This window comes from Amblyomma maculatum, chromosome 5 (genome assembly GCF_055883805.1).
Source record: "Amblyomma maculatum isolate TAMU_Amacu chromosome 5, ASM5588380v1, whole genome shotgun sequence".
Lineage (NCBI taxonomy): Eukaryota > Metazoa > Arthropoda > Arachnida > Ixodida > Ixodidae > Amblyomma > Amblyomma maculatum.
Genome location: NC_139348.1, coordinates 33476094 through 33620272, shown reverse-complemented (window position 1 = coordinate 33620272; position 144179 = coordinate 33476094). Strand labels below are relative to the sequence as shown.

General features: G+C 47.8%; 1 protein-coding gene and 2 pseudogenes across 1 annotated transcript in view; 1 reads left to right on the top strand and 2 right to left on the bottom strand.

Moving 5' to 3' along the window:
* Positions 1–34674: 34674 nt before the first annotated feature.
* On the bottom strand, positions 34675–92589 carry LOC146187988 (uncharacterized; annotated as a pseudogene).
* A 12027-nt stretch (positions 92590–104616) lies between these two features.
* LOC146187987 (uncharacterized) lies at positions 104617–107171 on the bottom strand (annotated as a pseudogene).
* A 23753-nt stretch (positions 107172–130924) lies between these two features.
* The window catches only part of osp (myosin phosphatase Rho interacting protein outspread), a 183299-nt gene continuing 170044 nt past the window's right edge, over positions 130925–144179 (top strand). The window contains exon 1 of the mRNA XM_084603580.1: positions 130925–131943. Coding sequence (XP_084459706.1) covers positions 131812–131943 — 132 coding nt within the window. The 5' untranslated portion in view covers positions 130925–131811. The remainder of the gene's footprint in view (positions 131944–144179) is intronic.

The following is a 144179-nucleotide window of genomic DNA, read 5'->3' as shown; positions in this document are numbered from 1 at the left end:
CTGGCTGAAAAACCTCCGTGACCCATCTGGCCGTCTTGTACGGTGGGCAATCCGTTTACAAGAGTTTGATTATACAGTTTCGTACAAGAGTGGACGCCGGCACACTGACGCGGACTGCCTCTCACGTTTACCGCTTCCGACAACGGAATGTGACGCCGACAATTTTGATCATTACATCGCTGCGGTTTTACCTCCATTCCCCGATACCCGTACGTTCCGCACTGAGCAGAGGAAAGATGAGAATCTCCAACCATTCTTTACCGCTGCAAGGGACCCTACAGCGTCCAGTCCCTATTGTATACGGAGTGGTCTTTTGTACAAAAAGGACTATTCTCCCACTGGTCTCCGCTACCTTCTGGTGGTGCCCGTCAGCCTACGCTCCTCTGTTTTGCGCGTTATGCACGACGACCCCACTTCGGGACACCTGGGATCTGCGCGGACGCTCTATCGCATCCAAGAACGTTTCTACTGACCCCGGATGCGTGAAACCACTGAGAAGTATGTGGCTAGCTGTGCTCAATGTGCGAGTCACAAACGCCCCGCCGGCACTCTTCCTGGTCTTCTTCATCCGGTGACGCCTCCAAGATCCCCTTTTGAGAAAGTCGGGGTAGACCTCTTGGGACCCTTTCCCAAGTCTCATTCTTGCAACCGCTGGATCGTCACCTGCACTGATTACCACACTCGTTACTGTGAGACGGCAGCCCTTCCATCGGCTACTGCACACCAAGTCTCCCTCTTCCTGCTGCACTTTGTTATACTGCGCCATGGGCCTCCCCGAGTGTTGATCAGTGACCGAGGGCGTCAGTTCACCGCTGATGTTGTCGAAGAACTCCTTCATTTGTGCCAAACGCATTTCCGACATTCTACCCCGTATCATCCGCAAACAAATGGGTTGACCGAGCGAACCAACCGGACACTCACCAACATGCTTTCAATGTACGTCGCCGCCGACCACAAGGACTGGGACACTGTGCTACCATTTATAACATACGCATACAACACCGCCCAACAGGAAACAACAAGTTACAGTCCATTCTTTCTCCTCTATGCCCGGTCTCCTCGACACATCCTCGACACCATCCTCCCGTTCTCCACAGACGACGAACCTGAGATTGCTGAGATCCTGTGCCGGGCTGAAGAAGCCCGCCGGATAGCCCGCCTGAGAACTCTCGCCTCACAAAAGCGCTCGAAATCCCGCCACGACGACCACCATCGCCACGTCACCTACCTCCCTGGAGATATGGTCTGGCTTTGGCGTCCACTAAGGAAGCGTGGCTTAAGTCAGAAACTGCTCGCGCGCTATATCGGTCCCTATGTTATCCTCGAGCCAATTAGTGACCTCACCTATCGGATTGCGCGCCTTACCAAAAGTGGCCGACGTTCTTCACGAACTGAGCTCGCCCACGTCGCGCGTCTGAAACCCTGTCATCCTCGTGCTGACGATTGACTCGCCCGGAGGGCTTCGCCTGCGACGGGGGAAGTGTTACGTACTTGTTCTCAAACAGAGCACGGAGGAAGAAAGAAGGAAGAGGAAAAAGTGTGCGCGCCCGTTCGACCTTTGTCTTGTGGCACTTCTGTCGTTCCCGCTAGCCGTGTGTACTTAGCGTACTGAACCGACTAGAACGTCTCCGTCGCGACGCTGAGGGCGTAACAATATGTTCTAAAATTTACAGGAGGTATATGTCAGATAAACAGGCCTGTAATTTGATTGACAAGGCTTATAACATGATTTATGAAAGTATTATATTTACACCTTTCAGTCCATTGCGAGGCAGCATTTGCTGATAGACTTATTGGGCAGTAGGCGAAGGTACTTACTTGACCCTTATTCTGGGTTGACCCTGCGAAAGCTGGGCACAAACGGCTACCCCCTTCTGTCACTACAGGTAGTTAACTTCCGGCTGAGCTTGCCACGCAAGTCGAGGGCATTTCCTGTGAGACCAGGACAGCTACCCTCACTCACTTTAAGGGTGTTTGGGAGTGGGCGCACCACTAGTGTCACATCGTTAATAACATTATAATCATTAATGGGTGAAGCCTGGATCACAAACAGAAACGGGTTTGACTTCTGCATCTCAGCAATACTGCCTCGCCCACTTACTAATGACGTCCTCCATGAACGCGTGACTAACCGTTCAAAGGCACATCGTCCCCATGCGCACTCCGGCATAACTGAAACAATAAAGCGTCAGCAGAGCACAGATCCAGATTACGTGGTCCTATCGCTCACAAATGTTTGAGGCGAACAACGTGCACAACTTCAGAATGAGGGGGCCGACGAGATGTACTCGGTACAATCGGAAGCACCTCTTAATTTACGTCGCCTATACGGCGAACGACCTTGTTTGGGCCAAAGTAACGTCTGAGGAGCTTCTCGCTGAAACCTCAACGGCGAACGGGAGTCCGCACCCACACTCTACTACAAGATTCGAAATTAACCTCACCGCGCCGGGGGTTGTACCTGCGTACACCGACGCGCTGGTGGTCATAGATGAGTAGTCTTGCCAGCTCTCGGACTTCTTGCGCATTCTGGATTGCGAGTTGAACATCGTCGTAAGCATAGACCTCCGGCTCATGGTGAAGCATAGCATCAAGCATGGTAATCACCTCTCAGCCACGCACCTGACGGAACGGCGAAAACCTAGTTGTTTCTTGAGTTCCGGTAATATAAGCGAAGGCGACATAGGGAAAAACGTCGAGCACCGTACTCCCACGTACGGTGCTCGACGTCCACAACATAGAGATCATGTCTGCCTTTGTCTTAAAAGGCGCTCAGTGAGCCCATTCGTTTGGGGGTGGTATGCAGTAGCTCTGCGGTGGTGCGTGTTGCTTAAACGCAAAATCTCTGCCATTTGTTGGGACATGAACGCTGCCCCACGATCAGTTATCAAGACCTTGGGAGCACCATGACGAAGGACGATGCACTCGACGAAAAACTTCGCAACATCAGCCGCTGCTCAGAAGGCAAAGCTCGCGATTCGGCATACCGCGTTAGCTAATACGTGACAACAGCAACCCAGCGGTGTCTCGAGTTCGGCGTAGGAAAAGGTCCAAGCAGGTAGAGGCCTACTTGCTGGAACGGCGTCATAGGCAGCGGGATCGGGTGAAGATGCCCTGCAGGTTGTACGGGAGGTGTCTTACGTATATGACGTTCTCGGCAGGCCCTAGTATAGTGACGAATAGTCTTAGCTAGTTGAGGCAGGTAGCACTTAGAGCGAATTCGGGCGAGTGTCCGGCTATATCCCAAATGTCCGGATGTTGGGTCATCATGACAGGCCTCATACTTTCAATGCGTAGGTCAGCCGGAACAACTGGTAGACAAGACCTTGCACTCGCTGCGAATTGTTTTTTGTATAACATGACAGCCTCATACTTTCATTGCGTAGGTCAGCCGGAACAACCAGTAGCCAAAACCTTGCACTCGCTGCGAAATGTTTTTGGGCCGTCCAGCAGGTCATCAAGGCGCTGGCCCGGCAGGGAACCAGCGAGCCGGCCACGGCGAGCGGGAACCCAGGCCGAGCGGCCGGTGCCCAGAGGACGACGTAAACCCCGTCCGGAGCGCAGGCCCCGAATAAACATTTTACCAATCCAATTGTGTAACGCATTGTTGCGAAGGCGTAATCCGGGTAGCACGTGCAAGAAGACGAGTGGAATGGTGCCTACTTGACCTTCTATATGGGCGATTACTTTTAGAGTTCAGTGTCGAGTCGCTGTCGAGCTGCCATATCAACCTTGCTCAGTGCTCCGAAAAAGGCATCTTCATGCTCTCGGCATCTGTGTGCCTGCGATTCTTGCAACCGAAGGGCCCACCATACAAGTCGCCCTAAAGGATCTCTCAGAGTTCTGAGCCAATATAGAGAATGGTGATCTGTAACTACCTGAAATGGGCACCCATACAACTAGGACGTGAACTTAATAATCGCCCAAACTACCGCGAGGCATTCTTTTTCAGCGGTCGAGTAGTTAGCCTCTGCCTTCGATAATGTCCGACTCACGTAAGCAATTACATGCTCGGTGTCGTTCTGTTTCTGAATGAGCACGACTCCGAGGCTCTTATTGCTAGCTTCTGTGTGAACTTCAGTCTCGGCGTTCTTGTCAAAGTGCCCGATTACTGGGGAGGTCTGTAAGCTCTGTTTAGGGTGGTCGAATACACGCTGCTGTTCATCTGACCACTGGAAGCCGACGTTATCCTTCGTGAGGTGAGTAAGTGGCGCAGCGACATGAGAAAAATTGAGAACAAAGCACCTATAGTAATGGGAACCTATAGGGAACCTAATGGGCACATATAGTATAGGGAACAAAGCACCTGTGTAATGATAGTAAGAGCAAAGGCCCAAAAACTTCCGCATGGAGTTCTTGTCCGATGGTATGGGGAAGGAAGCGTCGGCGGCTGTTTTATCGGGATCTGGACGGACACCTGCGCTACTGAAGACGTTGCCAAGCATTCTGAATTCTTCATAAGCAAACTGGAACATTATTGGCTTCAATGTGAGGCCTGCTCTTATAGCCTGCAGAATTGCTTTCAGGCGGAGATGTTCGGGGAACGTGCTTGAGAAAATCACATCTTCAAGGGAGACCAGGCATATTTGCCACTTTAGTCCGGCAAAGACGGTGTTCATCACGCGCTCAAACGTTGATGAAGTGGTACAGAGGCCGGAGAGCATCACTTTAAACTCATACCGACCATCCGGGAGGATAAAACAAGTCTTCTCTAGGTCGCACTAACCAACCTCGATGTTCCCGTAACCACTTGTTAGATCGATGGATGAAAAATAACGAGCATGTCGTAGATGATCAAGTTCATCATCAATGCGAGGAAGGGGATAAACGCCCTTCTTGGTGACGTTGTTGACGCGGCGATAGTCAACACAGAACCGAAGAGTGCCACCCTTTTTCTTGACTCGTACCAGTTACGCATTGTCTGTGCGAGGGTTAAATTATATCGTCGGCCAGCATTTCGCGCACTCTCTTCTGAATAACTTCGCGTTCTCTGAAAGAAACCCGATAAGGCGACTGACGAACAGGGTGAGCAGCGTCATCGGTAATGATTCTATGTTTGTGGCGAAGTCCGGATGACGCGGAGGAGCTGTATTTGAATTCTGCAAGCAGCGCTATCAATTTGGTTCTCTCGTTTGCTGAGTGATTTGGTGTAATGCTTACAACCAAAGGCGAACTGTTCTGATACGAAAAGAACGAAGAGGAAGCACCTTCGGACAGGGTAACAACTTCAGTATAGGCTGTATAGTGGCCTTTGGTAAGGTGCTGCGAGAATTGGTGACAACGACGTGTGCGCAGTCAGTATCCAGCTGCGCGAGACCTCGAGCAACGTCAAGGCCCCGTTCAGAAAGCAGCTGAACACTTTCTTCCAGTAGAACTTCCCCAGAAGCAACCTGAACGGACGTGACAGGTTGCTTCTCCGTCAAGGCCCCGTTCAGAAAGCAGCTGAACACTTCCTTCCAGTAGAATTTCCCCAGAAGCAACCTGAACGGACGTGACAGAATACTTATTGAGAAACACGCTAGACTGAGGCGGTCCCGTGCACCGCCAAGACTCGTGCCGTGTAAAGCTTGGGCTTTGGTTGTTTCGATGTAATGTGAGGTCGATGAAGTTTGAGGCGGCGGTTGGCAAGGTCGATTACAGCGCTACAATTGCACAAAAAGTATATGCCGATAAAAATATCTCTAGCACAATTTGGTAGTACAACGAAGGTGACCGGGCACGTGAGGCTATTATTCAATTCAATTCAATTCAATTTATTTTTCAGAAAGCTTCTGAAGAGTCACCTCGGCTAAAAGCTGTCATGTCAGCTTGACAAGGCCCAGGTGCCCGATGTACAAGGCAGGGCATGGTGGTCTACCATGCATAGGACAGTACAGTGAAAATAAAATACACAAACTTCATGGTACAGATTTGTACATGTGAAAAAATCAACTATGATAGGAGAATATGGATACATGTTTGCAACAAAACAGCAATGACGTCATTCAAAGAATAGATGCGAGAAAGAAAAAAAAATCTAAAGATGCAATACAAATAGTAGTTCTAAAGGGAAACATACAGGAAACAAGTACATTTTCATATTAACGGCTTCTAAAAATCATGATAGCAGGAAATATCACCCACTAAAATCTAATGGGATAAAAAATATTGCCGTAATCGGTTGAGGTTGGGGCTGCTAAATTCATCATACTTATTGAGAATTTGTGGAAGATTATGTTTCAAAGACTGTAGTTTGTAATTGGTGCGGAAGCGTGGAATCAGCCACACATCAGTGCTGCGTGTAGAGCCATCACTTTGATAATGTTGTAAGGATGCCATAGACGTAATGAACTGCTGAAAGCGGGTGATGATAAATAAAATGAGCGCAGCATACGAAATTCTTAAATGTTTTGCATCGGGACTATATTGTATTGAGAAAAATACTGTTCAGTTGAAGAGAAGTAGTCAATGTTAGCTACAATGCGCATAATCTTCTTCTGCAACATGTAAACCTTCTTAATGTTGCCTTTAGTTGTTGTTAACCACACCAAATTGCAACAGTTAATGTATGAGAAGAACAGCGCCTGATATATTTGAAGTTTAGTGTGCACTGGAAGCAATGAGCGGCAGCGAGATAAGGCCCCGGTTGTTTTACTGAGTTTTGCGCAGATATTGGTGATGTGCGAGTACCATGTTAATGAATCGGAAAACGTCACTCCTAGAATCTTATGTTCTTTTACAACTGAAATTTCTTCTCCATCACAGTGAAGAGTGGTCGCAAAGCTGACTACTTTATTTCTCGGCCGAAAAATAATTGCTTTATGGTAATCCCGATCGCCATCAGCTCGCGCGCCAACCCGGAGAGGTAGACGAAGTGGAGCCGGAGCCTTGTTGGCACTGCACTGTTGGCAAGCTGTTGGTTCGAACGCTACCCTCGTCGCTTTGGTTTGCGGACGTTGCATACGGTCTTGGTGCTCCAATAAACACCTTACACTTGGTGGAGGTGTCTCGGTCGTCGCCCCAGTCCTCCACGAAAATTTCACCCTGGAACTTCGGAACCGCACGCTACCGCCTTCGGTCACAACCATGCAGGACGCTCCCAGCCAACCATCGGCGCCCATTTCTGCCACTCCTGCCACCATCTTCTGTCCCGGGGCACAACGCCCCCGGGACCCACCTTTCTTCAGTGGTACCGACGACCACGACTTTGACGACTGGCTGGCCTCTTTCGAGCGCGTCAGCACTTACAACCGCTGGGACGATTCCATAAAACTGAGTAACGTCCTTTTCTACCTCACGGACGTGGCAAATCTGTGGTTTCGAAACCACGAAGCCGATCTTTCGACATGGTCTGTCTTCAAGAAGAACTTCGCGGATGTCTTCGGCCGTCCTGCGGTACGCAAACTCCGCGCCGAACAACGCCTCAATGCACAGCTTCAACTTTTTGAGGAAACGTTTACCAGCTACATTGAGGACGTGGTTGACCGCTCCAAGCTGGCCAATCCGTCCATGCGCGAGCCCAAACGAGTCACACATGTTCTAAAAGGTCTCTGATGATGCGTACTATATGATGTCGGCCAGGGACCCTACTTCCGTATCCGACATTATAACTCTGTGCCAGAGGTTTGACGAGCTACGAAAGCAACGCGCTTCTACGCGGCGGGCTGCCGCACCTGCCGGCATTGCTGGCTTGGCACTGGCTACGTCATCGGCGGAACAGTCTCAATTTATGCAGGATATCCAAGACTTCATCCGCGAAGAAGTTGCACGCCAGCTGTCCCTCCTCCATCTAGTTCAGCCGACCGTCTGCACTTCGCAATTGGCGCCGGCCAACGCGCCTTCCATATCGCCGGCTATCCGCCAAGTTATCGAGGAGAAAGTCGCCGAAGCGCTGCCTTCTAGTGTTCCCATCGCTCCTGTGCAAGCCCCACTCACTTACGCACAAGTAACCGCTGGAACGCGCGGTCCGCTTCCTACATCGTCTTACCAGAACGGCCCTACATTTTATGCTCCACCTCATTTCATGGCCCCTCAGTCTCCGATCCCTCGACCACGACGCCGCATTACGAACCCATGGCGAACCGCCGACAATCGCCCAATTTGCTATGCTTGCGGGCTCCCGGGTCACGTCGCTCGCCTTTGCCGTCAGCGCCCGCTTCATCCTGAGAACACAGTCCTTCAGTACCACTACGATCCCGAGCCGCCCTTGAGCAACGTCTCTTCTGAATCGTCTCCACCTCGGGCTCATTACTCGACACGCCGTTCGCCTTCGCCTCGCCGACGTTCCATTTCGCCGATGCTCCGGCGACAGGGCCCTACGCAAGGGGAAAACTAAATGCCGCAGTTCCGGAGGCAAGAACTGCGCGTTTGACGAACTCGTTAAGTCCTCCGCCTTCTCCTGCCAACGTCATTGAAGTGTTCGTAGAAGGTTTTCCCGTTCTTGCGCTGGTGGATACAGGTGCTGCCGTTTCCGTAATTAGTGATGCCCTTCGCCGCAAAATTCACAAGGTCACGACGCCGCTTTCTGCCTTTTCGCTTCGTACGGCCAGTTCAGAGCGCATCACCCCTGTGGCAGCGTGCACGGTACGAGTTTGCATCAAAGACATTACGTATCTCGTCGAGATGGTGCTGCTTTACGCCTGCTCCCACGACATCATCCTCGGCTACGACTTTCTGTCGACTCACAGTGGAGTGATTGATTGTGCCCGTGCGGAAGTTGAGCTTTCCCCTGTGTGTAATGTTTCCCTGTGTGACCCGCCTGTGCGCCCTGCTAAACTCCTTGTAGCTGCAGACACCGACATTCCTCCCTTTTCTTCTGTTCTCGTTCCCCTTATTTCGACATCTGCCCTCCCTAGTCCTGTTCTCTTTACGCCCAAACTCGCCTCCGCCCACCATAACCGCCTCCTTCTTCCTTTCGCCATTCTAACTATTTCTGATGGCAGCTGTGTCATCTATGCTTCCAACCCTTTTCCCTGCCTGACGGTTGTTCTTCGCGGGGAGTACCTCGGCTACATTGAACAGCTGGATCCTGATCGCACTTACATGTTCTCCGAACCTGAAGTTTTTCCTCACGTCGCTGCCCTGACGTCTTGTGCTGCTACGAGTGATGAGCTTCCTGTCGACGCCCTTCATCGAGCTATCGCGACCGACCTTCCGTCCGCACAACGGGACCAAATAGTCGCCCTCCTTCAGCGCTTCAGTGCATCTTTTGACGTGTCCCAGCCTTCCTTGGGCCGCGCCTTGACCGTTTCTCATGCAATCGACACTGGTCCTCATGCTCCCCTGCGGCAGCGACCATATCGCGTGTCGCCCACTGAGCGCCGCGTCATTCGCGACAATGTCGCCGATATGCTTCAACGGGGCATCATACGACCATCTCATAGCCCTTGGGCCTCCCCCGTAGTGTTGGTGACGAAGAAATATGGCACGATCCGCTTCTGTGTGGACTACCGGCGTCTGAATAAGATAACCCGCAAAGATGTTTACCCACTACCACGAATTGACGACGCGCTAGATTGTTTGCAAGGAGCGGAGTTCTTTTCGTCGCTAGATTTGCGCTCTGGCTATTGGCAAGTACCGATGGCTTCCGCTGACCGCCCGAAAACAGCCTTCATCACTCCCGATGGCTTGTATGAATTCAATGTGATGCCATTCGGACTGTGCAACGCCCCCGCCACCTTCAATAGAATGATGGATAACATTCTCAGTGGGCTCAAATGGAAAACGTGTCTTTGTTATCTAGACGACATGTTTTCTCGAAAGATTTCCCTTCCCACCTTCTGCGCCTTCAGCGTGTCCTTACGTGTGCCTTACTGAAGCCGGCCTACAGCTCAACTTGAAGAAATGTCACTTTGCCGCTACCAAGCTCACAATACTTGGTCATGTCATATCCAAGGATGGCGTTCTACTGGATCCTACCAACCTTCGTGCCGTCGCAGACTTCCCCAAGCCCACAACCTTGAAAGAACTTCGCAGTTTTGTCGGTCTATGTTCGTATTTCCGCCGTTTTATCCGCAACTTCGCCAGTATCATCTCTCCTTTAACGCAACTTCTCGTCGGAGGCCCGAACCTCTCCTCTTGGTCACCAGCCTGTGATGCTGCGTTCAGTACACTACGCCATCTACTGGTCTCTCCCCCTATACTCCGCCGTTTTGACCCTCCCTGCTCAACCGAAATACACACTGATGCAAGCGGCGTAGGTCCGGGCGCTGTTCTTGCTCAACGGAAACCTGGATATTCCGAGTATGTCGTCGCGTACGCTAGTCGCACCCTCACGAAAGCGGAATCGAACTATTCTGTGACTGAAAAGGAATGTCTGGCCATCATATGGGCCATTACCAAGTTTCGTCCTTATATTTACGGTCGCCCATTCTACGTTGTTACCGACCACCACGCGCTCTGTTGGCTATCCTCCCTCAAAGACCCCTCCGGCCGCCTCGCCCGCTGGGCGTTACGTCTTCAGGAGCACGATATCCACGTCATCTATCGATCTGGACGCAAGCACACCGACGCTAATGCCATTTCCCGTTCACCGCTCCCTAATGACTCGACGGCTGGCTTCGTTTGTGCCTACGATATGTCACCGCTCAACATTACCAACATGAAATCTGAGCAGCAGAAGGATCCATGGATATCCTCTCTCTTAACATTCCTGTCTATGCCCGCAGAGCTGTCTCCGTCACGTGCACTTTGTCGTCAGGCCCACCACTTCGCCACTCGTGATGGACTTTTATACCGCCGCAATTACCATCCTACAGGGCGAAAGTGGCTTCTCGTGATTCCGCGACATCTCCGTGCAGACATCTGCGCCTCTTTCCACGCCGATCCCTAATGCGGCCATGCAGGTGTCATGGAAACCTATTCTCGACTGCGTATGAGATTTTACTGGCGCGGTATGTGCCGCTTCATTCGTCAATACATCCGATCCTGTACCGCCTGCCAACGTCGCAAGAATCCACCCCCCAGCCAGCCGCTCCGTTGCGGCCATTGCCTTACCCCAGCCGCCCTTTTGACCGTGTCGGTATCGATCTGTATGGCCCGCTTCCGACCACTTCGGCTAACAACCGCTGGGTCATCGTAGCCGTTGACCACCTAACCCGTTACGTGGAAACATCGGCCTTGCACTCTGCCACCGCACGGGATGTTGCTTCGTTCATTCTGCATCGCCTCGTTCTTCGTCACGGCGCGCCGAAAGAATTGATCAGTGACCGCGGACGTGCGTTTCTTTCCGACACTGTCGAAGCCCTCCTCAAACATTGCCAGATCATTCACCGGAGCACCACAGCGTATCACCCCCGAACGAACGGCATGACTGAGCGATTTAATCGCACTCTTATTGACATGCTAGCCAAGTACGTTGATAGCGCTCACTCTAATTGGGACCAAGTGCTGCATTTCGTAACATACGCCTACATTACGGCTACGCAGACTACGACTGGGTTCTCCCCCTTCTTTCTTTTATATGGTCGTGAACCCACGTCCACCATGGATACTATCCTGCCCTACCACCCCGACGCTTCAGAGACCACTCTACTGTCTGAAGCGCACACATTTGCCAAAGAATGCCGACAATTGGCGCGCTCCTTCACAACGGAAAACCAGGCTCAACAAAAGCATAACCGGGACCCTAGAAATCCAGCGCCTTCATATCCCTCAGGTGCCCTCGTTTGGCTCTGGGTGCCTTCCTCTGTACCCGGCCTCTCATCCAAACTCCTATCGCGCTATCATGGACCTTACCGCATTCTCGAACAATCTTCTCCCGTCAATTACGTAGTAGAGCCCTTGAACCCATCTCCAGATCATCGCCGCCGCGGCCGAGAAACTGTACATGTCGACCGCCTCAAGCCGTATTATGATCCCCCTACCCTTTCCTCACCATGAGTCGCCAGGAGGGCTCCTTTTCCGCCGGGGGGTATTGTAGTAATCCCGATCGCCATCAGCTCGCGCGCCAACCCGGAGAGGTAGACGAAGTGGAGCCGGAGCCTTGTTGGCACTGCACTGTTGGCAAGCTGTTGGTTCGAACGCTACCCTCGTCGCTTTGGTTTGCGGACGTTGCATACGGTCTTGGTGCTCCAATAAACACCTTACAACTTTTGTTTTTGCCGGATTAATTTTCAATCTGTTATTTTTTGACCAGAAAGCCAATCTTTCGAGCAAGTCGTTACATTGTGTTGCAAGACTGCTTTCTTCTGGGCCAGATAAAAAAATGCTACTATCATCAGCATAAATAATAAATTTTCCCTCCAACCCAGTCGTCACAATGTCATTATCATATACATTAAAAAGGAACGGCCCTAAAATACTACCCTGTGGAACTCCAGTTGCAATGGGTAAAAAAGAGGACTGTCTGTTACCTAAGTGTACGCACTGACTTCTGTCTCGAAGGTAACATCTGATAAGGTTTAAAAGTGACTCCTCGAATTCCATACAAAAATAATTTATCTAAAAGGATATCATGACTGAGTGAATCAAAAGCCTTGGAAAAGTCAATGAATAGACCAAGAGTAAGCAACTTATTTTCAATATTCTCTCAGATCTTCTCTTTGAGAATCAGCAGAGCATGCTCTGTCGAGCGCCCCTTTCTAAAGCCAAACTGGGCATCAGAAAAAAGCCTCATCTGGTCAAAAAATTTTGTCAACCTTACGGATAAAATTTTTTCGAACCCTTTTGAGAATATTGGCATACTGGAAGAATATTGGAAGACTGTAAAAAGAGGCGTTGCGAAGCCTTCATTGACGTTGGCTCTCAACAAATTATGCCACCACCATGTTAAAAAAAGTTTTCTAAGCCAGACTGAGAGGCTTCTGGAGGCAGTGTATCCTGAGCATTTGCTGTGTAGCATAATAGAAAGTATTGTCCTGCCGATCAAGCGGAGGATTCGAAAAGAAGACCTTACTCAAGGAAACAAGTGGTCAGTGGCAACATATATGCATGGCTTCACCCATAATCTAATGAAGATTGGTCAAAGACATGGCATCCGGATTATTCCGATGTCACCAAACAGGGCAAAAGGGATGTGTGTGCAGGTTAATAACCAGGATTTCAACTCTGAATGCAAACCTTCGCACCGGACTAGGTACTCTAAGTGTATTCAGGAGGTTGTTTATGAGATTCCCTTGCATTGTGGAAAGAAATATATTGGACAAACAGGAAGATGCCTCAATGAAAGAATTAGAGAGCACGCTAAGGCAATATCGGACAAGTCTGGCACAAATCTCGCTGTGCACTGCAAAGACTGCGTTGGTTGTAGAGACCGAAAATGTCCGACTGACCTTCACAATGTCAAGGTTACGAAAAGGATGAAGGACAAGTTAGCCAGAGAGATTTATGAAGCATATGCAATCTGTGACTTGGGAGACCAATGTGTCAGCATGCCATCGGTGGCTTTGTTGAAGAAGGAAATTGAATTTTTGCGCAAACCGGCAGGATGTTAACGAAAAGAAAGAAGTTGGCTGCAGACGTAAAATGAAGGAAGAAGTGAAAGAAGAAGATGTGCGTTTTCCAGTTAATATAGTTGTCAGTGCAGCGTAGTCCTAGTGTGCGTGTGTGTGCCTCTTGTGCTTTGTATTGGTGTTACCAGCTCTGCTGCCTTCTTCCAAGAGATGTGTTACCAACTAGCTCATCGTTCGACTCTATTATTATTAGCCGTCATATGAGCGCTGCTGTAAGCGAGAGCATGAAAACCTAAATTTAAACGAGGACAAATGGGCACAATCGCAGTTGCACGAAGCGGTATAATTAAACATCTGTCTGACGCGCGAATGCGAAATGAAATGCACAAGCACCAGTGTAGAGGGCCTCCTTATTGCGAGCGCCGAATGAGGGCCTTACACTCTCGCCACTACTCCCCTTGCAAGCATGTTTCCAAGGCCCGTATCTCTTCCTTTCCAGATGCGCAGGCTCTCTTCGCACTGCTACCAATGGCACTGCGAGAGTATACGCCGCCCATGCATATTTCCATCAGAGGGGCTGGCGAAGCTTTCGCTTTAAAATTGGTTTCCAGGAAGCCGTCGCACCCGTGGACTGGTAATGAAAGTTATTTCAAGAGAAACAGCGGAGGCAGTCACGATATCTATTACGAGAACAGGTGAACGGGTAGCCTCTTTGATGTCTAGCAATTCATGCAATGCCAGTAATATCGAGCCTAAAGCACTTCTAACCAATCCCCTACAATTTGACGATGCCCGCCGCGACGAGCACCAAGCCTCAGCCAGACTTAAAAAAGACCCGCCCAAATTTGAACCTTGTTATGATTTTGGCTGAATTGGAGCATTGATAACTCAGTTGGCCTGAAATAGGAATTAGCATGACTCATGGCTAAAACTATTTTAGCGTCTTCTCGACACTGCCTTGACCACCTACAAAAAAGGACCCAGCCCAACCAAGAAATTCACTGTCCCGTTTCCAAAACTGAGTTGACCCACGTGCAAAACCAACCTTGTCCACCCCCAAAATGGACTTGACCCACCCAACATATTTGAGCCACCAACCCCAATTTTGACTGAATAATTGAAAAACGAGTTAACGCCGACCAAAGCCGACCTCGCCCAACCCCGAAATTCACATTGGACAATTGGAAAGCTGATCTGCCCACGTTTCAAACCGACTTCATCATCATCGACCCATTGAGAACGAATGCTTCTCCCATACTCCTCCAATTAACTTGATCCTGTGCTATAGCTGCATCCACTTGACCCCAATGAACTTCACCTCATTCGCCAACCTAACTTTCGGCCGCCCCCTGCTACGCTTTCCTTCTCTTGTATTCCAGATTGTTACCCTAAGCGCCCATCGGTTCTCTACGCACTAGATGCCCTGCCCATGCCCATTTTTTGATTTCCACTAGAATGTAATTGACTCCAGTTATTTCTCTGACCCACTCTGCGCTCTTCTTGTCAACGTTATTACCTACCAATTTTCGCTCCAACGCTATCTACGTTGTCCTCGACATAAGTAGAACCTTTTTCGTTAGCCTCCACGTTTAGGCCCATAGGTGAGTACAGTATGATGCAACTGTTGTATACTTTTCCCTAGAGCGATACCGGTAAGCTGCTAGTCATATTCTACGAGCACTTGCCAAATGCGCTCCATCCAAATCTTATTCTCCTTGTTATTTCCCTTTCATTGCCGCATCTGCCATTACCTCCTGTCCTAACATTACCTTAGTCTTCTGCATATTGATTTTAAGCTTACATTTCTGCTTTTCCTGTCTAGGCCATCAATCATTACTTGCAGTTCATTCTTTGAGTTACTTACCAAGGCAATATCATGAGCGAATCGCAGATTACTAGAATAATTTCCCCCAATCCTTATCCCTAGCTGCTCTTATTTAAAATCTCTGAATACTTCCTCTAAGCAAGCTGTGATAGTACCGGGGAGATAGTGTCTCCTCGGCTAACGCCTTTCTTTATGAGACTTTTGTTACTTTCTTCATGCAGGACTATGGTTGCTATGTAGTCACTATCTTCCAATACTTTCACATACCACTCGCCTACACCCTGATTTCGCAATGCCTGTATGACTGCCGAAATTTCCGAAGTCAAATTGATTTTTTTTTTTCGTAATCAATGAATGCATGTGTAAGGGTTGGTTATATTTCGAGCATTTTTCTATCACCTGGTTGAAGGTATGGATATGATCGATAGTAGAGTGTCCTTTCCGAAAACCTGGTTAATATTTTGCTAGATAGAAGTCTAAAATTATCCTGATCCTATTAGTGATTACCTTATTAAATACCTTATATGTAACAGATAGTACGTTTATTGGTATGTATTTTAGCATCCTTAGAGTCCCCTTCCTTATGAATTAAGACACTGTTAGCGTTCTTCCATGATTCCGGAAACATCGATGGCACCAGGCATGCGTATGCAGGCTGGCCAGCTTTGTTAGCACGGTGTCCTTCACAACCTGCAACAAATCTGTGGTTTCCTGAGCCTCCGCAGCTGCTTTCCCTCTTTTTTGATAGCTTCTAAAGCTTTCTTAATCTCGTCGTTCGTCACTGGCGGAATATCTCACTGCTTTTCACTAGTGCATTTTATTATTGTCCTGATAGTTCGGCTACTGTATAGAGCAGTATTGAACTCCTCAGCTATTTTGATTATACTGCCCCTATTCGTGGTGACGTTGTTGCCTTGTCCCTTAGCGCATACATCTGATTTTGCCTATGCCCAATTTTTTCTCTATTGCTCTAAGGCTGCCCTGTTCTTTAGAGGCAGCAGCAGTGGCGCAGCGGTAGAACATCCGCCTCGCATGCAAGAGGACCGGGGCTCGAACCCCGGTGCCACGCAATTCTCCACGGGATAAAAGAAAAAGAAATCCGTATATAGATGGAATTGCATAAACAGGTTTGTGGTGCCAGTGAAGACCTCCGGCAACGCACTCCCTCACCAGAATAGGAGTTGGCCACCCTGGTGCAGTAATTGACCGACCTACTATAATTACTCCCATGAAACCCCGGCATTCAGTCACCAGCGGCTGCGGAACGGTGGTCAGACCTGTCACGCAGCAGGGGGTGCTAAGAATTCCTGGTCCCGCTGGACAGACCGCCATTGGAAGCTGACCCTGGCAACGTTTAACGCTAGAACCCTAGGTAGTGAAGCTAGTTTAGCAGTGCTGTTGGAGAAACTAGAAGGTATGAAATGAGATATCATAGGGCTTGGTGAGGTTAGGAGGCCGAATATGAGGCATATACTGTAATGAAGGATGGGCATGTACTGTGTTATCGAGGTTTACCGGAGAGGCGACAACTAGGAGTAGGTTTCCTTTGTCAATAAATATATAGCAGGTAATACAGAGTAATTCTATAGTAATAATGAGAGGGTGGCAGGCATCGCATTTAGGCTTAATAAGCGGTGTAAAATGAAGGTTGTACCTACATGTAGTTATGATGAACAGGCAGTTGAAAGCTTCTACGAAGATGTAGAATCGTCAATTCGAAAAATAAAGACGCAGTATACTGTACTGATGGGCGACTTCAACGCCAAAGTAGGGAAAAAACAGGCAGGAGACAAGGCAGTAGGTGACTATGGCATTGGTTCTAGGAATAGCAGGGGGGAGTTACTAGTTGAGTTTGCAGGGCGTAATAACTTAAGAATCATAAATACCATCTTCAGCAAACGGAAGAACCGGAAATGGACATGGAAAAGTCCTAACGGGGAGACTAAAAATGAAATTGGCTTCATACTGTGTTCAACCCCCGCAATTATGCAAAATGTAGAAGTAATCGGGAAAGTGCGATGCAGTGACCACAGGATGGAGAGGTCCCGAATTAGCCTAAATCTGAAGAAGGAACACCACAGATTAGTAAGAAAAAAATCCATCAACGAATTAGCGGTGAGGGGAGGCACAAGAGTTCAGGGTCTCGATACAGAATAGATATTTAGCTTTATCTGAGGATGGTGACATTAACCTACAAGCAATGAATAATAATTTCAGAGATATCATTACTGTGTTCACTGTAGAACTAGGCGGTAGGTTAGTTAGAGAGGATACCGGTAAGCTGTCTAAGGAGACGAAAGATTTGATTAAGAAACGCCAGAGTATGAAAACTTCCAAACCAGACAGAATTGGCCGAGATATCGAAGCTAATCAACAAGCGCAAAGTGGTCGATATAACGAAGCGTAACATGGAGAAAATTGAGCATGCTGTAAAGAATGGGGGAAGCCTTAAAGCGGCGAAGAAGAAATTGGGCATAGGCAAAAACCAGATGTATGCGCTGTTGTGCCGGTGGGGTTATCACACAGTAGCCCACCGCCAACAGGGTTGTGCGAAGGAGTTGGTTGCGTAGCTCTCGTCGCCCGTTTCGTGAACGAGGGCTGTCAGCTCCCTGGGCGGTATCGGCTCTAGGGCCGAAAGCTAACATAGCCATACGCGACAGTCCTCGCGCATCTACAGCCAGGGAGATTCGGGTGCGTGCGCTCTCTCAGGAGGCGAACTGCTCCCGATGGACGCTAGTGACCAACTCACACTCTCGAACGGAAGCACTTGAGTCTCCTTAAACCGAGAAACCGTTGACGCTCAAATGGTCCAATCCGACGGCAGCACTTTCGCAGGGCCAATGGGAGAGCTTGCTGCGCCCTTGCTTCAAATATGCCGCGGACGAGAAGGGGTCCACCGCCAGGGTCACGGCGCCGAGCTGTCTGGATGCTCAGCTCATGTTTAAACACGTCGCTTCTCTTCCCTTGGCGCGGCTCGCCTCCAGTACACCGTTGTCTTGCAGAACAGTATCCGGATTTTGTGAAGGAGGCGTTCGCCGGAGAAATTTGGCGTCCGGCTGAATTTCTGGGCGGCTTTGGCCGGGCACAACAGTGCTAAGGGACAAGGCGGGCAGCGTCATCATGAATACGGACAAGATAGTCAAAATAGTCGAGGAGTTCTATACTGAACTCTACAGTAGCCAAAGTAGTCCAGACCATAATGAGATTGGCGGTAGAGAAAAACAGCCAGACGCTCCACCAGCAACGAAGGACGAGGTCAAGAAAGCTACAGAAACTATGAAAAAGAAAAAAAGCAGCTGGAGAGGATCAGATAACTAGAGACTTTCTGAAGGACGAGTGGGAAATTGGGCTTGAAAAACTGGCCACCCTGTATACGCAGTGCCTGGTGTCATCGACGGTACCGGAAACATAGAAGAATGCAAACATTATCCTCATTCATAAGAAAGGGGACGCTAAGGACCTTACAATTACAGATCAGTCAGCTTACTGTTTGTTACGTATAAGGTATTTACTAAGGTAATCGCTAATAGAATCAGAACAACCTTAGACTGCAATCAAGCAAGTTTTCAGAAACGGTACTCTACTATCGATAATATCCATACCATCAACCAGGTGATAGAAAAATGCTCGGAATATAACCAGCCCTTATACATAGCATTCATTGATTACGAAAAAGCATTTGACTCAGTTGAAACCTCGGCGGTGATGCAGGCATTGCGAAATCAAGGGGTAGACGAGCCGTACGTGAAAATGCTGGAAGATATATATAGTGGCTGCACAGCAACCATAGTTCTGCATTAAGAAAGCAACAAAATTCCTATAAAGAAAAGTGTTAGGCGAGGAGACACGATCTCTCCAGTGCTATTTACAGCTTGCTTAGAGGAAGTATTCAGAGACTTGGAATGGGAGTAGTTAGGAATAAGGGTAGATGGAGAATACCTCAGTAATCTGCGATTTACTTATGACATTGCCTTGCTAGTAACTAGGGGGATGAACTGCAAATAATGATTGATGACCTAGACAGGAAAAGTAGAAAGGTAGGCTTGAAAATCAATATGCAGAAGACTAAGGTAATGTTCAACAGCATCGGGAAGGAACAGCAGTTTAGGTTAGGTAACGAAGCACTGGAGTGAGTGAGTGAAAAAACTTTATTGAGGTCTTTTGGTTAGTCTCGGAGAGTCTTCCTGCAGCCGCTTCTTCGCCACCGTTGGAGACTCCTTAGCACGGGTGGTTCCCTCATTCCAGGGCTCCACTGGTCCTGGCTACCTCGCATGCGTGCTGCACCAATGCCCTTTGGGCGGTGAGCTCGCAGCTGGTTAGCAGGCCCTCCCATTGCTCCGCACTCGGGTTAGTTTGTTTGTGGAAAGTGTAGTTGTGTTTACATTCCCATGTGACGTGGTATAGGGTCGGACTGTCTCCGCACCAGGAGCAGCTATCTCTATACTGTGTGGGAAACATTTTGTTTAGAATGTATAAGTTGTGGAAGGTGCCAGTCTGCAGTCTTCTCCAGCTGGTCGCTTCTTCTTGTGTGAGTCGCTTGTGGGGCGGAGGGTATTTTAACCTGCTGCCTCTGTAGTGATTTAAAATATCTGCGTACGTCGGGTCCACCATCACGGGGTCCACGAGGTCTTCTGTCAGCAAGGCTCGGTGCGTGATTTCGCGAACCAGGCTGTCTGCCCTCATGTTGCCCTCTATGTTGGTGTGCGCCGGTGCCCAGAAAACTACTTGTGTTGCTTTATAGCCCGAGGCTCCTGCGCCGAGGAGAATGCGTAGGGCCTCCCTGCAGATTCTTCCTTGTTGGAACCTTCTGCAGGCTTTCTTGGAGTCTGTTATTATAACCTGTGATTCTTTTCTTCGATAGCCCTCGGCCGCTGCGAGTGCCACAGCGATCTCCTCTCCGTCTACTACCGATCTTCCTCTCGCGGATGCGCAGCTGATCGTGTTGCCTGAGCAGTCAACCACCGCTGCTGCTATCCTCGTGTTGGTGCTGTATCTGTCTCTCGGGTATAGCCCTGCGTCTGTATATACTGTATATGCCTTTTTAGCTAGGTGGTTCTCCACGTATTCTGCTCTTGCCTGTCTTCTGGTCGCGTGTAGGTTGGGGTCCATATTTCGTGGTATCGGGCGAATTCTGAGGGTTCGCCGGATTTCGTCTGGAATGTTTTCGTTTGGGTCTGGCGTGTTTTCCGCCTGGTAGCCTAGTCTTCTCAGTAGTCTTCTGCCTGTTTCCGTGAGCTCTAGCCTTTCTAGCTGTGCTTCCAGTTGGGCCGTCGCCAGCTCCTCAAAGGTGTTGTGAACTCCCAGTTCTAGTAGCTTGTTGTTTGGGGTGTTTCTTGGTAGGTTTAGGGCCGTTTTGTAGGCTTTCCTTATCAGAGCTTCGGCCTGTTCTTTTTCTTTCTTGATTGCCGGGTGGTAGGGAAGGGAGTATGTCACCCTGCTGACTACCAGGCTTCTGACTAGTTTAAGGGTGTCGTCTTCCTTCATGCCATGCCTTCTATTGGAGACTCTTTTAATCATTCTGCTGACTTGTTCGGTTGTTTTTTGCAGTAGGCTGATCGTGTGGCTGCACTTTCCGCTACTCTGCAGCCACATGCCTAATATCCTTATGACGTTTTTTTCCGGTATGTTTTGGCCTTGGAGCTTGATTTCCAGGTTCGCCTTCGTAGGTTTCTTCGCCACCCTGAGTAGCTCCGACTTGTCTGTTGAACACGCTAGGCCTCTTGCCCTTACGTATTCTTCTACGCATGTTGCGGCTCTCTGTAGGCTTTCCTGCTTCTCTTCTAGCGTGCCCCGGTTGGTCCAAACCGTGATGTCGTCCGCATACATGGCATGCTGTATGTCTTCGATTTCTTCCAGTCTTTTGGCCAAGCCAATCATGGCTAGGTTAAAGAGCACGGGCGAGATCACCGACCCCTGTGGGGTTCCCTTGTGGGGGGTGCTGAAAGGCTGACTTCTCACCTCCCCCAGCCCTATGGTGGCTGTTCTGCCTGCTAGAAAGGCTCTTACATAGTTGTGAGTTCTTTCCCCGCAGTTTATATTTTGGAGTCCCTCCATTATGGCCGGGTGGCTGACGTTGTCAAAGGCCCCTTTGATGTCTAGGGCCATGACCACGTTTTCCCCTGTTTTTGGGATGTTGGTTAGGATGTCCTCCTTGAGTTGTAGGAGAACGTCCTGCGTAGATAGCTTAGACCTGAATCCAAACATGCTGTGTGGATAGATTTGCTCTCGTTCCATCCACCGCTGGATTCTTTTCGTAATTATTCTTTCATACAGCTTTCCCAAGCATGAGGTAAGGGAGATTGGCCGCAGATTCTCGATTTGCAATTTTTTGCCCGGTTTGGGAATCATTACCACCTCTGCATGTTTCCATTCGGCCGGGATTGTGCCCTCGGCCCAGAGTTGATTGAGGTAGTTTGTCAGCTGGTTTACTGCCCCCTCGCTGAGGTTGCGTATGAGGGAGTTTCGTATCTTATCTCCCCCGGCTGCCGTGTTTTTAGTGAGGGCCCCCATCGCCTCGTGCACTTCTGCCAGCGTGATCGGCCTGTCCATCTCAGGATTCTCTTTGCCCTGATAACTTCCTTTGTATTCTTCTGGGCTTTCTTTCCCGTAACATTTGGCCTTTAGGTCCTCAATCATTTGGTCCTCGGTTCCTTCGTACTGGTGGATTAGTCTTTGTATTGTCTTGTTGCTTTCGGTCGTCGTTTTTCCCGGATCCATCATGGCTTTCAGGATACGCCATGTCTTAGCCGTGCTCAGTGTGCCGTTTAGCGAGTTGCTGAATTCCTGGCAGTTTTGCCTTGCTAGTTGTGTGGCGTATTCTTCTGCCTTGGCTGTGATTTCTGCAATCTTTTTCTTTAGCTTTCTGTTTAGCTTTTGTTTCCGCCATCGCTTGGTGAGACTGCGCCTTGCCTCCCATAGCCTAAGCAGGCGCTTGTCCACCTCTGGTGCTCGATCGGTTCTGTCTACTTCCTTCGTATACGTTTCCTGTATTTGTTTGAGCTGCTGGCACCATTCTTGGATGCTCGTAATCTGTCCTGTTAGGTCCCTGCTCCCTTGTCTGAATGCGTCCCAGTCTGTGAGGCGGGCTTTCCCAAGCTTCCGTCTGGTGGACTCTGCCGTCATTGTGAGCTGGACTATGTAGTGGTCGCTTCCTAGATTCTCTAGGGTGTTTTCCCACTCTGTTTGATTTGTACCCTTTACGAAAGTGAGGTCTGGACTTGTGTCTGCACTTACGCTGTTGCCCGTTCTTGTGGGTTGGTCTTCGTCCGTTACTAGTTCGAAGCCCTGGCCTGCCGCAGTGTCCCAGATGCTTCGGCCTTTTCGGTCAGACGTTGGGTATTCCCAGTTTGGACTTTTGGCATTGAAGTCTCCCGCTATCATACGGGCGTTTGTTTTGGCTAATTTGTTTACTTCGGTAAACAACCTTCCAAAATCGCCGTCCTTTTGTCTCGGGGGGCTGTATAGGTTTACTATGAAGGTGCTTTCTGCCCCAAATTTTTTCTTTGGAATTATTTCGGTGATTACGTGTTCTATATTCGTTCCCTCGATCTCTTTGTGTGCTATGGTGGCTATTTTGCTGCTGATGAGGGTTGCGGCTCTTTTCCCGCCTTCCTGGCAAGTGTATCCCTTTAATGTGGGTGTGCTGTTAGTTTCTTGGAGCAGGATTATGTCTGGCTGTTTCCCCCTGGAGTTTATGTACTGCTGCAGGAGGCCCTGTTTTTTCCTGTACCCCCTGCAGTTCCACTGCCAAATATTTAGTTGCTGTTGTCTTGCCATGATGGGTTTTCATTGTTGTTTGCCCCTTGGTTTTCTGTTGCGCCAAAGCGTCTTTCGCTAAATATTCTGTCTCTAGCCTCGTGGATAGGTCTGTTGTTTTGATTCTTGACGTAGCTGCGGAAGCTCTGGTCTTGCATAGCTAGTCTCTGCTGGAATTCCTGCATTTGTTTCTGTACTGCCATCATAAAGCTTTTCATTTCGTCCCATTTTTGGTCCTCCGTTTGCTTCTGCTTCTCCTCGACCGGTTGTGGAGGAGGGGGAGAGGCTGGTCTAATATTGCTTGCCTCGTTTCTGCCCTGTTGCTGCCATTGTAGTTCTTTGACGAGTTCGTCTAGTTTCCGTTTAATCTGTTTAGTTTCCTCTCGACTTTTCTTTAGCTCCTCCCTCAGAGCCTTATTTTCTTCTTCTAGCTTTTTCTCCCTGCTTAAGGGTGTATTTATATCCGTGTATGTGTTTGAGTGCAGATTAAACGATTTAGGAGGACCCGCTTCCCAGCTTACCTTGACTCCGCTACTCTTCTTCTGCTGTTGTTTCGGCCCGGGGCCCCCGAGCCTCTCCAGTGGCGGGTAGGACTCGTCTCGCCGTCCGTCCCGGCTCTTGCTACTCTCCCGGCTCGGGCTTCTCGAATTGTTCCGTGGTTGGGTGGCCTCTTCCTCCCCAAACCATCTTGGTCGTCGGTTTCTTCTGCCGCTCCTACTTCTTCCCCGTCCTAGCGACTGCTGTTGCTGCTGTTGATGGCTTCTGAATGCGGATCGCCCTCTCAGCTCCGCCGCTGGCTTCAGTCTTTGCTTGCATTCCTTGGTGCCTGTTTGGTGGTCTCCGCCGCAAATCAGGCATTTCGGGGTGCATCGGTGTTCTTGGGTTGGGTTCTGCTCTCCGCATTGCTTGCAGGCCTTACTGTCCGGGGTCGGGCAGACGTCGGATCTATGGCCTTGCTTGCAGCATATGTGGCAGAACTGGCGGGTGGGAAAGTATGGGTGGCACCACATCTCCCCTCCGTAGTATAAGACTTGTCTGGGTTTAATGTGGCCGTCGAAGGTGATTACCGCCGTGCTTGTCTTGCCTAGTATGCGAGCGCTGTGAATCTTGACTCCCTGGGTACGTACCCTTAAATTGGCTTTCAGCTCTTCGGGCGTTGTTCCGGGCTCGATGCCGTGGATCACCCCTCGTATTGTGTCTTCCGGCGCCGCCACGTGTGCGTTAACCTCGTAGGATTTCCCGCCGAAAATGAGATTGGATATGCGCCTCACGTGCTGGGCCGCCTCTTCGTTGTCGGTGCTCACGATGATTATATTGGAGCCGTTGCGTAGTATGATAATTAGGTCTTCCCCCTTGCACCTCGAACCGGTCGCCGCGACTACCGCCCGAGCCACTTTGTGGGTCTGTAGGTTTCTAACGATGAGGCCTTTAGGTCTCAAAATAATCTTCAAATCATATTTGGGTAGAGGCGGAAGTCGTTTCCTCACCTCTTCTCTGCGTTTCTCGCCGTTGGTGGTTTCCATGCCGGCCTCGCCGCTCGCCGGGCTCCTCGATCCCGCTAGGCCTAACACCGTGCCGGCCGGTCCGCCGCTATCGTTGCCGTCACTATTCTGTCTTTTCTTCTCGCGCTGGCGCCTCGCTTGCCTCCTCGACATTGCGAGCTTCCAGTTTTGGTTGTCTTCCTCCTCCGATAGACTTGGGTTGAGTGAGGGGCTGCTTCTCGGGGCTTCGCTGCCGACCACGCCGTCGGTTAGGCCTAACCCCGTTAGGCCTGCGCCTTCGGTCTCGGCCGAATCGTGGTAGTCCATTTCCTGCGCCTCTGCCAGGCCCCTGGGTGGTCCCTCCATCATTTTCTTCGGTTCAGGGTGTTCGCGTGCCCGGGAAAGGTCTTTTCGGGCCTCCGGCGCCCTTGCCGTCGCGGCTGGGCCGCCCGCAGTCCCCGGTGCTCGTTAAGCCTAATCTAGGCTTAGCTCTCGGCGGCCCCGTGGGAGAACCAAAAGGCCGATAAATCCAAAAATGGTGGACCCACCGGCTAGAATTTGGTGTCCTTGTGTTCCGCTTCGGTTCCTCTTCCTTCTCGCACGAAAATTTCGGCGGTCCAGTCGAAATTTTGGGCTTGGGACTTCAAAATTTGCGGAGCGCATGTGAGACGCGGCAGAACTACGTCTAGGTGGTGTTTACGGCGCCACGAAGCACTGGAAGTAGTAGGCGAATATGTCTACTTAGGACAGCTAGTAACCGCAGTCCCAGACCATGAAAAGAAAATCACAAGAATAAGATTGGGAAGGAGCGCATTTGGCAAGCACTCGCAGATTATGACTAGGAGCTTACCGGTATCGCTCAAGAGGAAAGTATAGAACAGTTGCATCTTACCTGTACTCAACTATGGGGCTGAAACGTGGAGGCTAACCAAGAGAGTCCTACTTAAGCTGAGGACAACACAGAGGGCTGTTGAACGAAATATGGTAGGGGTAACATTAAGAGATAGAAAGCGTGGAGAGTGGGTCAGAGAAATAACTCAAGTTACCGACATTCTAGTAGAAATTAAGAAGAAGAAATGGACATGGGCAGGACATGTAGTGCGAAGAGAGGATAACCGATGGTCGCTTAGTGTAACAAACTGGATTCCAAGGGAAGGAAAGCGTAGCAGGGGCGGCAGAAAGTTAGGTGGGCGGATGAGGTTACGTTCGCAGGGGACAAGTGGGTGCAACTGGCGCAGAACCGGGTTAATTAGAGAAACATGGGAGAGGCCTTCGCCCTGCAGTAAGTATATTCAGGCTGATGATGATGATCATGGTGTTCTTTAGAGCGTACACTGTAAAAACAAAAACACCTTTTTGGGCATTTGTCTGATTCAAAACACCCTTACACCCTGAGTCTAGGGTGTTCGTGCCATTGGAAATCACCTCTTGCATGCCAAAGGGGTGCTTTGGTTGGAGAATATGCCTTAGGGTGTTACGGGCAAACAATATCACCTAACATGCTGGGGGTATATGGCTGCGCAACTTCGTAGCCTTTTATACACAAGCGGCGCTGCTAATATAACCCAACACCTAAATAAAGCACCAAAAGTAACGCTAAAATTAAAATTACACACGAGTGCTTTCTAAAAATGAAACAGAAACTGAAACAAAATTTCACCGCCAGGAGGCCGCCGGTAGCTACGAACGCTCTTTTCAAATTTCACAATATGGCCGTTAGCATTGTGGGGTGCGTTTCGACCACGTTTCGGCGAATGCTGAATGTGCTTCTTCGATTGTGTACCCTCGTGAAATGTGTTGCATTTCCCATGCATATGTGTTACAGAAGTGTGTGCGCTTGTGAAGTGCCTTCTACATGAGGTGTTTAACGCAAACGGGCTTTTATCGTGTCGGCAAGTGTCCGGGATTCTTTTTGCGTTGCTCAGGCCGAAGGACTGCTGCACCGCTTATGTTTGAGATGTCCGAAAGAAGGCATGGACGATTTTTTTTTCTGCGTGACTAAGAGGTATATGCGCCGACTACATTGCACTCGCGCTGAAATCGCACTGGTTGGTTCGGTGCCGGTGATACGAAGGCGGACAGCGTACTTTGCGGCTGACGCAATCGTCTGTAAAGGTAAGCCTATTCTCACGCATATTGCGCTTTGTGGGAACAGTGTCCTACCGGATTGCTGCATTCTGTGTCTTTTTGTGCCGGAACGCTCCAGAATGTGCTGAAATGAAAACGTGAGACACGCGCTTGTTTTCACCTGGCTGCCAAAATGACATCGCACATGTGGTAGATGTCGCGGCGAGTTACGCAGATTTCGCGCAAGAACATCAGTCTCAACTTTCTTGAACAGAAATAATATATGTGCTACGTTTCCTTGCATTTTGTACGCGCAGGAGTTTCACGAAACCATTTTCGTTTCTTGACAGTTTGATACTCGCGCTCAGTTCGCAACGACTCGGTTTTGTTCTACCGTTTCCGTTCGTGCGGCAAGGTCATGTTGGCGTACTACCTTATTTTCTCCTAGCACTCTCGACTCCCCTCCTCCCTTATCTCTCGCTCGCTCTCCTGAAACCTCTTTCATGCTTCGTCGTCTTCTTTCACTCGGAGCGCTGCCACCCCCCCCCCCCTTTTTTTTATTTACTCGGAGCATAGGCGCGCACCGTCCTGCTGCTCGGGGAGCGTCCTCCCGCAGCCCTTCTGTTTAAACTTTTTGTTCGAGGTGGCAATGTTCGTTCTCGGCGGCCGTTCAGCGCGGCAGGCCTCTGCCCTCGTGCTCTCCGCATCGAAGTGCGCTGGTCGGCCGGCCTGGTTGCATAATAGTTTATTCCAAACTGCGTAAACTATATGCCGCTATCATCAGCCTATGTTAACTTCCCCGCGTCTGGATTTGCCTTTTTTAATCGCAATGGGAGCATTTTTCATTTTACGGGGACCATATTTTGCGGTTGCATGGAGTGTGAATTTGCATTTTTATTATGCTGCTTTTGTTATGGCGTTTTCTTTCGCTCTCGAAGAATAATTTAGGTACATATTTTATTTTCAGCAAAACTTCAATTAAGGCACTTGTACACGTGCTAAGTCAGCTGATGTGGTTCAAACCATCCAGTTTTCATTATTTTTGTGGTCACATTTCAACATAACTGTTTGACCGCATTACTTGATTTTTGTAGTGTCTTTAGACTAGAATAAATGGATATTCGATACTGATGCCTCAGCATTCAAGTAGAGGTCGACAGCTTGAATTCTGTGGCCAAATATTGTATCGGATGTTGCTATTACAGAGTTTCATTCTGACCAGATGTTAACTTTTTTTTTTGTCTTTTGCTTAAATGTACATATGAAGCGGTTATCATAGCCTTAGTCGCATATGTTTACCTTCTTTGCTCATCACAGTGCGCATATTGCAGGCAAATTTGTGACTTACTGTTATTAAAAAAAATTGTAATGTATGTGTTGAAAGCAGTTTACTGATTTAAAGGGCCCAGAAAACAATTTGACTTTCATATGCTAACGATGCATGTCTGTAGATTGTCTCTAAGAATTGAAGCCTACTTTTTAAAGCTGAGCGGGGACCCTTAGTTTAGAGATATATTACATATTTTATTGCAATTCAGCCGTGTGCCAAGTTGAGGGAAGGAGGATCATAATTTTTGCTTTATTTTTTTATATTAGACTTTCCTTAATATTGCTTGCAGTTTGGCGATGAGTGGCAAAATACTGATGGTTTTTGCAGTTTTCTAACCTTAGTAAATATTTGTATTTGCTGTTTGCTAATGCCAGTTTTTTTTTTTTTTCAGATATGTACAAAGGCATCATTGCCTTAGCTTTTGTACAATGATTTTTAATATTCAGTTACTTGAAACATTGAGTAAAATGAATTCTTTATGGCTACCATTCACACAAACTTGCAGTTCGTACATGACGTCAACATGCTGATCAAGAAGGACGGCAAAGAGGCAGTTGAAATTGGCCTTAACAAGACACTTGTCTTGGTTTTGAAGGACACCATTCGTACAAGAAAAAAATTGCCCGGGTGCTCGAAGTTTGTTCTGAGGGAATGCGTGAAAGGAGAAAGAAGCGTAAGTATTAAGCTGTTTTTTTCTGTTTGCTGTATGTGCTATCTAATTCGCAGTTTTTCGCTAAATGCCTACATTTTTGCCATTTTGCATTGCCTTATAGATATACTAAAAACATGGCTGGGCATCAGAAAGAATAATAAAACCATAACTAGCCTGTGCATTTCTTCATATGTAACAATTTTCACATTAGCTATATTTAAATTACCTATTGTTCTTCTCCATTGTAATGGTGCAGCCTTTTCGAATCTGTTCAACTAGTAGCAGAGAATTAGGTGATACCTGATTCAAATCTTCACAAGCTTTGCTAATTTTTGCTGTCAGATGTTTGGCTTTCAGTTTGCGTGCCTCTACATGTTTTCAATTTTGTTTATTTGCCTTCCTAAATTAGACAATAAATTATCGCCTCAAAACTCGCCTGTCTCTTTTTACCTGCAAGGAGGTACACCATTGTTGTGTTGCTTATTTCTATTGTAGATGTACAGACAGTATGCATTCTGCAACTCTTGGCAAACATTGGGAACCAACCGGGAGCTCTGGATGTTGTTTGTATCATTTGTAAGCTTTCTCTTTGTCATTTGAAAATTCAGGAAGCCTACTTGAAACCGACATTATTAGCGAATTTTCTTTGTTTCTAAAATGGTGTACAGGCTAACTTGTAATATGTATTAGTGATTCATAATTCAAATATAAATACTACACAAGTTTTCATCACAACTGTGAATTCTTTGCTGTGAAAGGATCATTTGCACTGCAAGTACAATCAAAAGCACTTTTAGGAGACTCCTGCCATCCCATGCTTACCACGTCGTATTGCATACAAGAGTCACCTGATGAAGCACTGGTAATGTCAAGATTGGTGCAGTGTGCCATTTGACTAAGCACTCTGCTGCAGTGGACCAGCAGTGCTTTATCAGATGGCTCTTGCAGGCAGCTTCGTGGGGTTTAGCATTTGCTGGAAAGGGGTCTCTCAACCTGCTCATGCATGCTAGTACCTAATATGTTCATAATGTCTGGAATATATAATCTGAGACTGCTTCAAAAGAAATATTTGCCACATTGTCTTATCCTACAGGCTTCTGAAGGGGGGTAATGCAGTTTAATAGTTGTTTTTAAAAAATGCTGTAATTTGCTAGCCAAGTTTGAAATGATGTAATAATTTTAATTCTTCTGAGATTAGGTTTACCACATTGGTTGGGAGAAAATACTGCTGTGTTTCAAGGTTCATGCTGTATAAATATAATGCCTTCAACTACAGATGCTAACGTTTCATGCATTAACCATGTGGCACTGTCATAGACATTCTCATTTATAGTAAACATTCTCAATAAATCCAAATTGTTATTTTTGCATTTCAAGTTAGTCAACATATTTTTAGTATTCAAACCTTTAGTATTGCAAAGTGCTCAGACTGCCTGCCGCTATAACGATTACAACTTCTTGTACACTTGAGCTTCCTGCCGCCTCTTGAGGCTCACCACTGATTTTCTGGATGTCTATGCATACAATGTGCTATGCGTGTAAAATGTTTTAACATGCCATGCTTCAGTGTTGACATTTTTTAGAGCTTCTGCTGTTTGGTTGTTTGGTAATGCTCTGCTGTTGCACATGTAATTGTCGCTCAACTCAAAGCTCCAGTGTACACTTTCAATGAATAATGTGTGATGAAGTTTCAGAACTGCCACATAGAGCAACGAGAACACTTTTTCCTTGTTACTAAACCTTAAATGTAGACACTTCAGGAAGCATTGCGATGCCCTAGGGCTTGGCTGGTTCATGCTTAGCACAAGAAGACGCGCAAAAGTTCAGAAATGCATTATGTGTTATGTATTACATGCACTTTGTTTTTTTTTTTGTTTTTTTTTTTTGTAGTGCCCCATCACTAAGTATGCTCTTTCCACGTTATTTTTTTTTTGGTTCTGCAGTATCTACTTGGCCAGTGCAGGGTATGCTGTAGGCCTTGTGTGAAGCCTTCAATTGAGCCAGCTGTTTTTTAGTAGTAAACACCGCGCTCCAGTGCTGTTTATTGTTTATTTACATTTTTAACTATCACAATAAGCATTCCAGTTCATGTGAAATAAAAAGTTCGTGGGGCAGCATAGAAGTTCTCTAACCCAGGTGCTTTTGATGAGTGTAGCCATTTTTGTTTGATAAAATACCTTGCATAATCTAAAATTATCATGCAACAGCATGCTGCATTAATAAAAATGGGTAATAGTATACTCTGCATCGTTAATTGTGAGATAACCACCAGTGGTTTCCGATAGGGCCCTTTTCCAGCACATTGCTGTACACTAAAGGGGCATTGGCGTATGCTAAATATAGAGTAGAAAATATGTTGAATTTGCTTTTTGCCAGGTGCAGTGCATATTTATACAGCTGTTCTGTTATGCACTTCTTTCACAATTTTATCAAGGAACAGGAAGAAAAGCCTGCCACGCCGTCCGTCGGGTATACTGGGAGCAGCATCAAAGAAGCTGAAGAGCATTTCCGCTTCATTCAGCAGCGGAAGCTTCTCCGAGTCATCGACTCTACTTAGGGTATTGTTCCAATAATGGGTCGATTTTGGCTGTTCAATCTGACATATGACAAGGGGTCCGACAATTTGTGCTGCTTTATAGAGCACCTCTTTCTGGGCGTCTGCGTGTCGAAGCCAAGATGCGCTGCACGACGCTTTATTTCATCGCTTAAGGCCGAATTTTATGTAGGCGCACGCGTTGACACTGACAAAGCATAGTATTAATATTGTGTACTGCGATTATTGCTGCATACGACTAAAGGTTTTGTTGTTGTTTTTTAAGAAATGTCACCATGCTGTTGTGTTCATTGTTCGGTTCTGTTTTTGAAAAAAATGTATACTTTGTTGTCTGCATTTGTTGGAACTGTTTTGCTTCTTTCATTTTTTTTTAGGTATTTACGTACATACCATGTATGTTTTTGCCTGTCTGCTAGGCTCTCGGTGGAGAGTGGCAGTATTGTTAAATAAATGAGGTTCCATAGCGCGCATCAATGAAGAAACAGAACACAAGTGCCCCCCTGCCCCCCCCCCCTCCACCAGCACCCGAGCACCCACTAGCCAGAACCCTGACCCTTCTATGCCGAATAAAAGACTTCCAGTTTCCTTCTGTGTGACATTTTTTGTAACATGCTCTGTGAATTTGAAAAAACAATCATACTGGCATGGGCCATTCGACATGTCAAAATAATGGCATGCAGCATCTCTTTACATGCTCATTTGGCATTACAGGTGGTTAAAAGGAATACCATTAAGCTTGATTGCAAATGTACACATAGGAAAAGCATTAAGGAATGTGTAGTCGCAAAAGTAATTCCTAATTAGGGAATGCAATATATGGACGTTATCCGCACTGATTTTTATCAAGGGGTGTAGGGTGCAATGCCACTGCTTCCACCCTGCAATAGGGTGTAAAGGTGATGAAACACCCCAGTGAATTGGCCCCATAGAAGGGTGTTATGACCAACCGAAGCACCATCTTTGAGGGTGTACTGGCACTCTGAAGCCACTTTTTTTCAAGGGTGCATGGGTGTTAGTTATAGACATGCGAAAACACCTAATAAGGTGTTTTTGTTTTTACAGTGTAAGGACATGTAGTGCGAAGAGAGGATAACCGATGGTCGCTTAGTGTAACAAACTGGATTCCGAGGGAAGGAAAGCGTAGCAGGGGCGGCAGAAAGTTAGGTGGGCGGATGAGGTTAAGTTCGCAGAGGACAAGTGGATGCAGCTGGCGCAGAACCGGGTTAATTAGAGAAACATGGGAGAGGCCTTCGCCCTGCAGTAAGTATAGTCAGGCTGATGATGATGATCATGGTGTTCTTTAGAGCGTACTCAATTTTCCCCGTGTTATACGTTTTTATGTCTGCCACTTCACGCCGCTTAATATCTCTGCTAGCTCTCTCCTGTCTTTTGGATTGGAAGCTTTCAGACTGTGGCGGTTATTAATCAAGTCTTCCGTCTCCTCAGATCATCATCATCATCAGCCTGATTATACCCACTGCAGGGCGAAGGCCTCTCCCATATTTCTCCACTTATCCCGGTTCTGTGCTAGCTGCATCCACTTGACCCCTGCGAACTTCTTAATCTCATCCGCCCACCTAACTTTCTGCCGCCCCCTGCTACGCTTTCCTTCCCTTGGAATCCAGTTTGTTACCCTCAGCGACCATCGGCTATCCTCTCTTCGCCCTACATGTCCTGCCCATGTCCATTTCTTCTTCTTAATTTCCACTAGAATGTCGGTAACTTGAGTTATTTCTCTGACCAACTCTGCACGCTTTCTATCTCTTAATGTTACCCCTAGCATTTTTCGTTCCATAGCCCTCTGGGTTGTCCTCAACTTAAGTAGAACTCTCTTGGTTAGCCTCCACGTTTCAGCCCCATAGGTGAGTACAGGCAAGATGCAACTGTTGTATACTTTCCTCTTGAGCGATACCGGTAAGCTGCTAGTCATAATCTGCGAGTGCTTGCCAAATGCGCACCATCCCAATCTTATTCTTCTTGTTATTTCCTTTTCATGGTCCGGATCTGCGGTTACTACCTGTCCTAAGTAGACATATTCGCCTACTACTTCCAGTATTTCGCTACCTAATGTAAACTGCTGTTCCTTCCCGAGGCTGTTGAACATTACCTTAGTCTTCTGCATATTGATTTTCAAGCCTACCTTTCTACTTTTTCTGTCTAGGTCATCAATCATTATTTGGAGTTCATCCCCCGAGTTGCTTAGCAAGGCAATGTCATCAGCAAATCGCAGATTACTGAGGTATTCTCCATCTACCCTTATCCCTAACTGCTCCCATTCCAAGTCTCTGAATACTTCCTCTAAACAAGCTGTGAATAGTACTGGGGAGATGGTGTCTCCTTGCCTAACACCTTTCTTTATGGGAATTTTGTTACTTTCTTTATGCAGAACTATGGTTGCTGTGCAGCCACTATATATATCTTCCAGCACTTTCACGTACGGCTCGTCTACCCCCTGATTTCGCAATGCCTGCATCACCGCCGAGGTTTCAACTGAGTCAAATGCTTTTTCGTAATCAATGAATGCTATGTATAAGGGCTGGTTATATTCCGAGCATTTTTCTATCACCTGGTTGATGGTATGGATATGATCGATAGTAGAGTACCGTTTCCGAAACCCTGCTTGATCCTTTGATTGATTGCAGTCTAAGGTTGTCCTGATTCTATTAGCGATTACCTTAGTAAATACCTTATACGTAACAGACAGTAAGCTGATTGGTCTGTAATTTTTAAGGTCCTTAGAGTCCCCTTTCTTGTGAATGAGGATAATGTTTGCATTCTTCCATGGTTCCGGTACCGTCGATGACACCAGGCACTGCGTATACAGGGTGGCCAGTTTTTCTAGCACGATATCCCCCCCGTCCTTCAGCAAATCTGTAGTTATCTGATCCTCTCCAGCTGATCTCCCCCTTTTCATAGTTTCTAATGCTTTCTTGACCTCGTCTTTCGTCACTGGTGGAACGTCTGACTGTTTTTCCCTACCGCCAATCTCATTACGGTCCTGACTACTTTGGCTGCTGTAGAGATCTGTATAGAACTCCTCGGCTACTTTGACTATCTTGTCCATATTAGTGATGACGTTGCCCGCCTTGTCCCTTATCGCATACATCTGGTTTTTGCCTATGTCCAATTTCTTCTTTACCGCTTTAAGGCTTCCCCCGTTCTTTACAGCATGCTCAATTTTCTCCATGTTATACTTCCTTATATCGGCCACCTTGCGCTTATTGATTAGCTTTGATATCTCGGCCAATTCGATCTGGTCTGTTGGATTGGAAGCTTTCATACTCTGGCGTTTCTTAATCAAATCTTTCGTCTCCTTAGACAGCTTACCGGTATCCTCTCTAACTATCCTACCGCCTACTTCTACCGCGCACTCAGTAATGATATCTCTGAAATTATTGTTCCTTGCCTCTAGGGTAATGTCGCCATCCTCAGTTAGATCTCCTCAGATAGTTCAACGATATTCTCTCTGTGATTATGGTAATCGCGAGGCTGTGATGATGGTGATCGCGAGTGCGAGTGCACGGATGGCCCGTGAATAAGAAGTGAAACTGCGGCCGCGTGCAGGGCGATCTGTGGGCGTGAGTTCGTTCGAGGGAGGGGAACAGGACGGACGTTCCAGAGAGTAGCTGGACAGTTCTCTTCACCGTTCTGGGCCTGGCGTCAAAGGCCGGCTCTTCAGCACCAGCCGGATACCTGGTCCGGGGCCTGGTGCCATACAGCGCTCCGCCATCCTGTGGGCAATTCCCGGAGGCAACTCGCCTGCACCATCGCGCCTGGCAGCCGCACTTGTGCCGCCGCAGTATTCGGGCGTGAACCGCAGCAGTGCCTGGGTGTGATCCACTGCAGTACCCCTGGCACTGCTACAGCTTGGTCTAATTCATCTGCAGTACCGAGCACTGGGATGCCTGGACGTGGCCTGCCGCGCTACCTGTTACTTGGACCCCTGGCGTAAACATAGCCAGCGTCATATCCCGACCGCTGGTCTTTGGGAACCAGATCCAGGGTCGGGTTCCTGCACGGCGTTCTATGAAAGGAGACTTCTACCACTGGCCGTCCACCGCCTGAACCGGACTGCAGGGAACCGTCATGCTCACCTGCACCGGCATCTATCCAACAACGAACCAAGAAACGAGGGACGTTTAGGGCATGTCCCATTAGACCTTAGGGCTAAGCTGTATTCATCTATTAGTGATTTTTAGTGGTCAAGAAAATAAAAGCGTGCGTATGTTCGTGAGCTTGATCTGATACTTGCCCAGAGCTTCTGAACGGACCCGGTCTCATAACATCACAATTTGGCGAGCCTGCCAGGATCACTAGAATTAAAACGTTTCGAGGAGTTAATCAGTTAGAGCGAGGGCAGGGTAGCGCAGGCGGGTTCGCGCGTATCGCTAGGCTTGAGCGAAGATGGAACTTGAGCGTCTAGCCGCGTTGGGTGCGCAGCTGGTTTTCTCCGGCGCCGAGTTGAAGGACTGGATAGACAAGTAACGCGTAGAGCAAAGGGTCGAACGCGCAGTTGAAAGGGAAAGTCGTATAGCCACGTAGAGCGAGAAAGAAATCCTGGAATCGAAAGCGGAGAGAGAAAGAAAGAAGTCCTAGAATTGAAACTCAAACTCCAAGAAAGAGCGAGGAGCAACGCCACAGGAAATGTCGACCCCATAGTGTCAGCCCCACAAGTCCAGCTTCTTCACCCTCAAAAGCTACTATCCCTAATTTATGAGCGGCGCAATGACTTGCGTGCGTATTTGCAGCGGTTTGAGCATGTGGCAGCAAGACAGGACTGACCTCAAGACAAATGGGCTATGGCCGTAAGCATGTGTTTAATTGGTGAGGCTTTGACTGTTATCGACGGAATGTCTGCAGCAAACTCCTTTGACTACCAGAAGGTAAAGAAGACTCTTCTGCAGAGATTCAAATTCACCGCTGAAGGAGTCATCGTGAAAACTTTTGAAAGGCTCGATCGAAAAATGGCGAGACAGGGCAGCAGCTAGCTGCAGGGCATTCAGGTTACTTCGATCATTGGATCGAAATGGCGAGTATTCCTGAACTATTTGAAAGCATATGCGATCACGTGATCGCTGAGTAGTTCTTGCGATGTTGCCACCTAAAACTAGTTGTCTTTTTGAAAGGACGGGATTGTAAGACCCTCAACGTATTGGCAGATAAAACTGATTGTTTCTTCGAAGCTAAGAACTGTTCTAACCTCGATAAGGTCCCTGACAAAGAGATGTATCAAGAATTCCGTCAACCTTCTGAGTAAACCCCAGTTATGGTGCATGTTGTGCAATCGTTCAGGCCATCGCGCTTCCAACTGCCGCACGTCCGCTAGACCGGTGCTCAAATGCAACTCGTGTGGAAAGGTCGGACACAAGACAGAAAACTGCAGGAATCGGCACCTAGAAGAAGAACAGGGTGCCACATTCTCTCGAATTTATGCTCTCTATCTTGTTGATCATCTTGTCTGGCATAGCCGCAGCCGTGGCCTAGTGGTTAGGGCGCCCGTCTCGGCTGCGGGAGGTGGTTAGTTCGAAACCCACCGCCGGACACCCACCGGCTAAAATTGGGTACAAGCGTTCCCCGGCCTGGCGCCCGGCTCCTCTGGGGGACTGCGCTTGGGGGAAGCTCCGTAAACCCCGCTGTGCCCTCGCGGGCCACAAACCCAGTTTCGAATGTCGCAGCCTGTTAAAGGTGGTTACCCTCGGCTAAATGCCGCGATGCCCTCAATGCTCCTAACGCAACGGCATCTCCTCAGTGAGGAAGCGAAATGCCCCACGCACCCTGTCCTGTGCGAATCCTGGGTGCAGATCGACTCCCCGCCCTCCCAGCGCCACGGTGCCTCCGCGATGACACTTTCGCGAGGCGCGCACACCGTCGCCTGCAGTTCTGGAAAAGAACCATCGCCAAACTCTGATTACGCTAGCAAATAGCGATCAGTGAGCGCGTTAAAAAAAAATAAAAAGAGAAAAGGGCCACATAATGGGCTGTTGCCGCTCAAGGCGGACTTATTGTTGTCCGATGGCGGAACGAATCACTGCCACATCGGCGCAACTATTTGGGCCGTGACCCCTTTTCCAAGCATTTCACCCCATAAGTCACATAAGTCCATTATGTGACCCTTTTTCCAAGCCTTTCACCCCAGAAGAGCCGAGCACCAGGCCGGAGGAAAGCTTGTACCCATTGAAAAACCGGTGGGTAACCGGCGGCACCAGGGATCGAACCCGGTACCTCCCGAATGCGAGGCGGATGCTCTACCACAAGAGCCATCGCTTCGGTTCCAAAAAAGGGCCACATAATGGGCTGTTGCCGCGCAAGGCGGACTTATTGTTGTCCGATGGCGGAACGAATCACTGCCACATCGGCGCAACTATTTGGGCCGTGACCCCTTTTCCCAAGCATTTCACCCCAGAAGAGCCGAGCACCAGGCCGGGGGAAAGCTTGTACCCATTTAAAAACCGGTGGGTAACCGGTGGCACCAGGGATCGAACCCGGTACCTCCCGAATGCGAGGCGGATGCTCTACCACAAGGCCACCGCTTCGGTACCCGCCAGGCACCGCTTCGAAAGCCATTCGACTCTAGCAGTGGGGCGCAGATCAGTGAAGACGCACCTCAGAATTCAAGGGGAAGAATGCCTATTGTAGAATGGTTTGTGACTGGCAAACAAATCCGCGTGTTTCGAGACACGCGCGATAATGTCGTTATTGTCCTCCGGGGGCTGGTCCAGAAGAATTGCTTCACAAGGCAGATCGAGAGGATGGTTCTTGTCGATGGTATCGTCACCCAGTTACCGGTGGCGAGAGTACGAGTGGACACGCTATATTTTACAGGCGAGGCCGTACACGCCAAAAGAAGACACAGGCGTGATGGTACTGAAATAACTTTGATGGGGCTGACTTGCGCCCGCAAAAGAACTAAGCAACTCGGCGGCGACGATAGCAACAAACGTGCTCGTCGGTCGTCGGACAAAGAATGCTCGTCACACTCGTCAACGCTCAATTTAAAGGCTGCACAGAACAATCTAGATAACGTCGCAAACAGCTACCAGCACAGGCTGGAACATTATGGAAAGACACCCGAGTGGCCGGAACCTCCGAGACAGATCTCGGTGCATCTTGCGCTACAACAAAACTGATAGAGGTGTGACTCGCGACATCGAGCATTAACAAACAAAGATTACGGAACTGATACGCGGTCCAGAATCAGAGTGATAAGCCTGTATGCCGGCGGCTGTTAAAAAACAACCAATACAGTTTTGAAGGTTTCGCGGCAATATGTCGCACCAGAGCGATCCGGGTACAAACGGATGAGGCACGAGTTGCAGACGGAGGGCTTGGGGGTGGGCACGCAGGGCTTGCCGCTCAGGGTCTTCAAGCTGCGCCCGGGCCAGAGATTGCCAGTCCACAGCAGGTGAAGACTCGCCGATGGTGGTAATGCAGGAAAGTGTGTCAGCTGACTCGTTGTCGGTGCCTTTGATATGTCGAATATCGGTTGTGAACTCCGATATGTAGGCCAGCTAGCGAAGTTCACGGGCGACGTACTTCGACGAGTTCGTACGGAACACATACACCCGAGGCTTATGGTCCGTGAGAACGTAAAATGGCTGGCCCTCCAAGAAGTGGCGATAGTGCTGGATGGTGGAGCAGATGGCAAGCAGCTCATTGCCAAATACGCTGTAGTGAGTCTCGGCAGGCTGGATCTTCCGAGAAAAGAAACCCGGTGGGTGCCACTCGGAGACGATCTGCTGCTGAACCGCACCAATGGCCACGCTAGAAGCATCCACCATGATGCGAGTGGGCGCGGAAGTCCTAGTGTGGATGAGGACGACTGAATCGGCTAGGGCTTGTTTTGCAGCCGTGAAAGCGGCCTGAGCTTCGGGAGACCAGGAAATCGCGGAGGATGAAGACTTGGTGGTGCGGAGAAGGTCAGTCAGGGGGTGAAGAAGCTCGGCGCAGTGCGGAATAAAGCGCCGTGATAAATTCACTAGGCCCAGGAAGTCACGGAGCTTGCGTACGGTGGGGGGGGGGGGGCTGGAAAGTCCTTAACAGCCTGGACGTGAGAAGGCAATGGACGAAGTCCCTGCGCCAAGATGTGGTGGCCCATGTTCGTATGACGTCACAAGAGAATAGATGATAGACAGCAGAGCGTCGTCTGCAATGCTGGCTGCGATATCAAAGGACATGTCTCTGTTTCTTTCGTAGACAATTGATACAGTGGTTGTCCCTCACGCAGAAGTGCTTCATGAACATATTAATGCATAAAAACGGTATAGAGTAGGATATTTTATTTTTCGGCATAGTTAAGGCCCGGGCTTAGCTTTTCGATGCACTGATATTTCTCATTACACCGGCGATGACGCCAGCACGACCAACGGTCGCCTATCGTCGTAGTGTGCAGTTTTCGGCATCGCGACGCCGAAGAAACTGATCAACGGCAGAAGAACGGAAATCTGAGCTAGTTGGTGCATTGCAAGATCAAAAAAAACAGCGCGGCTACTTGGGACAAACAGAGAAGGGAGAATAACGGACAAGCGCTGACTAACAACTGAAGTTTATTCGAAAAAAAGCACAGGTAATATACACTTTTTTTCCTCAAGAACCAGGACGCATGCGCTCCCAAACAAGCATCAGTCTAATCATGGGAATCCAAATATACAATCTCAGTGTCATGCAGAAGCACCGATGGCGTGCTCACGCAACTATCCCCTTTTCTATGGATGTGATAGGCTTCCGATAACTCCCTGGTTAGTTGATCCTTATGCCTGTAGATTACATTAGTGTTGTTAAAAAGAGGTGTGCATAGTTTTTTTATCAGGATATCTCTGATCATTATTTAAAGGGCAGTCCCTGTAGTGCAGGGCAAGGTTCGAAGATGGGGCTCAGGTAATCTCGCTTGCCTGTAAAAAAATTTTAAGAAAACTAAAGTCGGTAGATAGATCTCAGCCACAGGAGCAGGGCAGTAGAAAGAAGTACGCAGTCATCCCGTACGTACACCGGTTGTCGCATAGGTTAAGGAACATAGGATCAAGATATGGTGTTGATGTAGTATTTTCAGCCCCCAAAAAACTTGCCAAGATATGTGCCATTGTGGACAGAAGAATGAAGAATCAACAAAAAAGCGAGAGGAGGTCGTGTAAAATAAATCACCAGGTTAAGTTCGTACCATGTGCTGAAGGCGTGGTGTATGACATTGAATTTTCTTGTGGAAGGAGGTATATAGGCCAAACAGGTAAATGTATCAACACCCGGCTACGCCAACATAAGGCATCTTTGAAAAATGCCCCATCTTCGAACCTTGCCCTGCACTATGCGCCTTCCCAGGCTACAGGGACTGCCCTTTAAATAATGATCAGGGATAACCTGATAAAAAACTATGCACACCTCTTTTTAACAACACTAATGTAATCTACAGGCATAAGGATCAACTAACCAGGGAGTTATCGGAAGCCTATCACATCCATAGAAAAGGGGATAGTTGCGTGAGCACGCCATCGGTGCTTCTGCATGACACTGAGATTGTATATTTGGATTCCCATGATTAGACTAATGCTTGTTTGGGAGCGCATGCGTCCTGGTTCTTGAGGGAAAAAAAGTGTATATTACCTGTGCTTTTTTCGAATAAACTTCAGTTGTTAGTCAGCGCTTGTCCGTTATTCTCCCTTCTCAGTTTGTCCCAAGTAGCCGCGCTGTTTTTTGATCTTGTTTCTGATCAACGGATGGTCGCCCGATCTGTTTGGTCAGATCAGAGGCCGAGCGAGAATTTGACGCCCGATGACTTAATGGCCTTGTCTTCAGCCTAACCGTGTTAGAAAGGGGAAAGCAAGCAGCTGCACTTTATATGTTCCCACTTCTCATCACCACTGACCTGGGCCAGAAATGTCACCCGGCCTGTTCCGCGATGACTAGGCCTAGCAAGAGTATACGCGGGGTTCGGGTCTGCAATTTCGGCAATTATGAAGCGCATTCATAAGCTTTACCGGTTACGTGTGGACATCGAGTGCAGTTCTGGCCATAGTGACTACAAATCGACGACTGCTTGCATCACAAAGCACGTGTACACCATGAAAAATCTGGGCAGTGACCACTTCATTGTAGCCACGAAGCTGGGAGGAGTCAAGCTGAGGAAACTCAAACAGGCGAGAATTGTTGAGTAGGACAAATTCCGGACGATTCGCAGAAGCCACAAAGCTGAGGAAATTGAAGACATAGGAGACTGGGCAAAACAGCTGAGGGAAGATGCCAGGGACGCGGAAGCGGTAGCCGAAGGGGAAGATTCACCAGAGACAATGGACAGCAATGGATAGATGGGAAAACATTTATTTCATCGGCTTTAAGAGGTTCAGTTTGATTGCTGGCCGCGCCAGATGGCCGCCAGTTGCGTCCTGTCGGCGATCTCTTCGGCCCACTCAGTGACCCGAGCCTGGATGGCCGGGTCCGAGCAGCGCAGCACAGCCTCCCACTCCTCCAGAGATGGAGCTGGCAGCAGATCGGCGGCTGGCGGATAAGCCGCGCACCCCCATGTAATGTGGTCTAAAGTAGCGTCGACGCCACACTCTTTGCATTCAGGGTCAACCTGCTCTTTGAATATATATGAATAAACTTTGGGGCAGGGGAAGGAGCGGGTTTGTAGCTGGCGCCAGAGTATCTCCTGGGCCTTGCTTAGTGAATTGTGTGTTGGAGGGAAGATGCGCCTTCCCAGGCTAAAATGGCGAGTTATATCCTAGAACGAGAGCAAGCCCTCCCTCGCACCCGCGGGAAACGAGGTGCTCACCACCGGCCAACGAAACCTCGGGCATATTCGTGAGCCTTCTCGTTCCCGGGATTGCCCGAGTGAGCCGGAACCCATACCAGTTCTATCGTCCTACCAGGGACTGGACGGTAGCTTTTAAAGATATTCCTGGCGGCAGCCGACAGACGGCCCCTCCCGAAATTCCGTACGGCTGTTTTGGAATCACTGACTATAACATCTGCTTCGGTAGAAGCGATAGCCAGCGCGATGGCTGCTTCCTCTGCAGCCTCGGAGGTTCTGGTGCGTACAGTAGCTGAAGCTAAGATTTTGGTAGGCGTGGACTCACGGGCCCCAGTCACCGCACAAATCGCGAAACCGCGGTCCATCTCTTCATATTCGGCCGCATCTACGTAAGCAACCGAATGGTTTCCTTTGTATTTGGTGTGTAGTGCACGTGCGCGTGCTAGTCGCCTGCCTTAGTGGTGAATGGGGTGCATATTCTTAGGGAGGGGCTTGATAACAAGCTCCTTCCTGATTGCTGTGGGTATTTGCCTGGGATCGTCCGCCATGGGTTTGGCATTGATACCTAGCCTCAGCAAGACAAGCCTCCCGGCTTTGGTGCGCGCCAGTCTGGAGTACTGCGCTATTAAATGCGCTTCCTTGAGTTCATCAAGTGTGTTGTGCATTCCAAGAGCTAAGAGCCTATCGGTTGAGGTGTTTCTCGATAGTCCTAGTGCTGCCGGATAAGACATTCAACCTTTAGCTTTTCGTCTTGGTAAAGGTGCAGATTGGGCAGAGTGTATACTAGCCTGGTGATGACGAAAGCCTGAATGAGTCGACAGCTGTCGAGTTCTTTCATGCCCCTTCTCTTGTTGGCCATTCGCTTGATTAGTGTGGCTGTTTGGGTGACTGTTGTGGTCCGTTTATCTAATGTTCCTAAATTTCTGTGGTCACTCTGAGTGAACATGCCTAGGATTCTGATGGTGTCTACTTGTTTGATTGGCAGTCCTTTGAGCTCTACCCTGATTGCAGGAGGCGGAGGTCTGTTCTTTCGATTGGGGCCTTCTCGAACTAGAAGGAGTTCGGACTTAGAGTGTGAACATTCAAGACCCGCCCTTAGAGCGTAAGTCTCAATGGTGTCGACTGCTTCCTGAAGCACACTTTCTATTTGGGCATCACTTCCCCTGTTCACCCACAGGGTAATGTCGTCCGCGTAAAACGTATGCTGTAGCCCCTCGATGGCGGCGAGTCTGGGGGGCAGTGTTATCAGTGCAATATTGAAGAGGAACGGCGACATCACAGAGCCTTGTGGTGTTCCCTTTCCGCCCAGAGATATGGGGTCTGATTTGATAGCGCCGAGAGTGAGCTCGGCCGTCCTGTTCGTAAGGAAGGACCGGACGTACCCGAAGACTCTCTCTCCAGGATTCAAAAGCGAGAGGTTTTCTAATATCGCCTCGTGCGAGACGTTATCAAAGGCTTTACAGAGATCAAGCCCAAGTATTGCCCTCGTTCCATGACAGTACCTGCGATCCATAACATCCCTCGACAGCTGGATCAAGACATCCTGCGTGGAGAGGTTGGGTCTGAATCCTATCATGGTTGAGGGGATGAGGTTGTTGTCCTCTACATAACCCTGCAGCCTGTTGAGAACGATGTGTTCCATTAATTTGCCTAGGCACGACTTTAACGAAATGGGTCTTAGGTTTTCTATGTTAAGCTTCTTCCCTGGTTTCGGTATGAATGTCACTTTGGCATGCTTCCATTCTTGCGGTACCTCTCCTTTCCTCCAGTATGTGTCCATGAGGTCAGTTAGGGCCGAAACTGAGCCGATATCTAGGTTCCTGAGGATTTTGTTTGAGACGCCGTCTGGTCCCGCCGCCGAGGTCGTCCTGAGTTGTCCTATCGCGTACATCTCCGTTTCCGTAAAGTCTTCGTCCAACTGTTCATTGGGGAGTCCTCCATACATAGGGAGTGGGCTAGTGCTATGTGTCGTGTTCAGGTACATTTGACATAGTGCATTTAGTAGCTCCGCGTCCGTACCTTCATACTTTTGTATAATTTGTGCGAGCTGATCCCGCGCAGCAGATTTTGTTTCCGTTGGGTCGAGCAAGTGTCGGAGCAAAAGCCAGGTTTTCTTACTGCCGAGCTGTCCGTTCATTCCATCGCAGATTTGCCCCCACTGTTGTTTCTCCAGGTCGCTGGCATGTGCCTCGATCTGCCTCTCTAGTTGTGCAATGCGCCGTCGCAGCGTTCTGTTGAAACGCTGTTTTTTCCAACGGCAAAGTAAACTAGCGTGAGCCTCCCACATGTGCAGTAGCCGCGCGTCCGTTGTTGCGTTGTCCTGACCTGCGGATTGTATTTCGGCTGTGGTGCTGTGAACGTTATTAATAAGTGCGCTGGTCCAGTCTTTAAGGTCGGTTATGTTGGAGGGGGCAGTTTGTTCCCTCAGTTTTCTAAATTTGTCCCAGTCCGTAATTGTGGCTTTTGCGGTTAGGCGTTTATATGGCGTTGTGTTGAACTTGACGGAGATGATGGAGTGGTCACTGCCTAGCGAGTGTTGCGTGTTGTTCCAGCGAGCGTCCCGAATGTTTTTGCTTAGTGTTAGATCAAGAGAGGTGCACTTACGCTGTTGCCTATTCTAGTGACTTCCTGTGGATCGTTAAGAAAGGAGAAACCAAAATCTTGGGCTGCTTCCCAGATTCTGATGCCTTTGGGCGTTGTTTTATTGTAACCCTATGACGTGTGACGTGCGTTAAAATCGCCTACCACCAGTAACTGCGCCCTGGCTGCGAGCTTTAGTACCTTCTCTAGTAGACGCGGTATTCCTGAGCCCGCGTCTTTGGGTGAGCTGTACAAGTTTAGGATGAAGAGCGTTTTATCTCCTTTTTTCCTAGGGACGATTTCTAGCAGTGTGTAATTGACGTCGGTGTCATCGAATGTGTGCTGTATGGCGGTGATGTTTCGCTGAATAAAAGTAGCGGTGAGCTGGTCCCGCTTGTTCGACACGCCTGTTTGTACAAATGCTTTGTAGCCTGGTAAATTGATTGATCCCCTATTTTCTTGGAGCGCTATTACATCTGGTTTGCTAGCTGAGTTTTGAATGTGAAGCAGCAGGTTGCCCCGCCTGCCGCGGAACGTCCTGCAGTTCCACTGCCATACCTCAATTTCTTGGCGAGGGGCCATCTTTGTGGTGAAGATTTGGCAAGGTTGCCGGAGTTGCCGACAACCTGTCGATAATTATATCTAGTCTGGCGGATTGACTGGCAATTGCGGTTTCTATGGCTGCTGCTTTGGTTTCCATGGCTGCCACTCTAGTTTGTAGGTCGCCTAAACTTTTATCCTGTGTGACCATACGGGCGTTGCTAATTGCATCCCTATCAGTGAGACTTGTTTAAGGCATCGAGTCTGGCGTAGGTGCCTTGGCTTAGAAGCGGGGGGAATGCTTGGTCCATTCCTTCCTTTGTCCACGCTGCGGGCTTTAGGCTGGTCGGTCCGGCCGAGATCGTGGTTTTACCGGTGCGAACCCTTTAGAAACAAGGTGAAAAAGTGCTTCAATTGCTGGAAGCCTGGACACCGCGCAGACGTCTGCCTAAAGTAGAGGAAAAGCCTCTGCAGGAGGTGCGGAATGCAGCATCCAACGAAAGAGCAACCTGACTGCATGCCAAGGTGCATCGTATGCAGAGGCCAACACCTCACGGGCTCTAGGAAGTGTGAACTCCGCTTCGAGCGACAGCCGAGCAGTGGCATGACTGTGAAACCTGGATACCGAGCCGGGAATCCAGACACCACGATCTCGGCCGGACCTACCAGTCTAAAAATGGGCAGCAAACTAACGAGCATGTGGAAGGAGAAGGAAAGGCTCGAGAAGAGACTGAAATCTCAAAAATGGAACAGAACCTTAAGGTGTTCGTTAGCCAGACACATGAAAGAAATGGAAAGGTATGCGATCAAACTGAACGAGCAAAATTGACACGGCAGGTGCGACGAGATGGAAAGACGCATGAGTCTAGCAAAGACGTGGAATACAATGAGGCATCTCCTCGACCTGAGCAAATCCAAGCAGGTAGCGAGTGTCAACCAGGTGAAAGCGAGACACGCATTCCAGGGGACGGACAAACAGCTGATGGACAAGCTCAGCGACGTTTACATAGGGGACGCGACGGCAGTGCGACAGGCAGAATATGGAGGAGCGGAAAACTAAGAGCTGGACGCAGACATTACGATAGCGGAGATCAGAGCAGCTATTGCTGGGCTAAGAACTCGCTCGGCCCCTGGCCTGGATAAAATATCCAATGTCATGCTCAGGAACCTAGACGACGACTCGATAGAGACGATTGCACGATACATCAACAAAGTATGGAAGGAATGTAAATTGCAGGAGGAATGGAAACAGGCAGAGGTGGTTCCCATCCCCAAGCCAGGGAAGGAACCAAATTTGGAAAACCTAAGACCGAATTCGCTGACGTCGTGCGTGCGGAAACTTATGGAGCACGTAGTGCAGACGAGAACGAGATACATGGAAGATGGAAACATGTGGCTGCACGAGATGGTGGGATTTAGACCTAAGCTCGGCACGCAGGATGCAATGCTCAGACTAAAACATGACATTATAGACAAGAAAGGATTAAATGCCAAGGTGATTCTAGGTCTTGACCTCACGAAGGCCTTCGACAACGTCCGATACGAGGCGGTGCTCAGAGTTCTGGAGGAAGTAAACGTGGGCAAGAGAACAAACTAGTATACCAAGGACTTCCTCCGATATAGGAAGGCGGTGATCAAATTCCAGGACGCAGAGTCCCCCGCATAAGGCTGGGCAGCAAAGGTACCCCGCAAGGAGCCATACTGTCCCCTTTCCTATTTAACATAGCGATGAGAGGTCTCCCGGCCATGCTAAACAAGATCCCTGATATAAAATTCAGCATGTACGCCGACGACATAAACATTTGGATGAATAGCGGAAGCGACGCGGAAATTGAGTGGAGTTTGCAAAGGGCACCAGACGTAATAGTCAAGTATGCGGCCGAAAGAGGCCTGGCGTGTTCACCGCAAAAGTCGGAGCTTTTTGTATATAATAGCGACGGCAGGAACAAGAGAGAAGTAAGAATTAAAGTGGTGGTGGAAGGCCTGGATGTGCCCAGGGTCGGGGAAATGAGGATCCTAGGCATGTTTATCAACAAGAAGGGCAACAACACCAACACCATAAAGAAATTAGCCACATATGCAGACCAACTTAGGCATATTCAGGAGGTATATCAGTAAAGGGGACATGACTAAAAGAAAGGAATCTCCTGAAAATGTCACAGGCGTACATAATAAGTCGGATCTGCTACACGACGCCATACCTAAACATGAACAAGACAGAATATTGAGGAAATGCGTCAAGTGAGCTCTGGGACTCCCCATATCAACGTCGACGGAGCGCCTTGAGAAAATGGGAGTTCACAACAGATGGGTTGAGCTGGCAGAGGGGGTGAGAATATCCCAATTGGAACGGCTCGGCCAGTCTGAAACAGGCAGAACAATACTTGAATGGGTAGGAATCCGGCCAGAAAGTAGCACGCACAAGATGGTAAACATCCCAGCAGGAATCAGGACCAAGATACGCGTCCCACCTATGCCGCGAAACATGCACCCCGAGTACAACAAAGAAAGGCGAGAGCATAGGGCTAAGGCCTGCGAGAGAAAGATGAGGAAGCGACCGGCAGACCAGGTGGCTCATGCAGAAGCGGCGTGCGGATAGCACGGGGTGGCTGTATCCGCGGTTCTTTACGGGGCAGGAGCATTAATGGTAGCGGCTTCGAGCCGCACGAGAGATGCCAGCGCGGCGGAAGAGCTGGCGATAGCGCTCGCTTGCGTCGGTACCAAGGCCAGGACAATTTTATGTGACAGCAAAAATGCTGTGAGGAACTTTAGGAAAGGAAGAATCTCGGGAGAGACCAAACGCGTCCTCGAGGCGAGGCCGATAGAACGTAATATAGAAATCATATGGATTCCAGCGCACGAGTCTATTGCAGGAAATGAGGCTGCAAACGAGCTTGCCCGAGCTCTCTATCACCAGGCGGCCGTAGAGCAGCCCTCTCGCATAGACATGAAAGATAGCTCGATTTCATACAACGAGATCACGGAACATTATAAGCTGAACAGGAGGGTCTATCCACCGCCCGACCGTTCCCTCGGAAACGAGGAGGCAATTGCATGGAGGAGATTGCAAGGGGGAAATCATATAAGCCCCTTCTGGGTATACGTGACAATTTGTAAAGAGGAGAAATATCAGTATTGCATAACATGCGGGGGGGAGAGGGGGACTCTAGACCACATAATTTTTTTTATTACGTCTTTATTTCTGCTTACGGTAGGCGTTTACCTTGCGGCAGAACTAAGTTGCTTCATGGATGTAGGGGTGGGGGAGCGGTTAAGGGTGGGGGTGAAGGTTGGGATAGATATGAGGGACCGGTGTCCACTTCTTCCTCGAGGTAGGGTCGTCCCGAGGTCGGCTCCGCGAAGTAATGTGTGCTGGCAGCCCGGGCGCCGAGCAAAATATAGATATGGGAGACCTTGCTGCGGAGCGAGAACCGCGCTCAACAGCAACAAGCCATCCACCTGGCGGCTGAGGCCGTGCAGCAACAATGTGTCTTCACCAGACCATAGTATGCGAGGTTCCTGAGTAGGGCTCATTTAGGCCTGCGTGCCGGGGGGTCCAAAAAGGAGTCTCATTTCGGCGAACATAAAACGTTTTGATGATAATAATGATTGAGCGGCACGCGTGTCAATGTAGCTCTGTCTGTAGAGAAATACTGAGGGCAGACTGCAGCTGTCGGCGCCGCTTGGTAGCGGTAGCCGGCGCAGGCAGGAGACGTAGCGTCATCGGCGCTACGTGCAACGCTGTTGTAGTTTGTAAGCAAATAAAGGCGCAATTTATGCGAAAAGAAGAGAATAGTTTTGGTATTTCTAGTTCAGCTTGCATTTTATATACAAAAGTTATATACAGAAGTTATATACAAAAGCTATGTAAACAAACACGCTGGGTGCGCAGTTGTAATCTGCGAATCGGTGCATTCCGGCGGGAGTTTAGGGCTCAAACACTAAATACTAAATGGTGTATGTTTTCGTTGAAGTACTCGCGAGTCATTTGTTGGACAAGCACCAGAAAAAATTACGGTCGATTTGTATAGTTAATTAAATGCGAAGTATATGCGTAGCACTGCTTAACCGTTGTACTTCAGCACGTTAAGCACGGCGAGTCTGCGCCGCAGTGCCTGACAGCCCAGCTTCATCCATTGCGACGCGGAGCAAACGCGCGACGCAGCCGCGTCCTCAGCTTTCCTTGCACCATCTTCATAAATGAACAAAAACAGGCACAAGGTACGTCTTTACAATGCACTGTTCTGACTGATTGATTTATAGGAAGGGAAAGGCGCGGTAACTGTCTCACTTGTTTTTTGTGGACACCTCAACCGCGCCGTAAGGGAAGGAGGAAGGTAGGAGTGAAAGTGGAAAGAGAGAAAGAGGAGCCGTAGTGGAGGGCTACGGAGTAATTTCGACCACCTGGGGATCTTTAACGTGCGCTGACATCACACAGCACACGGACGCCTCTTCGTTTCGCCTCCATCGAAACGCAGCCGCCGAGGTTGGGTTCGAACCCAGGTACTCCGGCACAGTAGTCAGGCGTCTTACCACTGCACCACCCCTGCGGCCCAAAGGTTTGGTTTGGGATCATAGGGAGAGAGAAAGAGAGAGGGAAATGTGCTTGAAGGCGAGCGCCAGCTAATGCGCGGAAGTGAACACAAGCTGCTTCACGACGCGACGAGAGGCTCGGAGCCGAGGTGCAGGAAGCACCGCGCGTGCACGTCTGCTGTGCGCGAAGGCTGAGGAGTGACTGATGCGAGGGGAAAATGCCGAAGTTGAGGACGCGCAAGCGACACACGACTGCTCACTCCGGAGTAACACACGCTTGTTTAACGCTCAAGGTATATCTACTATGGTAGCTAAAGCTCCATAGACGCCTATACTTATAAAACATGGCGGCTCATGGGCTCCAGCGACCAATCAAAATTGGGGCCCATCACGTCGAATGACATCACGCGTACGTTCACTTTGGCGCGAATTATAAAGAACATTTTTTTTTTTACAAAAACCGCCGTGTTGCATTGACGAGCCTACATCTTTTGAAGGTTGTTGCCTTTTAGCGCGCGCCAACCTTTGCCATCTAAAATAACTCGAGTTTCTGTTGTTTACGCCCTGTTTATAAGCAGTTGCTCCAGTACATTGAAAGTGGTTGGCAAAGGTGGCGGCACTTCCAAACATAGATCAAGCATGCAAATTCATAATCCAAATACTGCTTCAAGTCATGCAAGTACTTTGGCCATGTACTTTGTCCCTAAACACTGGTGCAACCGGGAAGTCGTGCCCATTTTGCAGGAAAGTGTACCAAGTGAACAATTATAGTTTTCATATTCATTGTTTATTGCATCAACAAAGCAAATACAGCAAGAAAGCACAACAATAAAAAATGCATGTCGCAGACAGAACAAACAGTAGCGCTGTTTAAGCGGGCCAATCATCTCAATGACCACAGCCGAGGCATGGAAAAGAAGTGCTTGCCACAAAACATCACCAGATAAGGAACATGCATGTGCAGAAAAGACAGCTATGACAGCTGCAATTGAAATAAAACTGTCATGAAAGTAGGTGCATCAAGACACACGTGAAGCATATAGCACTGGGATTACTCTTCACATTTAAATGCCGATGAACAGCGCTTAGATCCCAAGATTTGCAGCATTATCAATCGCCTCAGCACTAATCACCTTGATGCTACCCTTGCTTTGTTTGTGCTCCACAACGGCACCTTATACCGGCGGAATATGCGACCAGATGGCGCCGAGCTTCTGCTCGAAGTCCCCGAACGCCTGCGTACCAACGTTCTACAGCAACTGCACGACGCTCCCACTGCGGGCCTTCTTGATCTAGCTCGTACGTACGACAGCGTTCATCGCCGCTTCATATGGCCAGGATTCTACCGCTCTGTTCGTCGTTACGTGGCTTCTTGTGATCGGTGTCAGCGACGGAAGAAGCCCTCGGTGGTGCCTGCTGGATATCTGCAGCCGATCGACATTCCAGTAGACCCGTTTTCCCGAGTTGGCCTTGATCTCTTGAGGCCTTTCCCACTCTCTGCGTCGGGGAATAAATGGATTGCGGTGGCCACGAATTATACTACGAGCTACGCTGTCACCCGAGCGATACCCACAAGCTGTGCAACTGATGTGGCTGCGTTTCTTCTCCACGACGTCATCCTGCTCCATGGTGCTCCACGCCAGCTGCTCATTGACCGTGGCCGTTGCTTTCTTGCTCGAGTAGTAGACGAAATTCTCCGGTACTGCTCCATTAAGCACTATTTCACCACCGCTTACCATCCACAAACGAACGGCCTCATCGAACACCTCAAACGCACGCTCAAGGACATGTTGTCAATGTATATGTATCGGATGATCACCATGACTGGGATGTTACTTTGCCATTTGTAACGTTCGCATATAATTCCTCCCGTCACGACACAATGGGCTACTCACCCTTCTATCTTCTATACGGCCGCGACCCTCCCCTTCCGTTTGACAGCGTACTGCCTCCCCCCGTTAATGCCAGTTCCTATGTTCGTGACGCCATATCTCGAGCTGACGCTGCCGTGTTACTGCTCGCCGCCGACTAGCTTCCTCCCAGAATTCCCAAAAATGCCGCCATAATTCTCGTCACCGGGACGTCCACTACTCTCCGGTCTCTCTCGTCTTGCTCTGGACTCTCGCTCGTAGAATTGGGCTGTGTGAGAAACTCTTGCCACGCTACGCAGCCCCCTACCGTGTCTTACGGCCAGTCCCTTTAGTGACATACGAGATCACTCCTGTGCATCCGCCGCAACAGTCCGCTATGCCACGTACCGAGATCGTTCGTGTCGCCCGAATGAAGCCGTACTACGCCTGCAATAGTTCGACATGCTTTTCATGGGGGGTAATGTTACATATATGCCCTGCGTCACTGGACGTTGAAGAAGGCGACAGTCAACAGTAGTGACACGGAAGGAAGACGAAGCTGTAGCAACGGTAGTTGGTGCTACGAGAAGGTTGGCGCTTGCCCGAACATTCACTCGTCGTCAGCCGTTGTGTTCTCGAGCTAATCTTCTTGCCACGTATCAATATTATGTATGATGTCTCCGATTAGAGGTCATGCAGAATTTTGATAACGCTGAGAGAGTCGGTATAAATGATGCTATTTTCAATACCGGTCTTTAATTTTTCTTTTTTACTGCCAAAGAAATGGCGTGACATTCAGCTGGGAAAATTGATGAGAACTCCGGTAACTGTACTATTTTTTCCCCTTTTCATTGTATAACAGCACTTCCAACGTGAAACTCTGTTTTAGACCCATCTGTATAGAACTCTCTGTAATCTGTATTTTTCATTTAGTGCCAAGGACTCCCTTAGTATGTGTTCATGTGGTGTTTATTTCTTACGGAAATGTGTTAGTGTAATGTCGTGTGCAGCAGGAAAATGGTACCAGGGTGGCAGTGAACAGGAATTTCGGGCAATATTTGGAAGAGAATGAAGTGTATCTAATTTATTTATTTATTTATTCAGTTACCCCTAAAGGCCCTCCAAAGGAGGGTATTACATAGGGGGGGGGGATACAATTGTAAAAAGAAAACACGATGCAATTAGCAACAATTACAATAAGAAACATTAAATATAACATCAAACGAGGAAAGAAAAACAACAGCAAAATATCCTACACATTTGCGTCACAGTGAAGTAGCTCTTGGAATTTTTTTATGTTAGTTTCTGTAGCGATGTACCATGGCAAGTTGTTCCATTCAAAGATAGTGCGAGGTATGAATGAATTGGCATAAAATGATAAATGACACTTAGGGCGTTTAACTTTGAAGGCATGATCAAGCTCCAATTCGGGGCGTTCCAAATTAGTGAAGAATGGGATGATCAACAGATGCTTGTTAAATGCGTTGAAGAAATCTTGCTACCAAGGCATGGGTAAGAGTTTTGAAAGACAATTGACAAGAATTGCAAAGGCCGGGTATCGGGAGTCGGTTATTAATGAGGCCAGTTTTCGGGCACTAAAGAACCTTAAAAGAACGCACACACAGAAATCCTTGCCCAGCATGGGTGAGAAAAAGAGGAAGGTTCCGGTGGTAGCGTGTGTGCACAGAATTTCACATGGCCTCAAAAACAGAATTTCAAATGGCCTCAATCGAAGAAGCAAGAGTGTGGGGTGAAACATAGAGACCCATTTGTTGGATGCAAGGCTGGTGTTGTGTACAGGCTTCCGCTCTCTTGTGGAGCCTGTTATATAGGACAAACAGGACGATGTATTAACAAGACACTACTGGAACACCGGAACAACTTGGAAAGTGGCAAGGACAAAACATTTTTGGTCTCACATTGCTATTCATGTGAAACAACGAAGAAGGAGAAGTGCACTCCTATGTTTGATCAGTGTTAGGTTGGAAGCCTCCGGCCGCCCCTGTTGCCCCTCCTCCACTTGCTCGCTGACTTGGACCCCCTCTGTTGTGTACGTCCGGCGGGACACCCCGCGGTGAAAGAATGGCCATCGCCGGAGCGCTGAGTCTTTTGTGTCGAGGGAGCCCTTCTGTTTACTAAGAATTGTGTTTTATGGCCCTCGAAGGTGCGACGCCCGGATGCCGCAGAAATGGACACGGGATGGGGACCGCTACTACCGCTACTGCTCCTCGGACCGCACGTGTGGCTCCTGCTGCGCGATGCTTTTGTTCGTTGAGTGCTTTTCCGTGTCGGTTCGCGGGGCTGTAGCCATGTGTTTAGACTTTGAGGAGACGCGTGGTGCGGAAAAATAAAAACTTCGTTAGCCCCGACACGCCATTGGTCCATTTAAGTTGGTCTAAAATTCTCGGATTGGCTACCAGAAGTGGGACTGTAATTGATGCGTAGGAGGTGCGCCAAAAACCTGGGAAAACGGACTTAAGGGGATGTTTTGGCGCGAAATGGGGAGAGCGCGCCGGGTCTTGGTCGTCTCTGGACTGTCATCGTTTTAACCGCCTTTCTTCATCTGCACTGTATGCCTTTGGCCCTGTCTTGAATAAACAGCCTTTATATTCAAGAGTTCTCCAACTTGCAATGTGTCGCCGCACGAGCGGACGAAGGAGCTTGACTCTCTTCGTTCGACTGAAGCCCTAAACGATCATCATCGTCATCCTGATCACTTCGACAGTCATCACCCCGTTCGCAATTTAACTACCAGGTTAGGGTTTTGTATCGCCACAAAGAAAAGATGGCGAGAGAGATAGTTAAATCATATTTTCTTTCAACGGACAATAAGTGTGTCAGCAAGACTTCTCTTGCTCTTTCAAGCAAAGAGATGTCTTTTTTTTAGTGACTTTTTGTGCAGCAGGTGACCCCAGGGGTTTTTTCACGTGATTGTTTTGTTTTCGTCATTTGTTTTTATCTGGGCCTTGGAGTAAAGGCTTAGGCATAGTTGTGAGTCAGCGCTTGTACTGTGGCTTCCTTTTATCTGTCCTTTGTCTTCTTGTTCGCACTGTTTAAATTAATAATGAATGCTTACGCACAAGTCCTTTCTTTTTGATAAATAAAAAAGCTTCTGTCAGCTCCCTATCATTAGTATTTTTGCTTTTGCCCAGAATGCGCACATCAGTGAAGCATGGCTCACAATTACGGGACGGCCATTCATTAATGTGCTTAGTTAAATGTGTGCCTTCCTTGTTCTGCTCTACGTTTCTCTTGTGTTCTCTCGTTCGCTCATTCAGGCACCTGCCAGTGTGACCTATGTAGGAGTGCCCGCAAGACAGGGGGATTTCATAGACAACCCCTTCAGCACATTTCACGAATGGTCTCCTGTGCTTTATTCCGAAGCCTCGTTCCTTGGTGTTTTCTTTATCGGTACGGCAGCAAATGCCACCTAGCTTTCTCGGTGCAGAAAAGGCGAGCCGTACACTATGGCGGCTGGCAACCTTTTTCAAATTATGGGCCATAGGATGCACGTATGGCACCACCACTGGTCTGACCTCTTCTCGAGGGACCTCTGGCCTAGGTCGACCAGTACCGTTCTTTGTCTTGTTTAAGAGACATTCAACCACCGCGGTCTCGAGCGAACGGGGGAACCCGGCTGCAAAAAGCCTAACCAATTGGTGATTAAAACTGTCCAGCATTTTGTGAGGGCATGACTTTTTCCGTGCCGATTCTAGGCAAAGCGGAGCAATCCCGCGTTTCACAAGTTCAGAATGGCAGGAGTCAAAAGGTAGCAGGTGCTTCTTTGCACGCGGAGAATATGATCAACAGACCCGATCACCGCAGAACTTAATCTTCAAGTCTAAAAACTGTAATTAATCATGGTCAGGTAGTTCGTGTGTGAACTCCATTCCTTTTCCATGCTCTCTAAAAGCAGATTATAACGCTGTCCACTGTTTCCTTAAGGTTGTAAAGGCCTTCTATATAAAGGTAAAACAATCATAAAATCATCGACATACCTGAAAGCTTTGAAAACCTTGTCAGTGGGTAAAACTTGTGACTTGTGAAAAGATGTGACATAGCACCGGCGCCGCACAGGAGCCAATGCATATGCATCACTTCTGCAGAAAAATCTGCTGGTCAAAAGTGATAAAAGTAGATTCCAGGTAAAACTGTAATACGGTTAAAAAGTCACCTATGGAAATACCAGCGGAGTTCTGAAAAGCAATCGGGTCGTTTTCTTCAATGCACTTCCTAACAGCTTAGAACAAGGGACCATGAGGAACTGAATAGAATAAATCTACAACGTCCACTGAAAAAGCACTTCGAACGTCAGGGTTGGTTTCAAAAAGGTCATAAATTTCATTTGACCGTTTCTTCGAAAACGGATCATTGACATGCAGTTTAGACAAGTGCTTAGCCAAATACATGCAAAGGTGTTTCTGCCACGTGCCTTTTTCAGTTACAATAGTTCTAAACGGCATGTTTTGCTTGTGAGTTTTGACAGAAAAGAAAACTTGGAGCGCGCTCTTTTTACTATATCTAATCTGGTTAGAAAGAGTGCTCAACCCCAGACGATAACATAAGGCCATCGCAGCCGATTTTACTTCCGTGGATTTTCTAGAAATTGGAACAAAATTCTTTCTAACTGCCTGAGATGCTCTCGCTGAGAAGTTGCTATCCGAGAGGGCTACAAATCCGCCCTCCTTATCGGCTTGTAGTAGACGCAGTTGATTCTTCCTGCAGTACGACACAATGGCTTCCATCGACATTTCCATGTTTCTTGTGGTGTTCTGATAACCCGACTTTAAAAGGGATTCAACGCCCTCAAGTAGGCATTTTTCTCGCTCCTCCGATGTGGCTTTTCTTGAAATTCGTCGGTTGATGGCTAATAGGTTTTGAGACGGCACTTTTGGCTCCACTGCGTACTTCGGTCCCTTTTCCAAAACAGGTTTCATCTTCTCTGACAGCTGTACATCACCCATTATCACCAATCCTTCACCAACGTTCTTCTCCTTGTCCTTTCTTGCTTCCCTCGGCAAACAGTTGAGCATGTACGTCCGCTGTCGCTCTGTCATCTTTGAGGCCAACTTGGTGATGGACCGAAAGGTGTTCTCAGCAGCACATGCAGGACTTTGTGCAAAGCAGGGAACACGCAGGTCATATAAAAAGCGATTCTGGCTCCAAAGCTCAGACCTGAGGATCTTGATAATTCTTTTTACGTGACGTCAGGAAGGAAGCACAGGGCGGAAAAGTGAACTTACTTCAACGGGGACCAAAGCCGTTCTTGATGCAAAAGGCGACTGTCCTTGCACGAAAGGTGTTGGCGACGACACATGTGACACAACCATCAATGAAACGTGTTGATGACACACAAAATGAAGGGCCCACTGCACTAGAAATATAGTCTAAAAGCACTTGCTGCTGGGCTAGTTGGTTTCGGTTCATAATTAAATAGTTTTAAGGCGCAAAAAACAGACAAGACACACAGGTAGGTGATGGGACGGAATTATGAACTGAAACCAACTAGCCTAGCAGCAAGTGCTTTTAGTTAGTAACGCAGCGCGTGGTTTCGCCGCGTCGCTGGCGCACAAGTGGGTTGGACCGTTCGAAATTACGGCACGGACTACGCCACTCACCTACCAGCTGCGGTTGTTGACGAGCGGTGAAAACGCGGGTCCGGTGCACGTCACGGACTTGAAAGCTTACCACCTTCGCAAGGACGATAACTGTGAAGCGGTGGAAGCTCAAGGCGATGCAGCGATCTCCCTCAAAGTAAGGCGTACAGGTAGCAACCCGGTTCGCAACCGACGCTATAACCTAAGACCAAGGTAGTGCACTACTTTGTCTAACGTCTTTGTTTCTTTCAGAATGCATTCTGATAAGATTTTGCAGCAGCCAGAAGAACACCGTCGCTAGGGCGGCAAACCGCACCCAGCGCATGGTTCAAGGAGGGGCCACTTAAACAGGGAGCGCCCCCCTAGTTTGTAGTGGTTTCTGGCCCATCATCGTGACCAGCGCGGCCTTGCTGGCCGTCTTCAAAGAGGCTGGCTTTAGAGCCCGCTGCCCAGGCCTGAAGTTGGGGCCTCAGGAAGCCAGGTGTGTCCGGGGCGGAAACGCCTGCTGCAAAAGGGTCCCGGTGCATCTATCACGGCGCCACTTGGAAAGGGGTCGACAGCGACGTGGAGTGGCAGCTCAGGGCCGCTGCCAAGCGTATCCGTGGCCAAGCCCAGCTGCGCTGTGACCCCGAAGATGTGGCCACTGCCAGAGAGGGACCAGCCGGAACAGTACCGCCATACCTGCTGCTTCTCTCCCGCCATAAGGACCAGCTGAGATGTTATCCTGCCAGAGCCAGGCGACAAGCCTCCATATTGTACGCCGACCCGGGCTCGGACATGGCCCGGCTGTTGCCGGACCCAGGGTCGGACGCTGAGGGGGGGAAGATGTGGGGACCGCGCCAGCCACATTTAAAGGGAGCGCTTTTCCCGCGGCTACCGATGCGCCGCCGATTTACCCCTTCCCCCTCCCCGCTCGTTCTGGGATAACCGGTCCCGCGCGGGGGCTAAAAAGGAAGGCGCACACCGTCGCTTCTCTCTCTTGGCTCCTGGTTTCCCTGCTGGATACTGCCTGGCTGCTTCCAACCACGACCCCCCTGACCTCCCGCACCACCATGTACGGACCCCTTCTGCGAGCTAGATAAAAGATGTTTCTGCGCCGCACTTTCAAATTACACGACGTTCCAACAGGAACCCACGTCTTGTCTTCTCGTACAAAAAGCATACACAGCCAACTTAGTGGATCTCAATCTCCAACTAGATTATTCCTATGTAATGGTGACAATCCTACCACTCCGCCGCAGGGACCCGCCATTGCATGTACTCAACGTGTACTGCCCTCCCAAACTCAAGCGAGTGACATTCGCGGACCTCTTCAGCCGCGCGCTAAGAGTAGCGGGTCGCGATCCCCTCCTGATCGTCGGCGACTTTAACGCTCCCAGTCAGCTGTGGGGGTATCGCAAGGAGGAGTCGCGCGGACGTAAGTTGGCGGAACTTGCGTCCACGTTGGGCCTCATTCTCCACACTGACCCGGTCTGCCCAACACGGTTAGGAAACTCCGTGACACGGGATACTTGTCCGGACTTAACCTTCACTCGCAACATAAGACACGCAGACTGGCTCAACACCGAGGAAACCCTCGGTAGTGACCACTGCATCCTTAACATTACAATACACACACTCCCGCTCAAACGTCCGACAACACAAGCCCGTATCCCAGATTGGACGAAATTCAGGCAAAATTTTGACTCACTTGATAACACACCCATTTCCGATCAGGGCTACTCAGCTGCTGAGTAGCTGCTGACACAGCTGCTGACACACCTTCGCTCGCATGAAACACAGATCCAGCTCTCAGAGGCGGTTACGGACGTGGATAACCACCTCCTACACCTCTGGGAAGCCCGTCGCAGCCTAGTCCGCCGTTGGCGACGCCAGACACACAACAGAAAGCTTAAAGCTCGAATTGCCGAGCTCACCCAGAAAGCGGCTGAGTACGCGGCCCATCTCGCCGACTCCAACTGGGTGTATAGATGCAACACGGCCGCGCGACAAATGTCTAGCCGCAACACATGGCGCCTCTTTCGAGCCCTCATCGACCCAACCCAAACACGAACCGAAACACAGAAACATTTGCAGAGAGCCATGCATGCTTTCTCTGCCAACACGACTCAACTGGCACAGAAACTCCGGGACCAGTATCTGTGTACAGCCCAAGACCCCCGTGGATCATCATACTCTTATGCAGGCAGAGAGAACACAGAGCTGGATCAACTTTTCCAGCTCCATGATCTGCGGGCGGCTCTTGCCAAAATGAAACGGGGCACTGCCCCGGGAAGGGATAAGGTCACCGTCAAGCTTTTGACGAACCTGCCCGACTCGGCATACCAGTCCCTCCTCGACTACATCAATGCGATTTGGCGCGGGGACGCCCCCCTGCCAAGCGACTGGAAAACGGCTCTGGTAACCTTTATTCCTAAATCAGGGCAACCAATTCACACAGATAACCTCCGTCCCATCTCTCTCACCTCCTGTGTGGGCAAACTAATGGAGACGATGGTGCGGGACCGGCTATCTGAATATCTTGAACAAAAACATGTATTCGCAGGCACCATGTTCGGATTCCGCCCACACAGATCCGCTCAAGATGTCCTCCTGCAACTCAATTGGGAAGTCCTTGACCCACTCGAATGCCCCCATAATAACCGGGTAGTACTCGCCTTAGATCTCAAAGGGGCATTTGATAATGTAACACACGAGATTATACTCACCCACCTAAGCCAGACCGACTGTGGTCTTAAAACATTCCAATACATCAAGCAATTTCTCACGGATCGGCAATCCTACATTCGCATCCAAGATAATGAGCATGGTCCTTACCTACTCGGCACGCGGGGAACCCCCAAGGCGCAGTGCTTTCCCCGCTGCTCTTCAATTTGGCTATGATGCACCTGCCTTCCCAGCTCGATGATGTCACTGGTGTGCAGCACGCCCTGTATGCCGATGACATCACCCTGTGGGCCACGCATGACAGTATCGGGGACATTGAAACCAGCCTGCAAACAGCGGTGACGATAGTAAACCGCTACGCCCGCCGCTGTGGTCTTCAGTGTTCCCCACAAAAATCAGAATTTGTGCACCTCCGCCCATCGCGAAAGCGCACAACTCAAATCACTCTTTCCTTAGACAGTGGTCCCATACACGAAGCTGACGAGATACGGGTACTCGGACTCTACATACACAAACACAGATGGTCAGACACTACATTGGCCAAACTCCGTAAGGTTGACCAGTCGGATTCTATATTCGACACCTTATCTCCACCTACGGAAACAAGAGGAGGATGCCCTTGAGGTTATCCTTCGCAAAATTGTCAAGCGTGCCCTGGACCTCCCCCTCACTACTTCAAACAGCCGTCTTATGGTCCTTGGGGTGGTGAATACTTTCCGGGAGCTCCGGGAGGCCCACCTTACAAATCAGTACACGCGTTTGTCGCAAACGGAGTCGGGTCGCCGCCTTCTTGCTCGACACCATATCCAACACACCACACTCATGGAAGACAGGTTTCGCATCCCAGAATTGTGGAGACGCGCCCTCTGCGTGCGACCTCTTCCAGCGAATATGTCACACGAAGATCATAATGGTCGGCGCCTAGCACGAGCGGAAGCCCTAGCCCGACATTATGGCAACAAAACAGGTGTATACTACGTGGACGCCTCCGACCTCACCACGGGGGATAGTACACGGCCGCTGTAGTTCACAACAGCAAAACGGTTAACGGTCTCACCTTCAGAGCCCACAGTACAACACACGCAGAAGAGATGGTGATTGCTCTCGCGGCCTCTCATTCCGACTCAAAATACATAATTACCGACTCGCGAGGAGCCTGTCTGAACGTCAGACAAGGCTGGACTCCCTTACTAGCCTATAAAATTTACTTAAATTGCATACGGGATACGGACCCCGCACACCGCTACCTTATATGGGTCCCTGCTCATCAGGGTTTGGCAGGAAACGAGGCAGCAGACGCAGCCGCCCGCGCGCTCTCTCACCGGGCTGTTTTCGCCTCCCTACCCGATCAGGAACCCGATTTTAATCCGGCCTACACCTTCAAAGATATCACGACGTACTATCAAAATTGGCATCGCCTTTACCCCAGCCCATGTAAAGTTCTCAAAAAGGTGGATGAGCGGCTCCTTCTCCGCCTTTTCACCAATACATTGCTGTGCCCGGCAGCCCTAAAACATTTTGACCCCTCCTTTAGTGGCAGCTGCCCACACTGTGGAGCGGTGTCTTGTGACATCTATCACATGGTGTGGGCCTGCCCCTCCAACCCGGCTATTCCCCCCATCCCCAACCCAACCCGGGAGAACTGGGAGGCGTCCCTGCTCGGCTGCCACGACTTACAGGCCCAACAAGCCTTAGTCGGACGCGCCCGAGCAGCGGCAACCGCCACTGGGGTCCCCAACTAGGGACCTCCACCTAGTGTTTGTAAGGACCGGTCCCTTATGGGCCGATCCAAACATCCTTGTGTAAATAAATGTTCTTACCACCACCACCACCGCTGTGTGTGTTTGTCTTGCGTCTTCCAAGGGCAGAGGAATCACTCACAAGCTTCCAGCGTTGTGGTTTGGATGGAATAATTGCAGCTGATGATAAGTTAATTAGTATTGGTAGGTGATCACTGCCGTATGGATTATCTAAAATGTCCCAATTAAAATCGTTAAAAACAAAGGGCGAAGACAAAGATAAATCTAAATGACTCATTTTTTCCCGTGCTCGGTGAGCAGTAGGTCGGTTTGCCTGTGTTTAATAAGCAAACATTGTTACATACATTAAAACGTATACTTTGTCCACGGGTATCACTTTTTCACTCCCCTAAAAGAAAGAGTGTGCGTTAAAATTGCCACTATCATATAAGGTGTTGTGTACACGCTGTGCACCCGTGCGTTCCTAGCAACTGGGCCGTCCTCGGCCCATGCGCGTGACTAGGGCACGAGGAGCAATGCCTTCTGTACAAGCGCTCGCGCTTCTCTCTTTCCTTCTTTTCTCCTCTCCGGAAGGCGCAATAAAGCAGTCTCTACCCGGCAACCGACTCGAGAGGGTGCTCTGCCCTGATGGGGCTGGTGCAGGTGGGTCACCGCTGCTTGCGGCGGGGGCTGGCCTGGCAGCGAATTTTTATCTGTTGTAGGCCGTCATTGCACACGCCACCGCTGGTGGTGGACGACGGCTGTTGTTGCGGCGCGCGTCTTTCTTTCCCTCTTGCTTTCCTTTCTTCTCTATTTTCTCTTCTGTCTGCACGAGGCAGCGGAGGTGGCTCAGCTACAGAGCCAGTAGGAGGCCCGTGCATTTTCTTTTCCTTCTTCCTACAGCCACAACAACAACAGCGACTCGAGAGGTTCCTTGCTCACGGGGCTTCCGACGCCCCAACATAACACTGGCTACGAGGATGGGATTCGAACCCACGCGCGCAAACACTGGCGACGGGAAGTTGGATTTAGAGCAGACGCAGTTGAAAGCCAGGCCATGGCTACTGGAGCAATGCACAGCGCCATCGGGCCGTTCAACGGCAAAAATTAGTCGTCGTGGATGCAGCGCCTCACTTTCTACTTCGTTGCAAACGACGTCACCGACGAAGTGAAGAAGCGCGCGTTCCTCCTGGCGCTTTCTGGAACCGAGACTTTCGAGACTGCCTGCGCACTGGTTGCGCCGAAGACGCCTGGAGAAGTCAGCTATCAAGACATAGTCACACCTCTCCCGAAGCTCTTCGACCCTAGACCATCTGAGCTGTACACTCTTTCAGCGACGCGACCAACTGCCTGAAGAATCGATCAGTAACTACGTTGCAGCCCTCAGAAGTTTGACAGCCGGCTGCAACTTCGGAGTGCTGACGACAACTTCTGCAACATCGACTTCGTCGGCAGAAGGAGACACAACTGCTCTAACGAATCCCACCATGCTGCCCCAAGACGTCATGCTTCGCGACAGATTCGTCTGCGGCATTCGCGACGAGCACCTCCAACAGAGACTGTTCGCGGAGAAAGACTTGTTTCAGCGTGCTTTTGACCTGGCCATGTCAGCAGAAAGTGCGTCGAGACAGCAGCGAGGACTCAAGGGAGTGACGAACTCTGCAGAAGCATACAAAACTTCGCAATCCAAAAAGGGGCACAACAATTCAAGGCAGCGACGACGCTGTTATCGATGTGACGGCTGGCACGAGGCTCACACCTGCAAATTAGGACTGCACAGTGCCGTTTTCGCTCTAAGAAAGGCCACATCGAGAAAGCGTGCATCTCCCGCCAGAAGGAAACTAAGAAAGGCAAGCCTAACACCAGGCTAGGAACGCACAGTGTGAACGCTCAGTCCACGAGCAACGACACTCTGCACAGCGATCCGTGCTACGAACTTCACGCGGTGAGTGAACGAAAACCCTGCCCCAAATTCCTAGTTCATGTGAAAGTCGAGGGAAGGCCGCTCAAATTCGAAGTCGATACGGGCGCCGCTTATGCTTTAATCAGCGAGGCTACTTACCGCCAAGCATGGCCAATAAACGCCCCGAAGCTAACAAAAGAGCCCCTTGACTTGCGCACACTTGGTCGGGAGAGGAACTTCGAACTATTGGATCAGCACAAGTTCGTGTGCGATTTAAATCAAAAGGCTATGTGCTACCCTTGCTGGTAATGAAAGGAACTGGCTGCAACTTGCTTGGACGTGACTGGTTTTCCGCGCTACACATGCGATTGCACGGAAATAATCAGGTCGCTGAACCGACACCAGAGCTGCAAATGGTTCTCGCATGCCATCCTGATGTGTTTAAGCGAGGCATCGACGGCTATACGGGACCCTTGGTTCATTTGGATTTGGAGCAAGGTGCAACGCCCAAGTTCTGTAAGGCGCGTCCAGTGCCCCTTGCGTATCAAGAGCCAATGGAAGAAGAGCTCGACCGTCTTCAACGAGAAGGCATCCTGGAACCATCGCAACATGCGGAGATTGCTACACCTTTAGTGTGGGTGCGTAAAAAGGACGGAACATTTCGTGTTTGTGGCGACTACAGGAGCACAGTTAATGCAGTGGACAAGTAGACGGCGTACCCGCTACCAACAATCGCGGAGATATTCGCAAAGTTGCGTGTTGGAACCATTTTCTCACCGTTGGACGTCTACCAGGCTTATGAACAGCTCAAGGTCGACGATGACACAGCCGCCGTGCTCACCGTCAACACTACCAAAGGACTGTTTCGAGTGAAACGACTTCCTTTCGGAATATCCGCTGCGCCAGCCATCTTCCCGCGTATGATGGAGACAACACTGGCGGAATTCCTGGGGTGTGTTTACCTTTACGACATTATTGTCAGTGGCAAGGTCGCTACAGAGCATGCGCAGCGTCTAGACAAAGTCATGTCGAGGCTAAGCGAGAAAGGCCTACGCCTCAAGCAAGAAACGTGCCGCTTCGGCATTAAGACAGTCGAATTTCTCGGATATAAAATTGACGCGCAAGGCGTTCATACAACAGAGGAAAATGTACAGGCTATCCTTCAGGCTCCAAGACTGACTGGCAAGACTTCTCTGCAGGCGTTCCTAGGGTCATTGGCATTTTATGACCGGTTTCTAGAAAACAGAGCTACGGTTGCCGCAGAGCTATACAAGCTTCTGGAGAAAAACACACCCTGGACGTGGGATGAAAGGCACCAGATTGCTTTTGATAAGCTCAAGCGTTTGATTCGCTCTTCCACAGTGCATGCGCATTACGACGAGACAGCCTCTACTTTTGTGTGTGGATGCGTCACCATATGGTATCGGGGCGATTCTAGCCCAGAAAGATGCGTTCGGCTAAGAGGCCTGAATTGCGTTCGCGTCGCGAACTTTGGGAACCGCAGAAAAAACCTACTCCCAACTAGACAAGAAAGGTCTCGCAGTAGTTTTCGGTGTGAGTCATTTTCACCAGTACATCGCTGGCCGGCACGTGACCTTATTAACGGATAACCAACCGCTCCTCGGCATCATGGGAGAAAAGGAACAGTTACCGCAGATAATCTCGCCTAGAATGACCCGATGATGTCTGAAGTTGGCCACGTACGATTATGATTTGGTGTACAGGCCGGGACGCCTGCACCAAAATGCTGGCGCACTTAGCAGGCTGCCGCTGCCCGCTCAAGTAGATGAGCCACACCCTCCAGCAGAAGTGTTCATGCTGGTTTCCACGCCGAGCATCAATCAACTCGCAGTACTGAGCCGGGAAGATTCATTGCTGTCCCGCGTAATGAGCGCTCTGTCAAGCGGAGATCTGCACAGATTGTCCGGGTAGGAATTTTCCGCTTTCGCAAGGTTGGGACCTGAGCTCTCGCTACAGCAAGGTTGCCTTATTTGTGGTACCAGATTGGTTGTTCCGGCGGAAGCTAGAAAAGATTTTCTGGACTTGGCACATGCAGGGCACAGGGGCGTAGTAGCCATGAAAGCGTGCGCTCGAGGATACTTTGGTGGCCCGGTGTCGACAATGACATAGAGCGACTAGTGAAGAATTGTGCAGCTTGCTGCCAGCATCAAAGGACGCCGCCTAAAGCTCCACCTCCTGATTGGAAGTGCGCGACTGCTGCATGGCACACAGTCCGCGCCGACTTCACTGGCCCCGTGGAGGGAAGGATGCTAGTAATTGTTGTAGACGCGTACAGCAAGTAGCTCGAAGTGCGCTACATGCGCAACATACAGTCACCGACTCTGATCGAGGAACTGCGCAACCTGTTCGCGACCTTCGGCATTCCTGAAAGGCTGGCAACGGATAACGGCCCGTCCTTCGTTTCCACGGAAATAGATTTCCTAAAGAAGAACGGTGTAATGCACATTACAAGCGCTCCCTATCATCCGGCCACGAATGGGCAAGCAGATAGATTTGTGTACGAGTCAAAGCAAGCATTAGCCAAGGATCAGTCTGGAAATTCGCCTGCAGGCTGACTCGGTTTCTGCTCAAGCAGCACACAACTGTTGGCGGGCAGAACACCAGCCTCACTCATGTTCGGACGCGAGCTCTCGATGGCACTCACACGTATTCAGCCACGACCTGCTGAAAAGACCTCGGACGAGAGCGTTTACGAGGCGAGTGGCCGTAGGGAAGTCGGTCTTCTTCCGCAACTTCACAGGAAGCCCTGCTTGGGAAGAAGGCACCGTACTCAAAAGACTAGAGCATCGATCTTGGCGGATCAAGACAAAGGTCGGAACGGTTCGTCGGCACCTTGATCACATAAATCCAGGTGCTGAAGCATACCCGACGGAAGATCCGCCACCGAACAATCGGACCAGCGGGCAATAAGCAAGCGAACAGCAGTCCACATTGCCGGCTCCTTACGTGATCGCGATACCACTGGAAACTTCGCCTGCGGACGATTTCCTTACAGCGCCCCACTCCAAACATGGGGAAGCTGAGACCCGGCAAAAGTACTGCGCAACACAACCCTGCGACGACCAACCAAACGAGTCTAGGCATGAGCAATTTCCGGCAAGGCCTCAACGTCAGCGTCGTCCAACCAACCGATACGGATACGGTGACCCGATCTATAAGGAGGAAGGGGTGTTGTGTACACGCTGTGCACCCGTGCGTTCCTTACAACTGGACCGTCCTCGCACCATGCGCGTGACCAGGGCACGAGGAGCCACGCCTTCTGTACAAGCGCTCGCGCTTCTCTATTTCCTTCTTTTCTCCTCTCTCCGGAGTTAAAGATCCCCAGGTGGTCGAAATTACTCCGCAGCCCTCCACTACGGCTCCTCTTTCTCTCTTTTCGCTTTAACTCCCACCTTCCCCCCTTCCCTTACGGCGCGGTTGAGGTGTCCACAGAAAACGAGTGAGACAGTTACAGCGCCTTTCCCTTCCAGTGAACCAATTATTAAGCAGTCTCTACCCAGCAACCGACTCGAGAGGTTCCTCGCTCACGGGGCTTCCGACGCCCCAAACATAACACAAGGATCTGTTAGTTGAATTAAAAGATGTTCAATGTTATGAAGGGCTCAATATAGGGACCGGGCGCCCGTTGTATGGCGCCACCGTCGATGGGATGGGATGGGATTGGATGGATGGATGGATGGGTGGATGGATGGATGGATGGATGGATGGATGGGTGGATGGATGGATGGATGGATGGATGGATGGATGGATGGATGGATGGATGGATGGATGGATGGATTGGATTGGATGGATGGATGGGTGGGTGGATGGATGGATTGGATTGGATTGGATGGATGGATTGGATTGGATTGGATTGGATTGGATTGGATTGGATTGGATGGATTGGATTGGATTGGATGGATGGATGGATTGGATTGGATTGGATTGGATGGATGGATGGATGGATGGATGGATGGATGGATGGATGGATGGATGGATGGGTGGGTGGGTGGGTGGATTGGATGGATGGATGGATGGATGGATGGATGGATGGATGGATGGATGGATGGATGAATGGGATGGGATGGGATGGATGGATGGATGGATTGATTGGATTGGATTGGATGGATGGATGGATTGGATTGGATAGATGGATTGGATTGGATGGATGGATGGATGGATGGATGGATGGATGGATGGATGGATGGATGGATGGATGGATGGATGGATGGATGGATGGATGGATGGATGGATGGATGGATGGATGGATGGAGGGATGGGATGGGATGGGATGGGATGGGATGGATGGATGGATGGATGGATGGATGGATGGATGGATGGATGGATGGATGGATGGATGGATGGATGGATGGATGGATGGATGGATGGATGGATGGATGGATGGGATGGGATGGGATGGATGGATGGATGGATGGATGGATGGATGGATGGATGGATGGATGGATGGATGGATGGATGGATGGATGGATGGATGGATGGGATGGGATGGGATGGGATGGGATGGATGGATGGAATATAGGAGCGTCCCCTTTGAAACGGGGTGGTAGCAGTAGCTATCATGCTCATTTTTCTCCCTATATCTTAATTATTGATTTAGAATGGTTAACTAAACCATCATTCTATTTATTAAATGTTGTTCCTACATTACTAACATTATGTCACTTCTCTGCTTTTAAGCCGCCAATCTTCCAGTCGTTTTTTGCTAGTTTCCACCACCGGTTTATTCCCCCGGCCACTGTTATCTCTAAACCCCAGAGCTTCAGGAACAGCGATTGCGCCTGCATCAACTTCCGGATGGATCTAGTGTGCGCAGCGAGCGCGTTTCATCCGGGAGGGGGAGGCTCCCGCCGCGATGACTGCGCGGAGAGGCCGCAAGGGGCGCTGATGGTCGAGTGGGTGCATGAAAGCGTGGCAAAAGCTCGCGAACTCCTGTCGTCTGCTACCGCGCCGGTGCCGCGCAGCCTCGCGCGATTGCTTAGTACGTGTTGAAGCAACGTTTGACACGCATCATCTCTTGGATTGTGAAGCTGGAAGACGCTAAACGTGAGCAGAAACATCCTGAGATGTTGAAGGCTAAGCGACAATGCAAAGAACGGGCATGTTTCGTGCCGTTGTGTCGAAGCGGTTATCGGTCCAACGAAGAAAAAGTGTCTTTGTTTACTGCACCGGCGAACCCAGCACGGCTTGCTGAATGGGAAAATTGAATCAAGAGGGCAGAGAGCAGGCTGGCACCGAAGGCTGTTGTGTGTGAAAAACATTTCGAGATCGAATGCATCGAAAGATCTTTTCAGATTACGGTGAACGGCGTCGTGAACGAACTCGCCCGAGAGAAGCCACGCCTGAAGCCCGATGCTGAAGTGGTGAAGTATTGTGTCTTGTTAAGGTTAGGGATTTTCGTTAAGGACCTGAACAAGGAAAGAGAAGGTCAAAGGCAGCGACAAAAACTCCTCAAGTTGCGCCGCTGCCATGAAGTGTGACTAAGTCTTCTTTGTCCCCTCTCTGTAACAGCTGATTTGTTCTATAATACTGTACAATTATTTGTGAATACATTACATACTTTACACTCTTTTGTTTTTGTCTGCAGTAAATGGAGACGACCAGAATTTTGGTTTCATATTTTTGTGTTTTCAGATATCCGTAGATGTCATGCACCTAATTATCATACTAGCTTGAGTCATTAGGAAAGATAAGCTAAAAAGCTGCTGTAAAATATTGCTTTTTAGAAGCTTGTTTATTCTAATGCAGATGAGAAACAGGCTAAATTGTTGGCATGCTTTGGCCATGCCATCCTGTACATGCGCCATCGAGCTTCTGTTCTCAACACCTCGCTATCTGATAAGTGGGCTAGTAGGATTGTAAGGAAGTTGCAGAGATTGGTGGAGTAATAATAGGTCGAAGTTGTAACATTCTGGGTTTGTTTATTAACACATTTGGGCAACATACAAGTATTGCTCACGAGGCAAGACAAAAGGAGGTGCTGAACCTCCTGACTGGTCACAGCAGCAGGAGCGGTAATGCCTTATAAAAAAAAATAACGCTATCTTCGCCGTCATTTACAAAAGAGATTCCAAATATCCAAAGAATGTAAATTCGTTTTCAACGCTCAATAATTATTTAAAATTTATCGCGGGGTCATTTTAAATTTCACTGCCATAAAGTTCTTGATTTCAATGTTTTAATTTCCATTGCAATGAGGCATCTCGTACGTTGCTTTAGTAACAGAAGAATGACCTTTTTGTCATTCTTTCCTTTTTTTTTCACTTCAAGTATGATCGAATGAAGGCTATGTGGTAAAGGGCTTGGACTTAATGAAATAGTTTTGCTCTCGAGAGCTTAGTAACTGAAAGAAAAAAAAATGTTGGATGGTTACTGTCGAGTTTTTTGCCGATGAAAGCAAACTTCTAGAATACGCAAACAAAACGATCTCCATATAATACCGCAAGGCGTGTGCACTCTGAACGAGCTTCCTTAAACAGTCTTGTAAGAGCGCGCCAAATACAACGTAATTTTTTACATTGCACTGCTCCGAGCGCGCGTACCACGGCGCGAATTGAACGCAGATGCATGGATGGATGGAATATAGGAGCGTCCCCTTTGAAACGGGGTGGTAGCAGTAGCTATCATGCTCATTTTTCTCCATATATCTTAATTATTGATTTTGAATGGTTAACTAAACCATCATTCTATTTATTAAATTTTTGTTCCTACATTACTAACATTATGTCACTTCTCTGCTTTTAAGCCACCAATCTTCCAGTCCTTTTTTGCTAGTTTCCACCGCCGGTTTATTCACCCGGCCACTGGTATCTCTAAGCCCCAGAGCTTCAGGAACAGTGATTGCGCCTGCATCAACTTCCGGATGGATACCATTACATTCGAGTATAATATGGTCAATTGTTTCACTGGAGTTTCCACATACAGCACATTTGTCATCTCAATTGTTAAATTTCTTTTTGTAGCTGCGTGTTCTAAAGCACCCTGATCTAGCTTCAAAAAGTAGGGCACTGCCTCTTGAGTTATCAAAGAAATCTTCCTTCCTGATCTGCATTTTCCACTTTCGGTATAATTCCACACTCTGTTTCTTTTCCATCGAATTTATTCAATTTTTACCTTTTGTGTTTTTCACCTGTTGCTTAATGCTCTTTATTTCTCCGTCCTTGTTACTAGCATACTTACTAGTTAGTTTCCTAGTTCTTTTCCTCCATTGCGAGTCAACGCTTTTTAGGTACAGGTATTTAAATACTTTAGCTGCCCATCTGTTACTGTCCAATTTCCTCAGGCGTTCCTCATATAATATTTTACTCTGAGCTTCCTGTACTTCGAAAGATGCCCAGCCCATATCTCCCTGTACCGCCTCATTTGTGGTTTAGCCGTGGGCACCTAGTGCTTATCGTTCAACGGATCTCTGATTTGTTTCTAATGTCGACTTTACCTCTGATTTTAGGCACAAGACCGCATTTCTGAAAGTAAGTCCGGGCACCATCATTCCTTTCCAAATATCCCTCAAGACCTCATACCTATTGTATCCCCACAATGCCTTATGCTTCATTATCCCGGCATTCCTTCGCCCTTTGGCCTTAAGTGATTGCTTATCCTTTACAATGTATGCCAATCCTTCGTTTGCAGATACCCCCAGATATTTATATTCTGCTACTCTTGGTATTTCATGGCCTTGTATTTTAAGACCCTGATCAGTTGAGCCGTTGAAAATCATCAGACCCGACTTAACTGCGCTGAAACTGAAGCCTAGAGCGTCCCCTTCGTCTCCGCAATACTTAACGAGAGTTTGCAATTCTTCCAGACTCTCAGCTAGCAGCACAATATCGTCTGCATACATCAAACCGAGGAGGCGCTGCTCTACCGCCTTTCCACCTAATCTATATGACCGGTTAAAACCTAGGTTACTGTCTTGTATTCTCCGTTCCAGGTTTATCATATAAAGCCTGAACAGCCCCGGTGATAGAGGACAGCCTTGTCTTTGCATACTTTGACATCCTCCGTACTTCTTATCCCTTCCCACGTAATTTCTACTTTGTTATCCCGGTATATTTCCTGTAGGAACTCTATTATCTAATAACCGATACCTTCTTCTTTTAATATGTTCCAAAGGAATTCCCTGCTTACGTTGTCGTACGCCCCGTTTATGTCCAGGAAGGCCAAATACAAAGGTCTATTTTCCACTCTAGATATTTCGATGCATTGGGTAAGCACGAAAAGGCTATCATCTAAGCGCATGCCATTTGTAAAGCCGTTCTGAAGTTCTCCGAGTATCTTGTTACTTTCTACCCATGCTTGCACCTTTAATTTCACCGCCTGCATGGCCAACCTGTACATAACAGAGGTTATGGTAATCGGCCTGTAGGATTTTATGTGCATCATTTCTCCTTTTCCTTTATAAATGAAATTCATTTTACTCTGCCGCCAGCTGTCCGGAATTTGCTTATTCGTTATGACTGTTTCCGGAGCTTTTAACAACGTTTCCTTACTTTTTGGACCAGGTTCATTAATCAGCTTGATCGGAATTCCATCTATTCTTGTAGATGTGTTTTTACGAATATTTTTTTCTGCCTTTTTCCAGTTTAGCTTGGTCAGTTCTAAGCTGCTTTGTATTCTGCTACCTTGTGTTGCTTCCTGATTTGCGGAGATTACCCTATCGTCGCTCTTAAATGACTCGGCTATAACTGATGTAATATAGTTCACTGCGTTGTCTCCCTTTAAACAATTTCCCTCGTTATCTTGAATCCGATCCTGCTTTCTTTGATTCTTCTTCCCTAGCCAGCTTGTATGGTTCCAGAATTTTCTTGCTCCGCCTCTAGAGGCATCGTGTATGTCAGCCATCCAGCGATCGGTGGACTGCCTTATTTTACTTTGGACGAGGGCCTGCACCTCAAGTTTCTTTTGTGATATGATTCCCATTTTTGGTCGATTTCCTCCTGAGATACCTGTGCTTTCTTTGCCATTCGGTGTTCCCTTGAAGCAGCCCGTCGTTGTTTAATAGCTTCCCTGATTTCCTTATTCCACCAGCTCCGTGGCTTCCTCTTTCCATTCCAGCGGTTTGCTACTTTAACCTCCTGAATTTTCCTCCTTATGAGTAGTTCTACCTGTTCATAATCCCAGTCTTCCATGGGGCTTTTCTCTATTGCTTCCTCTATGTCTGCTGCTATCTGCGCTATTTGATGTCGCCTCGGTGGAACAGCGCCGCCCGCGGCAGAGTGCCGATACAGCGGAATGACGAGGCAGCTGAGCGGCGCAGTCGTTTCCGTTCTGCGAGGCGTTTTTGAGCCTGTCCCTACCCGTCGTTTTGCGGTGTGGCTTTGAGAGCTTTGAGCTGCTTTGAGTAATCGCAAGGAGTATTTTTTGGCCGTGCAATCTTGAAAAAGAAAAGGGCCGTTCTCGGCAGGGCGTGCGTGTTTTTTTTTTTTTAATCCACCCGGCGCATGGTATTTCTGTTATATACTCGAAAATGCCGCGCGCGTGATTTCACCATGTGCTAGGAACACCTTCGTTAGGCACCTGTTAAGGCGACTTCGAAGACGGGAATTGCGCCTGCACTGCGCGTCCATCTTATATTAGGTCTAGTCGAAACCTGCCTGAAGATCAAATACCGCCAAGCAGTGTAGCCGTGGCACCGTAGTAGTGGTAGTTGTAATGGTCAGCCTGCATGTAAAATGAAAAAGATGCTGCACCTGTCTTTTTTCTAGGCTCGAACGATTCAGAGTAGAATAATAGCAAATGACATTCCAGTGTAAACCTTGCAACGAGAGCTGTAAAAGGAGAAAAATAAACAAGCAAGACAAAAGTAGGATTCTATTTATGGTTGGAATAGCAAACACACACATATACTTCAAGGACTTCCTGCACAATTACGCTACAATAGCTCACTGAACTCGGCCTTGAGACTATCAAACTTAATCATAATATAAGCCAAACGAGTAATACCACCTCAGCATCATTTTTACATATACGACAATGCTCTTGTGGAACACGTCGGAGCTGCTACATATAATTGATTTACTAAATATTATACTATACATGCCTTTCTCCCGACATGCTGCGGAGGTTGTGAAAAGAAAAAAAATTCCTGCTAGCGTTCTCTCAGCGCAGGAAGTTCAATGCGATTGACCGCACCTGCCTTGAACATCTAAAGGCAATAGTCCAATACTGTCAAACTGTTAAATACAATCGAAAAAAAACAACACACAGTGTGATGTGTTGTAAGATAAGCCACCGACAACTAAGAGAGCGTTCTATTGTTAAATGATTCCCTCTGATGGCTCGTTCGCTAAGGTGGTCTACTTTCTCAACGTACCACGAACTTGCGGGGCCGATACCTAGCTGACCTCGATACCTGATGAGTGTGAGGGTACACGACCATGTATGTAGTTTTCTGTTTGCACGTAAAGGTATCCGGATAATTGAAAGCCATTCCTTTTACAACTTTTTCACTGCAGCTTGCCGGATTGCTGCTAAATCTGTTTACATTGGCCATAGAAGCAATTTCTGAGAGGTAAAACGGTCTTGTCATACTACGCCACAATCAGGAAATCTCACGTTCACTAAAACGCCGATGAGAAACACATGTATTTAGGCGGACCAGGAAATGGACGCTGCTGAAAAAATACGTAAAGCCGTGACAGGTGCAACGTGAATGCGAAAAAAAAAATATGCTACACAACCTTCAAAATTTAAAAAAAAAATGCTACGTTTATGCTCGTTTCCACAAATTAAATTGTATTTTTTTTTCTGGTTCGACTTTTGTATGAAGCCGATAGCAGATTTTGTGACCATGCGGTATTGATTGAGCTGTGAAATGCGGGACTTTATTAGGCAAAATGGACATGCCACAAACAAATGTTAACAAATTCTAAGAGTATCAATGCAGAGCTCTTAGCGCATTTTCATTGGTTGGCAAACGAAAAGAGGAAAAATGACAATGGTAATAGGAATTGTTCGTGTCTCCTATCTGCTCTTTCTGTTAAGAGAAAAGAGTAAATTATTTTTGACTATGTCAGCGAAAGTATCTGCACAAACATCCATCACTGAAGATCGTAAGGCAGCCCGGACGACGATGGTGGAGCTGCCTTTTCTTTTTCCGTGCTGGGGTTTTCTTGTACACAGGCAGGGAAATGCTAGCGTTGTAACTTACGCTGTTGGGTTACTTCGATTTCCAATTGTCAATAAAGTGACTACAGATGATGGAGTGTGGCTTCGACTCCGAGACTCTCGTGCCGTCACTCCTGGGGAACAGAAGGCACAGAGCATCCGGTAGCAAGCGGAATTTTAAAAATTCGGCACTTTCCATGACCACACAGTAACCAAATACGTAGATTCGTGCCTTTGCCTTTCAAAGAACCATGCTTACGTCACCCGCCACTCATGCTTCTGTGGAAATCCGTAGAAATGAATCGACTTAAAAACACCCGACGAGTTTGCGCAGCTGCCAGTGGAGCCAACAACGCGCCACGTTTCGCCAGCCTTATTTGGCCAGACTTCATTTCACTGGACATATTCACACAACTAGCCCAACTTTCTGTTCCCTTGAGGATATATTCACGCAGAACGTCATCTAAAACCTATGATTTCCAATTTCCACACAAACCAACGACAAACAGTACGCTCCAATGCTCTGGCAATCGCCGGCGCATTCCGGCGATTGAGCGATGCGCCGAGAGGCGGCGCCACCCGTTCAGCTGTCCGGTCCCTGTAAATGCAGCATATTGTTATTGCTTTGAATGTAAGTAAAGTGGCTGCCACCGCTTGAAACCGAGTGTTTAATTTATGTTCATTTGCTCGGATGTCGTTTTTACAATTATGGCAACACCACCGGAGAGCCTACTGGCTTGCTCTCGGTCGCGGCGAAAAACTTTATATTTTTTCAGCATATTTGAACGGTGTGGACCTAGATTGGTTTCCTGTAGACACAGCGCTACAGGAGAGAGCGAAGCGAGAATCTTTTATGTCGCTGTAGTTTCTTAAAATTCCTCCACAGTTCCATTGGACTAGGAACGCCATCTTTCAAGGAAGGTGGAGAGACTAGGTTTTTTCTGGGCCAGTGTTTTTGGTCTTTTCTTTTCTACTTTGCTCCGAGGAGCTCCGATGCCTGTCTGATGTTGACGGCCCCGGATGATTGTTTGTTGCGCCCAATGCGTCCTCAGGCGTGCTCGACGATTGTGCAGAACGCACACTCATTTTTGTTAGGCCTCGCCGTGATTGCTGAGACCTTGGGGGCCGGCTGACCTTGCGGTACGCACAGCCTGTTTTGGGGGCGGTGGAGCAGCCCCAGCTGCATCCACCCGGGGTGTAGAGGTCCCTGCCTGAGGTGTACTATGTGTGACCTGAGCAGGTTCCGAAAGCTGCTGTGATGCCGCCCCCTTTTGCGTCACAACAGAATAAGTTGGATTCAGAATCGATGTGAGCTTCTTTCGTGCCTCTGTAAGTTAGGTTTTCTTTGACTTTGAGTGTGATGATATCTTTTTCTTGTTTCCAGGTTGAGCAGGTGCGTGAGCAAGCAGCGTGACTGCCCTCGCAATTGATGCACAGAGGTGTTTCAGTTTGAGTTATCTGAAGGATGCTCGTGGGAGGCACACTTCGCACATGTAAGTTGGCCTCGGCAAGTCTTTGAGCCGTGGCCGAACATTTGGCACTTGAAACAGCGACGCGGGTTAGGTGTGCACGGTCAGTTTAGCTTTGTGTACCCTACCTCCACAGCTTCGGGCAGTGTGCTCGACCCTACCTCCGCAGCTTCGGGCAGTGTGCTCGATTCGAAGGTAAGGACTATGAGCCTGGTGGTACCTCTTTGTTTTCCCGTCTTATTTTGATTCTGAACACATTGATGACATTTTGTTCTTTAAGTCCTTCGAGGATGTTCTTCTTCACTGAGGTACTTTAGGTCGTCACCTGAAATTACTCCCCTCACCATGTTTAGAGAGCGGTGTTTGGTGATATCAACTGGATATTCTCCAAAGCTGGTCACTGCTAGGAGTTTTTCATGCTGGTGATGATGCATAATTTCTAAGAGAAGGTCGCCATTCGGAAGTTTTTTGACGTATCCTTGGCCTATTGCTTCAGTCAATGTCTTAGTCACAACGAAAGGAGAGATTGGCCTAGGTGTTTTTGAGGGCCTTTACTATGCATCACGTGGAAGCGTGGGAATCTGTATTCTTCAAAAAGAACTTTGAAGTTTCATCGGTCCGTCCCCTTTTGCGGGAGCGATCGTTAGAGAGCGAAGAAGCCATATGGTAAGTTATTTGTTCGGTCGGGGTAGGCGACCACCCACCACGGCGCCCAATGAGGGACGGGGCACGAACTTGCAAAGCAGTCCTGCCCACGCCAGCCATACTCCCCGACTAATACCAAATATGGCATAACGCAGGGTGGTTAGCCCCACAAGATTAGCCCTAGTCGCCAGGAAAAGAAGGAAAAAACAAAAAGGGAAGAGAAGACATGAGAGTTGTGAGAAAGTAGAGGAAAGTGAATGACGCAGGGGAGAATAGGAAAAGGCGACTGCCGATTTCTCCCGGTCGGGTCAGCCCGGAGGTGCCGTCATGGGAAGCGGGGGCTAAAGTGTTGTGTTGCCTTCGCCGAGGGGCCTTAAAGGTCCAAACACTCGGCATCAGCTCAACCACCGGGATCCCCTTTTCCCCAGACATGACGATGCCATCCGCGGCTATGCGTGGGTGCTCGGGGTCATTGCGGCTAGTAGTGCTATGCACTAAAACGCAAGGTTAGGCTCGGGATTAAGTCGGTCGCAGTAGCGCGAGCGCGGCTGCGTGGGAAGCGGGACGGAGACGGCGGCGGCTGAGAGGCTATCTTGCTAGGTGCGGGCAGTTAAGCGCATTCGAATGGCGTTGAGTTTTGCGATGATAGGACTATAGCGGCGGCTGCAGCGCATGCGTTCGTGAGCTGGCCGTGGCCAGACTGAACGTACTTTTGCAAAAAGGCTTTACCAGCCGAACATAATTAAGTATGAATAACATGCGCATATAACAGCATCTCTATAGGTACGGCTTCGTTCAAAAGTTTTTTCTGTTCATTTAATGCAGCAAGGTATGCTCTCACATTCGCAGATATTTGATTCGGCTTTCCACTTAGTTTTTGGACCGAAACAGCGTTTGGCAATATAACTCAGCAATCCTAAACACAACGCTAACATCTCCCCCCTTTCGCGGTGCACACGGCGGACGGAAACATTGCACATGTCACGTTTTATATGCTGGAGCGCTTGTTGCTAAAGCAAAATAACTCATATAACATACGAATGATATTGTTACGTGGTGGCATGACAAGCGATGGAACACGGCGATATAACAGAAACAGAACGACGTGATGACATGGCGATGAAATATGCTTTAATGGCCAGCGAGCCTGGCGCGAGCGCTCTGCCCCGCGCCACTGCCCTCTCCGTCATCTTCGTAGCACTACCCGGGGCCACCGAGCGTTCGTCCCGATCGATTGCTAGAAATTCAATGCATGAAGTGATGATGAACACAGACACAGGATTAGGACATGAAACGCTTGAAACCGCAATGAATGCCTAGATGGGATGAATGCTTGCCCCGGAGCATCAGGTCCAATCTTTACCGTTTGCCGAAGGCCAAGGGCTCATGGACACGCCGAACGGCTTGGGCGGGGGTGCTGTCTTCGCTCGAGTGGTCGTGAAGTCGCTTCGTCGTGGGGTCAGTAGGGTCGGCTTTGGGCTCTTCCTGGTCGTCGTGTGTTGTGGTCAGGGCTGAGGACGAGGCTGGGGTCAGCGGCCGGTCGGGTCTGAGCAAAAAGGGCTGGGGCAGAGCTGGGCGGCGATCTCCACGGGCTTTCGGCAGATGGACCCGGCGTACGGTTGGCTTCGACTGTGCAAGGCGAGGATGGGGATGAACCGCACCTCCAACCAAATGTTACGTGGTGACATGACAAGCGATGGAATACGGCGACACAACAGAAACAGAACGACGTGATGACATGACGATGAAATATACTTTAATGGCCAGCGGGCGAGGCGCCACTGCCCGCTTCGTCATCCTCGTAGCAATGTGCTTCTGATTGTATGCTTCAATAATACAGCATGAGCCCATTGATTTCGGCCTCATCGACAATCTCAGCACAGATGCCCAAAACAAGTAAAATTCTCTGATGATCACTAAGGTCGCATATTATAGTTAAGGCTTCTCAAAGAAAAAATGAGAATATGCAAATATAACATTTTGCTGAAGGAAAATAACTCAGTGACCCATGTCTATGTCGTGCATGCAAAACGTGAAGCTGACACGGATGATATGCCGTTGTGACGTCAACGGCCAATGGTTGCCAGACCAGGAAGCTGCTTTCGAAGTAATAAAAATTCATTTTAAAAATACCTACTACACTGAATGGGCTCAGATTTCGAGGAATTATAATTTCACGCGTGTGGAGTGATAAGCACAATCAATATATGCTCACATGATAGCTCTGATGACCTCTTCAAGCATTCAGCGGAACCGTTGACAGACACGTGACTGTTATAGTACTGCCGTCATGACCGGGTGCGGTCGACTGGTTCATGGCGCCTAAGGCAAACACAACTCCTCTAAACCCAAGTAGCACAAGAGCTCGGACCAATACCAGCACAGCATTGGAAACAATTGGCACCTGTTATAGTACTGAGCCCGGTGTTCAAGGGTTTGTTTTTATCTTGGTGGCCTCCGCTAGAAAATTTGATGTGATCCCAGGAGGATTGCGCACAAGCCCAGCGAATAGTTCCGTTTTCACTCCACGCATTAGATGGCGAACTTTATTCTCCTAGGTGATATTTCAGCTCGCCTAAAAAGGCAGATCATGTCTTCGTAATGCATTGCCACACTCATTCGGGGCTTGGCAGCGAGACCACAGTGCCGACTCCGCACGCTCCCTTCGGTCGCTGGCGACATACGTCATCAACAGCTGGCAACGAAGCAGGTCCCAGGAAGGTAGCGTCGTGGGGTGGTTCTCGAGAAAAATAGACATTATGGAGCTTCCTTTCTTCATCCGAGCCCTTGCAGTTGGCGACACTTTCAGATTGGTCAGGCAGTCTTCATTGTCCTCAAAAAGATCGTCATGGAAGGACGGTGGCGTTTGGGATTGAAGGACAACAAACTGGTGGCATGAGCTCCCTCCGTTAGCCACAGCAGTCGTGTTGGATCTGTGCATTTTGGCCACAGGTTTAAAGGACAAAGGCCCGAACTCGGGCAACTGACCTTGGAAATGGCGGCTCGCATTGCGCTGCACCGGGGTTAAATCCGTGTTGACTGGCGGCTGCCCTTGAAGGATGGAGCCCCTTTTCGCACCCGGTGACTCCACCAGAAAATCAAGGCAGAAGGTAATGATGAGATCTATATGGCCCCACACTACACCTCACTTCGTCCTCGTCTCCTTCGGTCGCAGAGAGGCTTCACTGCATAGTTTGGCTCGATAAGCTATGTAATTATCCCCTTGTTGATCCTTGATTTCTCGGCTATGCCGAGTCTCGCGAACTAGTAGTCACCACTCACGATCCGTGAGTGTTCCTCGGGAGTCCGGAGCAACTGGACGACGTGGAGGCCGCGATCCTGAAGTCTGCGCTCACGAAACGCAATCAGGGAACACTGGACCACTTGTTCCAGCGGCGATAAATTAATTTGGCAATAGTCGGTTACACATTTTTCGGACTCACTATATTGACCACGAAAACGTCCGAAAAATCTAATTTTAGAAGAAAAAATCGCTTTATAAAAGCTTTCGGCTGGCACATAGTGGAGGATGGGGTTCAGCAGCTTTGTGTCCCCTCTGATGCTTGACTGATTCGCCGCGCAGTGTTTACACAGACGACAGCTGGCAGCCGTCATTCTATGGCTGCAATTCCGTCGACACACGACAGGCGAGTGAACGGGCTTTTAGACGAAACGGAGGCGCGAAAGCGAACCTGCCATGGCGAACTCGCTGAATCGTCATGCTTTGAGAATGCTTTCCCGCATACCCCTCACAATCCAAGCGGTGAAGCATTCAGTAAAACACGTCGTTGGACTAGTTGATGCATTGCATGAAGAAAAACTAACCAGCCAAGAAGACGAGCACAAAAAAAAAACTAAGAAAGAGGCTCCAGCCTCTCTCTTTCTGCATCTCTTTTTTCCTATGTGCGTCTTCTTGGCTGGTTAGTTTTTCTTCATGCGGTGAAGCATTCTCAAAACGCGGCGGGGCCATCTGTGAAGAGGCAGCACTGCTATGCGTAGTTTTGCAATTAGGGCCGCAGGACGCACTCATGATTTTGTATAATTTCTTCGGATGATTATATACGTTAGTTAATTCTTTGAAAGGTATCACGGAACCGCGAATAAATCCGAATAATCGGGCATTCTAAAAGTCAAGGGTCAGAATTTTCGGTCGGATTTTTTTTTTTTCAGAGTCCATATATAGAGAAATAGCGGGTACAACGAAGTCATTTCCATTCCCGCCGACTTTGTTATAACCGGGCTAGATTGCATATGCTAGGCGAACTCCGAATTTTATTTCATTTCGAGAAAGTAAAGTTCTCAGAGAAAGAAAACAGAAAATAAATTTATCTTTCGTGTTTTACACTCGAGCATGGGTTAGCGCACTCACTCATGAGTGCACACACCCACCTACTCACGCTCACAAATGTGAGTGATCGTGAGTATGAGTGACCGTGAATGTTCATGAGTGTAAGTGAATGTATTTGAACGTGACTGAACGTGAGTACGAGTGCGAGTCTGTGAGTGTAAGAGTTAGTGCACATTAGCATTATTGTGAATGCTTTTGAATTTGAGTGAACGTGAGTGTGAGTGGAGATATATGGGATTGAGAGTTGTTTTGAATATGAGTTCGCTGGGTGTTAGTGAGTGGGTACTGGTGGACGTGAGAGGATGGGAGTTGTGCTGAGTGGATATGTGAGTAGTTGTGGGCTATTGTGGGAGGATGTAAATTAATAGGAGTTGCGTGTGGATGTAAGATGTCAGCACTTGTTCTGTGGTTGCGGGCTTTTGTGAGTGAATATATATAGTTCGCGTACTGTTGGATATAACCACAGTGTGCTCAGAAAAGGCATCGCTGAATGCTTAATATGTTTGGCTTCGCTTTTGGCGCTTAGTTCATCAAAGAGCATTGAACAAGGGTTGAGGCGAAGTCTCTCTTTCTCAAACCGAGCCAACGTTAAATTTCGACAAGGGGAGTTGTCTTTGTTTGGGCCCAAACGAAGACAAGTCCCCTTGTGTAAGTTTAACGTTGGCTCGACTTGCAAACAAGAGGTCCCCTCAGCCCTTGTTCAGCGCTCTTTCATACTGTCTAGCCATCTTCTTTCTTTTCTTCTACCTTGTTCCTCAAAGCCACTAAGGTTTTGAGGCACGCCGTAGTGGAGAGATCCGGATAATTTTGGCTACCTGAGGTTTTTTAACGTTATGCTTACATCCCACAGTAAACAGACACTCTATCGAATAGCGACCAGCAGCGGCCAGGATGAAGCCGGAGGCGGCCTGCTATCGAGAAACGTTAGGGCGACTAAGCACGTACAGTGAGGGATATGAGCATCTGTCTGATCGAGTCTCAATTCTTAGGATATATATTTGGCACCTATCCGTCCGTATTATGGGATTATTGGCATCAAAAGCCGGTGCAATCGCTCATTAAAGTATTGAAGAAGCGTAGCTTGTTGGGCCATCCATTTGGTGCATGGTACGTAGCAAAAACAGCGGAAAGGACGCGTTCACAAGGAGAATTACACAGGCGTCATCCTATCTACTCCTTGTGAACGTGCCCCGCCGTTGTGGCGCAGTGGTTACGGCGCTCGACTAGTGCCCCCAAGGATGCGGGATCGAATCCCGGCCGCGGCGGCCGCTTTTCGATGGAGACGAAAAGCAAGGACCACTGTGCTGTGCGATGTCAGTGCACATTAAAGAATCCCAGGTGGTCTAAATTTCCGGAATCCTCCACTACGGCGTCTCTCATAGCCTGAGTCGCTTTGGTACATTAAACCCCACAGAACCAAACAAAACTAATCTTGTGAGCATATACTTCCCGCTGGATTCTTTTCACGTACGCACGGCTCATCTTAGTATATTGATATCCACTCACTCGCATTTGTTAGTTTTAAGGAGTGGACGTGAGTGGTCACGATAGGAGTGGATGTCAGTGTGATTGGACATGTGTGCTAGTGGGTGGTTTTAGTGTGAGTCGACATGAGTGGTTATGAATTTGAGTGAGTGGTTGGGAGCGAAAGTGGGTGTACGTGACAGTGAGTGCGATTGAGTGTGTGCGAGTGTGAATGGCTGTTAGGGTTACTGGTTGTGAGTGTGAGCGGGAATGTGTCGATATGAGTGTGATTGTTTTTTAGTGTGAGTGAATGTGAGTGGGCGAAAATGCTTTGAGGGAGTGAGCCACTCTTTCACGGGGCCGACCTACGCGGTTGAGTGAATATACGCAGACAAAAAAGATATAGTTAACCATAATTAAATCACGTGATTTGGATGACGTAGTGATAAACGCAGCTAGGTATACACAATTCGGCGCAGTTATTTCTGTAGATTGCAAGTTTGGCTTAGCCATGCGTGTTATTGCAGACAGGGGAATCAGATGCTCCCACAGAAAATATTTTTCCAAAAACGACTTGTTCAAGGGCCTCTGTTTACAGACATTGTGAAAACGTAAGTATATCCTCCAATCTTTCTTACTTTCTTACTTCTGAACACACTGTTACGGACGCGCAAGCAGGAAGAAGCGGGCAGTGGCGCGGGAAGGAGCGCTCGCGCTAGGCCCGCCAATAATTCATTAAACGTCATCTCGCTGTCATTGAACATCATCTCTCCGTTCTCTTTCTCCTGTGTTCACCGGCTGGCCGCCACATAACATTTGGTTGGAGGTTCTGGGTACTTCCCCATCACTCCCTCATCCTGGTCCGAAGTTTCGACGCTCTGCGACTTCTTGCGCCGTCGGCTGAATGTTAGGAGGCATCGCATGGCTGTTCCCCAGCCTGCCGGATCCAGCAAGACCTTGCCGTTCCTCATCCCCGTCCCCCCGCCCCAACCACAAGACAAGACGAAGGGGACTGACCTGAGACGTCACCCACACGACCACAAGACACAGCGAGAGAGCCGATGACCATGTAACCCTAATGACCCAATTTGCCGACCTGAGACCCCAACAACCAAAGATTCCGCCACACATGAACACATGACCCCTGCCCATGCCATGCGGTGCGTGCCTTGGCCTCCGCCATCGAGGCGTGGCAACGCGTGGCCCGAAAGTTACCTGGACCAAGGTTCATCGCGAATCATCATGCCAGCAAGCCGTTCTATAATTTCTTGTTCTTCTTCTTCAAGCATCCAGACACGCCCATCATCATGCCATGGACTCATCAGCATCAGTAAACTTCCTCGTCCATGATGGGGACGATCGCTCAGTGGCCCCGGGTCATGTTACGGACGTGCATGGAGGAAGAAGCGGGCAGTGGCGCGGGCAGGAGCTCTCGCGTTAGGCCCGCCAACAATTCATTAAACGTCATCTCGCTGTCATTGAACATCATCTCTCCGTTCTCTTTCTGCTGTGTTCACCGGCTGGCCACCACGTAACAATATTTAAAATCCCGCGCTCTGCATTTTTTGTTTTTACGTACGGCTCTGTCGATAAGTGGCTGAAAAAAAGCGTGCCCTTGTACATTTATTCGTTGATAGGTGGCGCTGCCACCTAAACACGCGTAAATGCGCGGTAGAAATGAGGATTAAATACTGTAAGTAAACCACTGAGCGAAAATTTCGCCACTAACGCGGCAATATATTATTGCTTCATGCACGGCAGTGCAACGGCAGGGCGGACTCCGACATGCAAACTATCAAGAAGTGAATTGCTACCGTCGATACCCTGGAATCTCTTGAAGGGAAGCAGAAACGGTTTCCAAATTGCATAAAATTCGGTGGTTGGAAAGAAGGGGTCTTGTTAATCATGCGTGTCCATTTTTTCTTAATTTTGTCGATAAGAAAGACCGAAACCGCTTGTTAAAAACGCGCCACGCTCAAGACCTCGTCGCTGCCGGGAGCGGCGGGAGCGGGGCGTCGAAACTAGGGAACAGGGGGATGTAACGTCAATCTCGGAATGCCAACCGGCCGGCTAGGCCGACCACGCGTTTCGCACGCTTACTTCGCTTCATCCCGCGCGCTTTAGTGATCTACGGATCAGCGCTATCTGCTGCTGGTGCCGTTTGTTTTCTCCAGTTTGCTCATCCTGTACTGGAGGTTCTGCGTGTTTAGATTCCACAAGGTCAACCAGCAGACGATACGCAGCTGTTGCGGAGTGGCGCGCAGCGCGCTTGAATCCTCCGAGTAGTGAGTCTCTTTTGTTCAGCTGTGAAATAAACATCTTTGGATGCTCGAAAATTATTTTCCTCGTATCATTAGAAAAAAAACATTCTTGTGAGTGCGTGAAGCGACTAGTTACTATCAGCACGGCTTTCTGTTGTGTCAGCTGCTTTGCTCTGCTGATTTTCGTGTCGATGACGATGATCGAATCTTGGCAGCGATGTGGCCACTTGGGATTCTAATTAAAACAGCGCAACTGAAGTCCGGTGCCGTTCTGTCATTGTTCTCGCACCTAATGCCGTTGTTGCACGGCATGGCTTCACCGTCGTTACGTTTAACCGACAATACCGAACTTAAAACGCGATTCGTGGCCCGCTGTTGTTACACAGCTCGCCGCCGTTCTTGGCTACGTAAAAAATTATCAATAGACCGACCCCACCGGCCAGTTTCACGACGCCACTGTTCTCGCGGTGCATGCTGGTACATGTAGTCAACCGGCCGCTCCAGCCGCCCGGAGAGCCTGCGCGCCGTGTTTCCGAACGATTTTTAGCTCGTGTGTATGCCGTAGTGCATTGGGAAAATTCACGTCTCGTGAAAGCACATGGTGCATATATTACTCTAGTTTTATGTATTTAGGCAATAGCTTATACAGCCCGTTCGGCCGAAAAGTCGTCGGCGTTGTTGTCAGAGCTTCAGGGATACACGGCTCTGGTTGTAGTAGAATAGTTGTCGGCGCCGAATGTAGGAAATAAGGAGGGCTGTGTAAAAATCTGTGTCATGGTAATTTGTCCCTCTACTGATTGATAACTGATTGGTGTTTGATAGGCGATGACGAGCTATGAAATCAATGTAATTAATGGAATAAAGAAATAAGAAAAATTGGGAAATGGGTGGTTCAAGTCTCAAAACGCTCGGAATGAAAAGCCAATTTGATGACGCTAACTTAGAAAATGTAGTGTAATTTGCCACTTAATTAGTTGAAATAACTAAAAAATGAAAACTTGTGTGTCCTATTATCAGAATGAAAAGCCAGTGCTAGATGGTGTTTATGAAAATTTAGAATCTGTAATTAAATTGAAAAAAAAATTACAAAAATGGGGCCTCAAAGGTGTCAAAATTAACGCAATGAAAAACCAATGCTTGATAATGTGAATTAAAAAAAATTAGTGTGTAATTGATGAAATAATTTTTTAACGATTGAAAAAGAAATTGAAGAAAACGCGGTTCTAAGGTGCTAAAATTCTGAGACCAAAACGGCAATGCCTGATGATCGTAAGAAAGGAAACTTAGAGTGTGTAATTGCAATTGTGTAATTGAGCAATTAAGTAATTGCAATATTTCAAAAATGAAGAATTAGAAAAATGGAGTTGAAAGGTGTCACAATGCTCGGAGTGAAAAGCCAATGCGTGATTATACTAATTAAGAAATTTTCAGGTCGTTAATTGGTTAATTAACTGAAGTAATTGAAAAAGTAAAAATCCGTAAAAGAAGGTTCAAATGTGTCAAAATGCCCGGGTACGAAAACTCAATGCTAGACGGTGCTAAATAAAAACGTTTAGAGAGTGTAATTGATCAAACAATTGAAATAATTTAAAATCTTGTGTTTTTAAAAAATGATGTTCAAAGGTGTCAAAATCAGTTTGACATCGTTAGATGCACTCTTTCATTTCATACAATCATTGAAAATTTTAGTTGGTCACTTATAAACTAATTTTGACAGTATCATCATCAAGCATTTATCTTTCATTATGTGTATTTGACCCCTCTTAATAATTTTTCAGTTTCCTTTGTTTCGAATAAACAATTGGTCAGTTTCACCTCCTACATTTTTTTACTTTTCGTTCTATGCAATTCAGCACCTTTAAACCCAATTTTTCTTTTTTGTTATTTCAAATGTTTGTATAATTACACACTTTAAATTTTCTTTATTGGATAGTCAAGCATTGGCTTTTCATTTGAGCATTTTGACACCATTGAAACCTCTTTTTCCATTTTCTCATTTGTTCAATTAGTTCCCCAATTAATTGATCAATTACATAGTCCAAATTTTATATTAGCATTATCGCGCCCGCCGACGCTATAAAGCGTAGGCGCTGAGATCAGTATTAGAGGAAAATAAAGATGTACAGCGCGTGCTCGGAGCGCAGGCACGGCACGGGCTGTTCAGAATGAGAAGCCTGCCACGCTGGTCTTCTTGCTCTGGTGCTCCATCGCAACAGTGGTGACTCCGGCCTAATAAATGACAGACCCCAGCAACCTACCACCCTCAGGCGACCTTCCGTCTGACGCTACCTTGCGCCAACGGGACGTCGCAGCTCTCCAGCTCCGCCTACCAGCATTCTGGCCCAAGTGTCCGCAGATCTGGTTCGCCCAAGTGGAAGCCATTTTCAATCTGCACCACATCTCGGCGCAGGGAATTCGTCTATTACCTTCTCATGTCCAGGCTGTTAAGGATTTTCCAGCACCCACTACCCTACGCAAGCTCCGTGAGTTCCTGGGCCTAGGGAATTTTTCACGGCGCTTTATTCCGCACTGTGCCGAGCTTCTTCACCCCCTGACTGACTCTCTCCACACCACCAAGTCCTCATCATCCGCGATTTCCTGGTCTCCCGAAGCTCAGGCTGCTTTCACGGCTGCAAAACAAGCCCTAGCCGATTGAGTCGTCCTCATCCACCCTAGGACTTCCGCGCCCACTCGCATCATAGTGGATGCTTCTAGCGTGGCCATTGGTGCGGTTCAGCAGCAGATCGACTCCGATTGGCACCCACTGGGTTTCTTTTCTCGGAAGATCCAGCCTGCCGATACTCATTACAGCGTATTTGGCCGTGAGCTGCTTGCCATCTACTCCACCATCCAGCACTATCGCCACTTCTTGGATGGCCAGCCATTTTACATTCTCACGGACCATAAGCCTCTGGTGTATGTGTTCCGTACGAACTCTTCGAAGTACGCCGCCCGTGAACTTCGTCAGCTGGCCTACATATCGGATATTCGACATATCAAACCGATATTCGACATATCAAAGGCACCGACAATGAGGCAGCTGACGCACTTTCACGCATTACCACCATCGGCGTGTCTTCACCTGCTGTAGGCGGGCAATCTCTGGCCCGGGCGCAGCTTGAAGACCCTGAGCTGCAAGCCCTACGTGCCCACCCCCGAGCCCTCCGTCTGCAGCTCGTGCCTCATCCGTTTGTACCCGGATCGCTCTTGTGTGACATATCATCGGCTCTACCGCGACCGTTCATCCCGGAGGCCTTTCGTCGTGCCATTTTCCATTTCCTCCACGACATCTGCCATCCTAGCATTCGATCCACGCAGCGCCTCGTTACCCAGCGGTACGTCTGGCCGAACCGACGTTCGCCAGCGGCCCGCTCGTGCCTTGCTTGCCAGTTCGCCAAAGTGACACGCCATACCAAGACTCCCCCTCAGTCTTTCCTGCCGCCTGGATCGCGCTTTGACCATACTCATCTTGACCTGGTTGGACCGCTTCCCCCCTCTCAGGGCTACAAGTATATTCTGACGATGGTAGACCGCTTCACCCGTTGGCCCGAAGCCGTGCCAATTCCGGACATTACTGCGCAAACACTTGCCAGAGCTTTCGTTTCAGCGTGGGTTTCCCGCTTCGGCTGCCCCGGCATTGTTACCACGGATCGCGGCCGCCAGTTTGAATGTGCCCTCTTCACTTCGCTCACACGGCTACTCGGCACTAAACACGACCGCACCACATCATACCATCCCTGCGCCAACGGCATGGTCGAGTGGCTCCATCGCCAGCTCAAGGCTGCCCTCACTGTGCACCTGGATCGCGAGCACTGGTTCGACCGCCTCCCTATGGTGCTCCTAGGCCTACGTGCCGTCCTGCGTTGTGACCTTGGCTGTTCGGCGGCCGAACTCGTCTTCGGCACATCCTTGCGGCTTCCCGGAGACTTGTTCGTACCTTCGTGTTACATCACAAGTACGCGCATTGCGCGTTCCGTGCTTCTACGAACCACAGACGGACGCTCAAAGTCGAAAGGCGTTTATTATGGCCGAACAACCGGCATATATAGCCTGACCGGGGGAGAGGGAAGGAGGAAAGAAGGAACGAGGGGAAGGGTGGAAGACATTCTGGCTGGCGTTCGCCAAACGGCGTTCGCCAAAGACGGAACGTTTTACAACATTTCTCTTCCCTTAATAAGAAAGTCGCTGTACTGGCTTCTTTTGGCGCGTAGAACGTCGAAGTGTCGGCGTCGTACACGATGGCTGCGTCGATGCGGTTCCTGCTTGCTGTTGATGTGGACAGCTTTCGGCGTCTTGCGCCGCTGACGAATTCGCCGGTGACGTTGAGGCTGGCTGTGGGGTATCTGCTCGAGGAACCGCGCACTCCACTCCTTTGTTGTGGGCTACAGGCGTTGGTATACCAACTTGCACAGCGCTGTCTTCTGCTGGGCTGTGATCCTGCGCACGTGGAGGAGTTATGTGTCGAACACGCACCTGGTCGACGTGACGCCTGACCTGTCCGACCGGTTTCTCTATGGTGACCATCCGTGACCCTCTTGTAGACGTGACTGTTCCAGGCCGCCATTTTTATCCTACGCCAAAGTTGCGCGCATACACTGCAGCTCCAGGAAGAGGTGGTGACCATTCATGTGGTTCAGAGACTGAACCTGTAGAGATTGGTGGAAAGCATGTATCTAGGCGAGAGCGGAGACGATAACCAAGAAGCGCCTCTGACGGAGACTTGCCTGAGCTGTTAGGTGTCCTTCTGTAATTAAAGAGCAGTCTGGATAGGTGGATATCTAATCTTCCAGCCCCCATCTTTTTGAGGCCATCCTTAATTGTTCTGACTGCTCTTTCCGCCAACCCATTTGAAGATGGGTGAAACACAGCCGTTCGCAGATGAGTTATACTATTCTTTTTCATGAAAGTGTCAAATTCAAGACCGGTGAACTGATCCCGTTATCAGATACCACAGTCCTTGGGATTCCAAACCTGCTGAATATCTCGCGCAATGAATTCACTGTCGCAGTAGCATTAGCTTGCTTCATGGGAATTGCCTCAATCCACTTACTGTATGCATCAACTACAACGAGAATCATGCTTCTCGCTAATGGCCCTGCGAAATCTACACGTATCCTGGACCATGGTTCTCGAGCAGTAGGCCAGCTTTCTGGTGGTGCTGCGGCTGGCATGGGCAAGTTTTGGACACAGCTGTGACATGTTGCTGATAGTCGTTCTATGTCGTGGTCCAATCCTGGCCACCAAAGTGATGATCTGGCAACTGCTTTCATCGCTGTAGACCCCTGATGTATTCCGTGCAGCAGGCGTAGAATACGATCTCGCGCTTCCTTTGGCACTATTACGCGGTGCCCTCAGTACTCCAGCCCGTGGGCCAAAGACAGCCCTTGTCGTTTGTCAAAAAAATGGGATAACGCTCTCATCAGAAATACATCTTGCCGCCGACGGCCAGCCATCCTTTGTCAACTGCGCAACCCCTTTTAGTTGCGGGTCATTCGCAGTTAATTGCTTCAGTTCCTCAAGGGACACCATTCCGTCATCGAGTCCTGCTAGAGCAAGAATGTAATCAAGGGGATCTTCTGATTGCAACTCTGTCGTACGTTGTGACAGTCGACTCAGGGCGTCGGCATGCAGAAGTTGCTTACCCGGCGAGTGATGGAGCTTGTAACGAAAACCCTCCAGGAACAGAGACCAACGTTGTATGCGCGCGGCTGACAGCAATGGGGTCGGTCGATCCGCTCTCAGCAATCCCAGGAGAGGCTGGTGATCAGTAATAAGTGCGAACTCTCGACCTACGAGAAAATCCCGGAACTTCGTTACGCCAAATACAAGGGCAAGGGTTTCGCGTTCGAGTTGCGAGTAATTTCGTTCAGCCTTTGTTAAGGTTCGCGAACGGAAGCCTGGGCTTGTTCACCTTGCTATACGTGTGGAACACGCGGCTCCAATCCCGTGTTGCGAAGCGTCACACTCTAACTCGAGGGCTGCAGCCGGATTGAAATGGGCAAGTACCCCAGCCCGACGAAGGACTTGTTTAGCTTGCATAAATGCCGCCTCCCACAGGTTCAGGTTTCCACACCTATCCTGCGTTCTTTTCTAGCAGCTTGTGCAACGATGCAAGGACAGATGATAAATTTGGCATGAACTTGCCGAAAAATGTGATCATGCCCAAAAATGCGCGCAGCTCCTGCACATTTTGCGGACTAGGAGCTTGCATGATTGCTTCAATATGCTATTCTGTCGGATGTAAGCCCTCACGGTCAATTCGGTGACCTAAGTAGGAAACCGATGCCTGGCGAAATTTACATTCGCCCCGTCTGAGTTTCACCCCGTGCTCTTGGAAACGCTGGAGCACAAGTCTTAATGTATCAGTCTCGCCGTGTTTTTCCGGTAGCAGAATATCGTCGAGGTATGCCTGAACACCTGGTATGCCTTGCAATATCGTGTCGATTTTCCGTTGGAAAATGGCAGGCGCGGAAGCTATACCGAAAGGCAAGCGGTTGACTTGGACTCGTCATCGAGAGGGATCTGATTATAGGCGTCACGAAGGTCAAGAATGCTGAATTGCTCGCCACCATTCAAAGACGCAAAAATGTCATCAATAACAGGTAGCGGGTACTGTTCCAGCTCGCATGCAGGGTTAAGAGTTACTTTTAAATCTGCACAGATTCGAACACTGCCATCCTTTTTGAGTACCGGCACAATCGGTGTAGCCCACTCTGCGTGAGTTACTGGGGACAATACTCCGATAGTTTCAAGCCTTTCAATCTCTTTGGATACCTTGTCGCGCCATGCAAATGGAAGAGAACGGGCCTTACAGAATTTGGTGTGGCTCCTTCTTTCAGTTGCAGATGCACTGGTGGTCCGTCTATCAGGCACGATTCTGTGCTGAAAACATCTTGGAAGTCCGAGAGCACATCGTCCACAGTTGATGTGCAGTTCTTCCCTAAGCTCTCCGCCAGCTTCGCCCCGACGTTGAGGTCTGACAACCAAGTCGCTTCCGCAGAGACTTGGTCCTGAGCAGTCAACAGCAATTAATGAGCCCTCGACGCTGGTCCCGTTGTACGAAACAAGCATATCCAACTGCCCCAGCACTGGTAAGGTTCCTAGGTAACAGGAAAGTTTGATGTGGCACGGCGACAATGGTGGCCACTGTTTCTTGTGCTGCTCAAAAACTTGCCTAGGCACAACGCACACAGCCGAACCAGTATCGACGATCATCTGTATATCGCTGTCACACCACGTGAACGTTCGGCGAATCGGAGGTTCCAATTGAGCTTTCCGAGACGCAACTGAAGTCCAGATGTGCATACTGTCGACCGCGTCATCCAAACTCTCTTCTGTTACATTTAAAGCTTGGCTTGACCTGCTCCGAGCATAGGTTTTCCGACGTTCCTTGCTGACGCCGCTAAGACATTTTTTTGCAAGGTGCCCGCACCTGCCGCAGCGGTAGTATCGAGCGTTCGTCCAGCCACACGCGTTTCTGTTGTGTTTAGTGCTTCCGCACCGTCCACACTCTAATACCTGCTCGTCGAACCTCTGTCGACGCGCGCTTATCTTCATTACAGCTGTCAAGTCCGAAGAAATCGCGTTGGTACACTGTTCTGCTGCCTCAGAGCTGAACGCTATCGCTTCGGCTTCCTGCAGGGTGAGGTCTGTTTTTGCCAAAAGCTGCTTTTGGAGGGCACTTGACCGGACGCCGCATACTATCTTGTCGCGAAGCATTCTATCGAGCATGCTCCCGAAGTTGCAGCTATCCGCTATTTGGTGAATTTCGACAATGAAGGTATGAATAGACTCACCTTCCAGCTGGCGCCGGTTGAAAGAGCGGAAACTCTCCGTTCTTTCGTGGCGTTTTGGGTCAAAGCACGAACTTAGGACTTCGATTACTTCTTCGTACTTCATCGCATTTGGCTTCTTCGGTGCAACGTTTCCTGAAAGCACTTGAACTGTGCGTGTGCTTAGCGCAGAGATGAGCAACGCCCTTGTCTTCATTGGATCTTCGATTCCACTTGCTTCGAAGTAGGCTTCAACCTTCGTCAGATATGCCCTCCAGTTGTCACCGCGGTCGTCATACTAGGGAAGCTGGTGATGTGCCATGGTTGAACTGGTTGCATCCAGTGTCTCAGTCTTGACCGTTGTTTCAAGTTGATTCTCGTCGCGGGTTCGTATTGGGCTCTTCGCCACTGTTACATCACAAGTACGCGCATTGCGCATTCCGTGCTTCCATGAACCACAGACGGACGCTCGAAGTCGAAAGGCGTTTATTCAGGCCGACCAACCGGCTTATATACCCTGGCCGGGAGAGGGGGAAGGAGGAAAGAAGGAACGAGGGGAAGGGTGGAAGACATTCTGGCTGGCATTCGCCAAAGACGGAACGTTTTACAACACTTCGGCTCCCTCGTCCCAGCCCCTACAATACCTTCATCGCCTACAAGACTGTCTTCAGCATTTGCGCCCAGTGCCGCCTCACTCACCTGCCCATCAAGTCTTTCTGCACCCAGACCTTGCTTCCTCGACGCATGTGTTTCTCAGGCGAGACGCTGTAAAGGCACCTCTTACCCCCTCATACGACGGCCTCAAGAGAACGACAAAGTCAGCGACAATCCTGCTGGATGGTCGTGATGAGGTCGTCTCTCTAGATCGCCTCAAACCCGCGTACCTCGAGACACCTCCCCAGGAGCTCCCCTCAGATTTCCCCGGCTTATCTGAAGACCTGCTTGCCGCCGTGGCACCCCCATCTCTGCCCCGTCGGCGCGTACATTTCGCCGTTCCGTCTAGGCGGGGGGGGCCCTATTGGCCTCGGATGGATAGATGGAATATAGGAGCATCCCCTTTGACACGGGGTGGTAGCAGTAGATATCATGCTCATTTTTCTCCCTATATCTTAATTATTGATTTATATTGCTTAAATAAACCATCATTCTATTTATTAAATTTTTGTTTCTACATTACTAACATTGTCACTTCTCTGATTTTAAGCCACCAATCTTCCAGTCGTTTTTTGCTAGTTTCCATCATGATCATCATCATCAGCCTGACTATACCCACTGCAGGGCGAAGGCCTCTCCCATATTTCTCCACTTAACCCGGTTCTGTGCTAGCTGCATCCGCTTGACCTTTGCGAACTTCTTAACCTCATCCGCCCACCTAACTTTCTGTCGCCCCCTGCTACGCTTTTCTTCCCTTGGAATCCAGTTTGTTACCCTAAGCGACCATCGGTTATCCTCTCTTCGCACTACATGTCCTGCCCATGCCCATTTCTTCTTCTTAATTTCCACTGGAATGTCGGTAACCTGAGTTATTTCTCTGACTCACTCTGCACGCTTCGTATCTCTTAATGTTATCCCTACCATTTTTCGTTCCATAGCCCTCTGGGTTGTCCTCAACTTAAGTAGAACTCTCTTGGTTAGTCTCCACGTTTCAGCCCCATAGGTGACTACAGGTAATATGCAGCTGTTATATACTTTCCTCTTTAGCGACACCGGTAAGCTGCTAGTCATAATCTGTGAGTGCTTGCCAAATGCGCTCCATCCCAATCTTATTTTTCTTGTTATTTCCTTTTCATGGTCCGGATCTGCGGTTACTACCTGTCCTAAGTAAACATATTCGCCTACTACTTCCAGTATTTCGTTACCTAATGTAAACTGCTGTTCCTTTCCGAGACAGTTGACCATTACCTTAGACTTCTGCATATTGATTTTCAAGCCTACCTTTCTACTTTTCCTGTCTAGGTCACCAATCATTATTTGCAGTTCATCCCCCGAGTTGCTTAGCAAGGCAATGTCATCGGCAAATCACAGACTACTGAGGTATTCTCCATCTACCCTTTTCCCTAGCTGCTCCCATTACAAGTCTCTGAATACTTCCTCTAAACAAGCTGTGAATAGTACTGGGGAGGTTGTGTCCCTTTGACTAACACCTTTCTTTATGGGAATTTTGTTCAAATGTTTTTTCGTAATCAATGAATGCTATGTATAAGGGCTGATTATATTCCGAGCATTTTTCTATCACCTGATTGATGGTATGGATATGATCGATAATAGAGTACCGTTTCCGAAAACCTGCTTGATCCTTTGGGCACCATAATTCCTTTCCAAATACCCCTCAAAACCTCATACCTATTGTATCCCCACAATGCTTTATGCTTCATTATTCCGGCATTCCTTCTCCCTTTGGCCTTAAGTGATTGCTCATGCTTTCCAATGTATGTCAATCCTTCGTTTACCCATACCCCCCGATATTTATATTCTGCTACTCTAGGTATTTCATGCCCTTGTATTTTAAGACCCTGATCAGTTGTGCCGTTGAAAATCATCAGACCCGACTTAACTGCGCTAAAACTGAAGCCTAGAGCGTCCCCTTCGTCTCCGCAGTACTTAACTAGAGTTTGCAATTCCTCCAGACTCTCAGCTAGCAGCACAATATCGTCTGCATACATCAAACCGGGAAGGCGCTGCTCTACCGCCTTTCCACCTAATCTATATGGCAGGTTAAAACCTAGGATACTGTCTTGTATCCTCCGTTCCAGGTTTATCATATAAAGCATGAACAGCAGCGGTGATATAGGACAGCCTTGTCTTAATCCTTTGCATACTTTGACATCTTCCGTACTTCTTATCCCTTCCCACGTAATTTCTACTTTGTTATCCCGGTATATTTTCTGTAAGAACTCTATTATCTCATAACCGATACCTTCTTCTTTTAATATGCCCCACAGGAGTTCCCTGCTTACGTTGTTGTACGCCCCGTTTATGTCCAGGAAGGCAAAATACAAAGGTCTATTTTCCACTCTAGATATTTCGATTTATTGGGTAAGCACGAACAGGCTGTCATCTAAGCGTCTACTATTTCTAAAGCCGTTCTGAAGTTCTGCGAGTATCTTATTACTTTCTACCCATGCTTGCACCTTTAATTTCACCGCCTGCATGGCTAACGTGTACTACATAACAGATGTTATGGAAATCGGCCTGTAGGGTTTTATATGCATCCTTTCTCCTTTCCATTTATAAAACAGATTCATTTTACTCTACCGCCAGCTGTCCGGAATTTGCTTATTCGTTATGACTGTTTCCAGAGCTTTTAACAACGTTTCCTTACTTTTTGGACCAAGTTCATTAATCAGCTTGATCGGAATTCCATCTATTCCTGTATATGTGTTTTTAGTGATATTTTTTTCTGCCTTTTTCCTTGTTTAGATTGGTCAGTTGTAAGCGGCTTTGTATTCTGCTACCTTGTGTTGCTTCCTGATTTGCGGAGATTACCCTATCGTCGCTCTTAAATGACTCGGCTATAACTGATGTAATGTAGTTCACTGCGTTGTCTCCCTTTAAACAATTTCCCTCGTTATCTTGAATCCGATCCGGCTTTCTATGATTCTTCTTCCGTAGCCAGCTTATATGGTTCCAGAATTTTCTTGCTCCGCCTCTAGAGGCATCGTGTATGTCAGCCATCCAGCGATCGGTGGACTGCCTTATTTTACTTTGGACGAGGGCCTGCACTTGAAGTTTCTTCTCTCGATATGATTCCCATTTTTGGTCGATCTCCTCATGAGATACCTGTGCTTTCTTTGCCACTTGGTGTTCCCTTGAAGCCGCCCGTCGTTGTTCAATAGCTTCCCTGATTTCCTTATTCCACCAGCTCCGTGGCTTCCTCTTTCCATTCCAGCGGTTTGCTGCTTTAACCTCCTTAATTTTCCTCCTTATGAGTAGTCCTACCTGTTCATAATCCCAGTCTTCCATGGGACTTTTCTCTATTGCTTCCTCCATGTCTGCTGCTATCTACGCTATTTGATCGCCGTTTAATTTTGGGTTTACGTTTTTCTAAGTTACATTTCTCTTTTCATCAAGGGCCCCATCTGCAGACTAACGCATTTATGATCACTTCCCAGACTACACTCCCCTTCTTCGTCTATTTCCATTTTTGTGACTTTGCTATAAACTTCCTGCGATATTAGACAGTAGTCAATGTTCGTCTGCTGGTTGCGGAATTCCCACGTGATTTCGCCTTCACATTTTGTTTCTCTATTTACTATAACTAGATCGTGTCACTCACAGAAATCTAGCATTAGCTTCCGGTTACAATCCGTGTATCCATCCAGATCGTCGATGTGGCCAGTCATGTCCCCCAGCAGAATAATATTGGCCCCGTTTCCAAACTGGCTTATATAGTCACTGAGACATTCGACAAGTTCCTTGTTTTCTTGCCTGCAATGATGTCCTGTTCCTAAATAAACTACCCCTAGCCATGTCCTTATGCCGGCAATTGTTCCTGAAACCCAGATATGTTATTTACAAGATGATTTAATTCTTTGCCAATTTGTTTCCTGGTGTATCAACATAGGTGCAACGGTGGCGTAGCGGTAGAACATCCGCCTCGCATGCAAGAGGACCGGGGTTCAAATCCCGGTGCCGCGCAATTCTCCACCAGATTTAAAAAAAAACATCGGCGTGTCGATGGAATTGCATAAACAGGTTTGGGGTGCGACCTGATGCCGGTGAACACCTCCGGCAACGCACTGCCTCAGCAGAACAGGAGTTGGCCACCCTGGTGCAGTAATTGGCCACAACCTCTCATGATACTCCATAAAACCCCGGCCCTCAGTCACCAGCGGTTGCGGAACAACTTACCACGGCGGCGGTCAAACCTGTGACGCAGCAGGGGGTGCTAAGAATACCTGGCCCCGCTGGACAGGCCGCCATTGGAAACTGACTCTGGCAACGTTTAACGTTAGAACCCTAGCTAGTGAAGCTAGCTTAGCAGTGCTGTTAGAGGAACTAGAAGGTATGAAATGGGATGACATAGGGCTTAGTGAGGTTAGGAGGCCGAATGAGACATATACTGTACTGAAGGATGAGCATGTACTGTGTTATCGAGGCTTACCAGAGAGGCGACAACTAGGAGTAGGTTTCCTTGTCAATAAGTATGTAGCGGACAATATAGATGAATTCTATAGCATTAATAAGAGCGTGGCAGTAATCGTAATTAGGCTTAATAAGCAGTATAAACTGAAGGTTGTACAGGCCTATGCACCTACAGGCAGTTATGATGACCGGGCAGTTCAAAGCTTCTATGAAGATGTAGAATCGGCAATGCGAAAAATAAAGACGCAGTATACTGTACTAATGGGCGACTTCAATGCCAAGGTAGGGAAAAAGCAGGCAGGAGACCAGGCAGTAGGTGACTATAGCATCGGTTCTAGGAATAACAGGAGGGAGTTATTAGTTGAGTTTGCTGAGCGCAATAACTTAAGAATCATGAATACCTTCTTCAGCAAACGGAAGAACCGAAAACGGACATGGAAAAGTCCTAACGGGGAGACTAAAATTGAAATTGACTTCATGATGTGTTCAACCCCCGCCATTGTGCAAGATGTAGAGGTAATCGGGAAAGTGCGATGCAGTGACCACAGGATGGTGAGGTCCCGAATTAGCCTAAATCTGGAGAAGGAACGCAACAGATTAGTAAGAAAGAAACTCATCAACGAATTAGCGGTGAGGGGGAGAGCAGAAGAGTTCAGGATCTCGCTACAGAATAGATATTCAGCTCTAAACGAGGATGGCGACATTACCCTAGAAGCAATGAACAATAATTTCAGAGATATCGTTACTGGGTGTGTGGTAGAAGTAGGCGGCAGGATAGTTAGAGAGGATACCGGTAAGCTGTCTAAGGAGACGAAAGATTTGATTAAGAAACGCCACAGTATGAAAGCTTCCAATCCAACAGACCAGATCAAATTGGCCGAGATATCAAAACTAATCAATAAGCGCAAGGTGGCTGATATAAGGAAGTATAACATGGAGAAAATTGAACATGCTGTAAAGAACGGGGGAAGCCTTAAAGCGGTAAAGAAGAAATTGGGCATAGGCAAAAACCAGATGTATGCGATAAGGGACAAGGCGGGCAACGTCATCACGAATATGGACAAGATGGTCAAAGTAGCCGAGGAGTTCTATACAGATCTCTACAGCAGCCAAAGTAGTCAGGATCGTAACGAGATTGACGGCAGGGAAAAACAGTCAGACGTTCCACCAGTGACAAAGGACGAGGTCAAGAAAGCATTAGAAACTATGAAAAGGGGGAAATCATCTGGAGAGGATCAGATAACTACAGATTTGCTAAAGGACGGGGGGGATATCGTGCTACAGAAACTGACCACCCTGTATACGCAGTCCTTGGTGTCATCGACAGTACCAGAACCATGGAAGAATGCAAACATTATCCTCATTCATAAGAAAGGGGCCTCTAAGGACCTGAAAAATTACAGACCAATCCGCTTACTGTCTGTTACGTATGAGGTATTTACTAAGGTAATCGCTAATAGAATTAGGACAACCTTAGACTGCAATCAAGCAAAGTATCAAGTAGGTTTTCAGAAACGGTACTCTACTATCGATCATATACATACCACCAATCAGGTGATAGAAAAATGTTCGAAATATAATCAGCCTTTATACACAGCATTCATTGATTACGAAAAACCATTTGACTCAGTTGAAACATCGGCGGTGATGCAGGCATTGCGGAATCAGGGGGTAGACGAGCCATACGTGAAAGTGCTGGAAGATATATATAGTGGCTGCAAAGCAACCATAGTTCTGCATAAAGAAAGTAACAAAATTTTGATAAAGAAAGGTGTTAGGCAAGGAGACACAATCTCCCTATGTACTATTCACAGCTTGCTTAGAGGAAGTATTCAGAGACAGGGAATGGGAGCAGTTAGGGATAAGGGTAGATGGAGAATACCTCAGTAGTCTGTGATTTGCCGATGACATTGCCTTGCTAAGCAACTCGGGGGATGAACTGCAAATAATGATTGGTGACCTAGACAGGAAAAGTAGAAAGGTAGGCTTGAAAATCAATATGCAGAAGTCTAAGGTAATGGTCAACTGTCTCGGAAAGGAACAGCAGTTTACATTAGGTAACGAAATACTGGAAGTAGTAGGCGAATATGTCTACTTAGGACAAGTAGTAACTGCAGATCCGGACCATGAAAAGGAAATAACAAGAAGAATAAGATTGGGATGGAGCGCATTTGGTAAGCACTCGCAGATTAAGACTAGCAGCTTACCGGTATAGCTCAAGAGGAAAGTATACAACAGTGGCATCTTACCTGTACTCACCTATGGGGCTGTAACGTGGAGGCTAACCAAGAGCGTTCTACTTAAGTTGAGGACAACCCAGAGGGCTATGGAACGAAAAATGGTAGGGGTAACATTAGGAGATAGGAAGCGTGCAGAGTGGGTCAGAGAAATAACTCAAGTTACCGATATTCTAGTGGAAATTAAGAAGAAGACACGGGCATGGGCAGGACATGTAGTGCGAAGAGAGGATAACCGATGGTCGCTTAGCGTAACAAACTGGATTCCAAGAGAAGGAAAGCGTAGCAGAGGGCGGCAGAAAGTTAGGTGGGTGGATGAGGTTAAGAAGTTCGCGGGGGTCAAGTGGATGCAGCTAGCACAGAACCGGGTTAAATGGAGAAATATGGGAGAGGCCTTCGCCTTGCAGTGGGTATAGTCAGGCTGATGATGATGATGATGATATATCAACATACCTACCCCTCCACCCTTTTTTTCCGTTCTCGTTCTGTTGCACCCTTCCCAGACGTAGTCTTCTATAAACGGCGGATCTTCTAGATCCTTGAGATTTATCTCGCAAAGAGCGTACACACCTATTTTGTCATCCTTCAACTGCTGTTCTATCTCTAGCCATTTCGCTCTTTTTCTACCTCCTTGCATGTTCATGTAGCTGATCCTAGTGTTAAATTTCTTTTTTGTACTTTTCTTTCTCGACCTACTCTTTGCCATTTTGGGGGGCTCAGCCTCCGTTATTACACTTTCTTCGGCTTCACTTCTAACTACCTCTGTGCACGGAGTCCTCGCGGACCCGCTAAAAAAGCTACAGCCCTGCCTGCCAGGCGCCAGCCGATATCTGCTCCCACCCTTCTGTTAGAATGAATGCCATCTCGCTGAGAAGCCCTACCAAAACCTGCTTTATGCACCTCCCTGTTTACCTCAACCACTTCGAAACGCTTCTCCAGGCTTAACTTTCTTGTGTCCTGATTAACTGTCACCACGTCCTTTTCCAGCTTTCCGTTCAATCCTAGCACCTCCGGTATTGTGCATACAACTATCTGCGCTTGCTGTGCTATCTCCCTGATCCCGTCAACTCCCTTAGCTAAACTTTCCACCACTCCTGCAGTGTCACCATTTAGGACATCGTTTAGTCCCGCGGCTGCTATCACCGGACTGCCCGCCGGGGTGGTGCAGTGGTAAGACGCCCGACTACTGTGCCGGAGTACCCGGGTTCGAACCCGACCTCGGTGGCTGCGTTTCGATGGAGGTGAAACGGAGTGGCGTCCGTGTGCTGTGCGATGTCAGTGCACGTTAAAGAACCCTAGGTGGTCGAAATTTCCGGAGTCTTCCACTAAGGCGTCTCTCATAGCCTTAGTCGCTTTGGGACTTTAAACCCCATAAACCAACCAAACCAACCAACTATCACCGGACTGCACTCTGCGGAATTTTGCAACAGCCTATTTTTACTCTCTTTCAGCACTGCCCTCATTGTGCTCCCTGGGAAGGCTCCAACTAACACTCTCTTATCACCCTTTACAGGTTCCAAGATATCTTGCTTGCACGTGCTCATGTTAGAATCTCCAGCGATAAGCACCTGGGCCTTCTCTCTCCCTCTCCCAAGTGTTGGCTCCTGCTTTCGCTTATCTGTGTCCTTATCTCTGGGATTTTCATTCTTCCTTACTTCTTCCTTTTCCGGCTTCTTAGTAGCTGCTTCTAAATAGCTCTGACGGTTCGGATCCGCCTGACCAACTTTGCTTATGCCTTCCATGCCAGTGCTAGGCAGCCACGTGGCCCGCACTGGAATGTTCGTCCTCGTTGGTTCCAAGGATAAAGTCGGCCACTTTTTTTTTTTTAATTTGAGGAAGCTGTCCAAGCAGTTTCTGATTTTCTGCCCTTAATAAACGTACTTCATTTTCTAAATCATCCACACGAGACACTAAACTGCCCCTTTCTTGATCAAATCTATCTAGACGCGCACTCAGTACGCAACACCGACACATAAAGTCGCTGCCTTCCGCTTCACCTAAAGAGTCAAAACGCGTTTCCTTAAAGTTAACCTGCGCCACACACTGAGTACCCTTTACCTTCTTTTGATTGCATATCTTAAGCATGTATCGACTGAACTATATCTATTACGAATTCTCAGAATATACAAATTGCCAAAAGAAGACACAAGAAACGACTAGCAAACACGCGTTGAAATCAATTCTGCGAATGCCAATGGCCTAGAAAAAAGTATTTATCTAAACGAGATAGTTAAAGAATGATCGCCGAGAAAACCTAGCTGCCGGCACGAAAAACAGGCCGCTAGGACAAAGAGCTAAAATCTATTCTTTAGGCTGCACCTAACCTAACTAGCTGAAAACGAAATAAAGTTAATAAGAGAAAGAACTCATCTATTCGACGCTTCGAAAGCTCCGGCTGTCGCCAGTCCGTCCGTTTCCGGTAGCCTCGTGCAATCGGAGGAGCGATGGAACACGCGTCCTCACCCCACGGTTGGCAACTGTCAACTCTCTCGAGGCCTCGAGATCGAGCAGAGTCGCCACCTTGCGGCTCAGCGGTGAGACCTACTCAGTGTGGATGCGTTTTCGCGTCGCGTGCCTGCCCGCAGTGATTTACGCGCGCGCATGAGGCGTGTGCAGAAGTATTTTTGTTTGTTTCGCAGTTCCTGTGAGCTTTTGCTTGCCTATATGCCTCTTACACAATAAATATAACAGTCTCTAACCCCACGCTTCATTAAAAAAAATATACTTGTCCGTATCGAGCATGTCACGCTTGGATAAGGACATCATCCATCGCGGTCTTCGGCGCTTGAAATCCTTTGATATGCAGTGTCTCAAACGAAGTGGTACTGTCGTTACCGCCATGTCAAAGCAAAACAGGTCGTTGCCGTCAATAAAAGGTAATGCAAACGCCCAGAAATCACATATTCCCGTTTCTGTTTGGAATACCGCAGCTACTAAAACATATGCCACCGCAGACTGCTTCATATAGCAGAATGCAGTTTGAACAGACCACTCTATGCCTGCTATGCCATCTGTATGCACGATAGAGTTGTGTGAGTACTTTGGTTTTGTTTGTTTTTTTCTGTTGTTGTTTTTTTGTTTGTTTTTTTTTAACCTCTGTCGCGGTGTCTCAATGGTAAGGGCGCTCGACTGCTCATTTCGAGAACGGGGGATTCAATTACAACCGTTTCGAAAGGCGTTCCTCTGCTGTGGGATTTGACTGCACAATAAACAATCACACGTGGTAAATGTGGTGTAATAATGAAAAAAAAAAACGACATCAAAACCAGCCTCTGCAAACATCCGTCATAGCCGATGCCGCTTTCATGCGTTAAACACGGGCCAATATGCATTTCTTTTCTTTGCTTTTCTTTTGTTGTTGAAGGCTTCTGTGCATTCGTAAAAGTTTTAGTGAGCACATTTTGCTTTAGAGAAATGCTCGAATATTTGAGAAAAACATATTCCCTGCACCTAATTGTTACCCTAAATATTACATAATACACCTTGATCAATGTATTTTACTGGTAGCCTATTATAATCATTAAAATCCCTTTTCGTCCAAGTGCTGTCTTCCGACAAAACTCGTCATTTCTGACAAGGGGAGTAAAACAGCTTCACGCGGGCTTCGGTGTTTAATTCGGGAATAAATACATTTTTATAGTCGCATAATAAGATGACCTCCATTTCTTTCGGAATAGTTTCATATCCGGCATCTGTTTTGGAAACAACCCTAATATTTTACTTCGCATAAGATTTAGTCACTGCTAAATAATTAGTGATAAAGAAATTTTCAGCCTGTAAAATTGCTTCCCAGAACATGACAGTGCCCATGCGCAATTTATAACGATGTCTTCGCAGCGAGTAATTCGTAGCTTGCACTTTAACGTTACTGAAAATTAATCGCTGATTATTGTAAATGATGTCAAGTGTGTAAAAGTTATCTCACATGGTGAAATTTATTCGCATTGCAAAACAAAATAATTACACTACTAATTTACAGTTATATATTAACATCACACACATCAGAAATTCCTTATACATTCCTCGGTTTCAGGAAATCATTTACAGTTAGTGGCGCATGCATTGATACACTATCACATTCTATGACAGTGGCCGCAAAAAGCATCTCGGCAAATTCAGTCTACTCAGCGCTGTACACGTGAACAATCAGCTTTCCTGTGCGGCGAGGTTTCCTGTATAGTGTCGGCGTGATCTCATTTTTGGGGAATACTTGTGCGTGGTTGTCTGGGCCAGAGTTCATGTGCACTCAGTCTAAAGCAACTCGCCATGCAGTGCGCTGCCAATGCTACATTTAACCTGCTTAATCATCGAGTCAAGTACGATATAGTGAACCAGGCTGCCTCGACTCAATCTAAATTACTGCAGGTCAGAGCACGAACCTTGTATCTGCGTGGGCTTGACACTAAATTCCCCGGTCTCACTCGCATGAGACACGTGCAAGCTGTTTAAAAGTGGATAAAAAAAAAACAAAGCTGTCATCAGGCAGGCCCAAGCATTAGGCGCGTGAGCGTGGTACAGCGCAAGAAACGTGCAAAGTAAATCTAGAAGACTGGTGGTTTCGTGCTTTGTTTTCCTAAAATCCGCTCGTCTTCTGCTCCATTGGCGAAATCCTTGGATTTTTTTCTGCAATATTGCAGAAATACTGCAGAAGACACGTTTTCATCGCCAACAAACCCGCCGTAAACTCGGAAGCAGACCTACGCAGCGTGCGTTTCTGCGAGCGCCGCCGGCTGCCGATCCACACTACCGTAGCGACGGTGGCGCCACCTCTAGGTCGATCTCGCGGCGATGCCAGCCGACGCTATAAAGCGTAGGCAAGGTCAATGTACAACCACGGCCGTTCAATGGAAGCGCACTTGGGTGCGGCCCGTCGCGTCTCCCGAAAGAGCCGTATTGCGCCTAGTTCTCATCGCCACCGCCGCGGCGCCACCGCTCCGGGACAAGTCCAGGCGGAGAGCTGCGCGCAGCGGCCGTGCCTGTGCTTTCGTTTAGGCGTCCGCGCGAGCGGCGCTGGATTATTTTAGGATTTATGAGCTGCGTTTCACACATTATGGTGATGCCACGTGCAAATTTGTTATTGATAAGGTGATAGCGGCATGTCACCATGAAAGCGCTTTTCCAAGTTAGACGTGGACCCGTTTACAACGAGAATCGAAGAAGCAGTGCGCCTCGCCGAGTGGGCACCCATTTAGTTACGGGCGTTTAATCCGCTGTAATAAAATATAACATATTACAATCTTGAACTCATGACAAAGTTTGGGGCCATTTATTCAGCGTGCACTTTGTGGAAACTCAAAATTCAGGACGTAGCGTTCAGCATTATTGTTCAGCGTGTTCCTCCATTTTTGCTGGAAATAATATTGAAGTGAGAAGCACCACCTGAATATACTAGCTAACACAAACTTACAAAAGAAACAACACGAGACAACCAGTTCAACCAGACGCCCGAAGGTTAGGCAATTTTTTTCTTTTTATTTTGAAACCACATGACGCACAGAGGACACCCAAGCCTATTACAAACGAAGAACTTTCCTAGAAAGAGGTTTATGTGTAAGTATTATTTTTTCCACTGTCAGGTTTATATTTCCTGCCCAGTTGGTCAGCAGGGGTCGCATTAGTTTCGTTAAAAACGTTTTGCAGAGGTCCTTGGTGTGACTGCGGTCTCCTCTCTCGCAAATCAACTCCGGACATTGCACAAAATAGGGAAGAAGGGATAAAACCAACATGTTGCATAACTTGCTGCTTCTTCTGACCTCTGGGCACTTCATCACTTTGCTAACAAAGGTGCATGTAAGCTTGCACAAGGCAACTACCTCCATTTTTGGATACCTTAGGTGTCCATCGCCAAGATTCTTGATAATTCCATAAATTGCTTCAGTTGGCTTTGCTACCTGCAGCAGGGTTTTGCAGGAATCACAAGGCACCTGAAAACGAGCGCAAACCGTTATCAAAGGATTGGGACAAATAAAAAAATAATGGCACTCTAAAGTAAGCACTCGAATACTTTTAAACTTTTGTTAAATATAAATAATAAAGACCCCCCCCCCCCCCCCAGGGCAAGCACTGAAAACAACAACCAAAATAAAAAAAATGTTTCATGCAATTTTGTAAAAATGTTCATACCTTCTCTTCACATGCACGTGCAAGGTAACCAGCAAAGTATGCGATCGGTGCGGACTCGTCTGCTGCTGGTTCACACCACACATGAATGTATCCAAGCTCTCTCGAAAACTCTCTCGCAGCAGAGGTGATGGCAGCGGGCAAGGTACGACTTTCGTAATCTTTAATGCCAAATTTTATAGCTGCCTTCGCCTCAGAGTTAATAGGTGCATTTGCGGACTTTGATGCTTGCAAGATGCCAACCTGCACCAAAGCATGGTAAAATTTGTATTATCTCCGTTGATTTTCGTTTGTCGCTAATGGTACCTCCAGTATTTTCTCTGAAGTGAAAACTGCAGCCCTTGCGTCAACTCTGTCGTTCCCGCCATTGAATTGCCTTAGGCTGCTAAAAAGCGATTCTACAGGATCGCTGTTCAGGGCCTGCGTTAGGACGTATCGGAAGCTGAAAACAGGAGATTCGGTCAGATGCAATGCACTAGTAAGGCGCACAGAAGACATTATTGTAAAGATACTTACTTGACGTGATCAAGCAGGTACTCAATTAGCGCCACTGTTGATCTAGTTGTCATGATTGTTGCTTCGTACGTTTCGTTGGTTAGTCTTTGCTTCGACGTGCCTCCTTGGACCTGAATGTCTTCGATATAGCAAACAAAGTCCAACTCTAACCAAGAGAGCCGCTCGTCATCTGACAGATAGAATGGCTCCTCTTGGTGCTTCCATGCCTTCACTGATGCAATGTTGTGCAAGGCATACCATTTCGATATAATTTGCATAAACGTGATTGTGGCGGAACTATCTTGAAACTCACACGCTTCAGGGTCGCACTGAGGGTTGCTCTGGAGGAACTGAAGTGTGGCTATCACAGGTGGGGAAAATATATCTACTGCCCTGCGCACCTTCGTTTTTTCAAGGTTGCTTGGCTCAACATGAGCCTGCGTGAGGAACTTTACAGGTTTAACTAGAAGTTGTGTTGTATGTCAAAAATCTTCTTCAAGTAATATCCACCTCGAATGGCCTGCCCCTCATCCATCACTTCTCTTTCCAGAAAGTTCGTGCGGATATTTTTTATCAAGTGGTTTGGGTCAAACGCCAAAAAAAGGGGGTCACTTCTGAAAGGGTGAGGCACCGCATGTACAAGTGCACCTTCCTCTGAAAGGCTCTTGAAAAAGGCAACGTTAGTTTGATGGTTGTCCGCAACAATGTTTGCGATGTGAAAGCCAACCTCTTCGACTGACTGCATGACTTCCATGGCCATTGAATGAAGCTTATCGTTCTTAAGGCAGCGGGTGAAAAAATAACCCACTGATATGATGTAAGATGTTGATAAGCCTCTCAAAACAAAACACAACAGACGGTTTGCCACCTGAGGGATTGTTGTTGAGAGCTCTGCAGAGCCGATGTCTACGAGGCCGAACACTTTGTCGACTTGCCGGTCATATATGACCTTATGAGCTATAGACATCTCATCAATAATTAATGAACAGTAGGCCTCTTGCGGCACACAAGTTTTCGTATTCCACACGAAGGCGTTCTTTGATGAGAGGTATCACACCAACTTCTCCTGTTGACTGACCAACATATTTCTGCAGAGTGGTACGGCACGGCAGATTAAAAAGACTCTTGATCGGACGTGCTCGTAGCCTTTGCTTGAGCATGCTTTCCAAAGTATGCACTCTCTCAGAACATGCTCACTGTACACAGTTTTTTTCATGCAACAATTGGTCACTTGATTTCTGATGAAGAGAGCTGTTTTTTCACCTGCTTCGGCTGATTTTAGTAACTTCATGAAGTCCTGAACCGCCTTGTTTTCTTCATAACCTCGCAAGCGCTCTTTCAATTTGTTGTGCTCGGCTTGCAGTTTTTGCAGCGCTTTTGCTTGGCGAGCGATTTTTGATTTCAGCCTGTTCTCGGCCTTCTTTGCATCGTCCAACACGCTCGCGAGATCGAATGCAGTCTGACAAGCCTCATCAACCAGCAGAGCATTTTTGCTACAGATTTCCAACGCAGACTGGCATGCATCCTCCACCAACACGTTACTTTTGATGCTCACTTGCGTGCTTACTTCAGGAGCAACATCGTGGTAGCAATCAGAAAGAAGAGACCCACTCACATTTGGATCCTCTCTGGAACCCTCACGCTCAGCTGGAGTTCTCCGAACTGTGCCATCAGCAGACCGGTCAACTCGAGGTCTCTTTGTTCTTTGCGAACTTGCTGGTTGCATGTAATGTGGGTAGTTCGCGAATACGGAGGGGACGGCTGATGGAAGCAGGCTCTTCAGTTTTGTGTTCTTCCTGTAGTCGTCTGTGAAGTGCAGTGAGCATACCAGTGACCTGTCACTCGGCTCCCACTGGCTTCCTTTTCCGGCCGAGCCCTCCCGAGATATGTTTTTCAGCCATGCTGCTCGACGTTGTAAATCGCACGGGAACTGGCGGTAACCGATCTTCGGATCTTTCCTTCAGTTCGTGGTGCATAGCGGCACACAGCAGTTGCGTGGCATAGTGACGCATGCGTTTAGGACGCTGTTGACACAGGCACCGCGATGACATGCACGCAGAACTAGCAGAACCACGCGGGCATGCTGAGCAGCAACAACTAAAACACGCGCCAAAACAGCGAGCGAAGTCCTTTCCGCGTCGTCTGGCCGTCCGTGCCGGCGGTAGCCGGCGGCGCCTCGTCCCGGAGTGGTGGCGCCCCCGCGGAGAATGACGACGGAAACTGTAACTTCTCCCAATACGCGCTTCCCCAGCCATTGCGGCGCGACGCGACGGGCCGCACCTAGTGCGCCTCCATTGAGCGGCCGTGGTACAACTGGTCGCGCAACTTGGAAGAAAACGCGTGCAGCTGCCTACTGCCAGCGGCATCAACTCGATGATGAGGGCTCCTGCGAACTGTGAGGCAAATTACTAGCACACAGAAAATAAGATCTGCCAGAATTCCAAAGAACTAGAAAGCAAACATAATATTCGCGCTCAGGAATGAATGCAGTTTTTGTTTCTTGCGTAAGAAAAAACGTGTCACATTTTTAATAATATTTTAACTTGTTTCTAACGGCCTCTCTCGGCCACTTATTATCCGCTGCGTAGTTGCCCAAAGCTCAGAAATGGCTCAGACCAAAGCTTTTTTCATCCGCGGATGGGTGCGTCATCGGCCCCGGTTCAACGTTCATCGTTGCGTGCTGCGTACAGAGTGGGTTATCTGTACCAAACAGTCAGTATTTCATTCTGCTGGTTGTGGTAGAGCTTTAAAGCAAGGCGAAGACTGTGTGTGCTCGATGAGAAACTGATTGCCGCTGCATGTGCACATTTCCGGACGATGGGACAATGCTGCGTCACAGCTCGGCGGCTCGGTTCGGCCTCCCAGGCACACCGCAAAAGTGGTGGCTTGTTTTACGGATACACGTCTGCATGAGCGGCGTATCGCTGCATGTTTTAATTGAGCGGTGAAGGTGAGATTTTATTGCCCCCAAGACGCGTGTCGCATTGCTCAAAGCCTTCCGTTCCGCTCCCTTTGCTGCGTGTTTTGCTTACTGCGTCGTATTACCGCACCAACGTTCGCTGAACGTGTTTTAGCTATTATTACAGTGATGTTCCTATTGTCAATGGGATCTTTCTCATGAACATGTTAAATGCTTAAGTTGTAAATTTCTAACCTCACATTGACTCCTTTCAGTGGCAAATGAAGCGCGAGTAAAATATGGGAATCATGAACAGGGCGAGATTTATTGGAGCGAAGCTATATCGTAGATATTTTCACTTCTCAGACGCAATAACTTCTAAATACTAGCAATCCCAATTTGAATTGCTTACCTAAGCTCTTACAGGTTGGCGTTCTAGCGCTAGCGTTAGTTATGCCGTTCGTTTGTTTTTGTTGTTCTTTGACGCTGATATGTACTTTGTTAGCAAGATCTTTTACCCTTTTATAATCTCACCGCGTCTCGTTTGGAGACCTACGCTCAGGTCATTTTGTTATCACGAGGATTTCATGAAGACCGTGACGAATGAGCGGTGGTCGCTCTCCTACACTTATTTTTCATTGTCGTGAAGCGTCATGTAAGTAATCGTGAATTAATAAAGCCTGGCTTTCTATGCAGCACAGCTTCACTCATTTATGCCCTTAGTGATATGCCTCAAACCATGTGGTTCTATCCATGTGCTTGCCGAATTCACTTGAAGGCCCTTGTTCGCAAACGTGCCCGAAGAAATAAGCCCCAGAATGCGTTTACATGACGCGCGACGAAAGACTAGGCTAACGACGACGGAGACAGAACGATGCTATGATAAGGTGGTTAAAGATGCCGTAACATTTCAGTTAACGTAAAACGACAGTATAAATCCATGTCAAGTAAAGTTGACTGAACAGTTACGGTGTCCATTTTTTCTGCCTTATCCGAGCATCGTTCTGTCTCCGTCGTTGTTGGCCTTGTTTTTCGTTCATAAGTAAAAAGACAATCAAATTCCCCTCCAAACGTACGTCACTGTGACGTCACAAGCAACGTCACGTGTTTGTTGTGCCTCACAGTTCGCAGGGGGCGCTGGAAAACTAAAGCCTCGCTCAGAGTCGACACGCAGGCTTCTATGGGAGTTACGCTACCATTCTTCTACCATGGCGTAGGCGCTGAGATCAGTGTTAGAGGAAAATAAAGATGTACAGCGCGTGCTCGGAGCGCAGGCATGGCGCGGGCTGTTCAGAATGAGAAGCCTGCCACGCTGGTCATTATAGTGAACTAGAATATTTCTAGTGGCATGAATGACGACGCTCGGGCACGGCCGGTCTCGAGGGGGAGCGCGTTGCGCGCTCTCTCCCTCGAGACCGGCCATGGCTCGGGCACGCCGCTTTTCATTGACGCCGCCAGATGGCGCCACTGCAACATCTACTAGACTTTTCAATGCTTTCTTGCAATAGTGCGACATAGTACCGATGCTTTTGTGCGCCTATTCAGTAAAAGTGGTGATTTATTCCCCATGCCGACGTATCTGGACCTCCACCCATGATAGAAGGCGTTTCATTCGACATTATTCGGGTTTTCGCCGTGGCACTAGGGTGAAAGCGTTCTTATTTCGCTGGCGTCTGCTACAGCTCATGCGGGAGGAGTTATCGCGCACTGTAAATCATTACGGCACATTCATTTGTACGGGACAGGTATTTTTCTGAGCCCTGCAGAGCCCGCTTTATTACAGAGCGAACTCAACTGGCAGCGGCAGACTGGTAGCAGAGTGGCCAGGCACCGTGCGCACGCACGTGTTCTCGCATCTCTCCAGCCACGTCGCAGTTAACTTTCTTTTAGCCAATATAATGATGATCATATTACACTGCGCTATTGGTATCCACTGGTAACCAGGAATACTCATTCTAGCGTGATGTCTGCTTAGCGTTAGGAAATTTGTCAACTGGTAAAGTGAGGAGCAGCTTCAGGCTGTTACATTTTTTTTTTTTTTTTTTTTTATAAAGGGGTCATGAAAAAAAAAAATCTTGCGCTTTGAAACGCATCATCCGGCGATATTCTGTGGCGTCATCATTATTGTCTCTTCACAGCAACAATAACTGTTATAAATCATCGCTGTAAGCCAGGTGATAAATTCCTTTCATTCTTATATGCATACATGCCAAAAATACCTACATGAGGAGGGCATAGCAGTTTTGTTCAGGTACTTAACAAGGCTTCTCCATTACTGTTTTATTTTATTTGAGTGCATGCACATGGGACAAAAGCCATCAACAATGAGTTGTTTTGTGAAATTATTGACCACACAAACAGTCCTAAGAGGATCGATCTGCTCATCTTCAGGTGCTTTGAAGGTTGACATTGCGCTGGTTAATGCATTTTGTGAAAAAGTGCGTGCGGGTAGTTAAGCAGTGATTTCAGCTGCACCAATCTGACAGCGGTCAGAGCACCCATGTTTGCAGGTTTGCTTGGCCAGTACCATACCGAGTACAAGCTGTCTGCTTGAATTTAGGCTGAAGCAGGTTGTAAACACATTCTCAAGGTCAGCCACGAACTGGTATCACTTGAATGGTACAAAAGGCCTCTGTTATCGTTAAAATTAGTAAAATTAGCCAAGTTTAATACATGTGACTTATCTTTTTCTTTTCAAAAAAAGATTAAAGCCTTTCTCACGGTTAGTTTGAGGTAGGATAGAGAGACCACAATTGTATACAGCTGCCAGCCAACTGGATCACCCCAGGCAATTTTTTTTTTTTGAAGTTAAGTAATTAGTAATTATTTTTTTCTAATTTAATAACTATTGCCTTTAGACAATAACTGTGTTTGCAGAATTGGAGAGCGCCTTCTAAAACCTCCATTCCATTTATTTCCGATAAAGAAAGTCTCATCGTTTTTCAAAGCTGTAAGAAAGCCCGCGAAATACAAAAATTTTCAGCCTGTACAGCGCCGAGTATAGCGCTGAGACTGGGCTGTTGAGTCACGGCCGCAGCTAATTTCTGTCACTCAAACCATGCACGGTTGATAGCACCACAATATCGAAGCGCATGAATGCGTCAGTCTCGTGATATGTATTCTTTTTTTTCGCGGGCTTTCTATAGAGGTGGGAAAAACTATGCACGTGAGGTTTTCTTTATTGGGAATAAATGAAAGGGGGGTTTCAGAAGGTCCTCCACAACTTTGCAAATCACATTTATTTGAAAGCAATACTTAGTAAATTAGAATTGCAAAATGAAAAATTGCCTGCACCGTTTTTTTTATCGATATTTATTGTCTTGGGGCATCAGTAGGGAATGATATGAAGGATGAATAAATGATTAAATAAACGTGCCAGCTAGAGATCCATGACTACGCGGAATTGAATTTAATTTAATCTCAGCTGTCTGCTTCATTGAGCCAGTGGTAGTATTCGAGATCACGCAAACAGTCGACGCTTTCTTCCTCGAAGTCTTCCTTTTGTTCAGACCTGTTGCGCCAGGTGGCTGTCAGCAAGTGGTTTCTCTGGCCTATCTCAAATGGTTTATTTTTAACCCTTGGCTGAAGTTAGCTTGGACACGCGGTATAAAATATGTCGGCTATCGTTTGGTGCCACAGGCCTAATAGCAAGAATCTGCACTGAGCACAACTCTCTGCAACATCAATATATTGCCCATATCCAGCCTTGGCTTCACGGGTTTGACGGTAATATATGCCGGACAACCCGACAAGAGTCCATAGGCACCGCATTAGGTGCCAGTGATGGCTTTTCACGCGGTATATCCTCACTTCTGCCGTTGATCATATATGTGCGTAGTCACGCAGCAGGATGAGATGCGGCTCGAAATGATGCTCACACACTGCCGGTGTTTCTGTGAGAGGCTTCTCCTGCCTTCACAAGCTTCGTTTGCACTTTGTGCGATGTTTGTTGTCCTTTGGAGCAGCAAACAAAGGTGACTGGAGCACCCGGGTAGCCGCGCTTCGGCATCTCGGCGCATGGTGCTTTTGAAGAGCTGAGATGTCTTAGTTGCAGTGATGGAAGACAGAACTGAAAGTTCGAGGACAAAATTGCAAGAATGTGCAGACTGCACGGCGCGCCAAGCCTTGACTTCCCTTTGCGGACGCGCACACAATCCTAGGATGGATGGATGGATGGATGGATGGATGGATGGATGGATGGATGGATGGATGGATGGATGGATGGATGGATGGATGGATGGATGGATGGATGGATGGATGGATGGATGGATGGATGGATGGATGGATGGATGGATGGATGGATGGATGGATGGACGGACGGACGGACGGACGGACGGACGGACGGACGGACGGACGGACGGACGGACGGACGGACGGACGGACGGACGGACGGACGGACGGACGGACGGACGGACGGACGGATGGATGGATGGATGGATGGATGGAATATAGGAGCGTCCCCTTTGAAACGGGGTGCAGTAGCTATCATGTTCATTTTTCTCCCTATATCTTAATTATTGATTTAGATTGGTTAACTAAATCATCATTCTATTTATTATTTTTTTTTTTCTACATTACTAACATTATGTCACTTCTCTGCTTTTAAGCCACCAATCTTGCAGTCGTTTTTTGCTAGTTTCCACCGCCGGTTTATTCACCCGGCCACTGGTATCTCTAAACCCCAGAGCTTCAGGAACAGTGATTGCGCCTGCATCAACTTCCGGATGGATACCATTACATTCGAGTATAATATGGTCAATTGTTTCACTGGAGTTTCCACATACAGCACATGCATCATCTCCATTGTTAAATTTCTTTTTGTAGCTGCGTGTTCTAAGGCACCCTGATCTAGCTTCAAAAAGTAGGGCACTGCCTCTTGAGTTATCAAAGAAATCTTCCTTCCTGATCTGCATTTTCCACTTTCGGTATAATTCCACACTCTGTTTCTTTTCCATCGAATTTATCCAATTTTTACTTTCTGTGTTTTTCACCTGTTGCTTAATGCTCTTTATTTCTCCGTCCTTGTGACTAGCATACTTACTAGTTTCCTAGTTCTTTTCCTCCATTGTGAGTCAACGCTTTTTAATTAGAGGTATTTAAATACTTTAGCTGCCCATCTGTTACTGTCCAATTTCCTCAGGCGTTCCTCATATAATATTTTACTCCGAGCTTCCCGTACTTCGAAAGATGCCCAGCCCATATCTCCCTGTACCGCCTCATTTGTAGTTTTGCCGTGGGCACCTAGTGCTAATCGTCCAACGGATCTCTGATTTATTTCTAATGTCGACTGTACCTCTGATTTTAGGCACAAGACCGCATTTCCGAAAGTAAGTCCGGGCACCATAATTCCTTTCCCAATACCCCTCAAAACCTCATACCTATTGTATCCCCACAGTGCCTTATGCTTCATTATCGCGGCATTCCTTCGCCCTTAAGTGACTGCTCATGCTTTCCAATGTATACCAATCCTTCGTTTACCCATACCCCCAGATATTTATATTCTGCTACTCTAGGTATTTCAAGGCCTTGTATTTTAAGACCCTGATCAGTTGAGCCGTTGAAAATCATCAGACCCGACTTAACTGCACTAAAACTGAAGCCTAGAGCGTCCCCTTCGTCTCCGCAATACTTAACTAGAGTTTGCAATTCTTCCAGACTCTCAGCTAGCAGCACAATATAGTCTGCATACATCAAACCAGGATGGCGCTGCTCTACCGCCTTTCGACCTAATCTATATGACAGGTTAAAACCTAGGTTATTGTCTTGTATCCTCCGTTCCAGGTTTATCATATAAAGCATGAACAGTAGCGGTGATAGAGGACAGCCTTGTCTTAATCCTTTGCATACTTTGACATCTTCCGTACTTCTTATCCCTTCCCACGTAATTTCTACTTCTATAGTAAACGTAACTGCAGCGCCACCAGCGGCGGTCAGTGGCATCCGGCATGCAAAAGCACGGCCGGTCTCGAGGGAGAGAGCGCTTGCGCGCTCTCTCCCTCGAGACCGGCCGTGGCAAGAGGCGCCCTTTTTGCTTCCGTTCGCGCCACTAGAAGGTATTCTAGTTATTCTTACTCTGGTGCTCCATCGCAACAGCATCATCATGCATCGGCTTTTCGTTCTGAGCATTTTGACACCGTTGAACCACCATTTATCCAATTCATCAATTTTTATTTTTAATTGATCAATTGATTACAATAATTTATTTACCTCGCCATCGCCTATCACACACTAATTGACCATCAATCACCAGAGCCGCAAAATACCATGATACGATTTTTGTTCGCAGCCCTCGATTATTTCCGACAAGTTCTTCACAGCTGAATGAGGCTACTGGTAAAAAAAAGGCCGTTAGAACGCTTGCTTTGCATGTAACATTCACTCTAAATTTGTGAAATAATGACAACGAACTTTTCTCAGCAGTGAGGTGTGCGTTGATTTCCTGTGCAGCGAAGATTTCAATAGTGCTGTCGCATGTGCTCGCTGACCAGCCGACAGCCGACTACAACAAACATGGCGGTGGTGCAACTTCCGGAAAACCGGCGCATGTGCATATCGGTCGGTGGGATCGGTCTGTTAGGTACAGTAAACTACATCTCTTCCCTGCCGTGGTGGTGCAGTGGTAGACTCCCGACTACTGTGCCGAGTACCCGGGTTCGAACCCGACCTCGGCGGATGCGTTTCGATGGAAGCGAAACGAAGAGGCGTCCGTGTGCTGTGCGATGTCAGCGCACGTTAAAATAGAAAAAAAAAACGATAAATGCAAGCACTGTGGGGAGAGAGGGACCCTCGACCATATAATCTAAGAATATGCTGGCTCCCCAGGGACTAAAACAAATATAAATTGGTTGGTTGGTTTGCAGGGTTTAACGTCCCACTGGCATGGTCAAGTGGACGAACAAGCATCAGGATCTAGGTAGCGACCACTACGTGCTAGAGGTAGAACTAAGCAGGAAAGTGAGCGTTAAGCCCGCTGTGTATCGGACGGAAACCCAAGTGGATTGGGATAAATTCAGACAGATCAGAGAACGGGAAGAAATTGGAGATATAGAGTGCATTCAAAATTGGGCCGCCCAATTAATTATCCATGTAAACGAGGTCACCCAAGAAATTAAAGGCAAAGCTCTGCCTAAGGCGATGGATAGCAGGCTATGCGGCATGTTCAGAAAGAAAGAAGAGCTAACGAAGAAGCTCAAAAAGCAAAAGTGGAACCGAAATCTCAGGAGAGAGATAGCCAGACACAACGTCGAAATAGAAAAATACGCCCGGAAACTCGAGTCGCAACGTTGGGATAACAAATGCGACGAGATGGAGGGCACCATGAATGAGGCCAAGACCTGGCAACTGCTCATGTTCCTGATAGACCCCAGTAAGTCCAAAACGGCCGCCAACATAGAACAGGTCAAGGCGAGGTATAACTTTAAGGGTGCGGACAAACCGCTCATTGACAAGCTCAAGTCCACGTACGTAGCTCCCCCCGCCACAACGCATTACAGAGATTACAACGGACCGGCGAACAGCGAGCTTGACGCGTCCATAACAGTGGCAGAAGTCAGAGCGGAGCTGCACGGCCTAAAAAGACGTTCGGCCCCCGGGCCGGACCTCGTTAATAACAAGATGCTCGCAAATCTGGACGACGAATCGATCAATGCCCTAACCAAATATTTAAATCAGGTGTGGGAGAGGGGTCAAGTACCCCAAGAGTGGAAGAGGGCTAAGAGCACCCTAATCCACAAGCAGGGAAAACCACCGGGCTTGGAGAATCTCCGCCCAATATCACTAACATCCTACGTAGGCAAACTACTTGAGAAAGTCATTCAGAGGAGGCTAACCAAATACACCGAAGAGAATGATGCGTGGCCGGCTGAATTGGTCGGATTCAGGCCCGGCCTCTGTACGCAAGATACCATGCTCAGACTACATAACGATCCAGTCAGAGACTTCAGGAAAAAAAATACGAAAGCTATTCTAGGCTTAGATCTTAAGAAAGCTTTTGACAACGTCAGCCACGACGCCATTCTCGACGGGCTCACCGAGCTAAGAGTAGGCGAAAGAACCTACAACTACAAACCATGGATCACGCGACAAATCAGACAGCTTGTCAGAAAAAAAACATCGCCTTCTTCAATCGTATAAAAAGATCGATGCCCTGCTGTATTGCAGTCAATTCGGGCCCTTGGCAGTACACTAAAAACTGAAATTAAAGCTCATAAGGATTACTTCTTTAATAATCTGGGTTCTAAACTGCGTAGTGACCCCAGGGAATTGTGGACGTTTCTGAAACACAACGGTCGCGAACCAGTCGGAATCCCAAACTTAGACGTCGATGGCGACCTTTTTACTGCTAATGGTGATAAAGCTTGCCGCGTTAATGCATATTTTCAGTCTGCCTTTGCGCCAGCCTACATCGGAGAACTTCCGAACACTCCTGAATCTATTACCGAAACCATGCCTGAATTGGGGTTTACTTACCAGGGTGTTTTAAAACTGCTTAGTAACATCAGGGCCGCCTCCGCCAGCGGCCCTGATGGTGTACCTACCTGTTTCAAAATCATGTGCGAATGAAATTGCTCATTATTTAGTCGCCTTGTTCCAAACATTGCCTAACTCTGCATGTTTGCCAAATGACTGGAAAAATGCTAATGTTGTCCCAGTGCATAAAAGCGGTTCGAAAACGTCTGTTGTTAATTACCGACCCATTTCTCTGACTAGCGTGTGTTGTAAAACATTGGAACATATAATTTACAGCACAGTCATGAAACACCTTGACTATCGTGACTTCTTTACGCCAGTTCAGCGTGGCTTTAGAATGGGTTTTTCTGTACCACCCAGTTGCTTGAGTTCAGTAATGATCTGTTTTCCTCTTTTGACCACGGATATCAAATTGATTGTGTATTTGTAGATTTTAAAAAAGCCTTTGATTCTGTACCTCATGTGCTATTATTACATAAGTTACGTTGTCTTAGTCTGCACCCCAATATCATCGACTGGCTTCATTCATATCTGCAGGGCAGCATGCTGCGTGTTGTAATTAATGGTTGTCACTCCGATTCCGTAAACGTCTCCTCAGGTGTGCCCCAGGGGTCTGTCCTTGGACCCCTTCTTTTTCTCATTTTTAATAATGATATTGTTCTTGACCTCACCTGCCAAGTTCGGCTATATGCTGATGACTGTGTGCTTTACCATATGGAAAGTTCTTCTGACGTATTAAAATTTCAGTGGGACTTAAATTTTATGCAGTACTGGTGCTCAAAATGGCAAATGTCTTTCAACATTTCAAAATACAAACTTGTCTCGTTCACTCGTAAGCGTTCCCCTCTAGAGACCTGTTTACTCATTAAATAATGTTCCACTGCAAAAAGTTTCTGAATATAAGTATCTCGGAGTATATTTCCCATCTAACCTTACGTGGACGAGACAAGTTGAGCATATTAAATCGAAAGCCTGCGGAATGTTTATTTTTTAAAGCGTAATTTCAGCAAAGCGCGGTCAAATGTCAAGCAGCTCCTGCATTTCACTTACATAAGGCCAATTCTTGAATATGCATACCCTGTATGGGATCCCCAGTTTATTTACTTATCTAACATGCTCGAACGCGTCCAAAATAATGCTGCCAGAATTGTGTCTAACAATTACAACCTTTCATCCAGTGTCACGTCTATTAAACACCATCTTGGTTGGGAATCTTTAGCTCACCGCAGAAAACATTTCAGATTGCAGATCATGTATCGCATTTATTTTGGAAAGCTCAGCATTGATAAAGACCGGTACCTGCTTCAACCGGCCTTTTTGTCTAGACGACTTGATCATCAGTGAAAGATCCGAGAAATAAAATGCCGGACAGATGTGTATAAAACCTCGTTCTTTCCACTGACGATCAATGAGTGGAACCGACTGCCAGCTGGCATCACTGAGTGCTGCACGGAAAATTTATTTCGGGCTTTTTTATCAGATGTGTGACGTAGCGCCCAGTTCTCTTGCGTGTGCTTCCTTCGTCACTTTGATTTTGAGTTTTTTCATCACTTTGTTCGTCGCGCAGTTGCCCCCTTTAGATGCATGTTTCTCATTCTGCGTTATCACTAGTGTCGTGTTATTTTCTTAATTTTTATGTGTTTTTATTGTACTACTGGCGTTTCTAGCAATGTTATTTGTCATCTCCCCCCCTGCAATAATGCCTTCGGGCGCTGCAGGAATCTGTAATAAATAAATAAACAATGGACGAAGCGCAGAAGACATGGAAAAAGGGAAAACTGAGACAAGAATGAGCACTGCTCTGTGTTTACTGTACTGATGTCCATCGTGAATTCACACAACATTCATTAAGGAATGCAAGAATTCACATTTATTCAAGCCAACATAAAGAAAGGCAGCTGGGTATACTCTGTATACGCTCAACTAGCACCTACCCAACGATACAACTTGCAAAAAACGGCGGTTGGTTAATGGGCACAGTTCGCGTTACCCTTATTGCTCAATCTGCTGACGAACCGTAGCGGAAAACAAAGTCAACGTTTTAATTGTGGGTGACATGAAATGTAGGGTTTTTGACGTGCAACTGACACCGCACAGCGTACGGGCACCTAGCTTTTCGCCTCCACCGAAAAGCGGCCACAGCGGCCGGTATTCGATCCCGCAACCTCGGGCACAGTAATCGTGCGCTCTAACACGTGCAGCACCACGGCGGGGTCTTGTTGTTCTCCTATGCGTGGCGACATAAGAATATTGAGCAGCAGCAGGCTTGTAAAACCATCGGCGAATGGTGGATCAGATACAGGGGAAATCAGAAGGAGCGCCCTTTTCTCCAGCATTCCTCCGAATGACGCGTCCTCGTGCTCTGCCGCCTCCAGCGAAGAGCTAGCTCTCTTCACGATGTCACGGCAACTTGAAGATACGTCGCATCACGTGCTGTTTGAATAATTATTTTTTTCTTTTTACGGTTTTAAGATGTGACGAACAATAAACCATATCAACATTTTATTTCTCTTTTGTACGGCCTCCTTTAATTGGTTTGTCTGTAAAGACGTACTGATCATAAAGCAAATAAAGAAAGAGAGAGGAAAAAAGGAAAATTATCTTACTTAAAAGCGAAAAAGTTATCAGATGGAACAAGATGCTCAGAACGAAATAGCTGGGACCAAAAAATCCCAGCATAATCCATGCCAGAACAACACAGTACAGCCTCGGAACACTAAAGGGCAGAAGTATCGTTCAACTGCATGACAAAGAAAGAGCAATTTGCGATAGGTATAGCAAGGCGCAGGAAATGACAAGACAGTAAGTCTATCTTGGTAACAGCAGCAGATTCGGGTCGGAGAGCATTCAGCAAGTCAATACTATCAGATCATGAACGGCAGGTTATCACTATCCGCCAAAAGGAAAGTATAAATCACGCAAATCTTGTAGAACTATACCCGTTGGCGAGCTCGCTTTAACTATATATGTAGCACGGCACGCGTTCCCCCATCGTCGCAGTTCGCCTCAGAAGAGCGTCTGCTAAGATATCGTTCAAATACGCTTGTGCTCAGTTCACTATACCCCTTTTCCATTTCCGGTTGAAGTCGGCGCTCACCATTGAACGGCTGGGCTATATATACATATGTGAATTTTTTCGCGGCGACAGAATGGGAGAACTGTCGCTCCGAGCACGCACACAACACGGAAAAGAGTCGACGTTCGCTAACAGGTCCAGGTATAACGGTCTCGGCGTACGTGATAGGTTACCCTGTGCCTTGAAGCAGCACTTCGGGGAAATGGTTTCTCGGAGAACGTTCTTCCATTAGGAGGAGAGCTCTACGCTATACTCCCGTTGGTGGGAAAATGAAAAAACTCCGACCTACCTGCAAGCGACGCGAACAGTCCAAATTGCTCTCTATACCGCTCACTCTCCAATGGGCCTAATATCCCAGCCAGCAGCGCACAAGGGCGAAAAGCTCAGTGCCCGTTGATCGCAGTCCTGAAGAAAAGTGCGGAACTGCGTGGGCAGCCAGCGCTGAGTGAATGTGCTCAGTCAAGCGCGAAGCGTATATTTCAGTCGTCTTTCCTCTTCGAAAAAAAAAAAAAAAAAAAAAAAAAAAAGCTAAATATGACGAAAAAAAGGACGAAAAATAAATGTTTATTTTCAGCATATTTTTTCCTCCCGCTCGGATTCCTGTCCGCGTTTTCCACCAACGCGGAAGACTGCGTGTGCCCCTCAAAGCATTTATTGGTGTATCTATATGTACGGATTAAAGCGTTTCCTTTACGCATGCACATACACAGTCATTCTCGGTGACGCTGTCTAAAAAGTAGAGGGTTTGAAGTCGATACAGAAACAGTTTAATTTCTTTGCTGTTGTCGTTGTTGTTTTCTTTTTTTATCGGGTGTAAGACGGCTCGATTCGATTCAATTTGCGAGTTTGTGTGTGACGCGTGGAGCCTCGCATCTAGCTCGACTACATCCTTTGGGATGAAGATAATAAATAATTTTAAAATCTGTAAGACATCTTATTAGCGACCACGTCATCAATTCTGAGTAATGGCCTTGACGCATTTTAACAAAATCATTCGCGCCATCTGACGTCCTTGCCGTAAGGATATGTTGTTGTAGCTTGTTGTTATCGCAAAGCTGACCTGATCTGGCAATAATTTTGTCATATAGGACGTTTCAAACATGTCATCAAGATAAATACCAGCCCGTGCATTTCACGGAAATATATATGGAAGCGATTTCAAAAAATAATTTCGGCATATTTATTGCGCTGTTCATTTTGATAAAAAAAAATCATGCATCCAGAATCATCTTCGCCAGCTTGAAAGATCGACAATACTAATAATTGATTGGCTGGCTGAGCAAGGCAAAACAGACAATACCCTTGCCCTCGCAAACGCCATTGCTTTTTTCCATCCCCTCATATATATATATATATATATATATATATATATATATATATATATATATATATATATATATATATATATATATATATATATATGTGTGTAAATGAAGGGGAAATGAGGGTGCTCGTTATAATACATGAATGAAAGAAGCCAACAGTCGGCGAGGCCAAGGAAAGCATTGGGGATTGTATTTTGTCCTATTTTTTTTTTAATTTTTACTTCGATAATCACATAAATTATTAATGTAGTCTGTTCAGGGGAAAGGTAATTAAACACAAAGTAGAAGAAAAACAACGTGCCGATGGTGGGTTCCGAACCCACGACCTCCGAATATCGCGTCCGGTACTCTTCCAACTGAGCTACATCGGCCGCTGTCCCACCTGCTACTTTCTTGGGTATTAATGTTGTCTGTATACGAACCTTGACAGTGTTCACCAGAGCCCCCCTCAACCATAGCGGTGGACGTGGAACGTCTTGTGTTACCACCAGCGATAAGACGCCAGGCCGAGGAAACTGCGCAAATCTGCAGTCCCGTGTGGACGAGCGAAGTTCAAGACCGCGATGATTTTTTCAGGGTCTGGACGAATGCCGTCATGGCTGACCAGATGTCCCAATGTTTTAATTTCCTTCTGTGCAAAGTGGCACTTCTTGGTGTTGAGTTGAAGGCCCGCTGAAGCGAGAAACGTGAGGACTTCATTCAGGCGCGTAAGATGGTCATTAAACGTTGACGAAAAGATAACAATGTCGTCCAAGTAACATAAACAGGTTCTCCATTTTAGGCCACGAAGTACAGTATCAATCAAATTCCTTCAAATGTCGCTGGCGTGTTACAAAGTCCGAAAGGCATAACATTAAATTCATAAAGGCCATCGGGAGTTGCGAAAGCGGTTTTTTCTTTGTCGTCCTCGTGCGTAGGTATTTGCCAACAACAGTGAGCGGAGGTCCAAAGTCGAGAAATATTCGGCGCCTTAGAGAGAGTCAAGGGCGTCATCAATTCGCGGCATCGGGTATACATCTTTGCGGGTAATTTTGTTCGGTGCGCGGTAATCAACACAAACGCGTACCGAGCCGTCCTTTTTTTTTTAACTAGCACTACTGGGGAAGACCATGGGCTTGTTGAGGGACGAATAATATTGCGATGGAGCATGTCATTTACATTTTCTTCAATTACTTTTCGTTCAGAGAAGGAAACCCGATAAGGTTGTCGGCGAACGATAGAGTTACCTTCAGTAATGATGCGATGGTGCACAACACTAGTCTTTCCCAGTGGTGGGGAAGTGACATCAAAAATGGAATGGCTTGGTGGGGTCGAAGCAATGTCAGCAGTTCTTGGCGTTGGTTCGGCGTGAGGTTAGGATTAATAGTCTTTGTGAGAACAGAAGGAGAGACGTAACTGACGAAACACGGTGCTGAAGCAGAGGGGCGGTGAGCACCATCAGGGACAAAGGTTGAACATCCACCATGCAATGCAGAGAAGTTCCTTTTGGGAGCACGAGGGATTCACGTGAGGTGCTAGTGCCCGCTACTGTCGCTGAGCCGTTGCGAATCCGGACAAGACTAGACGGGAAGTCGATGCCGCGTGCAAGATGACGGTAAGATGGTGTGAATAGTACGTCTCTGACAGTGACGTGGTCAGAAACAACAATGAGTAGTTTTTCGCACTGAGGAGGCAAAACAGTATCAGCGGCGGCAACGAGGAAATGATGTCGCTCAGAAAAATTGAGATGAAAAACCGCTGTCATATGGATAACACGGTCGCCACAAGAAATTACCGCCGAAGCGGTTGATAAAAAATTCCCTCCAAAAATCATCAGATACGTACAAGGTGAGAGCACAGCAAACTGCACATGATGGCGGACGCCGTCGATAACAACTCGTACGATGCACTTCGCTGAAGGGGGCAAAGGGACGTCATTGGCTCCATGGCATTCAGGCCCATCATATGGTGTCGTCACTTTTTGCAAACATTAGCACAAATCAGCGTGAATGACAGAAATTGCAGCCCCTGTATCAATCAAAGCTTTGACCGATAATCCTTCAGCGACAATAGAAATCACATTATACGGGCGATCAGGCGGACTTTTAGTAAGTTCGCAGAGTACAGTTCGACCTCCGGAAACTGCAACACTTAGATTTCCGGATGGCGGATAGGGAGAGCGGTTGCGGGGCGGAGTGGGGTAACTGAGCGGCGGTACGGTGATGGGGACCGGCGTCGGGATACATGGGTCCCACGAGGCTCAGACGAGGATTCTGGAGGTGGAGAGGATCGTCGAGGTGGGTTTGGAATAAACCGGCGTTGATAATATGAAGTTGAAGGCATGCCACTTTCGAAGTTGTCGTAACCACGGCGCTCGTTCTGAAGGCGGCGACGTCAGAAGCGGGATATATGTCCTCTAATGCCACAGTAATAGCAAACTGGTCGGGAGGGGCGCCAAGGTGCATATTAGGGTGGTGCAGGTTGAGCCGTCGCCATTGCATTAACGTGATTGTAGATTGCTGCCGGTCGGGGCGGGGGAACCAAAGAAGGGGTGATGCAGCGACGTGCGCGTACGTTGGCGCTGGGTGGGTTGCAGGAGGTTCGGATGCCATAGGGTGAGTGATGGTTGCTAACTTTTCTTTAATGATGTTGCGGAGAACGGCGTCATTAGAAAGTGCGGAAGAATGATCGCACCCGTGTCGACAGACAGGCTTGAGGGCTTGGAGCTCCTCGCGGATGATGACTCGAATCAGTTCCCGCAGATCGAGGTCAGCAGAGGTCGGGCCAGTAGCGATGCCGGGCTACAATCGGGAGGACTGCAGCTAATCGAGGCGTTGGCAGGTCGTAATAATGGCATCAACAGTTGAAGGATTCTGAGCAACTAGGGTGTTATAAGCCAAAGAATTTATTCCCTTCAAGACGTGGTGTACTCGTTCAGGTTCCGGCATGGTGGGACTAATACGCCGGCAAAGTGCAAGTATGGCCTCAATGTAGAACGCATGTGACTCATCGGGCAGTTGAAGACGGGAAGCGAGCTTGTTCTTCACGATCTCAGTGTGAATTGCCGGGTCGGCAAAGTATTGGCGGAACTGCTGTTTGAATGTGGTCCAGTTAGTAGTGTGGGGTTCGCGATTATATTAAACCAGTTTTTGACGACCTCAATGAGGTAGAAAGAAACCGTGAGAAATTTTAGAGCATCGTCCCACCGGTTGTAGGCACTGCAGCGTTCATAGGTGTCGAGCCAGTCATCGACGTCTTCATCTCAACGACCAGCGAACAGCGGCGGGTCGCGTTGTCGTGTGGGCACAGTCGGAGGAGGTGGTGCAGCCTAGGTAGAGGGTCCGGCCGCTTCGTGGGTACTCTCGGTAGACATAACGATGGTGGCAGTTGCCAAATGGCGACCGGAACGTAGCTCCAGCGAGAGGCAGGGCCCAAGGTAGCAAGGGGATCGAATTTCACCTCCACCACTTGTGAAAGAAGTCTAGGACGAGACGGCGAGGTCGTCACAGCAAGGCCAGCGATGCCTTGTCCGATCACTAACCCAGGCGCGTGCTGGAGCCGGCGCCGCGGGACGATGACGATGGTATGTACAAATTAAAGAAGATCATGGCATGTACAAATGAAAGAAGATCCATGGAAAGTTCACAGTATATATATACGCCTCAAAGGTGGCCATTTGTTGGTTCTCCAGTAAGAAATGCAAGTGATTAATCATACCTCATGAACAGATCAAAATCAAAATGTTCGGTCTCGTAGAGTTAACTCCCGAAGAATCATGAAATTAATTTACGTTTTGAAGTCATGCGGGGAAAAATTATGCTATCACGAATGGCAAAATCTGTCTTTATAAAAATGTCAGAAAACATGCTACCCCTCCACCTCACTGTTTCGCTAAATATTATTTAGGGCATCCAATCTAAAGCATTAAAAAAATTCATTTGAGGCATGAATGGCGTTAAATTCACCTGAAAGAAAGAAATCACTAATATGTGCAGCAGACTGCAAAAATAAAAGCTGTGCATTCGCTTTGTACACAACTTCGCGTAAAGCCCATCAGAGTGTTGATTTTGGGCACGCACTCGGAAAGAAGGGGTAGGCAGCGAACGCGATGGTTAGATGGCATCCTCGAGGCGCTGCAGATGAAGTTATGTGATGTTAGGAAGATAGTGAGAGAGCGGAAAGCGTGGCGTGATATGGTCCATAGGGTCACGAAGAGTCGGACACGACTGAACGACTGAACTGAACTGACTCGGAAAGAGAACAAGGGAACTGAGAAATAGAAAAACAACTACGACCTGCAAGTAAATGAATGAGGAGCCGCTGAATTATTAACACCAAGTGAACTTTCCGACATGTTAAGGAGACGTGAGCATAAGCTTGAAGTCAAGTCCAAATGCGAGAAGGGAGCATCTCTGCATACGGACTTTAGTTGGCTGAGCCTGTTAGTGTACACGTTGAGGACCACTTTTGAGGCGCGGGTAAGTTGTGCTTATCGCCCCCAATTGTACCTATGAAGCACCGATCGTAGCCAGTGTTGTCCTAATATTATGTTACAGTTCAGTTCAGTCGCTCAGACGTGACCCTAAGCACGATACCACGCCAAGCTGTCTGGTCGCCCACTACCTTTCGAATATCACACAGATTAAGCTGCAATGTCTAATTGAGAACATCATCCAATTGTCGCGTTCGCTGCCTACCCCTTCTCCTGTGCCCCTCAATCTTTCCCAGCATCAAGGTTTCCTCCAGTGACTCCTCTCTTCGCATGATATATGACCAAAGTAGTTGAGCTTTAAATTTAAAATTTGACTTTTCAGTCAGAAGTCAGGGTTTATGGCCGCAAGTTTTGATCATCTGATTTGGTCATCTGTCAATCCAAGAAACTCTCAAGTCTCTTCCAGCCCCATAATTCAAAAGAAAATCCGTCACGGCTTCCACTTCTTGTCCCTGTATGTTCCAGGATAGGGCAATATGCCAAGATCACTGTCTTCTTAATATTCAGTTGAAGACAAACACACACATCAAAATGCTCTTGAGGTCCCAAAATAAAATAAAATAGGCATTTGCCTGAACTCAGGTCACTAGTTTTAAGGACATTATGAGAACCCGCGGAGATTAGGCAAATGCCTTTTTTTTTTTTTTTTTGAGACTTTCGTAGATATGCCATTTTTATATATAAGCAAGAATTATGCATTAAAATGCCCATTTGGGCATTAGTGCCTAAAATGCCTATTTCCGATGTTGTGGCCTAAAAATACTCTATTTCGCCAAAAGTAGCCCTGAAACAATTCCAACTGCGAAAGCAAATACCAAAACAACTACATTCCTTTTGCTGACATTTTATCGTCGTGGCTTGTAAAGCGGTAATCAACCGAATGGAGCCGCATTTCTAAATGTATTGTAGACTACTGTGAATAGCAGCAAAAACCAACCCGAACGTCGCTATAAAGAAACCGCTGTAAAGGCGGTGTTCAAGGCGCCATCCACTCTAGCTTAGTGCGAATCTTGAGCGCTGTCCTATTTTCCCGCGTCGTACGTTTTACCCAAAATATTCGGCTCTAATCTCTATAGGCTGCTTTAGCCTGTTACAATATTATTCTTTTATCATGTGTAACAGACATCTGTCTCCTATTAAAGCGAATTCCTCGCGCAGACAAGTTTTATCTGTACCAACAACAAGAAAAAACCTGCAGGACACCAGGCAAAGTGTTTAACGCCAGAAGAAATTACTCTTGACAGAAGCCTTTAGGAACCATAGAAGGAGCGCTATGTACGCTGGTTTATGCGAGGCCTTTGTAGCTGTAAACATTGAAAAAAAAAAAAAATCAGAAATTCGGTATTTAAGCAGTTCCTACAGGGGTGTTACAATATAGATCGTGATATACCCTAGTAAATATTTTTGTTGAAAATTGCAGAAATTTTTTGTCGATGTGTAGTTCGACAACCCCAGGGTTGGTTTGTATGCTTGCCTGATTATTGTCTTGGCTTTGCCTTTCTCCGCAGCATCTAGCTTTAGGTATGGAAGTGCATACACCATCCTGCTCAGGACAAATGCCTGCAATATCCTACAGAGGTATTTTTCTTTGATTCCTCTACTACGGTTGGCAATTCTTCCGATTAGCCTAATTGACATATTAACTGATGTTTTCAGCTTTTGCAGGGTTTCTTTGTTTTTCCTGTTAGCTTGTAGAAAGACTCATGGGACTGGGAATACAGAATACACTAGAGGAGCTCAAGGAGGCTCACCTTACCAAGGCACCAAGGCAAGTAGAGCCATACTAGAGCGCCTAGTTATAGGCGTGGAACTTCCACCCGAGGACACGAAAACACAGCTACCCAAACTCCTCCGCAAGCGACTGACGATCAAACCACTACCGAAGAATATGCACCCTTCTGAGGGGAGAAAGGCGGAAGGGTCCATGACGTGAGCCACCGTGGCATGGACATTGAGTGCAAAGTGCCGACGTCGATTCTTGGGTCTGCGGAAGCAATAAATAACCTAGCTTCTTCGGGCCATTCAAATGGCGAAGACAGCTACGGGCCAGCGAGACGCTGGGTTCGCTGGTCATTTCACGACAGTTCGACCACGCTTCGGCTTTTGTTGTTGTTGTTTTCGTTCTTTTTTTTTCTTCTGTGGTTGTCTTATTTTTGTAATGGCAAGCGCTGTAGGAAAGAGGGAAGGAATAGCTTTCTGAGGCGGAATTTCGCGGGAAGATGAAAGAATGTGTGGAGAACAAGTTAGTTTTAGTTTACTTGCTTTAATTAATTTTTGCATAGATGAAAACTAGAAAGTAATTTGAAAGTAATTGAATTACTCAGCAAAAGTAATTGTAATGTAATTTCATTACTTTTCGGAGCGGTAATGAGTAATGCAATTTAATTACTTTTCTGCGGTTTCCAGCAAAGTAATTAGCATTGTAATTTCATTCCTTTTCAAAAGTAATTTTGTCATGTATGTATATAAAGAGGGGGAGGGGGGTGGGGGTGGGGCTCTACACCTCACTATTGTAACAACACTGGACTAATAGGTATTGTACATAAAGCCACGAATCGCTGCTCTTAATCGCAGAGAAGTTCCCGAAACTATTCGCATGAAGTGTCAGTCCCACTAGGACAGAAACGATCGGATTTCAGGGCTTATGGCGCTCTTCAACAGTAATTGATGGCTAACATTCTAGGATACCGAAGAGTAGAGCCATCGGATGCTTTGAATTGCAAGCACACTTGCGTAACACCCGTTGTTATTGAGGGGCTTCTTTTTCGCCCAGAACCCTTTTTTTGTGTGTGCGTCAGAAGAAGCCCATAAATCAGGGGCTGGTGTTCGCGTGCTAATGGTAATTTTTCTTTTAGTTCTAACAGTTTTCTATCTTGATGGACGGTGTTTATCCGCCATGGCCACACGGCGGATTTACGTAGGCCCGCGTAGAACGCGTAGAACAATTTATTTTTACCGATGTATACTGAATGTCAAGCAGCAACTCAAGGAAGCATTATTTCACTTCAGCTGCTTCGTGTGTCCCGACTATTCTAATGGCAAGCACTTAACTATAAAAAACAGCATTTACCTAAACTGCAACGATTTTATTAACGTTAAAGCGTTGTGCATGTCAACAATAAATTAGTTTAATTCGTGTAGAGTCGAATCTTTGAGCTCAAATATCACATAATTTGAAGTGACTGTTTTTTAAGTACGTGGCCTCCTTTAAGGCATTCATTGCTTGTTTTTACTTTTGTAGCATGACGGAAAAATTCGGGTGCTAAACACAGAAAACCTCGTTTTTCGGTCTCGCATTTTATTGCTTCCTTCCAGGCGCGCCAAATATGTCTGGAAAGGCCTGCTAACAGACCTCTCTCGAGATTTCTCGGGGCATGGCACGAGCTTCCCTTTTGTTTTGCTGAAGCATGTGGACTGCTTAGTATGCCGCGGGACAGCTGTAAAAACTTCTTCTAGGTTCGCGACTCTCTTAAAATTGCGATCATCGCTCTTGATTTCCATTTAAGTTAATTTGGGCAAATATTGTGTGCCGATATTGAGGATGTGCCATTCTGATAAAAATTCTAGTGCCTGACTTTTTTTTTCTCCATTTGGTGCCTGAACGCAGTTTTACCTGCATATATTTTGGCGTCTAGAACGCGCATTTTTATTGCCTAAAATCCGGCTGGAGTGGGCCGAGTGCGAACTCTGGTACGTTCGACATGATATGGGCCCTCTTCCACGCTAACTGAAGTCCGCAGAAACTGCCACACAATTCCTTCGTAACAGAAAGCAGCCCGCTGTTAAACATTTTCTTGTTACCTAAGTAAAAAGCTATCAGTAATTACAAGCTCAAGAATTTCTATATACTTAGTCAAATATCAAAAACCGGCTTCGTTTACTGTTCAGGTGAGCAATAGCCACGGCGCGTGCCATGTTACATAGTCACCAACTGTTATTTTTTAAACCGCATCTGACTGCATTGGAGTACCTGCAATCAGTTAGCTCTATGAGAATTGCCACGAAATCATTACTCGCTCATTCATACTAACGAAGCATACATGCCATCCTGCCATCAAGCTTAATCAGGAAGAAATGACGCTCAGATAAGTACACGCCGCATCAACAAACTGCACATAGGTTCTGCCATTGCCTCCTCTAGAAATGGTTCTGGCGGCATGAGTCGGTCACAATCAGACGCGGAACTGAAAACAAATTTCGCGTATAAAAAGCCAAAAACGGCCAAGCACTTCGTACTTTCAACATCTAGCTATGTAAAAAAAATAATTCTTTTATTTTGTGTGTTCTCTGTTTTAATTTGTGTTTAAATAAGACGTAAAATCACGCAAAAACCAAACCACGGTGGAAGAACCGAGCGTCGACGCCTCGCAACTAAAAAGCGCTGCAATCGCTAGCGATGCGCATTTGTTTTGAACCCACTTGAGGGCGCAGCCGCGCGGCTGCGCCGCCGTCGCTTCTAGTTTCCTCCTTCCCAGCATTCCATGCGTAGCGTTCCTTCTCTCAGCTCCGACATTTTTTGGTCTTTGGAGAGCTCGCTTTTTGCTTTCCGTGCTGCTGCTGTTTTGTTGCGCGTTTCTGTCTCCGTGTGGGGTTCGCGTTTCATGTTCGAGGCGGCAGGCAGGCAGGAGAGGCAGCGAAGCAGCAGCAGTGGGAGCCCCTCGCGCGCGTAGCGGTACCTCTCCACTGCAGTGGGAAGTGGCCCGATTTTTCAGGCCGCCGCGTTTATTTCGGAGAGTCTGGGTAAAAAAGCAAAGAGAGGAGGCACACAGCCGCCGGCTCGAGAAGTCAAGCTAGCAAGAAGAGGAAGCAAGATAAAAAAGAAAAAGAAGAACGGCACCGCTACCAGCAGCAACGGCAGACAACACGACGTCGTCGTCTTCGTCGGCGGTGCCGCGAGGGGCCCCCAAAAGCAACCGAGCGGCAGTCGGAGAACGCCCGTCGGCGCTGTTGCCCCGTCTTGGTTGTGCTCTTCCTCACTGGTGATGGTTTTCGACGAAGCGGCACAAGTGTGATCGTTCCTCGTGTGTGTTGTGTTTCCGTGGTGCGCGTGGCAGTTCTGTCTTTCGCTAATTTCGATCGTCCATCCGTGAGAACAGCGTGACGACGACCCGTCCAGCATTCCCGTGTGTCTCTTTGCTGGTGGAGCGAAGCTTGTCTCGAAGTTTCGGTCGCTGTGCTATGACTGCGACGACGGAGACACGCCAGCAGTGCCGGCGCTCGACCTGACCACGACTTCCGATGTTGCCCGCGTGTGGTGCGGTCGCGAATGTTTCTTCGGGTATCGCAGCCGCCGTTCGCGTAGTTGTGGTAGATATGCGCATAGCGGCGGGCACCTAGGCGCCTTCCCGCCGACCAGGCCGGGCGACGATGAATTCCTCGCTCAAGTCGTCCACTACTGAGTGCCGCAAGTTCGCGCCCAACATATTCAACAAGTCCAAGTGTCAAAACTGCTTCCGCACCAAGGATGCTCACTCCGCCGAGGCGCTCGAAAGCAACCGGGTGAGTAGAGAGAAAAAAAAAAAAAAAAAAAAAAAAAACAACCTGCATGCGTTTCTTACGTCTGTCTTTTTCCTGTGCGGGCCTTTTGTGGGTGTTTGTGTATACGTGTGGTGGGAAGAGAAACAAAAATCGCTTCGGTTTGTCTTGTGGTGGACGCCGACCGACTGCCCTACACCAACTTGGGCAGCAGCCTTCGCCGCCGCCGCGTTCCTATGCTACCGCCCGCGGCGATGCAGCAGCAGGACTTCTTTTTTCATCCGCGCTTCTTCCTTTTTTTTTTTTTTTTCTTTCGTGGCCGCTCTAGCCGCTCGGCAGATTTTCCTCGTAGCGACCCCGACACGGCTATGGCCTTTCGGGCTCGTCGCCGCGCGGTAGGGACGCATGTCTTGCGAACTTTTACCGTGCCCGGACCCGAGCGCAATGCGGGGTCGTAACTCTTTGAAAGCGAAACAAGCCCCTCCCCCCTCCCCCCCTTTTTTTTTTATTTAGGCGTTGGGCCCCTTTCCTCTTCCCCTCGTCTCTCTCTCTGCGAGCTCCAACAGGTGTATCCATTAGGCCTAGCGGGCCTTCCCTTCGCCAGGTTCCCTTCGCTGCTGCGGTGAAGAGAAGAGCGCTGGGAAAAACGATGAGCTCTGCTCGCCGGATCGTTCGCATACCTCGACCGCATTTCTCGCGCGATCGACTGTGTGGGAGCGTTGTTGTGCGTCGGTGCGCGACGACTTGGTTGGTCTTTTCGCTGCTGCTTGGGAGGGTTTGACGGCCGCCGAAGGTTGACACACATCGGCGCGGGCCGGGGCCGGCGAAAATGGGCTGTCGCTTTCTTGAGCGACCTACCTGGCGTCTTTTTTCATTTCTTTTTCATCAAACGCCTTCACAATCAAAACAAAGGGGCAAACATTTTTATTGAACACCACTGAAATTTGGGTCCCTTTCTGCGTCGGTACAAAACTCATTCACAAGTTCCCCTTGCAGCGCAGCCCAACTGGAACCGTATTTCTCAAGCCATCACCGTTCCTCCGAAGTGCAAACTCTAGCCCGGACCCTTTGACATCGCATCCGAAATACACACAGACTCTATGCACCCCGTCGCAGCTTTCCTGCCCAACTGACATCGTGTGCATTTTTGTTTGCAAACACAGCCGAGCCACATATTCGATGCGTAAGATATGCATCAAGGTCCCCTGCTGGCGGTCGTTGTACAGTCGACCTACTCCGGGGCGGTGTCGCCAAAGCTGCCGCCGCGCGTGCTGTTCCCGATTCCTTTTAATGTCGCGGGCGCGCTGGATGTCGATTAATGTTTTTCTGCGAGCCGGCTGTAATTGCCTGGGCGTAATTGCGCGCGCGAAGCTACACTCAGTGAAACGCGGGGGACGATTGCGACCGTCATATAGTTGCTGTCGTTGTATGCGCCGCCTCTGCGAATCAGGTCGCGAAATGATGGAAATCCATTAATTGCAAAGCTCTGAATCATGCAAGTTTAATGACTTGTGCCTCTGTTCAGCTTATGTGTGCGGAAAAATGCCCTGGGCCAGGATCTATGCACGCTCATTCAGCTTACGCCTGATTGGGAAGTATAATCGCTCTGTTCAAGTTTCTGATCGTCAGTGGTTCTTGCATACTCTTGGTGTCATTCACCTGGCTATCATGGGTATTGCAGATGCTAAAAAGTATGCTTTGTCACTGGAAGGTATGGCTCGTTATGCTGGGTTTATAATGTGCGGGCTCTGGATTAATTCTAACCAGCTGGGGATGTTTAGCATGCACCGATGTCGCACAGCATGCAGGGTTTTTCGTGGTATCAGTGGAAGTCACAAGACTCTGCTTATAGTTTAACGTCAGTGCAAGCTCAATCAATAGAGGCCAACTTCATTCAGCTCAAAGTGTCCTTTAAAAGTATTGCTACCGGTTGAAGTTTTTTTCCTTGCACTGTTAGCTTTGCTGCTGTGGACAGTCTTTGTCACAGGTTTGCGCCCCAACCCACAGTTATTTTTGTGTAGGCCATGACAGCCTCTAATCTTTAACATTGTGTTGGTATCCCACTTGATTGGCTGGAACTACTCTTGGCACATGACCCCTTGTGCTCACCTGGCTTATGTTTGGTAAAGACTTTCAGTTGAGATGGACATGATTCCAGTTATCATTACTGTGAGGAGCAAGATGGTTCAGGCCAGAGAGAGATATTTGTAGATAGATTTTCAAACGTACAAGTAACTTACAGCTCTAAACTGGTGCAGTACAATAAGGTGATGGGATAACAGGATTTCTTTTGAATTGGCATGCTTTTTTGTACTTCTACATATATACTCACCAGGTTCAAAGTAAATGAATCCAACACTTGAAATGCCCTGAAATGTGTTTAATTGGTGGCTGGTGCTCTAGTTGGCAATCATGCCTGAAACTTCCACACCAACGGGACATTGGAAGCAAAGGTGATTTGCTATAGTGTCTGAGTTGTTGCTGGCACTAGCTCGTGAGTATGAATTTGTGGCTCTGATCCTGGAAGCAACGGCTGCATTCATTGAAGAGATAAAATTTTCGTTGTTTTTAAATATTCCAGGGGCTCGAATTTATCTGGAGCCCTCCATGGCAAGGCGGTTTGCTGCTGGTTTGTCACACAAAATCCACAGGTCATGAAATCTTGGCAGAGATGTCTGAGGAACGAGTAAATGAGCATGGCTTGGTCAGCATTCTGAAGAAACATTCTTGAAATTTTCAACCAACCCCACAAGGCTATTGTGCTGAGCCACCAGTGCAATTTCCATGACAGCATGTGTGGTAAACTCTGGTAATATTTCCAAAAGAAAGTGCTTAATTCACATCCTTGTGCCTGATTGTGCTGGGCCCATTGTATTTCCTTTGGCTAGCCAGTGCCATTTAGGTATGCTTTGGAAAATTTCAGGGCATTTTATGCAGCACAGTGCTACCATGTGTGTGTCTTTTACACTGTATGTTGGGAAAAACAAAAGCCATTGGAATGTAAAGATTAGAGATCCTGTTCTCAAGACATGTCACGCAATAAAGCGAAAAAAGCAACTGTGCATCGACACTGGGCTCTGTGAAACTGGGTGTTCTACCTCACAATGAGTAGTGTTCATGTATTTTGAACTTGTTGCCTTTCCAAGATTTAAGGGTGCACATTGTTGGGCAAGTCTGTCGTACATAACCAAGGGAATTTCGCAAATAAAGACTGATGAGAAGAGCACCCGTCCTGGTGTTCTTCTCGTCCGTGTCTTTATTTGCATATTTCCCTTGCTTAAGTATCCCTTTCCAAGTACCTTGACTGAATTGTTTCATTCACTCACATTTTGGACATTTCAAGACAATGCTGTAGTGCGATCTAGGCCAGCCCGCTTTATGTTTGAGAGAGACTGTGGCTACGTGAGTGACAAGTCTGCAAGTGCGCCCTTGTGATAGCATGCTCTGGACAGAAATGCCAGCTGGCATTGAACCTTGGCGGACACCATTGTTTGCCTTGCTCTTCAGAATCTAAAATTGGAAAGCAAAACATTGGTATTTATTTTCAGCACTGGCACTGATTGCTTGTATCTGTATAGACAGCCACAAATGCTCTTGCTTTCCAGCCTTCAGAATTGAGTTGTGTTCGATATTGAACAAAAGACATCATATGGCCTCAGTACAGTCTTTTTATGTTAGTGTATAGTCGCAAAAAGGCAGGCACAAGTAGCTTTCAAGGTGAGCCCTTCAACTAGGGACGTCTGCTTCTTCCAGTGTCATGGTTGATCCCAGTTTACATGCCACACCGCTCATTCACCTGCAGTTTCTCGATGGGGTTAGCAGCTCTTTCATGAGAACTGGTCAACTCCATTAGCTAGAGGGCCTCCTTTGAGGACCAGTCACTCCGACATTCATGAGTTGTGTCCAGCGGTAATGCACAGTGAATCGTGTTTGATTTAGTTGGTCTGGTTATTGCCCTTAACAAGTGATTGTATTCACTCTAGGTATAGTCCTATGCTCGTTTATGAGTCATTTCTCCAGTTTGCAATACCATATTTATATATTTAGAGCTCAAGTGTCTCTGCACTGGCCATTACATTAGGGCACAATTTGTTGGTTCTGTGTCTTGGAATTGGATGATGGGGGTTGGGAGGGTGAAGTGGTGTCATGTCATAAGTGCTAAGGCAGTTCTTAACACGCTTGCAAACAGGAAGAGTGCAGTCGTGCGGGCAGGCAAAATGTAGGCAGCTTTTGGCTTCAGATACAGTAAGATAAGCATGGCAAGGTAACTCTCTATCAAAATCTAATAAATTTCCAGAAAAGGACTTGATTAGATAGGAAACCTTGTGATACAATTCATGCTACAATATTTTGGTGACATTAAGTTGAAAGGAAAATTTCCAATGAGATTTTTAACATGTTCAAATGTCTTAAGGTTAGGACAAGGAGGATTCCAATTGGCATGTGTATGTTCCAGTTTGGACAGACTAACGTCAAATATGCAAATTTTCAAAGACCATAGCTAGAAGCAGGCTACATTGAAGATAGTCAAGAGAGTGTGATCATCTTCACTGGTTACATTTACTACATGAAACATATATATGATACTGCGGCAAGGATGTGTGTAAGCTGGAAAGTTTAATGAGTAGAAGATTTAATGTGCCTTATATGCCCTTGCAGGCTTAATTTGGTGTTTTACATGAAGGGTGTGGTTGCAACTATTAGAGCTCAGAGGAATTAGCAATGTAAATTGCTCGCTTCTGATTCTGTGCATAATTTGAGTGACAGTAAATCTGTTTGAGACAGTTGCAGCCTACGAACCAAAAGAAAGGTAGAAAGTGCAGTAGTTGAGGCGTGTGGATGCGAAATACTAGTACTGGATGATGGGTTTGGTTAGGTATGTGTGGTTAGGGTGCAGTGAGTTTATGTGGTTGAGAAAAAGGAAGTAGTTTCTGGGGTGTATTTGAGTACAGAACATGCCTTGGTTTCCACTGAAAGAGCCTACCAAATGATAAGTTATGCAATATCTGTTATGCCCCAGTGTGCATGTGCTACACCTCAGCCCTGCTTTTGGAGATTTCGGTATGCTTGTCTTTTCTCATTTATGTCACAAGCCTGCAAATCAGGAAACATGAATGTGTGTCTACTAGGTGCTTGCAAAATGCAGAGGTGCACTTATTGAAAATGAGTTCCTGCTTTCAGTTTGCTAACACACCTTCTGACAATGCCACAATCATTATCATGAAATGCTTCAAATATAAATGACAGTTGTTGGCAGCATTTCACATCCAAGCAGTAACACAGACTAGGGCAAAAGTTCCCTGTACAAGTAGAGGCTCGAAGCGGTTCAGAATTTCTGGACACTGTGTGGTCTCGGGGTTCAGTTTATGTGAAGTCATATTTAGTGTTCATGCTATGTGAACAATGGTAGTGGTCTCACATTTTTTTTTTTTACTTTACTGCTTTGTGTCTTTTTTAGAATTGTTTGTTGTGTGCCAATCAGATGACTGCCTGTAAACCTTTCTTTTTATACTGCACACTCAGAATAGGGGATGTAGGACTGGAAGTGAAGTGTAACTAGTTTGTTTCACCCATCAAAGTGGCTCAGTAGCAAAGGTGTTCTGTCACTGGACTTCTACATAGCCTTGGTAGGTGAATTTTGATGGAGGAAAAAGCAGGTCATCTATTTATCAAGATTTTGGACTGCACTAAAGAATCTGAGGTGGCTTTTTTTATAATCCAGAGCTGTGTACATGCCCGAAAGACCCTCTCTTGGCATTGTCATTGTAAGGTTAATTCACCTTTTTTTAGTGATGTCCAAGCACTCAATACAGCAGCATATAATTTACAGCATATGAAACTTCATGATGTTGTAGTTTTCGTTAATGTGTATTGTTATAGCCTTTTTCTTTTTCTGCCTTTTATACAATGGGAATAGCTCTTACCTAATAACCCACTTCGCTCTCTTGTAAGAGGGCCATTACATAGAAAGGGATGTGATGGTATGCCGGTTATCTTAACAAGCCTGAAGGCTAGTCTGTTTTGATTGAACATTTACGGTTTGGTTTATGGTTTATGGCATTTAATGTTCGGAAGTTACTTAACCATTTCGTTATCTTTGATGTGTTACAGTACTTAAATTTTATGGTTTGTCTCTTCCCAGCATATCAATGCATGCAATAAAGGATTGACAGATGTAAAGGGTGTGCAGGCTTTTGTTGCCATTTTTGTTTTGATGCTTAAGTGGTGCCAAAGTATCATGGTTGGAACCATTTCTGTACTGCACTTGTCTAAATTTGGTCAGGATTAAATTGTTAAGATGAATATTTCATTGACTCATCTTCTGAGGAGTAGCACTGGGAGGTGAGTTTGTAATTTGGCAGCCCTTCTGTGTTTAACAGAATGTGACACTTGACAGTACTTCAGATTTTTAATGCAAATGAGAGACGGATTAAACTGGGACCGGAAAAAGAGAGTTGGTCTTTCCCATACCACTAATGAATAGAGGGTACAGAGCTGGAGAGAGAAGACTGATTTATGTGAAACTGGTGATGTTTTAGGTACAGTTCACGGGACTGCCCACAAGCAGCACACCCTGCCCACTGACTGTTATAATCATGCTGTACTGGCCAGCACATTACCGTAATCTTGATCTAATAATAATGTGAATAATTCCATGATGGTATAATTTTCCAGAGCAAGTTCTGTGAAATTTATAGGGCGACTTTATTGTGCTGCAAAGTGAGCTGAAGTGTTTTTGGCTCTGTAGCTTTGGCCACATAGCCACATGAGGTTCTCCTCGAGTATAAAGCTGCAAGATAAAGTGTATAGATGTGCCATAGATTTGGTATTGTAGTGTGGTGTCTTTGTTATGCACATCACATTTTGTCCTTCTGTAAGTTTTTCTCTTTATTAGCAGCTGTGTTTCTGTTACTGTATTTGAGTTATTGTAGCATCGAACACTGTCCGCTGTATTCATTGTATCGAATCCTAGCCTCATCGGTCGCTTTTCGATCGAGGCGAAAAGCAAGTCTAAGCTTCGTAGGATGTTTGAATAAACAGATTTGATTTGATGTTCTTCTTGACGGCCTGGTAGGTGGGTTGGAGGGTGTGTCTGTCTGTAGTGGATGCTGGAGTTGGAAATGCTCTTGAGGTTTTTGTTGTGGTCATGAGCATTACCTGCCATGGTGGGAAAGGCAATCACTCTCAGAGAGAATTTCAAGGGATGGGCTCTTGCACTTTCTCAAGTGGCTTTGGGATCATCTTGTGGGGCTTGAACTGGAAATCGGTAATGATGTAATCGGACTGTCATATTGTCAGGCATCATTGCATGACAGCAGAGCTAAACTTGTTGCTTGTGCACAGTGGCAATAGGTATGTTCCTGGCATTGTTTATGATAGGGAGTGAACCTGGAAATTAGTAAGTTATGAAAGAATTTAATGTCTTGGATGGAGATCATTGACTGTAAGTCCAGACAACTACAGGGTGGGCATCCAGTGCAATAAATGGTGATGTATCAGAGTGGCATAAAACAAATATTTCGAGAGTCTATTGGAAGGTTAAGAGTGCAACACCAAGTGGTTTAATGTTGTCCGTCGTGCCCCCTTTCTCCTCCCATCGCCCAAATGTTGCTGTCTGTCGCGTGCATATTTCATCAAGGTGGACTACAGTCCCCCTTGATTACGGCCAGACGCTTTCACCGCCCCGCAGCTTTCGTTAACGTCTATTCGGCGTATACTGTTCACAGAAGCAGTTGACGAGCTCCGTCCCTAGTAAATGTGCTGGGTTATGTGTCCTAAACGGTGCCAGTTGTGTAGTGCTTCCGGTTTACACTGGCTCGACTGCGCCGTAGTCAGCGTGAATGCATTACTTGTGGCGGGCGGGTGATTCAGGGCATTGCATACATCTCGTGCGGCCACGCTATCAGGCGGCAGCGGTCCATCTGGCAAAGGCCTGCGGTTCGTTGGCAGCGGTCGTTTAATTCGATCTGCCTACGCGGGGCAGTGCGCGGGAAAGTTCACACGCGCCCGTTTTTGGCGACCGTCGTCACCACGACGCGAGTGGCTTATTCCGTTCGGGCATCGACTGGGGTCTCTTCGGCTAAGCGGGAGACGGCGCGATAATGTTTCGTTTGCACTTTCTATTCGTGCTGTCGGCTTTGTGTAAGGCCTGCTGACCTCGTCGTGTTTTCTTTTCTTTGCGAATTCCTTTATATCGTTCGTAAATTAACAGCACGTCCGGCTCTCTCTCTCTCTCTCTCTCTCTCTCTCTCTCTCTCTCTCTCTCTCTCTCTCTCTCTCCTAGTCGCCGCCAGCATTCTGAATGTCTCGTACTTGTGTATGTGTTCAGCTTGCGTCGACGTCACAACGACCGCCTGACTGCCCAGGCGGGAACACTGCAAGAAGATGCGCGCTTCTATAGTCGGCTTATCAACGTCGTTTCTGGCGAAGCATGATTCGCCATAATGGCAATAATGGCTCCCGGGACGTCAGGTGCAACCTCCGCTTCAGCGCAGTCGTGTCCATTGACTGAGTTTCGATATAGTCTGGAATTCATGGAGCCCACTGTTTTGCGCGACTGCTGTTCGCACTGAATGAAGCCGACGTATCGTCCCGGTCGTATGATGAGTGCCGGAGGAATCACACCAGGGACAGAAATGAAATAGTATTGTGTTCGACAGTGCTGAAGAAAAACCGCCAGCGGCCGGTAGGGGCCGAACCCTACGCATGTAGCACTCAATTCTCTGTCAGACTGCACACTATCAAGGTACTGTGCCCGTTTTGTCTGAGCAAAACGAATTCCGTTGTAAGTGTGCTTCCGTTGTAAGTGTGTAAGTGTAAAAAGTGTGCTTGTTGCGCGTGATTCCGGAGTAATGTTCCCTTAATATTCAGCGCGCCTATATCTTCAGCATCAAATTAATCGCGAACACGAAAGCGCAATACGTTAACTCCTGGAAAGGAAGTACAACAACTGTCTTACCTGCCACGGTTACTTCGAAAAACATGGAGGGGGAAGAGGTGTTAAGCATGGCTTGAACCTAGTGATACGAGCTAAAACTGTGTTAATTAAGCATTGTTAATTAAGCGTGGTTTGAATTAGGGGGACGCTCAAGCTTCGCGTTGAGTGCAGACGCGATGACCTCTGGTAATAATCCGCGATATTTCTTTCGTATTTTTTTCTGTAAGTTGGTTTTGGGGAAAGAAATGCACAGTATACTTTTGGGTGGACACCTGCACTTAATCAGGTCAAGGTCACACCACCTTTTTGAAGGTCAAGCGGCTGGACAGGAGGACGTAGTGGATCTTTCGTCCATACTTAACCAGCCAAAAGACGAGACACAGCAAAGAGGAGGACAGGACAAGGCTGGACTATCAACTGAATGTTTATTGATCGGAAGAAAACGAAAAGCTCGCGCGCAACCCAACCAGTGGAATGGCAAGACAATGGGAGGAAGATGAAGACGAAAATTCAAAGCCAATTCAAAGTCAAGGCCTAACTAACGACTTTTCTAAAATATCCAATTCCTTACAATGAAGGCTAACCGACGCCTTAGCCACACACTTGTCCTTGGCTTTAGCAATATAAAATGCTTCAACCAACTCCCTGCAGAGTTGATTACCATTGCTATAAAGTACACCCGTATTATTGAAGTCAGGCGCACAAAGAGACGGGTCGTGCTTCGACTTACACTCTCGGGATTGCACATGTAGCGCAAGATTGGAACTCGCCTTCCCTCCCAGAGAATTAGAGTGTTCCGTCAGGCGCACGTTTAGGCATCTGCCTGTCTGTCCGTAGTAGCACCGGCCACAGTTCAGCGGAATGCGGTAGACCACATTCTTTCTATGAACCTATACCAACTTGCCCAGTCGTCAACCTTGTTGAATCTTTCGTCCATGCGCTGTGCAATAGAGGATGGTCTAAATGAATTCGGAGCGCTCGCTTCGAGACCACACTGTTTGTACTGCTGAAGTGGAGTCAAGCTCCCTCGACTGAGATCACCTCGTTTTGGTGTCATTTCGCCACTCTTGTCGCGTTTCACAATGCATGCGGACTGTCACGTCCCAAAGGGTTCCTAGCCTGGGGTAATCTGGCACATTAGTGAGCGGAAGGTCAGTTTTTTTTTATTTGTTGTTGCTGTGTATATGACCTGTGATCCAGACTCAACATTTGGAGTATTAGTCGACGAAGCTTTTCTTTCGCTACCATATCGCTATCTCAACGGGACTGGTCAGATTTATTGAAAGGGTACAAGCTGTTGTTGCATAAAAGGAGCCTTTTGTGTTTCATCCGCTCACCTGGTGCACCACATTTCTTCCATCTTTGGGAGCGTGTCGAAGCGAGGAAACGGAAATGATGCGAACAATATCAGTGAGAATTTTTAAGCGCGCTGTGATTTGTATGAGTCGCCTTCCCCGGCTCCTCCGCGCCGTTCACAGCAGGTGCAGCTGGCGGTGGCAGACCTGTACCAGCTGCTTAGATTAGGCGTCATTAAGCGTCTCCCGCGCAGTTATCACGGGCAGGAGGTGTGAGGTACAGCACGACTTTATTCCCAGTACAGACTACTGCTGCTCCCCAGTCCTTGACATCGACAACCAGCACAGTCTGTGGGCGGCAGACGTCCTTAGGCAGCAGCCCGCGGTCATCTGTCGGCAGTAGACGTGTGATTCAGACAGCTGACTTTCGTCGACAGTAGACGCATATTCGGTAGCCGTTGACAACAGAGATCGGTAGACAGCAGACGACGTCTGAACACGTAAGGATTCCGAGAAAGATCGCCAGTCGCCGACGGCCGTCTCCCGCCCTCGTGTCCTTCGTCGTCATCGGACGTCGTCTTCGCGTGGAGGCCGCGGCGTGAGCGGTGTCCCTTATCGGCGTGTTGCGCGTGCCTGCTCGTCCGTTTTTCGTGTGCGACCTTAATACTGTGTGTACGTACACCTTCGGCGGCTGCTGCTGCTGCGGGCGGCGAGGAGGCGTATGAGGCCCGCATTCCTCCCCGCTGGCAGCAGGCTCCTCTGGCCAAGTTGTTGTTGAGGCGTAGGTGCCTCCCACGGCCGACAACGAAGCAGGGTGGTCGCTGGTGGGAGCGGATGTCTCTCCTGTCCGTGAAACAGTCGTCGCACTATCAACGGAGCAGAGCGGGCCGCAATTCGACTGGCCCAAAAGCGGTTTGGCTCTCTCGAAGAGCGAGACTTTCTGTGAGCCTCAGGTATAGTTTCGAGGTATAGTTTCGTAATGTCGTGGGAGTATACGGGTCTCGTGTGGAGAAACTCGGCAATTAGGAACTGTGCTCTGTGGATCGGCTGGCCAATTTCATTTATTCGAACACCGGTACATTGCAATCCTAGTAAAGGTGCGGCCGAAATATTTGGGATACACCCCTACGTTTCAAATTCCCTCGAGGTGTCTACTTGAGCTCATGTGCGAGCGCATGTCCCAACAGGTGTATAAAATATACTGTCAAATTTTTGATATAGTAACCCGTGACAAACGCCGCATTAGGACCGTGACTGTGGACTAAGGTCCGCGCTCGTGTCCTCTTCCGTTCTCCTGCTTGACGGCCGCTAACTGAAACAAAAAAGGCCCTCAAAAAGCAGCCGCTTTTCTTCGTGCCACTTGAAGTGGAGCTCGGACCACTGCGACACGCGTTTCGGTCGAGGCGAGATATTATGCAGTCGTTTGCTTTAAAGAATCTGAGATTGTTGCAATTAACCGGGCGACCTGCACGGTCGTGTGTGACGTGAATGCCATGCACAAACTAGACCAAAGTGCTTGTCAGTCCGCTTCGCCTCGCGCTGCTACTGGTGGTGGCCCCGGGTTCGAACCTCCGAACCAGAAGGATATTTTCGTCCCCATCTATAGGGCAACCTTTTTCCTCCGTTCCTTGATGGCTGCGCTCTGCCTTTGTGTCGACGGTAATCGATCAAAACTTCGTTCTTTGCTGGATGCTGGTCTTACTACTTTCGTTGGCACATTTCGCGCCCGTCCGGCTTGGCATACACCACGTGATCAAATTGCCGCAGCATTGTAGTCTTGTGACCACCTCACATATAACGTCAGGAAGTTATCATGTAATTGGGGTATGCATATTACACGGCTAAAGTAGCCATGTTGTGACGTAACCACGTGTCTCTCTCTCGCTGCCTGACGGGTGTCGAGGTTGGGCCACTCAGAGCTACCATTTCTGTCAAACTTGTGCCCATCCGTTTGTCGCAGATGGTTCGGAGTGATGGCAGACGATGCGGTACGATATGGAGCACAAAATTACTAGTTGAGTTAGGAC